This window comes from Bufo bufo, chromosome 4 (assembly GCF_905171765.1).
Source record: "Bufo bufo chromosome 4, aBufBuf1.1, whole genome shotgun sequence".
Classification (NCBI taxonomy): Eukaryota; Metazoa; Chordata; class Amphibia; order Anura; family Bufonidae; genus Bufo; species Bufo bufo.
In genome coordinates this window covers 53,122,189-53,266,367 of record NC_053392.1, presented here as the reverse complement: position 1 = coordinate 53,266,367, position 144,179 = coordinate 53,122,189, and the positions used below count along the sequence as shown (strand labels likewise).

General features: G+C 45.4%; 1 protein-coding gene across 2 annotated transcripts; it reads right to left on the bottom strand.

Annotated features, from left to right (window-relative positions):
* Positions 1-63,720: 63,720 nt before the first annotated feature.
* LOC120997239 (cytochrome P450 2K1-like) lies at positions 63,721-143,807 on the bottom strand. 2 transcript variants are annotated; one of them, XM_040427242.1, is made up of 10 exons: positions 143,669-143,807; positions 130,184-130,383; positions 122,225-122,387; positions 121,568-121,717; positions 116,740-116,900; positions 106,858-107,034; positions 95,838-95,979; positions 95,381-95,565; positions 82,598-82,739; positions 63,850-64,034 (listed from the first exon to the last, which is right to left on the bottom strand). In XM_040427242.1, the coding sequence occupies exons 2-10, from the start codon at positions 130,349-130,351 to the stop codon at positions 63,856-63,858; spliced, it is 1,467 nt and encodes a 488-aa protein (XP_040283176.1). In that variant the 5' UTR covers positions 130,352-130,383; positions 143,669-143,807; the 3' UTR covers positions 63,850-63,855. The 2 variants fall into 2 exon arrangements, with proteins under 2 accessions (XP_040283177.1, XP_040283176.1); XM_040427243.1 differs by lacking the exon at positions 143,669-143,807 and having other exon boundaries at positions 63,721-64,034; positions 130,184-130,351.
* Positions 143,808-144,179: the final 372 nt, after the last annotated feature.

The following is a 144,179-nucleotide window of genomic DNA, read 5'->3' as shown; positions in this document are numbered from 1 at the left end:
CCTGTTCCAGTGGTGGGTGACGTGAAGCCTGATTCTCTGCTATGACATGAAGACTGATTCTGTGCTGACATGAAGCCAGATTCTTTGTTACGGGACCTCTCTCCTCTGCCTGGGTGCCTGGGCCTAAATATGTGACAGTGGCCTGTTCCAGTGGTGGGTGTTGTGAAGCCTGATTCTCTGCTATGACATGAAGACTGATTCTGTGCTGACAGGAAGCCAGATTCTCTGTTACGGGACCTCTCTCCTCTGTCTGGGTGCCCGTGCCTAAATATGTGACAGTGGCCTGTTCCAGTGGTGGGTGACGTGAAGCCTGATTCTCTGCTATGACCTGAAGACTGATTCTGTGCTGACATGAAGCCAGATTCTCTGTTACGGGACCTCTCTCCTCTGTCTGGGTGCCGGGGCCTAAATATGTGACAGTGGTCTGTTCCAGTGGTGGGTGACGTGAAGCCTGATTCTCTGCTATGACATGAAGACTGATTCTGTGCTGACATGAAGCCAGATTCTCTGTTACGGGACCTCTCTCCTCTGCCTGGGTGCCTGGGCCTAAATATGTGACAGTGGCCTGTTCCAGTGGTGGGTGTTGTGAAGCCTGATTCTCTGCTATGACATGAAGACTGATTCTGTGCTGACATGAAGCCAGATTCTCTGTTACGGGACCTCTCTCCTCTGTCTGGGTGCCCGTGCCTAAATATGTGACAGTGGCCTGTTCCAGTGGTGGGTGACGTGAAGCCTGATTCTCTGCTATGACATGAAGACTGATTCTCTGCTGACATGAAGCCAGATTCTCTGTTACGGGACCTCTCTCCTCTGTCTGGGTGCTGAGGCCTAAATATGTGACAGTGGCCTGTTCCAGTGGTGGGTGACGTGAAGCCTGATTCTCTGCTATGACATGAAGACTGATTCTGCGCTGACATAAGGCCAGATTCTCTGTTACGGGACCTCTCTCCTCTGTCTGGGTGCCGGGGCCTAAATATGTGACAGTGGCCTGTTCCAGTGGTGGGTGACGTGAAGCCTTATTCTCTGCTATGACATGAAGACTGATTCTCTGCTGACATGAAGCCAGATTCTCTGCTATGGCATGAAGAGACTGATTCTCTGCTGTCGTGAAGCCAGATTCTCTGCTATGGGACCTCTGTCCAATTGATATTGGTTAATTTTTATTTTTTTTATTTTAATTTTAATTCATTTCCCTATCCACATTTGTTTGCAAGGGATTTACCTACATGTTGCTGCCTTTTGCAGCCTTCTAGCTCTTTCCTGGGCTGTTTTACAGCCTTTTTAGTGCCGAAAAGTTCGGGTCCCCATTGACTTCAATGGGGTTTGGGTTCGGGATGAAGTTCGGGTCGGGTTCGGATCCTGAAGTTCGGCCTAATTTTTTGAACCCGAACATCCAGGTGTTCGCTCAACTCTAGTCAGTATGCAATAGGCTCCCTCTAATGGTGACTGTAGGTGGCATCAGATATAATTTAAAGCCAATATCCCACAAAAGTATTACTATGCAATGAATAGTGCAATTTAAATTAAAAGGGTAGCTCAATTTCCAATGTTATTTGTCAAAATGCCGTGCACAGTCATGCATGCTCCACACAAGCATACATGATTTTGTACTGCAAGCTGCCCTAATGAAGGGCCCTCTACTGCCCCAGTGTGAGTAAACTCACCTGTCATCATCTGAGTCCATGGGCTGCCAGGTGGCAGCAACCACTTCCTCTGGCTGCTCCTGGCTACCTTCTATTCTGTGCAGGAGCTGAACGGCATACAGATGAGTCCAGCAAATTAACAAATACAGGTAATTCTGTATCTTAACACTAGAGATGTCCCAAACTATTCGCCGGCGAACATCGCTTGTTCGCGTTCGCTGCGGCGGGCGAACATATGCGATATTCGGTCCGCCCCCTCACAGTCAGCAGACACATTCCAGCCAATCAGCAGCATACGCTCCCTCTCAGACCCTCCCACCTCCAATCAGAAAGCAAGGACAGCATCTGTAACGGACCGTTTCAGCAGACAAGGGGTTAAAATCTGTTTAGGCGATAGGCCCCTTTTCTGAGAGACAGGCACAGCTACTGCAGAACACCAAACTCCCGAACTGGATACAAAATAGCACTCCAAACTGGAACCTCACGAATAGCTGCTAGCAGACGAACAGGAATCAGCTTACACTCCTGGCAATCAGTCTCTAACAGCATACAGGGGATCCCCCCAATAACGAGACAAGGCTCCGTGTTGAGGGTCAAGCAGTGGTCTCAGGTGCTGGGACACCCAGCCTGGTTTTTATTACAGTTGTTGCAAATACAGGTCCGCCCACAGGGTTTTGAAATCCAACCAATCAATATGTTACAACACATACAATGTAAGTACAGCAAACAAGCCCATCTGGTGTACACGCCCCTAGGGGACCAGAAGGAAGACTGCGACACAGGACAGATATGTAGCAATTCAGGATACAGACATAACACATCCCCACAATGCATCATGGTTTCCTCCTCTCTGTCCTGGAGACAACCGAGGAGCAATCCAATTATCTCTCAGGACAAAGGGAAATCTTCAATACACATGTGAGAACAACAGGACAGACATCACCATTTAAACACACAATGGGACAATAGAAACACACCCAGCATATTCCTCCCCTCTGTCTATCCACTCAACTATCTCCCAAGCTGACAAGCTATACTTATTATAAATTGTTACAACTTTGTGAGTTTACATTGTCCATACATATAACTTACATCAATTTAACCAGTATAACCTGGGGACAAATCTATCCAAAATTCACTTGAATTGGTTCAGGGGCTTAAAAGTTAGTATGGGCCATAATCCTGAGGCAAGAGGCTGGTAAACAGGCCTCTCCAAAACCCAGTGGCGAGGTTGGTTTCGCCACACATCTCCCCCTCCCAGGGAAGACTAACCAGGTACCTGACCTCACGGTCAGTACCCGAGTTAGTCTGGCAGTCCACCCACAACCCAATACTGGACCTGTTGAATTTGGTAGCCTGTCTCTGTCCAGTGAGTCCACCAAGGTTATGTTGGTAGCTGGTACTCCCGGTCTCTGTGTTGCTCCCTGGCTTGGAGTGGAGGTTTCTTTGTGGGCAGGTATCAGCGGTACTCTGCCCTGGTGCCAGCGTTACCATGGAAGAAGCCTGGTTGGAGCCTGGTTGTTGGAGGGGGAGACCGACTGTCTCTACCCCCTGTGCTGTAAGTGCAGAGACCACGGTCCCATCTGCACTGTTGTGGGGCTTACTGTCTCCCCCGGTGCATTAAGCTGCCACCGGGGAGAGGGGGTAACGAGCTCCTCTCCCATACATACTTCCAGCCACTGGGGAGGTCGACCGACCGTCTCCTCTCCCAATACAGTGTCCTGCTGCTGGGGAAAGGAGACTGGGCTCTCTATTCCCTGCTGGACACTCTGCTGCTGGGGGACAGGACCGACTGTCTCTGCCCCCTGTAACTCCGCCTGCCGCTGGGGAATGGAGACTGGACTCCCAATTCCCAATAAATCACACGGCCGCTGGGGAATGGAGACTGGGCTCCCAATTCCCTGTACATCACTCGGCCGCTGGGGTATGGAGACTGGGCTCCCAATTCCCTGTACATCACACGGCCGCTGGGGAATGGAGACTGGGCTCCCAATTCCCGGAACATCACTCGGCCGCTGGGGAATGGAGACTGGGCTCCCAATTCCCAAAAAATCATGCTGCTGCTGGGGGGCAGGAACAACTACCTCTGCCCCCTGTAACTCAGCCTGCCGCTGGGGAGGGAGGACGCTGCTCTCCTCTCCCTGCACTTCACACTGCCTTCCCGGCATATCACTCTGCTGCTGGGGGTCAGGAACAACCTCTGCCCCCTGTAACTCAGCCTGCCGCTGGGGAATGGAGACTGGTCTCCCAATTCCCTGCAATTCACACTGCCGCTGGGGAATGGAGACTGGGCTCCCAATTCCCTGCTGGACACTCTGCCGCTGGGGAGAGGAGACTGAGCTCTCTCTGTCCCGCAACTGTAACTTCCGATGGAGGTCCACCCAACGTGGCAGCAGACCGTCACCTTCTGCCCGGTATAGTAGCGTCTTGAACACTAGACTCCTCACGAACTTCACGGATTTCTCAGCTGGATTGGGTCCGAAGAAGTTCAGCCGCAACCACATCATACGGTCAAATTCCTCAACAGAGTATCTGTACTCCACTGCTGGTTCCATCCTGGTGCTTTTAGGGTCGCTGTACTGAGATATGCGTTGCCCTTAAGTTGTAAAATCCAAAGAAATGGTGTCTCCTGTAGCTGTCCTTCTGGCTGTAGGAACGATCCCGCTGCTTGCCACCAATGTAACGGACCGTTTCAGCAGACAAGGGGTTAAAATCCGTTTAGGCGATAGGCCCCTTTTCTGAGAGACAGGCACAGCTACTGCAGAACACCAAACTCCCGAACTGGATACAAAATAGCACTCCAAACTGGAACCTCACGAATAGCTGCTAGCAGACGAACAGGAATCAGCTTACACTCCTGGCAATCAGTCTCTAACAGCATACAGGGGATCCCCCCAATAACGAGACAAGGCTCCGTGTTGAGGGTCAAGCAGTGGTCTCAGGTGCTGGGACACCCAGCCTGGTTTTTATTACAGTTGTTGCAAATACAGGTCCGCCCACAGGGTTTTGAAATCCAACCAATCAATATGTTACAACACATACAATGTAAGTACAGCAAACAAGCCCATCTGGTTTACACGCCCCTAGAAAACCAGAAGGAAGACTGCGACACAGGACAGATATGTAGCAATTCAGGATACAGACACAACACATCCCCACAATGCATCATGGTTTCCTCCTCTCTGTCCTGGAGACAACCGAGGAGCAATCCAATTATCTCTCAGGACAAAGGGAAATCGCCAATACACATGTGAGAACAACAGGACAGACATCACCATTTAAACACACAATGGGACAATGGCACAATGGGACAATAGAAACACACCCAGCATATTCCTCCCCTCTGTCTATCCACTCAACTATCTCACAAGCTGACAAGCTATACTTATTATAAATTGTTACAACTTTGTGAGTTTACATTGTCCATACATATAACTTACATCAATTTAATCAGTATAACCTGGGGACAAACCTATCCAAAATTCACTTGAATAGGTTCAGGGGTTTAAAAGTTAGTATGGGCCATAATCCTGAGGCAAGAGGCTGGTAAACAGGCCTCTCCAAAACCCAGTGGCGAGGTTGGTTTCGCCACAGCATCCATCTTAGATTCATTCTGAAGCTGCAGTGTTAGTGAGAGCAGGGAGAGTGCTGCTGCTGCTGAATTAATAGGGAAATCGTTAGCTAGGCCAGTGTTCTGTGTCCACTCCAGTCCTGAAAGACTCATCTGATCTGCTGTAAGGACAGCATCCTGACAGCACCCCAAAAAGCCCTTTTTAGGGCTAGTACATCAGCCTGCTTTTTTTTTCTCTCTGTAATATAATTGCAGTTGCCTGCCAGTGTGTGTCAGGCCCACAGAGGGTACTGTGCCCACTGCCAGTGCCCACCATTCATATCTGGTGGCACAGTAGCTTGCAGATAAAACAGTAAAAAAAAAAATCTCTGTAATATAATTGCAGTTGCCTGCCAGTGTGTGTCAGGCCCACAGAGTGTACTGTGCCCACCACTCATATCTGGTGGCACAGTAGCTTGCAGATAAAACAGTAAAACAATTTTTTCTCTGTAATATAATTGCAGTTGCCTGCCAGTGTGTGTCAGGCTCACAGAGTGTACTGTGCCCACTGCACACCACTCATATCTGGTGGCACAGTACCTTGCACGCATAGTACCACTAATCTAAAAAAAAATGACAGGCAGAGGCAGGCCACCCCGCAGGAGCAGTCGTGGTCATGGTGCTGTGATTTCCTTTGGCCCTAGAATAATGCCCAGTGTTCAGAGGCCACGTACCCTTAACTCGAAAAGTTCTGAGGACATAGTTGACTGGCTAACACAGGACACCCAATCTTCTAAAGCTTCCGCTCGGAACCTTGACGCACCATCCTCCTCCAGCTCAGCTTCGGGCACCTCTCAAGTTACCACTCGCCCACCTGCTGCCACCATCAACACTAGCACCACAGCCGCTTCACTTGATCTGTCAGAGGAGTTATTTACACATCAGTTGGAAGAAATGAGTGATGCGCAACCATTATTGCCAGAGGATGTAGATAACAGGGATATGTCTCAGTCAGGCAGCATTACACACATAGACGTACGGTGTGATGATGATGATGTTGTACCCACTGCTGCTTCCTTTGCTGAGTTGTCAGATACAAGTGAAGTGGTTGATGATGACGATGTGTCCGTGGATGTCACGTGGGTGCCCGCTCGAAGAGACGAAGAACAGGGGGAAAGTTCAGATGGGGAGACAGAGAGGAGGAGGAGACGAGTTGGAAGCAGGGGAATGTCATCGCAAGGAGCTAGTGGCACAGTCAGACAGCATGTATCGGCACCCGGGGTCAGCAAGACAGCACGCCAATCAACGCATGCTGTTGCCACCACCAGAATGCCGTCATTGCAAAGCTCAGCAGGTTGGCATTTTTTTTGTGTGTCTGCCTCTGATAACAGCGATGCCATTTGCAACCTGTGCCAAAAGAAACTGAGTCGTGGGAAGTCCAACACCCACCTAGGTACAACTGCTTTGTGAAGGCACATGATCTCACATCACAAACGCCTATGGGATCAACACATGATGAGTACAAGCAGCACACAAACTTATAGCCACCATCCTCCTCCTGGTCCAGCATCTTCAGCCACGTCAACCACTGCTGTCCTCCTTGCCCCGTCTCAACCACCCGCCACTCCGCCTCTCACCTTTAGCAGTTCCTGCTCATCTGCCCACAGTCAGGTGTCTGTCAAGGAAATGTTTGAGCGTAAGAAGCCAATGTAACAGAGTCACCCCCTTGCCCGGCGTCTGACAGCTGGCTTGTCGGAACTCTTAGCCCGCCAGCTTTTACCATACAAGCTGGTGGAGTCTGAGGCCTTCAAAAAATTTGTAGCTATGGGGACACCGCAGTGGAAGGTACCTGGCCGAATTTTTTTTTCACAAAAGGCAATCCCCAACCTGTAATCTATTATGGAAAAGGAAGTCATGGCATGTCTGGCACACAGTGTTGGGGCAAGGGTCCATCTGACCACTGATACCTGGTCTGCAAAGCACGGTCAGGGCAGGTATATCATGTACACTGCGCATTGGGTAAACCTGCTGATGGCTGCCAATCATGGAATGCGTGGCTCTGCAGAGGAGTTGGTGACACCGCCACGACTTGCAGGCAGGCCTGCTGCCACCTCCTCTACTCCTCCTACTCCATCCTCTTTGCTAACCTCCTCGGCTGAGTCCTCTTCTGCTGCTGCGTCTTGCTCCACATCAACTGCACCCCCCCAGCTCCCCAAGGGCTATTCCACATCCCGGATACGACAGTGTCACGCCGTTTTGGGGTTGACTTGCCTGAAAGCAGAGAGTCACACCGGACCAGCACTCCTGTCCGCCCTGAACGCATAGGTGGATCAGTGGCTGACTCCCGCACCATCTGGAGATCGGCAAAGTTGTGTGTGACAACGGAAGCAATTTGTTGGCGGCATTGAATTTGGGCAAGTTGACACATGTGCCGTGCATGGCACATGTGTTGAATCTGATCGTACAATGCTTTGTGCATAAGTACCCAGGCTTACAGGACGTCCTCAAGCAGGCCAGGAAGGTGTGTGGCCATTTCAGGCCTTCCTACACGGCCATGGCGCACTTTTCCGATATTCAGCGGCGAAACAACATGCCAGTGAGGCGCTTGATTTGCGACAGCCCGACACGTTGGAATTCAACACTCCTAATGTTCAACCGCCTGCTCCAACAAGAAAAAGCCGTCAACGAGTATTTGTATGACCGGGGTGCTAGGACAGCCTCTGCGGAGCTGGGTATTTTTTTGCCATGTTACTGGATGCTCATGCGCAATGCCTGTAGGCTCATGCGTCCTTTTGAGGAAGTGACAAACCTAGTCAGTCTCACCGAAGGCACCATCAGCGACATCATCCCATTTGTTTTCTTCCTGGAGCGTGCCCTGCGAAGAGTGCTGGATCAGGCCATAGATGAGCTTGAAGAGGAAGATGAAGAGTTGTAGTCACCATCACCACCAGAAACAGCCTTATCAGCATCGCTTGCTGGACCTGCGGCAATGCTGGAAGAGGAGTCTGAGGAAGAGGAGTCAGAGGAGGAATGTGGCTTTGAGGAGGAGGAAGACCAACCACAGCAGGCATCCCAGGGTGCTCGTTGTCACCTATCTGGTACCCGTGGTGTTGTACGTGGCTGGGGGAAAAGAACAGACCTTCAATGAGATCAGTGAGGACGAGGAACGGGACATGAGTAGCTCGGCATCCAACCTTGTGCAAATGGGGTCTTTCATGCTGTCATGCCTGTTGAGGGACCCTCGTATAAAAAGGCTGAAGGAGAACGACCTGTACTGGGTGGCCACGCTACTAGACCCCCGGTATAAGCAGAAAGTGGCTGAAATGTTACCGAATTACCGGAAGTCGGAAATGATGCAGCAGTTCCAAAACAAGTTAAAAAGTATGCTTTACACAGCGTATAAGGGTGATGTCACAGCACAACGGGAATCTAACAGGGGAAGAGGTGAAAGTAATCTTCCTCCTACCATGACCACGCCGGCAAGGACAGGACTCTTTACAGACGTGTTGTTGATGGAGGACATGCAGAGCTTTTTAAGTCCTACGCATCGCCACAGCCCTTCGGGGTCCACCCTCAGAGAACGGCTCGACCGACAGGTAGCAGAATACCTCGCCTTAACTGCAGATATCGACACTCTGAGGAGCAATGAACCCCTTGACTACTGGGTGTGCAGGCTTGACCTGTGGCCTGAGCTATCCCAATTTGCGATAGAACTTCTGGCCTGCCCCGCTTCAAGTGTCCTGTCAGAAAGAACCTTCAGCGCAGCAGGAGGTATTGTCACTGAGAAGAGAAGTCGCCTAGGTCAAAAAAGTCTAGATTACCTCACCTTTAGTAAGATGAATGAGGCATGGATCCCGAAGGGACTGACAGTGGGGGATGCATTTGACTAAGAAAGGCCTGATGAGATGCCTTGGGCTAAAAATGGTCCACACACTGCTGTATTTTATCTCTGCATGCCGGATGACTTGCGTGACTTCTCCGCCACCAACTAGGGTTTAAGCCGCAATGTTTTAGTGCACTTTCTGCCTGGAAAACATAAATTTTTCCGGTCGCTGCTACAGTAGCAGCGGTTGCAACAATGCCTAGTTTTTCAGGCATGTGTACATGCCTAATTTTTCTGGCCTCTGGTGCTGCACTGTGGCTGCAAAAAAAAAAAAAAGGCACATACATGTGTCAATTCCCTTTCGTGATCGTTACCTTGTTGTGGTGAAGGGGCTTGCGTATCACAATGAAGCGATCACCTCTATGAGTGTGTTGGCAATGGCATTGTTGGCACACCACAGATGATAAGGTCGTTGCTTCATTGTGAACAGACCAAAAGCGATCGGCTGGATAAATTTGTATAGAAAAAACTATAATTTTCTTTGTGATCATCTAAGGTGATCATTAAAGCCTACTAGGCCAACAATGGGCCCACACTGCAGAATCATTGTTTTCTGGGTCACTTAACTGTCATTGAACTACCTCAGCACGACCATAGGCTTTGAAACACCGCCATCGCCTGCAATCTCCCAAACGTGAGCACAAGCACAGTCATCACTACACCAAGATTGACGGGTAAAGGAATAAAATTTATGTCATGAGTGTGTCAACTATTGACAACTCTTTGCGGTTGTCTAAACGCTATTCCATACACGTCCCCTGATAGGGGACGTAACAGGGATTAAACTGATAGGAATAGTACTACTTAACACACCACTCATATAGGGTGGCACAGTACATTGCACGGCGCATGCGCAGTGCCCCAAATTGGAAGTAAGAGGACCAACCAAGCATCTTTTTCCATCTCCCGGTTCCTAAAATCTATTCCATACACCGGCCCCTGATAGGGGACGTAACAGGGATTAAACTGATAGGAATAGTACTACTTAATATACCACTCATATAGGGTGTTACAGTACATTGCACGGTGCACGCGCAGTGCTCCAAATTGGAAGTAAGAGGACCAAGCATCTTTTTCCATCTCCCGGTTCCTAAAATCTATTCCATACACCGGCCCCTGATAGGGGACGTAACAGGGATTAAACTAATAGGAATAGTACTACTTAACACACCACTCATATAGGGTGGCACAGTACATTGCACGGCGCACGCGCAGTGCCCCAAATTGGAAGTAAGAGGACCAACCAAGCATCTTTTTCCATCTCCCGGTTCCTAAAATCTATTCCATACACCGACCCCTGATAGGGGACATAACAGAGATTAAACTGGTAAGAACAGATTTTTTTAATTTAAAAAAGAGGACAGCCTCTGCGGAGCTGGGAATTTTTTGGCCGCGTTACTGATTGTTTATGCACAATGGCTGTAGGCTCATGCGTCCTTTTGCGGAGGTGACAAACCTGGTGTCACGAGGGTGTCAAGAGCCACGTCTGACTCCGTTATACCCGGGGTCAGGAAGTCGCAGCGGGTGGCTGCGCGCTCTATGTATAAAGATAGTGCTGTTTCTTAATGGTAGCTTTTTGGGTTTGCCTTGCAACCCTTTTTGGCTCACTCAGGGATCCGTAGCTTCTCCTCCTTAGCTGTTTCTTGTCCAGCAATCCCAACCTCCTTATATTCCCATCTCCCACTTCTCTGGTTGCCAGATATAGAGCTTCCTGCCTGGTCTTCTATACTGACCCACTGGAGCTGAGTAGCTGTGATCCCTGGTTGTTGTTCCAGAGCGTTACCCTCCGGATCCCTGTTGTGCTTTTGTTGTCTGCTGTTGTCACCCACCTGGGATTATATGTTTTGTCTGTATTGTCTGTCCTCTCCTTGGTGTTTTCCTTTAGTGTCAGTGGTGCGGACTAGTGATCCCACCGCCCTGTTCACTACGTAGGGCTCATCTTAGGGAAAGCCAGGGTTTAGGCACGTGATCGGCGTACGGGTGAGGAACCCGTCTAGGGACGTCAGGACAGTCAGGTGCCAGCCTCAAGGTGAGTCAGGGGTCACCACCTTTCCCTCTCCCTTGGACAGGGCCTTCCCATTTCCATGACTTTGCGTGACGCCGGTCATGACATTATATCTGGCAACCAGAGAAGTGGGAGAGGGGAATATAAGGAGGTTGGGAGTGCTGGACAAGAAACAGCTGAGGAGAAGAAGCTACGGATCCCTGAGTGAGCCAAATAGGGTTGCAAGGCAAACCCAGAAAGCTACCATTAAGAGACAGCACTATCTTTATACATAGAGCGCACAGCCACCCACTGCGACTTCCTGACCCCGGGTATAACGGAGTCAGACGTGGCTCTTGACACCCTCGTGACACCTGGTCAGTCAAACCCAAGGCAACATCATCGACCTCATCCATATGCGTTTTTTCTGGAGCGTGCCCTGCGAAGAGTGCTGGATCAGGCCGTAGATGAGCATGAAGAGGAAGAGTTGTGGTCACCATCACCACCAGAAGCAGCCTTGTCGTCGTCGATTGCTGGACCTGCGGCAACGCAGAGAGAGGAGTCTGAAGAAGAGGAGTCAGAGGAGGAAGGTGGCTTTGAGGAGGTGGAAGACCAACCACAGCAGGCGTCCCAGGGGGCTTGTTGTCACCTTTCGGGGACCCTTGGTGTTGTACGTGGCTGGGTGGAGGAAGAGACCTTCAATTACGTCAGTGAGGACAAGGAATGGGACATGGCTAGCTTGGTATCCAACCTTGTGCAAATGGGGAGTTTGCGGTTGTGCAAATGGACTGTTTGCGGTTGTTTGCGGTGCGTTAAATGGGAAGGTTGGTCTGTCAGAGTTTGGTCTGTCACTGTGAAGCGGGCGTAACCCTTACACTACCTGATCGTATACACACACTGGATGTTTTAAAGTACGTTATTCCAAACAATTTAGGAATGTTAGGTGATTTATGCCCTTTATGGATTAAAACCCGACTCTGCGTCAACTACGTAATTTTCCATGGGAGTTTTGCCATGGATCCCCCTCCGGCATGCCACAGTCCAGGTGTTAGTCCCCTTGAAACAACTTTTCCATCACTATTGTGGCCAGAAAGAGTCCCTGTGGGTTTTAAAATTCGCCTGCCTATTGAAGTCTATGGTGGTTCGCCCGGTTCGCCCGTTTGCGAACATTTACGGAAATTCACGTTCGCCGCTCGCTAACGGAAAATTTTATGTTCGCGACATCTCTACTTAACACGTGCCTGATGTTTCCATTTGCTATTTAGTAGAAAACCCGGGGCAGCCAGGTGAATGGCATTTTGACATATTACTGGAGCGTAATAATATTACAGGCTATAGCTACTAGAGAGGGGTCGTTGATCCAGGGAGTTATTCTGATTGCCTGATTGGAGTCGGGAAGGAATTTTTTATTCCCCTAAAGTCGGGAAAATTGGCTTCTACCTCACAGGTTTTTTTTTTTGCCTTCCTCTGGATCAACTTGCAGGATAACAGGCCGAACTGGATGGACAAATGTCTTTTTTCGGCCTTATGTACTATGTTACTATATTACTATGTTACATTGATAACTAACCTACGCCTTTAAGTGTTATTGCTATATTCCAATATCAGTGCTATAAAATATTGGGGGAGATTTATCTAACTGGTGTAAAGTAGAACTGTCTTAGTTGCCCATATCAACCAATCAAATCCCACCCTTCATTTGTCACAGCTCCTTTGGAAAATGAAAGGTGGAATCTGATTGGTTGCTATGGGCAACTAAGCCAGTTCTACTTTACACCAGTTTGATAAATCTACCTCCATTGTTCCGCTTCTCTTTATGTGCCTTACATTTTCTTCTCTGGCAGCGCCCCCTGCTGTTTACTGTATCTTTCTGGTCCACCTTCTCCTGCATTCAGAGGTGGACAGACTGCTCTGTAGCTTCCTTACTTTCTTTCAGTGATCTCACGGTGAAGCCCCTGAAGTGTCCCAGATACCCTACATCTTCGTTCCGAACTTTAGGTTTTTCGGCACCCGGACCCGAACCCGAACATTTACGTAAAAGTTCGGGTTCGGGTTCGGTGTTCAGCGCTTTCTTGGCGCTTTTTGAAAGGCTGCACAGCAGCCAATCAACAAGCGTCATACTGCTTGCCCCAAAAAGCCCTCACAGCCATGCCTACTATTGGCATGGCTGTGATTGGCCAACTGCAGCATGTGACCCAGCATCTATTTAAGCTGGAGTCACGTAGTGCCGCCCGTCACTCTGCTCGGATTAGTGTAGGGAGAGGCTGCAGCTACTGTCAGGGAGAGATCAGGGAGAAATATTCTGAAGAACTGGCATTTTTCTCAGAGATCTACATCAAATGTCTTTTGTGGGTGCAGTGCACAATTTTTTTTAAGCCTACACTGAGCCAACTACTGCTACTGCCGAAAACAAACTTTTTTATCGGCAGCCATTTTATGCAACGATAGTGCACCAGTGTTTTTTTCTTACTGTGCTTAAAAAAACTTATTTTTCATATACTGCACATCTGTGATTACACGTGCATAGGTGACTGTCACATTTAGGCCACAAATAAGGCTTTTAGAATACTGTGGTGAAAAAAAAAACTTTTGTTCATATACTGCACATCTGTGATTACATGTGCATAGGTGACTGTCACATTTAGGCCACAAATACCGCTGTCATATAGAATAAAAAATAAAAAAATAGAGTGCAATACCCTACATCAGGGTTTATATTGGCGGTTAATTATTTTTAACATACTTAACAAACATCCTCTGTTCTATTGCTGGGTGACATGAACCCCCTTTTGCCGTGAATGAACCCCTGCTGTGCCTGAGTGACAGGGGCCTAAATCTCTCAAAATCGTCTGTTCTATTGCTGGGTGACATGAACCCCCTTTTGCCGTGAATGAACCCCTTCTCTGCATTGCTGACAGGGGCCTAAATCTCTCAAAATCTTCTGTTCTATTGCTGGGTGACATGAACCCCCTTTTGCCGTGAATGAACCCCTGCTGTGCCTGGGTGACAGGGGCCTAAATCTCTCAAAATTCTCTGTTCTATTTCTGGGTGACATGAACCCCCTTTTTCCGTGAATGAACCCCTGCTCTGCATTGCTGACAGGGGCCTAAATCTCAAAATCCTCTGTTCTATTGCTGGGTGACATGAACCCCATTTTGCCGTGAATGAACCCCTGCTCTGCATTGCTGACAGGGAACTAAATTTAGTGAAAACATCTGTTACTGATCGGAAGATGCGCGACTACAAGCGCACGCTGCTGATGGCATTCCCACCTGACAGCAGGGGCACAGTGGAAGCACAAGGCGAAGGCAGAGGAGGAGAAAGAGGTCACCAACGCAGCTGGGGCACCACCAGCACCTGAGAAGGCAGGGTTAGCATGGGCCAAATGTGGAAAAGCTTTGTCAGCCTTGTAGGTGCTGACCTGCCCTGCAGCCAGTGTATAGTGCGAATGTGTGTTTAGCACGGCAGAGAGCATTATCACAGGCCGCAGCCAATGAGGACAAGCTTACGTTTATTAAAATGAACCAGGCATGGATCCCACAGGACTTGTCCGTACCTTGTGCAGAATAGACATTTTTACCAGCCTCAACCATCCATTCTTGTACTCAAGTGCACTTATTCTTAGTTTTATTTTGTTATATATATATCCCAATATTTTGGGGGATACCCCAATTTAAAAATAAAAAATAACACAAATCAGTGTTGGCTACCTATTCCTCCTTCACCGCCGCTTCCACCTACACCGCCACATCAACCTACACCGCCACATCCACCCATCCACCGCCTCCTCAACCTCCTGCTCCTAGATCCAGATTGTTATTTTTAATTTTTCTGTATTTTATTTTATTTTAAGTCATTTCCCTATCCACATTTGTTTGCAGAACAGTTGTCATGCTCTTAAGCACATGTTGATGCCTTTTGCAGCCCTCTAGCCCTTTCCAGGACTATTTTAGAGCCATTTTAGTGGCCAAAAATTTGGGTCCCCATTGTCATCAGCACATTGTGTGAAGAACTGCCACACCAGGGAACTCTTTGGAGCTGTATTTAGTGTACTCTGTCCCTCAGTAGCAGGCGTACTGGCTGGGGGCTGGATGATTTGCTTTTGCACCCTGCTCCCGCTTTTGCGGTTGGTGCTGAGTGACCCCCAACTCTTCCTCCGAACCACACACGTCACTCTGACCTGGATGCCATGTGAGGTCTAGGACCTCATCATCTTCCACATAATTTTTCACCCACTCCTCACCCCTGCCCTATTAGCCAGTATGCACAGTGCAGAAAGCTGCAGCAGTTGACACCTGTGTTTTGTCATCATCAGCCGAGACGCTCTGGGGCGGTCCTCCTATGCCCTCATCTTAGGACATAAGTGGTTGGGCATCAGTGCACTCAATCTCTTCCACTTCTGGGGCCCACGAAAAACCTCGCCAGCAGAGCCACCAAAAAGCATAAGTGATTGCTGCAGGACTTGGGGCTCAACAGGGGTTGAGGTGGAAAACAGGTGCCCGTGGGCCACCGGTGCCAACTCTGTTCTTTCAGCAGGGGACCGGGTGGGAGACAATGTGAAGGAACTGGAGGCACTGTCAGTCACCCAGTCTGCTATCGCCTCTACATTTTCTGGCCTCGCCATTCGTAGAGCGGTATTTGGGCCTACAAAATAATGCAGAACCTCCTGTCGTCTGCGTGCACCAGAAGAAGATATTTCATTTGGTCGCGTAGCTGGCACAGATCTACAACGTCCTCTCCCTACAGCCGGAGCACCACCAACAGTACCACGGCCACGTCCCCAAATTGGCTGACAGGCGAACAATTGTATTTCTGTGTCATGGGTGCAAATAAGGTGTTTTGTACCCCAAAAAATGGCTATAGGTCACCGACACAATTAACAGACGGATTAACTCTCCTATTACAGTAAATTGGATGCAAAGGCGGTGTGATGAACCCCAAAAATTGACTGTCACCGACACAATGAACAGACTGATTTATTATCCTATTACAGTAAGATGGATACAAAGTCGGTGTTATGAACCCCAAAAAATGGCTTTATGTCAACGACACAATTAACAGACTGATTTAAATCTCCTATTACAGTAAGACGGATGCAAAGGCGGTGTTATGAACTTCAAAAATGGCTTTATGTCACCGACACAATTAACAGACTGATTAATTGCCTTATAACAGTTAGATGGATGAAAATGCAGTGTAATTAAACCAAAAAATTGCTTTATGCAACCGACACAATTAACAGACTAATTAACTCTCCTATTGCAGTAAGTCTGATGCAAAGGCGGTGTTATGAACACCAAAAAAAGTCTTTATGTCACAGACACAATTAACAGACTGATTAATTGTCTTATAACAGTTAAACAGATGAAAATGCAAAGTTTTGAACCCCAATAATGACTATAGGTCACCAACAGACTGAACGGCCCGATTAAGTATTGTATTTCTTTGTCACTGGTGCAAAGATGTTGTACTGTACCCACATAAATGTCTACAGGTCACCCACAGACTTAAGAAGAAAAAAAAAAACATTGTCCCTGTCTGCAGCAGCATCCTGTCGCTACACTAGTCAGAGCAGAATGGCGGCGCACCATGTGATCCAGCATTTATGCATGCATGGTCACATGATGCGCCGGCCAAACACAGCCATGCCAATACTAGGCATGACTGTGATGGCTTCCAAGTGCCAACAGCTTAAACACTTGTTGATTGGCTGCGCTGCATTATAATTCCGAACAACGAACACCTTAATGTTCGGTACGAACCAGAACAGTGTGGTCCAGGTTCACTCATCCTAGTTTCAACCTCTAAAAACTGTTGGAGGCACTATATAAGCAAAGGAGGGAGCAGTGTAAGCATACCTGGGTGATCCAAGTGTTCCACAGACAGGAAGCTGTGCATTTCAAATACAGGAAGTGTGTGTTCCACAGACAGGAAATGGTATATGTTCCAAATGCTGGAAGTGTGTGTTCCACAGACAGGAAGTGTGTAGACTGAAACATATAGTTTCCTAGCACTAGCTGTTTACACAAACGTCTTCCATTCTTAGTAGTAGACTGATATGCTGTGACAAATTTGTAGTCCATGTGAATAAAAATGAAATAACAGTCAGACAACCATCTAGTTCAATGAATGACAATTATACAACGTATGACATTGAGGAGACACGTACAGTATGTGTAAAAAGAACATGATAGCATGAAAAACCTGATGAAAATACACAGGCAGTTATGTACTGCCACCTACAGGTGAACACAGAAAAAAACTAGAACACTCTCTCTCTCTCAAACACACTATGGTCAAAAGTACTGAGACACCTACACATTACAGGAGCTTTTATGCTGGAGTCCTAGGTTCAAATCCAACATTTCCATGGAGTCTGTATGTTCTCTCTGTGCTTGCACTGGTTTTCTCTGGGCACTTCAGTTTCCTTCCCCCCTCCATGGACATACTGATTAGGAATTTTGTTTGTGAGCCCCACTGGAGACCATTCCATTCCTATTCATGGAATAGAAAGTTTACCTGCATCAAGACACAGCTGCTGGGAGTTTTTCTTATTTGATTATTGTGGAGCGTGCTCTTCTCCCGGGCAGCGTGCACCTGAGCGAGTGCTGGTTTCTTCATACTTATCCCCACTGGAGACAATGACTGATGATAATGTCTGTAAAGGGCATCTGTCAGTAAATTTGTACCTATGACACTGGGTGATCTGTGTCATGTGCGCTAGGCAGCTGAAGACATCTATGTTGGTCCCATGTTCATATGTGCCTGTATTGCTGAGAAGAATGAGGTTTTCATTTATGCAAATGAACCTCAAGGAGCAATGGGGGTGTTACCGTTACACCTAGAGGCTCTGCTTTCGCTGCAACTGCTGCACCTTCTGCACTTTGACAGCACCAGGCAGTGTGAACACAATCACGACTGGCCCTGACTTCTCCTAAAGTCTTGCGCTGTGCCGTGCAGGAAAGGACTCTCAGTACAGATTAAAACAGCCAACGAGCTTCTTCCCTGTCCTACACCTGTGCTGGATTCTAAAGCACACAGCTCAGTGTGAGACTTTAGAAGTGCTGTAGTTAGACCTCCACCGATCAGATACTGATGACTTATCCAGCACCCAGGTTATCAGTAATGTTGAGCGAATCGAAGTAAATGAAGTTGAATTCAATCCGAATTTCAGGAAAAATTTGATTTGCCACAGATCTGAATTTCTTGGCGCTTCATAGTAACGCATCAAATTTTCCTGAAAAATCCATGAACAAATGCATGAGGCAAACGCAACAACAAATGCAATAGCACTCTGCAACCAGCACTCTGCCCTGCCTCTATGCTGGATGTTAAATGAGGCATTGGTGTACAATTTGGCCAAAGCGTAATAAGCCACAAACCACGTCAAGGTCGCCTCTATGGAGTGGTCCCTAACACTAGTACCTACCTGTTGTGGGCCATGATAGTATGTATTATTTTATTTTAACCCCTGATTAACCCCCTGAATGTGACTCTCAGATGCCGTGATCAGCGTTGAAATTAGCATCGGAGGGGTTAATTGGCAGAGGCGGCGTGTTCGGTGTTCCCCGTCACTGTGCCCACTTTATACAATGGAATGTGATTCGTTACAAAGTAATTTGAAACAAATGGAATTTCTTGTTCAAGTTCAGCAAAGCAGCCGAATCAAATGTTTGAAAATGTCGCTCCTCACTAGTTGTAAGTATGAAACACTTAGAATACCTTTTTAAGCTTTGGTACAGCTCTGAGCGCCTAGACATGTATTACTTTCAGCATTATAATTTGTTGGAACCGATAAAATTGACATCTATGATACAGCTTTGATGCAAAGATGTTCCATGATATCTTGAACTGAATCAGCCCGGGTCTGCTTGATATGCAAATGAGGACCATCAATGGGTTCTTGGGGCAGGACACTGATGAAAGGAAGATCTGCCAGGACTTTCACATCCTGGGGCAAGGCCGACCCCCTGCTGGTATTTACTGCCCACACCTGTGTCAGCAAGGACATACATGCTGGGATGGGGGCAGGGGTATATGATATAACTTTCTTCCTGTGTAATTATCTGCACTAACCTAGCTCACAAGTAGGAGCAATGGTGACCTTGGTGACCTCTGGGACAAGACAAGTCTTTCTGGACTCTACAATCAAGAATGTGATTCGCTGAGACCTGCTGGAGAGGAGTGTTCTGAGTACAGAGTAAAACCCATGGCATGTGTGACTGAGAGAGAAAATAGTGTAGCTATCTCAAGGATCCTGACCCCCTCCAATCCCCTCTCCCATTCCCTTAATTGTATTTAGAATGTAGGTATATCCCTATTTGTAAATAAATCCAACACTGAGTTAAGATACAGTTGTTCCTCAGTAATTTCAGGCACCCGCAAAGCAGAGCACATTCTACATAATTCATGAACTTCTTTATATGTGCCTCAAGCTCAAAAAGCATTCTACACTGCGTGCAGAATTATTAGGCAAATGAGTATTTTGACCACATCATCCTCTTTATGCATGTATAGGCTCGAAAGCCTACTACCAATTAAGCATATTAGGTGATGTGCATCTCTGTAATGAGAAGGGGTGTGGTCTAATGACGTCAACACCCTATATTAGGTGTGCATAATTATTAGGCAACTTCCTTTCCTTTGGCAAAATGGGTCAAAAGAAGGACTTGACAGGCTCAGAAAAGTCAAAAATAGTGAGATATCTTGCAGAGGGATGCAGCACTCTTAAAATTGCAAAGCTTTTGAAGCGTGATCACCGAACAATCAAGCGTTTCATTCAAAATAGTCAACAGGGTCGCAAGAAGCGTGTGGAAAAACCAAGGCGCAAAATAACTGAGAAAAGTCAAGCGTGCAGCTGCCAAGATGCCACTTGCCACCAGTTTTGCCATATTTCAGAGCTGCAACATCACTGGAGTGCCCAAAAGCACAAGGTGTGCAATACTCAGAGACATGGCCAAGGTAAGGCTACTTTCACACCTGCGTTTAGGTCGGATCTATCTGGTATGTGCCCAGACGGATCCGCACCTATAATGCAAACGCTTAGATCCGTTCAGAACGGATCCGTTTGCATTACCATGAACAAAAAAAAAAATGATAATGCAAACGGATCCGTTTTGACTTTACATTGAAAGTCAATGGGAGACGGATCCGTTTGAAAATTGAGCCATACTGTGTCAACTTCAAACGGATCCGTCCCCATTGACTTACATTGTAAGTCTGGACGGATCCGTTTGCCTCCGCACGGCCAGGCGGACACCTGAACGCTGCAAGCTGCGTTCAGGTGTCCGCCTGCTGATCGGAGCGGAGGACAAACGGAGCCAGACTGATGCATTCTGAGCGGATCCGCATCCATTCAGAATGCATTAGGGCTGGACGGATCCGTTCGGGGCCCCTTGTGAGCCCCTTCAAACGGAACTCACAAGCGGAGCCCGAACGCTAGTGTGAAAGTAGCCTAAGAAAGGCTGAAAGACGACCACCACTGAACAAGACACACAAGCTGAAACGTCAAGACTGGGCCAAGAAATATCTCAAGACTTATTTTTCTAAGGTTTTATGGACTGATGAAATGAGAGTGAGTCTTGATGGGCCAGATGGATGGGCCCGTGGCTGGATTGGTAAAGGGCACAGAGCTCCAGTCCGACTCAGACGCCAGCAAGGTGGAGGTGGAGTACTGGTTTGGGCTGGTATCATCAAAGATGAGCTTGTGGGGCCTTTTCGGGTTGAGGATGGAGTCAAGCTCAACTCCCAGTCCTACTGCCAGTTTCTGGAAGACACCTTCTTCAAGCAGTGGTACAGGAAGAAGTCTGCATCCTTCAAGAAAAACATGATTTTCATGCAGGACAATGCTCCATCACACGCGTCCAAGTACTTCACAGCGTGGCTGGCAAGAAAGGGTATAAAAGAAGAAAATCTAATGACATGGCCTCCTTGTTTACCTGATCTGAACCCCATTGAGAACCTGTGGTCCATCATCAAATGTGAGATTTACAAGGAGGGAAAACAGTACACCTCTCTGAACAGTGTCTGGGAGGCTGTGGTTGCTGCTGCACGCAATGTTGATGGTAAACAGATCAAAACACTGACAGAATCCATGGATGGCAGGCTTTTGAGTGTCATTGCAAAGAAAGGTGGCTATATTGGTCACTGATTTGTTTTTGTTTTGTTTTTGAATGTCAGAAATGTATATTTGTGAATGTTGAGATGTTATATTGGTTTCACTGGTAAAAATAAATAATTTAAATGGGTATATATTTGTTTTTTGTTAAGTTGCCTAATAATTATGCACAGTAATAGTCACCTGCACACACAGATATCCCCCTAAAATAGCTAAAACTAAAAACAAACTAAAAACTACTTCCAAAAATATTCAGCTTTGATATTAATGAGTTTTTTGGGTTCATTGAGAACATGGTTGTTGTTCAATAATAAAATTAATCCTCAAAAATACAACTTGCCTAATAATTCTGCACTCCCTGTAATGGAAGTCTTGGGAAGCATCATGTAAGACTACTGACCCCTTCCCTTTCCCTATCTATGTAATAGTATTACAGTTTTACTGATCATAGCATACTGTATAAAGGATAAAAAGGTGATTCGGAGTAGAGATTGAGTGAATTGATTCAAAATTAATCCGATTTGTTACAAACATCCCAAAAATGTGCGATTAGTTTAGTAAGATGATGTCCCGTTCCATTTTACTGTGGAAATTGATGTGGAAAACTACAAAAGAGGAGAAGATGGAGGATCGCATGGCACTATCTTGAGCTTGTGACCTGAAAGAGTTGTATGTGGCAGACACAAGCAAGTAATATAGTGTGATAGGGATACTATAAGCAGATTATAGGGAGATAATTAAAAAAATATAATTGGGTAGATTTTCGGGAATTTAATCAGGGAAAGCTTTGAGGGAGTAAGGGATTGGTCACCCAGTTGTGTGATTAATACAGCTGCTGGCAGTTAGTTCTGCAATAAAATCCCCCTTGTTTTTAGGAACAGGGCTAACCAGTGGGTTCCTCACCTATTGGTAGGAGTGGGCTGGTCCCGCTTTCTGCCTGGAGGCCTAGTTCCATCTCCAGCTGCCCTTAGTTCCCGGTTTTGTTTCTAATAAGGGGTACATTTATCCGAGGTAGGGTGAATATCTTATGGTATTGTCCACATTTCCCCCCTACTACTGCTGTCTGAGCATAGTCTACAATATGATTGCATCTATGTTTTGTTTGTATTTTTTCTTTGTTTGGCTGATATTTTATTCTTTTTACAGTCACCATAATGTATACTTCTTTACCAGGTGTGGACAGATCTTCCTCTGGAGTCCACTGCTTCTCCCTGGCAGGCTGAGTACCCCTATATACTTTTTTGAAATGTGTGGGGATCTCTTTTCTATTATATTTGTCTCAGCCCAACCTTCTTGATTGATAATGGCTGAATTGTGCATTGCCTTTTATATTAGAGTCCTTATTATTACTCACCCTTAACTCACTCTTGAAGCGTAGACAAATTTTCTCCTATTTGAAAAAGGATCTTTGTTCTGTACTCATGCTTCAAGAGAGTTCAACCACTATCTGAATCCCTCTTACTCATATTTTTTTCAGTGGTACCATTTTGGTATGAATTCCTTGACCTGCAAGGATGTGGGTCCTCAGATTTCAGAGGAATATTCTTTTTATTATTGTTTCTATATTCAGGATGTAAAGGGCAGATATTTACTGGTGAGCAGCTGGGTGAGCTTTCGAACTTTAGGGCTGAATTTAAGAACCTCCCTTATACCGCCTCCGCTAAGTACTTTCTTCATTTCCAACTTAGATACTTTAAACCATTGTAATAAGGTGTCTAAATTCATAATGCAACATACAGTATCAAAGGAGAAAGCACAACTTTATACATAGAATATCAAAGCTCTTGGGTGGAGCATTACACTACTACTGCTATTGCAGACCAATTTACGGAAGTTTACGCATCTATCTATAACATAGCTCACTCCTCTCAGACTGTCCCGACTTCTCCCTCTGACTCTATCAATGCATTTCTCCAGCCCCTTTCACTATCTGCATTAGCAGAGACCCAGAAACATCCCTTGCAGATGCCATTTACAGCAGACAAATTGACTTCCGCTATTCATCAGTCTCCTAAAGGGAAATGTCCAGGTCCCCATGGCCTGCCTATTACTTATTACAGCACGTTCTGTCAAACCTCACTACCTCATCTATTAACAGTCAGCAATCATTCACTAAAAGGCACCTCCCATTCTACTGACATGACTAGAGCACATATTATCCTCATCCAGAAGAAGAAAAGGATCCTTCACATTGCGCAAACTACCACTCCATCTCCCTATTAAATAGTGACCTGAAACTATTAGCCAAAATGCTTGCAACCCTATTATCTCAATTCCTACATTTATTGATACATAGAGACCAAGTGGGTTTTGTGTAGGGAAAATAGTTCTAGAGTCATAAACATTATTTTTCACTCCAAACACACTGCACAACCCATAGTCCTTCTTGGCACAGGTACCGAGAAGGCTTTTGATAGAGTCAATTGGGATTTTATCAGACAGGTCATGCACAAATTCAACCTCCTAGACCCTTATATTAGCACCATCTTCTCCATGTATTCTAATGTCTCTGCCTCTGTCATAATCAATCACCAACTCTTATTAGTATATTATCACAACTTACTTCCTCTGCTACGCACGAACAGGGCAATATACTTGATCTAGTCTTCTTCCGTCACTGCTCAGTCTAAAACTTTAGTAACTTATCCTTCCCACTTTCTGGCCACAATCTTCTTTCATTTACCATAAAGACCTCTCACTTTTCTCATTTCAATCCTACTTTTCACACTTACAGAAACCTACACACCTGTAACGGTCGCATACACACACAGGGGGGAGGGAAGTGACCACTGCGCTCCACCCTTACCCCTGGCCCTGCCTACTTGCCTCACGAGTCCTAATGACAGGGGACAACTGGACGGCAATCCCTAACTTGGAATAAGTGCAGGGATGACAGACAGACAAACAACAGGACGTGAACGGACCGAGTCAATACCAGGAAAGCTACAAAGTACAAATGGAGCAAGCAGAGAATTGTCAGGAGAAGCCGGGGTCATAAAATACCAGGAGAGACGTGAAGTACCAAAGGAGTCAGCAGAGGAACGTCAGGAGGAGGCCGGGGTCAGAATACCAGGATAGTAGCAAAGTACACAAGGAGCAGGCAGAGGATCGTCAGGAATTCAGCAGGAGGTAAGTACGCCAGGAAAGACCAAATCACAGGTGGAACCTAAATTAACAGGCAACCTGTGGCCAGCAGGCTGCCTGTATTTATAGTGGGGAGTGAGGGTCATGTGACGTGGCCAGCGTCACATGACCGACAGACCAACCAGTCGAGCACCGAGTGATCAGCTCGGCGCTCAAGGCAGACTAGGAGCAGGTAGCCACCCAGCTAGTAAAGCCGCCCTGGGAATGAGGTCAAACACAGATCCTCATTCCCAAAGCTAAGCAACAGGTCTGCGGGTAATGGGGGACCGAGTGCACCTTCGGAACCCCGTTACAACACCATTAACTGCCAGCAACTTATTAACACCCTACAACTAGCTCTTACCCCAATCACTTCCCTCCCCTGTCCAGACTTGGCTGCCAATCATTACAACCAGACCCTCAAAACCACCCTAGATGAAGTTACTCCAATATCAATCCGACCCTCTCGACACAGTACACGGCAACCCTGGCACACACCTGAAACATGTTTTCTCCAGCACTGCTCCAGATGTACAGAACGCTTATGGAGAGAATCGTGAATATCAGCAGACTTCCTCCCTTATAAATTTATGCTCAAAACATACAATTCGGCTCTTAACATTGTCAAACAAAAGTACTTCACCTCTCTCATCTCCTCACTCTCAAATAACCCAAAATGACTCTATCACTTTTCATTCCCTTCTAAGCCCTAAAGTCACCTCTCTCTCCTCTTTTGACCCTATAACAGAGGAATAAGTCTCCAGGCTTCTCTCTTCTTCTCCACCCACGACCTGTAGCAGTGTTCTGATCCCATCACACCTCCTCCAGTCCCTCTCCCCGGCTGTCATCACTCACCTAACTACAATTTTTTACCTCTATTCTGGTATCTTTCCCTTCTCTTTCAAACACTCTATTATAACCCCACTACTAAAGAAACCATCTCTTGACCCGACCTATGCTGTTAACTACCGACCTGTTTCTAACCTCCCCTTCATCTCTAAACTCCTTTAACGTCTTGTCTACTCTCGCTTAATAAGCTATCTCTCTGCAAACTCTCTTCTTAAACCCCTTACAATCTGCCTTTCGCCGTCTTCACTCTACAGAAACTGCCCTTACTAAAGTGTCTAACGATCTCCTAACAGCAAGAAGAAATGGTGACTATTATCTACTAATACTGCTGGATCTCTCTGCAGTATTTGATACCGTAGACCAAAAATTCCTCCTGACCATGATCCACTCAATTGGCCTTAAGGACACTGCTCTCGCTTGGTTCTCTTCCTATCTCTCTGGCTGCTCCTTTAGTGTATCATTCGCTGGCTCTTCTCCTCTTCCTCTTGATGTTGGCGTTCCTCAGGGCTCAGTACTAAGTCCTCTACCTTCTCCCTCTATACAGCCTCCATCGGACAGACTATTAGTATATTTGGCTTTTGATACCACCTCTATGCTGATGACACCCAACTATACACTTCATCCCCTGACATCACCCCTGCTTTACTCCCAAACACCAGTAATTGTCTGGCAGCTGTCTCTAACATCATGTCCTCTCTGTATCTAGAACTGAACCTCTCAAAAACTGAACTTTTTGTCTGACCCCTATCTACTAACCTACCTAAACTTGATATTTCAATTTCGATCTACAGCACTATCATAACTCCAGTGCAACAGGCCCACTGTCTTGGGGCCACATTTGACTCTGATATTTCCTTTGTTCCCCATATTCAATCACTTACACACTTTTGTCGTCTGCAACTCAAGAATATCGCCAGAATCCCCCCTTTTCTTACTGTGGAAATGGCAAAAACTCTTGTTGTTGCCTTGATTCATTCTCGTCTTGACTACTGCAACGCATTTCTAACCTGTCTCCCTCTCTCTAAACTCTCCCCCCTTCAGTCTGTTCTAAATGCTGCAGCCAGGCTCATCTATCCATCCAACCGCTATACTGATGCTACTAGTCTGTGCCAGTCACTTCACTGGTTGCCCATCCACCACAAAATACAGTTTAAACTTCTCAGCCTCACCCACAAAGCTCTCCACAGTGCTGCACCTCCATATATCTTCTCCCTCATCTCCATCTACCACCCTACTCATGCTCTCCGTTCTGTTAGCGACCTAAGATTAATAACATCCATAATTCGTACCTCTCACTCCCGTCTTCAAGACTTTTCTCGAGCTGCACCTACTCTCTGGAATACTCTGCCCCGGAATATTAGATCAATTCACAACTTCTCCACCTTCAAACGTGCCTTAAAAACACATCTTTTCAGGCAGGCTTATCAAGCTACCTAAAATGACTTTTCCAGGGGGGGCGGAGCTAGCGCAGGAGCTGAATGGCCGCGTCTTGCTGAGCTCCGCACACTGACCTGCTGAGATACTAGCCTACGCAAGCACAAAGACACTAAACATGGTCAAAATCGGTGGACCGAGACCCTCTGAGCCAGGCGCTGTCCCCAAATCGACGAACCCTAACTCGGGGATGGCCAAGTTTCTCAAGAAACAAGCGGCAGGTCCAGGCGCTAAAGAATCCAAAATGGCGCCGCTGAACGACCGCGCTCCTGATGTCGGAGAGGAAGGTCAGTCTGAGGAGGAAAGTGAAGCGGGTGACACAGGATCCCCCCAAGCCTTACCGGTGTCCAGACGGTTCATTAAGCAAGTGTTAGCTGAAGCTTTACTCCTGCTGAAACAAGAAATATCAGTCCTGACTCAGGAAATTCAACATGTGGGTCACAGGGTTGAAACGCTGGAGACTACGCAGGCGGCTACACTTGAACACAGCTCAGCGATGGCTCAATCCCTCTCCATCTGCCAGACGCATATCAACACACTATATGTGAATATGGAGGATCAAGAAAACCGCAGCCGAAGAAACAATCTTCGTTTTTGAGGCATACCTGAATCGGTGGCAAATGATTAAATCATACCTGCTTTCAAACACATCGCATCCTCACTTCTAGGGGGCGAAGACTCCTCAGGCCTCATAATTGAAGGAGCCCACAGAGCTCTCAGACCAAAACCTAAAAGCACTGAGCCGCCCAGGGACTTTATCTCTCGCTTCTTGAATTTTGTGGATAAGGAGAAAATCCTTACTGCTGCGAGATCTGCAAACAGCGTCTCTTTTGGAGATAACCCTGTATCAATATACCAGGACTTAGCCCCGATTACCCTCCAAAAGAGAAAAATGCTTAAACCTCTCACAGATCATCTATGAAACTTGCGGATCCCATATAGATGGACTTTTCCCTTTGGCCTTTCCTTCAATTACGCTGGGAAATTCATCAGGATCTCCTCATACGAAGACCTCCAAGAAGTCTTATCCTCCACAGACATTCCTCCTCTGGATATCGCCTGCTGGGACACTGTCTCAGATATCACCTCTCTACCAGACCTACCTAGGATGACTCCATGGGAGAGAGCCAACACTCCAAAGCACCAACGGGCGAAGAGAAGAAATAGCCTTCTGACCCCCAAGAGGATCGCCTGGTCCACCTCGTAATACCTAAGGATAACGTTTAACTGATATAGCTAATAACTACCGTTGACCAAACATACTCATCTTCTCCCCCCCCTGAACCCCCTTAACTATGCCACCCTTTCCTTCCACCCGTCCCCTACTTCATCCCTCTTAGACCCCCCTCCTTCTCCTCTGCCCCTCCCTCTCCCTTCCCCCTATAATACCTTCCTGGTCTCATTAATACAACTTCTATCAACTCGTAGCAGGTCATTCTAATTGGGTTGATACCCTTTTCCCCCCCTCCTACTAGAGGCCTAAGAGCTTCTCACTAATGTCCTCATTGATGGTTGCCTCAACGCGACCCTGGTTTTGTTATTGGTTTGTTTTCAGTTTTTGTTTTTCGTTGCTATTTTACAGTCAGAGAGTATTAATGTACTATATCTATGGCTATAAGTATGTGGCATATTGGGACCTGACTCTCCTTGAGGCGGCCTATCACTCCTATACTCCCTCTTTTAGATGGGACGCGCAAAACAGCGCTCATACCTCCCTTTACTCCCCATATAATTTCTCATGACAGATTTCAAACTTTCATCCTTCAATGTGAAGGGACTTAGATCACCCTCTAAAAGATCCCAAATCCTCTCTCTTCTATGGAAGGAGAGCTGCTCAGTAGTTTTCCAGGAAACCCACTATAAACAGGGTAAATTCCCAGACCTCTCCCACTCCAGATTCCTGGAGTGGTTTCATTGCGGTTCGGATGGCGCGGCCTCTAGGGGAGTCAGCATTGGCTTTCGAAAAAACGTCCCATTCCAGTATTCCACCCATATATCAGACCCAGAGGGAAGATATATTATCCTGAAGGGGCTTATTGGCCATAATATGTTCACCCTTGTGAATGTCTACTCCCCTAACTCTGATCAGGTCTCGTGGCTTCTTGAGGTCCTATCTTTGGTGGAGTCCGTCAGGGAAGGTATACTAATTTTAGCGGGTGACCTAAATATCGCTCTACACCATCCCATAGACACGTCCTCTAAAAAGTCACCGATATCAGTTAAACTTTTGAAAAAGCTTAAATTTAAATTACATATAATGGGCCTGATAGACATATGGAGATGTATGAACGCTTCTTCTATTGACTATACTTTTTATTCAGCTCCAGGTCACTCATATAGTAGAATTGACTATATCTTCGTACCCAAGGACTTCCTGCATCAGTCCTCAGACCCTCAGATTGGAAGCATTACCATCTCGGACCACTCTCCGATTTTTTGCACCTTTCATCTCCAACAAGAGACCGGTAAGCCCCCCACTTGGAGACTTAATGAGTCCATATTGAGCGACGATGGTCATATAATTCATTTCACCTCCCTCCTAGAACAATATTTTAGGACTAATGACACCCCTAACATTTCACCGCAAGTATTATGGGATGCCCATAAAGCATTTATCCGAGGTCACTTTATCAGAAAATGCTCCTACTTAAAAAACAAGCAGACAAACACTTCTCCTCCTTATTAGACCGTATACACACCCTAGAAGTGTTGCATAAACAATCCCTTGATCCTCAACACTTATCAGATCTCTCAGCTCTTACATCTGAGCTCAAAAACGTACTGAATAAAAAAAACAGCCAAGTATTACCTTTCCTCCGAACATAAATTTTACGCCCATGGCAATAAAGCCTCGAGATTTATGATGAGCCGTATTAAATATAGAAAAAACGCCAGATATGTAACCTCAATTAAATCCATCCAAGGTCATCAACTTTATTCACCTTAGGCCATTGTTGAGCAATTTCGCCTCTTCTACAATGACCTTTACAGTTGACCTCCCCCACTGCCTCCCAAACTAACATGGATGCAAATCCGCTCACCAAATCTTTTTTAGATACCAAAAAAATTGCCATCCTTAACCCCTTCCCAATGTGAAGACCTCTCAAAACCTTTCACTATTGCGGAACTCACCGCAGCCCTCAAAAGCTCTCCAAAAGGTAAATGCCCCGGCCCTGATGGGCTCTCAAATATCTACTACTCTACATTCCAAGCCACGTTAATCCCCTATTTGATACGTGTATGTAACCAAGCCTTACAAAATTGCCCCCTTTTTCCAGACATGACGAAGGCAGTGATTACTATCATACCCAAAGAGGTTAAAGATCCCACCCAATGCGCCAATTACCGCCCCATATCCCTTCTAAATATTGACTTAAAACTTCTAGCGAATATGCTTGCATCTAGAATCCAATCCATTCTCCCAAATCTGATTCATCCTGAGCAGGTGTGGTTTGTTAAAGGACGGGAAGGAAAAGATAATACAACCAAAATCCTAGACACTCTGTATTACACCTCAAACAAAAAGTTGCCTCTGGTTCTCCTGGGCACCGACACAGAAAAAGCTTTTGACCGCATAGACTGGTCCTACATTAAACTCACCCTACTCAAATTCAACTTCCCTGCCCCATATATACATGCTATTTTCGCAATGTACAATAATGCTTCCGCCTCGGTTATAGTGAACAACCGCACATCCTCCAACTTTTTGATTAAGAACGGAACCCGCCAAGGTTGCCCCCTTTCCCCTCTCATCTTTGTCTTAGTCATGGAAACAGTAGATAAATAGAGAGAGACACTGTCTCTCTCTATTTATCTACTGCTTACATTACTTACTACGCTGAGCACCACCAAGCATAAGGTCTCTCACAGACGGCTGCTGCCTCCGGACTTGATACGGACGTGTATCCCAGGTGTATCCACGTAGTGCCGCTGAACCTTTTTCCTTTCCCTGTCTACCCGTGCAGCATTTAGTCATGGAAACCCTCATGCAAGCCCTTAGACAGGAGAACTCCATCCAAGGTTTAAAAATTGGGTCCCAAGAATTAAAAATTAGCCACCTTTGCTGATGACCTCCTAATTCTCACTACCTTACCTCAATGCCCAAGATACTTTCATTGCTTAACAATTTTAGTTCACTTTCTAATTTTAAAATTAACCCACAAAAATCACAAATCCTACATACTGGCCTATCCCCTTCTTCCATCAAAATACTCCAATCAAATTCCCCATATAATTGGACTGATCAACATCTCACATATTTGGGAATTAAAATAAATGCTCATCTTCCCGACCTCTTCCATCTTAATTATACTCCCCTTCTACAATCCATCGCCGCTCAATTGGACTCACTAGAAGGACATTACCTTTCCTGGTTTGGCAGGAAAAATAGGTGATGTCGTTGGTCATCCCTAGGCTTACTTATCTCCTCCAGGTACTGCCCATTATAATTCCCCGCTCATTTTTCAGAAAACTGAACAGACTCATACGTCAGTTCTTGTGGCAAGGGAAAAAGTCTAGAATTTCTCTCTCCAACCTAAACGCTTTGGGGGTATTGGCTTACCTGACCCTGAGTTATACATGAAGGCCATCCACCTTTGAAGAGCGATTGATTGGATCCGCACCCGCCCCCCCACACAAAATGTGGCTCCACATTGAGAATGCTAACTTTAATTCCCCCCTTAAGTCTCTTTTGTTATCAGGCAAACCCCTAACATCCCTACCTCCAATGTCTAACACCTTGATTCGTTCCACCATTAAAGTATGGAATTGGTTCTCTTCCAACCACAGGGATCTATTCCCTCTCTCTCCCCTCCTACAAATTAAAGATCTATATTCCCTAGCCCCTATGGAGATTAGATCTTCAGCCCCTCCAAAACTTAAAACATCATCCATCCTTATAACAGACCTCCTTGACAAAGATGGATGTGTCCTTTCTGAACTAGAACTAGCCTCCAAAAAAGCCTGAGAAGGCGATCATATGAAGTGTGTATGAACTAAAACATAACTTTTAATATATATAACTAATATAAGGTATCCCTGAAAATATACAATATACAATACATTACATAGAGATTGTAGTAGGAGAAAATCTGTGCGCGGCGGCACCTATGGGTAACCAGTTTTCCTACACAACCCGGAAGGTTCCAGAGTTCCACGGTCCAAGGAGAGAAGCTAGAAATGAAATATTGAAAGCTATCCCTAGGTACAATGGCGTGGTATTGAAAGTGACAGCTAGAGGGGAGATATCCCTAGTTGCGCCCTAAGAGGGGGGTACTGCTCTGGCCCTGATAGCTAGATATATTGTAGCAGCCTAACAGCAGAGCACCCGCCCTGATAAGGACGACCCTGTCAGGAACCTTTCCCTGAAATAGATAGACCTAGTACACCCTGCTCCAATCTATCCCTACATGCACGTTTCACCTTCAGAAGAAGGACTCATCAGGGGAAACATGGGGAGCTGAGCACAAAGTATAATTAGGATCCCTGGTATAGGCCGTAATAAACTGGCCCCCAACCACCGGATCCCAAATGATGTTGGAGCTGGATCTGGATATAGAAACGGCTCAAGAAAGCAAGAATCAGGCGGTGTTGTGGCATATGATAGTAGCCACAGTCCACCCTGACTAGGGGCCTAATATGCGCAGGCAATGATAAGCCTGAACTAGCCTCCACCTTAAATATCCCTTCCACCAACTTTCTCACTTAAATTTCGTAGAGCTGAGTTACTCCTACATGCTAGGTCTTAACCTAACACACGCTCCCCTAATTGGTTTGAGAACCTATTGACCATTGCCTGCTACCCCCCCAAATTGATCTCCCTTCTCTACAAAAAGCTAAACCTTCCCCCCGCAAGGGTTAAACCCGCCTTCGTAGGCCATTGGGAAAAAGACTTAGACAGACAATTTTCTGACAAAGAATTGAATGCACTTCTCAATATTCCACACAAACTCTCAAGGTGCGTCCGGGTGCAGGAGAACGGATATAACATTTTCTCTAGGTGGTATAAAACTCCTGATAAGATAGCTCTCCTACCCCAACGTTCCCAATACGTGCTGGAGATGTGGTTCAGAGAGGGGCACTTTTATGCACATTTGGTGGAGTTGCTTTCCAATATCGATATGGTGGAGACAAATCTTCCAAATAAGTAATAGTATTTGCAAATCAGGTTCCCCCTGCACCCCTGAAATTGCCCTTTTATCGTTAGGTATAGTAAAGTCTGACAAGCAAACAACGTTATTATCTTACCTGTTATCAGCACCCCGCCTCTTGATTCCCACTAAGTGGCGATCTTCTGAAACTCCCTCCATTGAACAATGGAGAAACAGGGTAGACCAAATTTACCGTCTTGAGGAGATTTCTAACTGGGAACTAGGAACCAGAAAGAAGTTCCTCTCTACCTGGTCCGAGTGGAAAAAATACAGAAACTTCTCCTAGCTACTGTGTACCCCATGTTCTCCTCCCTTCATCCCGCTTCCTTATCCAGAGGATAGCTTCCCCCCCCCCCCATCTGCTTTATGTCATATTCGATGTTAGATTGATGTATAATTAATTACTCAATGCATTCTCTGCGTACCTTATTCATATGCATATTCTGATACCTGTTGAGAACAACTTGTACCCTGCTGTGTCAGGAAATACTAGATACTCATTGTACTGTAATTTTATCCTTTAATCATTGCTTTATTGTTTAAAAATCAATAAAATTGTTTATAAAAAAAAGACTTTTCCCAGACTAAACCTCCCCCACCAACTTCTCTAGCCTGAACTCGATCCTCTAGTAGTCCCAAACCCGAATCAGATCGTACAGCACCACTCCTGTCAGTTCAATAATGGCTCAAATCCTACTTATCACAATCAACTACCTTATATGTCACCCCCGATTCCTCATAGATTGTAAGCTCTTGGGAGCAGGGCCCTGACTCCTAGTGTTTCAGTTGCATATTAGCCAGTTACGTTTGTTTTGTACATGAACCCTATGAATTTGTAAAGCGCTGCAGAATATGGTGGCGCTATATAAATACATTTTATTATTATTATTATTATTATTATCCGCTTTCCTTATCCGCAATGGTACTTGACAGGGATGCCCTCTTTCCTCTTTTCTTTCCGTATTAGTTATGAAATCTCTCTTGCAAATGATAAGACAGAACACAAACATCAAAGGCATCACTCTTGGTGACCAGGAACACAAGGTGGTTGACCTCCTTCTGGTCATGACCACCAACCCAGTGATCCTTCTTTCTAGAATCTATTTTCATTTAGAGTGCTTTGGCCCACTCTCAAACTTCAGAATTAACATGAAGAAATCCCACAGAATAAGCATGGGTGTCACGGTACGGTTCACCATGGCATGCATGCTGGTTGCTAGGGGTAACGTCCGGTATCACAGCTCTTCAAGCTGTGGTTTCTTGTTACTCCTGACCTGTTCTAGTACCACCCTGTTTGGTTCTGATGGGGATAATCTCCCTTTTTCAGTTCCTGGGTGTGTCCTTTCAGGTGCGTTCGTTAGGCTGCTATTTCTGCCTTTGAGCATGGAGCGTGTGGAGTCAGTCTGTGTGCACTCTGTGGTCAGTACTGTTAATTCAGGCTGTCCTGTGCTGTTCCTTATGTAGCTAGTTGCTGATCAGTACTGTTAATTCAGGCTGTCCTGTATCTTGCCTTGCCTTCTGTCAGTCTCTCTTTGTCATGTCTTGTGGGTGTTTCACCCTTCTGCTCTGTCTGGTCTGTCTATGTTTTGCTTTGCCAGGTTTTGCTCTTTGCTACTGACCCATGGGGGGAGGGGGCATCTACGTCTCGGTATGTGCCGCCTGGTTCTGCATTATTGTCTTCTGTCTCTGTTCTGTACTATGCCTTGTACCATGCCTCGTACCATGCCATACCTCGCTATTGTACTGTACTATGCTCTACCTTGTCCTTGCCTGGTACCTTGCCTCTTCCATGTCCTGTTCCAGAGCAGTTGAACACTGACCCTAATGTGCCCTGTCATGACTAGTGTTGATCGAAAATATTTTAATCGCAAATTTTTATCGGGAATATCGGCACTTCGAGAATTCATGAAGATGTAGAATATAGTGCTATATATTTGTAATCACAAATATTCAAATTTTTTTTTTTTCATCAGTAACCTCCCTTCTTGCTTGGGGGTCAATGAGAAGGCTGCAATATCTTTGTCAAAGCTTAGCAACGTCCCTAGCAGCCATTAGGAAAGTTGCCTACCCCTTACTATATAAGAAACTCCCCAGCAGCCCTTTTCTGATGTTTTTTTGCAGTTCTGAGAGAGCAGTGACATTGCTGTGCTCTGTGCTTTTATGTGGATCCTATTCCTTATCCAATTTCATTAGATAGTTAGTTAGCTTATATATATATATATATATATATATATATATATATATATATATATATATATATATAAGACAGATAGTTAGTGGGAGATAGTCAGTGTAGGTTAGATAGTGATCTAGTGTAGCTGATAGGTTCTGCTGTCCATACATACATGCTACAGACATAGTGCTGTGATGTCACAACAATACTGCAATAATATAGCACCAATCAGTAATATCTACTCAGACCTGATAAAATGTGAAGTTGCATGTATTGCGCAAAAAATATGCACATCATTAGTGCCGATTTGCGCAATCGCGAAAATAATGCCTGGAGATCACGAATTCTAGAATTCATAAATTTATTATGAATATTATGTGAAAAAATTGCGAAATATCGCGAAAATGAAAATTGCCTATGCCGCTCATCACTAGTCAGGACTAGAGTTGAGCGAACACCTGGATGTTCGGGTTCGAGAAGTTCGGCCGAACTTCCCGGAAATGCTCGGGTTCGGGATGTCATAGCAGAGAATCAGGCTTCACGTCACCCACCACTGGAACAGGCCACTGTCACACATTTAGGCCCAGGCACCCAGGCAGAGGAGAGAGGTCCCGTAACAGAGAATCTGGCCTTATGTCAGCACAGAATCTGTCTTCATGTCATAGCAGAGAATCAGGCTTCACGTCACCCACCACTGGAACAGGCCACTGTCACACATTTAGACCCAGGCACCCAGGCAGAGGAGAGAGGTCCCGTAACAGAGAATCTGGCAATATGTCAGCACAGAATCTGTCTTCATGTCATAGCAGAGAATCAGGCTTCACGTCACCCACCACTGGAACAGGCCACTGTCACACATTTAGGCCCAGGCACCCAGGCAGAGGAGAGAGGTCCCGTAACAGAGAATCTGGCCTTATGTCAGCACAGAATCTGTCTTCATGTCATAGCAGAGAATCAGGCTTCACGTCACCCACCACTGGAACAGGCCACTGTCACACATTTAGGCCCAGGCACCCAGGCAGAGGAGAGAGGTCCCGTAACAGAGAATCTGGCCTTATGTCAGCGCAGAATCAGTCTTTATGTCATAGCAGAGAATCAGGCTTCACGTCACCCACCACAGGAACAGGCCACTGTCACACATTTAGGCCCAGGCACCCAGGCAGAGGAGAGAGGTCCCGTAACAGAGAATCTGGCCTTATGTCAGCACAGAATCTGTCTTCATGTCATAGCAGAGAATCAGGCTTCACGTCACCCACCACTGGAACAGGCCACTGTCACACAATTAGGCCCAGGCACCCAGGCAGAGGAGAGAGGTCCCGTAACAGAGAATCTGGCCTTATGTCAGCACAGAATCTGTCTTCATGTCATAGCAGAGAATCAGGCTTCACGTCACCCACCACTGGAACAGGCCACTGTCACACATTTAGGCCCAGGCACCCAGGCAGAGGAGAGAGGTCCCGTAACAGAGAATCTAGCCTTATGTCAGCACAGAATCTGTCTTCATGTCGTAGCAGAGAATCAGGCTTCACGTCACCCACCACTGGAACAGGCCACTGTCACACATTTAGGCCCCGGCACCCAGACAGAGGAGAGGTTCATTCAACTTTAGGTTGCCCCGCAATATAATGGTAAAATGAAATTAAAAATAGTATTGAATGAGGAAGTGCCCTGGAGTAGAATAATATATTGTAAAGGGGAGGTAGTTAATATCTAATCTGCACAAGGGATGGACAGGTCCTGTGGGATCCATGCCTGGTTCATTTTTATGAACGTCAGCTTGTCCACATTGGCTGTAGACAGGCAGCTGCGTTTGTCTGTAATGACGCCCCCTGCCGTGCTGAATACACGTTCAGACAAAACGCTGGCCGCCGGGCAGGCCAGCACCTCCAAGGCATAAAAGGCTAGCTCTGGCCACGTGGACAATTTGGAGACCCAGAAGTTGAATGGGGCCGAACCATCAGTCAGTACGTGGAGGGGTGTGCACAGGTACTGTTCCACCATGTTAGTGAAATGTTGCCTCCTGCTAACACGTTCCGTATCAGGTGGTGGTGCACTTAGCTGTGGCGTGGTGACAAAACTTTTCCACATCTCTGCCATGTTAACCCTGCCCTCAGAGGAGCTGGCCGTGACACAGCTGCGTTGGCGACCTCTTGCTCCTCCTCTGCCTTCGCCTTGGGCTTCCACTGGTTCCCCTGTGACATTTGGGAATGCTCTCAGTAGCGCGTCTACCAACGTGCGCTTGTACTCGCGCATCTTCCTATCACGCTCCAGTGTAGGAAGTAAGGTGGGCACATTGTCTTTGTACCGGGGATCCAGCAGGGTGGTAACCCAGTAGTCCTCACACGTTAAAATGTGGGCAACTCTGCTGTCGTTGCGCAGGCACTGCAGCATGTAGTCGCTCATGTGTGCCAGGCTGCCCAGAGGTAAGGACAAGCTGTCCTCTGTGGGAGGCGTATCGTCATCGTCCTGTGTTTCCCCCCAGCCACGCACCAGTGATGGGCCTGAGCTGCTTTGGGTGCCACCCCGCTGTGAACATGCTTCATCCTCATCCTCCTCCACCTCCTCCTCATCCTCGTCCTCCTCGTCCTCCATTAGTGGGCCCTGTCTGGCCACATTTGTACCTGGCCTCTGGTGTTGCAAAAAACCTCCCTCTGAGTCACTTCGAAGAGACTGGCCTGAAAGTGCTAAAAATGACCCCTCTTCCTCCTCTTCCTCCTGGGCCACCTCCTCTTCCATCATCGCCCTAAGTGTTTTCACAAGGAGACATAGAAGTGGTATTGTAATGCTGATAACGGCGTCATCGCCACTGGCCATGTTGGTGGAGTACTCGAAACAACGCAACAGGGCACACAGGTCTCGCATGGAGGCCCAGTCATTGGTGGTGAAGTGGGTCGGATCCGCAGTGCGACTGACCCGTGCGTGCTGCAGCTGAAACTACACTATGGCCTGCTGCTGCTCGCACAGTCTGTCCAGCATATGCAAGGTGGAGTTCCACCTGGTGGGTACGGGAATTCCACCTGGCGGTTAGCGGGAAGGCCGAAGTTACGCTGTAGCGCAGACAGGCGAGCAGCGGCAGGGTGTGAACGCCGGAAGCGCGAACAGACGGCCCGCACTTTATGCAGCAGCTCTGACATGTCGGGGTAGTTGCGAATGAACTTCTGCACCACCAAATTCAGCACATGCGCCAGGCAAGGGATGTGCGTCAAACCGGCTAGTCCCAGAGCTGCAACGAGATTTCGCCCATTATCGCACACCACCAGGCCGGGCTTGAGGCTCACCGGCAGCAACCACTCGTCGGTCTGTTGTTCTATACCCCCCCACAACTCCTGTGCGGTGTGGGGCCTGTCCCCCAAACATATGAGTTTCAGAACGGCCTGCTGACGTTTACCCCGGGCTGTACTGAAGTTGGTGGTGAAAGTGTGTGGCTGACTGGATGAGCAGGTGGAAGAAGAGGAGGAGGAAGCTGAGTAGGAGGAGGAGGAGACAGGAGGCAAAGAATGTTGCCCTGCGATCCTTGGCGGCGGAAGGACGTGCGCCAAACACCTCTCCGCCTGGGGCCCAGCCGCCACTACATTTACCCAGTGTGCAGTTAGGGAGATATAGCGTCCCTGGCCGTGCTTACTGGTCCACGTATCTGTGGTTAGGTGGACCTTGCCACAGATGGTGTTGCGCAGTGCACACTTGATTTTATCGGACACTTGTTTGTGCAGGGAAGGCACGGCTCTCTTGGAGAAGTAGTGGCGGCTGGGAACAACATACTGTGGGACAGCAAGTGACATGAGCTGTTTGAAGCTGTGTGTGTCCACCAGCCTAAATGACAGCATTTCATAGGCCAGTAGTTTAGAAATGCTGTGAGATGGAGAGCTGAACGCTGCCGTGTGACATGGTTGAGATGCTTGGTGACGCAGGTGGTGGTGTTGGTGGTACATCCCATGTTTGCTGGGCGGCAGGTGCCAACGTTCCTCCAGAGGTGGATGAAGAGGCCTTGGCGGCGGCAGCAGCAGAAAAGGGCGAGGCGGCGCTCGCAGCAGAAGAGGTAGCAGGGGGAGCCTGAGTGAGTTCCTTGTTTTTAAGGTGTTTACTCCACTGCAGTTCATGCTTTGCATGCAGGTGCCTGGTCATGCAGGTTGTGCTAAGGTTCAGAACGTTAATGCCTCGCTTCAGGCTCTGATGGCACAGCGTGCAAACCACTCGGGTCTTGTCGTCAGCACATTGTTTGAAGAAGTGCCATGCCAGGGAACTCCTTGAAGCTGCCTTTGGGGTGCTCGGTCCCAGATGGCGGCGGTCAGTAGCAGGCGGAGTCTCTTGGCGGCGGGTGTTCTGATTTTGCCCACTGCTCCCTCTTTTGCTACGCTGTTGGCTCGGTCTCACCACTGCCTCTTCCTCCGAACTCTGAAAGTCAGTGGCACGACCTTCATTCCATGTGGGGTCTAGGACCTCATCGTCCCCTGCATCGTCTTCCACCCAGTCTTGATCCCTGACCTCCTGTTCAGTCTGTACACTGCAGAAAGACGCAGCAGTTGGCACCTGTGTTTCGTCATCATCAGAGACATGCTGAGGTGGTATTCCCATGTCCTCATCATCAGGAAACATAAGTGGTTGTGCGTTAGTGCATTCTATCTCTTCCACCCCTGGGGAAGAGCTAGGTGGATGCCCTTGGGAAACCCTGGCAGCAGAGTCTTCAAACAGCATAAGAGACTGCTGCATAACTTGAGGTTCAGACAGTTTCCCTGATATGCATGGGGATGATGTGACAGACTGATGGGCTTGGTTTTCATGCGCCATCTGTGCGCTTTCTGCAGAAGACTAGGTGGGAGATAATGTGAACGTGCTGGATGCACTGTCGGCCACCCAATTGACTAATGCCTGTACCTGCTCAGGCCTTACCATCCTTAGAACGGCATTGGGCCCCACCAAATATGGCTGTAAATTCTGGCGGCTACTGGGACCTGAGGTAGTTGGTACACTAGGACGTGTGGCTGTGGCAGAACGGCCACGTCCTCTCCCAGCACCAGAGGGTCCACTAACACCACCACGACCATGTCCACGTCCGCGTCCCTTATTAGATGTTTTCCTCATTGTTCCCGTTCACCACAATTTTGAGAATGGCAAATTTGGGAATAGAACAAAAAGTGTGCTTTTACAGTCACTACAAATAACTTGACCAGCTAAAACAGTACAGATTTGGTTGAATAGAAATGTGAGGCCTGTTTTTTTTTTGCGCTGTGTGACAGGTATAGGTTTAATCCCAGAATTAGACTTCTATCTGCACGGTAGCGTGTGTCTTAGGTTTTTCTGAATGACACTATCAGTGCCTTCAATGTAAGATATCCTTTTTGGGATAGATTTCAAGTAGGCCTCATATAGCAGAAACTAGTTATTTTGAGAATGGCAAATTTGGGAATAGTTTTTCAACCCAGAACAAAAAGTGTGCTTTTACGGTCACTACAAATAACTTGACCAGCTAAAACAGTACAGATTTGGTTGAATAGAAATGTGAGGCCTGTTTTTTTTTGCGCTGTGTGACAGTTATAGGTTTAATCAGGGCCGATCCTAGGGTCACAGGCGCCTGGGTGCAGAAATATTTCTGGCGCCCCCACATGGGCGTGGTTATCTTACTAACTCCTCCCCTTTACAATGTTTCTATGGCAACAACTTCAGCCCCCAACTTCAGCCCCACCAATTTGCTTTGACAATAACTTAGTCAACGGCTTTGACAAGTCAAAATAAATGTCATGTGCCAGTAGCCAGAGCCCCCCCATACCATGTGCCAGTAGCCAGAGCCCCCCATATCATGTGCCAGTAGCCAGAGCCCCCCATATCATGTGCCAGTAGCCCCCCTATGTGCCAGTAGCCCCCTTATCATGTGCCAGTAGACCCCCTTATCATGTGCCAGTAGCCCCCTTATCATGTGCCAGTAGCCCCCCTTATCATGTGCCAGTAGCCCCCCATATCATGTGCCAGTAGCCAGAGCCCGCCCCCTTATCATGTGCCAGTAGCCAGAGCCCCCCCCCATATCATGTGCCAGTAGCCAGAGCCCCCCATATCATGTGCCAGTAGCCCCCCTTATGTGCCAGTAGCCCCCCTATGTGCCAGTAGCCCCCCTTATCATGTGCCAGTAGACCCCCTTATCATGTGCCAGTAGCCCCCTTATCATGTGCCAGTAGCCCCCCTTATCATGTGCCAGTAGCCCCCCATATCATGTGCCAGTAGCCAGAGCCCCCCCCCTTATCATGTGCCAGTAGCCAGAGCCCCCCCCCATATCATGTGCCAGTAGCCAGAGCCCCCCATATCATGTGCCAGTAGCCCCCCTATGTGCCAGTAGCCCCCCTTATCATGTGCCAGTAGACCCCCTTATCATGTGCCAGTAGCCCCCTTATCATGTGCCAGTAGCCCCCCTTATCATGTGCCAGTAGCCCCCCATATCATGTGCCAGTAGCCAGAGCCCCCCCCCCTTATCATGTGCCAGTAGCCAGAGCCCCCCCCCATTATCATGTGCCAGTAGCCAGATCCCCCCCATTATCATGTGCCAGTAGCCAGAGTGCCCCCATATCATGTGCCAGTAGCCAGAGTGCCCCCATATCATGTGCCAGTAGCCCCCCTTATCATGTGCCAGCCCAGTAGTCCCCCCTTATCATGTGCCAGCCCAGTAGTCCCCCCTTATCATGTGCCAGCCCAGTAGTCCCCCCTTATCATGTGCCAGCCCAGTAGCCCCCCTTATCATGTGCCAGCCCAGCCCAGTAGTCCCCCCTTATGTGCCAGCCCAGTAGCCCCCCTTATGTGCCAGCCCAGTAGCCCCCCTTATTATGTGCCAGCCCAGTATTGTACCTATATAAAAAAATTAAAAAAAATAATACACTTATACTTACCTCCAGCAATGCGATGCGATGCAGGCCGCCTCTTCCGTCTGTGTCCCTCGCTTTACGGCTCAGGCGACGCGATGACGTCATCGTGCCGCCTGCACCGGCCTCTGATAGGCTGCCAGCACTAAGCCGGCAGCCTATCAGAGGAACAGGAGGGGACACACCTCTCCCTCCTCTGCCGCAGCACAGGCATCTGTATTGCCGTCCTGAGGACGGCAATACAGATGACTATGGAGATGAGCGCTTCCGCAATGGAGGCGCTCATCTCCTGCTCTGCCCTGCCGCCGGCCGCGGCCGCCCCCACTTGTCACCAGGGCCGCGGCCTTGCCGCACTCAGGCTTGCCGGCCCACCGGGAAATTTCCCGCTATCCCGGCAGGCCAGTCCGGCCCTGCGCTCGGCGCCTTTCGGGTGACAGCGCTGGGGTGCGGGGCACCCACTGCACCCCGTGTAGGATCGGCCCTGGGTTTAATCACAGAATTAGACTTCTATCTGCACGGTAGCGTGTGTCTTAGGTTTTTCTGAATGACACTATCAGCACCTTCAATGTAAGATATCCTTTTTGGGATAGATTTCAAGTAGGCCTCATATAGCAGAAACTAGTTATTTTGAGAATGGCAAATTTGGGAATAGTTTTTCAACCCAGAACAAAAACTGTGCTTTTACGGTCACTACAAATAACTTGACCAGCTAAATCAGTACAAATTTGGTTGAATAGAAATGTCAGGTCTATTTTTTAGGCGCTGGGTGACAGGCTCAACTTGCCCCTGATGTAGTATATGGCCAAAAAATAACCAGACTGCTGATGGTTAAATGCACTTCGGTGACACAGGCTCAGCCTGCAGCTGATGTAGTATATGTCCAAAAAATAACCAGACTGTTGATGGTTAAATGCACTTCGGTGACACAGGCTCAGCCTGCAGCTGATGTAGGATATAGCACAAAATAACCAGACTGTTGATGGTTAAATACACTTGGTGATAGCTTGTGCTGGCGCACCACAAGTCACAAAATGGCCGCCGATCACCCCAGAAAAAAGTGATCTAAAAACGCTTTGGGCAGCCTAAAAAAAGTGAGCAAGTCGATATTAGCACTTCAATGATCCACAGCTGCAGATCGATCACAGAATGAAGTCTTTTGGAGGAGTTAATCTGCCTAATCTCGCCCTAACGTCGCAGCTGCAACCTCTCCCTACGCTTGTATCAGCAGAGTGACGTGCAGCGCTACGTGACCCAAGCTTATATAGAGGCTGGGTCACATGCTGCACTGGCCAATCACAGCCATGCCAATAGTAGGCAAGGCTGTGATGGCCTCTTGGGGCAAGTAGTATGACGCTTGTTGATTGGCTGCTTTGCAGCCTTTCAAAAAGCGCCAAGAAAGCGCCGAACACCGAACCCGGACTTTTACGAAAATGTTCGGGTCCGTGTCACGGACACCCCAAAATTCGGTACGAACCCGAACTATACAGTTTGGGTTCGCTCATCCCTAGTCAGGACTAGTATACCTTAATGACCTCCTAAAACGGAGGGCAGCCCCGTCCATATCCTTTCCCTATTAAGGAGGCCCCTACCTAGGGAAAATTGTGTTAAAAACCCCCCAGGGAGGGAAGATTTTTCCTATGCGTTTTGTCCAATATTTAATGCCCCAGAATTATCAATGGACAAGGGGCATTCCAATGGTAAAGCAGTCCCAGACACATAAGTTAGGGACCGCAGGTTAGTTTACTGGTTCTCCCATATAGAGATAATGGAGGGATGTGTAACCCACCAGATATTTAACATGGGGGTAGTAATGCAACCCACCCTGGCTGGTAGTAAGAGTGTATGGCCATTTAAACTACCATATACAGTGCTGGAGTGCTGCCAAGACCGCAGCCTCCCAGCTATTCAAGACCAAGTCCTAATGGTTTAAATAGTTGTTTTCTCTGATTATGTGTATTCTTTATAATTCAATCCCTCCCACAGTTCTTTTTGACCCAGCCATGATTGTCCTTTACCTGCCCACATTTGTGTTAATCATGTTAACACCGGAGATTTTTGCATACTTATTTACTTTGACGAGTAGTGATGTTAATAGCTGGGGCTGCAGTTGCTTAGCAGTGCCCAAGCTACATCGCTCTCTCTAACCATGTCCTCCTCCCTGTACTCAATCTGGCCACCTGTACAATGCTAGTGAGGTGATGTCATCGCGACTGCCGGAGAGGAGGAGGAGATTGCGCCTTTTACAGGTATTTATATCAGTGGAACAGCGTGTCATGCTGGCTTCCACAAGGCATTTACAGGGCTGCCATATGCACTCTTGAATAGCTGGGAGCACCCCACGGTTGTATATGGTAGTTTAAACAACCATACACTCTCACGACCAACCGGATGATTTCTAGCTCTGCCCCTCCTTCTAAGTCTTATCTCTCAATTTTATAAGAGTCTAAGCTCCCCAGTACCTTTTGTGAAGCATTTGTTGTCCTTTGGCAAAGTGACTTGAATATGTATTTTGCTCCAGCAGAGCTACCTTCACTTTTTCTCTCTCCATACTTTTTCTCCAGATGCATGAGAATACAGAAGAATGGTTACAAGTTCCTTACTTGTTGGTACAAAACGCCAGATGCTACGTGTTTATACTGTGCATCTGCTTCTGATATATGCTGGAGGTTTGTAAATAAAAAATAAAAACGAGGGTTAATCAAATCTTAAGGAAATAATTTCCAAAAGATAAGAGAAACTAGAGGCACCAGTGGAGGAGGAATCCTCGTGGTAGAAAGGGTGTAGTGAATAGAGAGAGGCTGCTGTCGGGATGACAACGTGGACAAATGGTCTACGTGTAAGCAGACAGTTGAGTGGAAAAGCAGTGAGAGTGAACCCGTTAGGGACTAACGGTGTCCAAAAATCTTCACCGATTCCCAGTCGATCCCCGAGTGTAGAGCCAATCTCAATATGTATCGCTGCTAAGGATAATATACAGTATAACAAGTGGATTATAACAATAAAAGGAATAGATTATTCAGCAAAGAAGAATAGATTATTAGCAAAGGGAATTTGATCGTCAAATAGAACCTATCATCTGAAAGAAAATAGAGATATGTAGATCCTCTATAGCAGGCATCTCAAACTCGCGGCCCTCCAGCTGTTGTAAAACTACAACTCCCACAATGCCCTGCTGTAGGCTGATACCTGTAGGCTGTCCAGGCATGCTGGGAGTTGTAGTTTTGCAACATCTGGAGGGCCGCGAGTTTGAGATGCCTGCTCTATAGTCAAGTGAACAAGGATTGGATGAAAAAGGAAAATTCTACTGTGACAACTAGGGATGAGTGAATCGACTTTGGATGAAACATCTGAAGTCAATTCGCATAAAACTTTGTTCTAATACTGTATGGAGCAGGAGCGCCGTACAGTATTAGAATGTAATGGCTCCGATGAGCCGAAGTTATTACTTCGCAAAGTGTCGCGGGACTTTGCATAATAACTTCAGAACTTGATTTATACTGTAAAAAAGCATTTCCCGAACTCGGGTTCGGTTCCAAGGTTACCACAGGAAATGAAGTTTTATGCGAATCGACTTCGGATGTTTCATTCAAAGTCGATTTGCTCATCCCTAGTGACAACGTGTCTATTTGGGTGACAAGGTCAACACTATTTGTTATCTGTGGCAAAGTGATGGTATCAATTTATATCATCTGGATGGTATCCCCCAGAAGGTGATGGAGATTAGCCACAAAGAAAAACAGCCAAATATTTTGGATTCAATGATAAGTAAATAAATAAGAAGTAGCTGAATATATAAGCAATATAATATGCAGATTTTGGTTATATAAAACCTAATAAAACCAAATAAAACCAAAATATATAACCAAAGTATAAAGTATTGACTCACTTCACTGGGGGGTGGTCTGTAGGATAACCTCAAAACACCTACATATCCTAAAACCCCCCTGGCCAGAATCGCCTGTAAAATGGTAGATACTTGATGGCAGCCTAATAAGGAGATGGCTTCAGATCAATATCCTTTATTGAAGATTCTGCTCAATGCGTTTCGGGATGTCAGCAGGGTCCCCAGATAGCTTTAGATCCAGAGCCAGTGAAGCAACTGAATAATCAGTCCCTAACGGGTTCACTCTCACCACTTTTCCTCTCACTCACCTATATGCTAGAGGTGACAGAAGGAGGCTCCTTCTACCATGTGTGGTGGACTTGCTCTCTAGTTCAGGCTTGGTGGTCAGACATTTTTAGCCAGAGTAACAAAATTTGCAACTCCGTTATATGTTTACTTCTGGCCTGATTCTTCAAAGCACATGTCCACTGCATCAGGGAGCAACAACCTGAAGGAGCAAACCATGGCACAACATCTCATCAGGGCCACTACCATTTCCATCCATCTAAAGGACTTGCTGCAAAAGCAAAAACATTTTACAGCAAAAAGGTCTTTATTATATCCGTGTTATTAAACATGTTGTATATTACTGCAAGGTAACGTTCAGTTAGAGCATTTTACGGCAATAACACCATTTATACCCATGTTATTAAACACAAAGTTCAAAAACAGTTTACCGCAAACATTGCATTATTATATCTGGAGTAGAGAACGCTTTACTGCATTAGTCCATGAAGTTCAACAAAGACATTTCACGGCAAAATTTGCATTGTTATAATGTATCAGTAATCTAAACACATTTTACCACAAACACTGCATTGACGTTATACCCTTGTTACTAAATGCATCAAAGACATTTTACTACAAAAATTGCATTGTTATACCGATGATAGTGAATGCATAGATTGAAAACATTTTACCACAAAAGTTTAATTAATCCTAGAGTTGAGCAGACACCTGGATGTTCGGGTTCGACGTGTTCTGCCGAACTTCGGAAAAAATTTTGAGTTCGGGACGCGAGCTTGAACCGAACTTGACCTCGAACCCGAACCCCATTGAATTCAATAGGGACCCGAACTTTGAGCACTAAAATGGCTGTAAAAATTTAATGGAAAGGGCTAGAGGGCTGCAAATGTCGTCAAAATGTGGTTAAGAGCATGGCAAGTGCTCTGCAAACAAATGTGGATAGGGAAATGACTTAAAATGACATAAAATACGTAAAATTAAAAAATAATATCCTTGATCTAGGAGGACCAGGTCCATGTGGAGAAGGAGGTTGAGGAGGCGGTGGATGTGGCGGTGAAGGTGGAAGTGGCGGTGGAGGAGGAGGTAGCCTACACTGCTTTTTGGTTTTATTTTTATTTTTTTAAATTAGGGTACACCCCAAAACATTGGGAAATATAACCTGTGATAACCCCCTCCAGTCGTGCTAAACACACGTTCAGACAATACACTGGCTGCAGGGCAGGCCAGAACCTCCAAGGCGTAAAGGGCAAGCTCAGGCCATGTGCCCAATTTGGAGACCCAGAAGTTGCAGGGGCTGACCCATGTCAGTTAGTTTGTGTAGGCGTGTGCATACTTACTGCCCCACCCACCATGTCGCACGTCCCCGTGATGTTCACGATCCAATTTGATATCTACTCTATCAACTTTCGATGTGCTTTTATACGCCTACAATGGTGATTACGGGTGGCGGGGAATCAAGGTTCCAGGCCGGAGAGGGAGCGTGAGAAAAAGAGACCAAATTTAAGGGAGATAAATTTATTAAAAATTGGAATCAAGAAGAAATGTGGGAAAAGTTATTGAGGCGCAAATGTTGGACAAATTACAGAAGCCCAAATGTGGGCCAAAAGAGACAAGCGGAATTGTGGGAAAAGCTATTGAGGTGCAAATGTTGGCCAAAAGGTGTATAGCGGAAATGTGGGACAAAGTATTGAAGCTTAAATGTGGTACAACTTGCTTAAGTTTAAGCATTGAATCAAAGGAGGTGATTCAATTAAAGAAGCATTTCAGAAATGTTATTCCCTGTCACCAATGCAGAGCAGGGGTTGATTCATGTCTAAAGTTGTATAATATCAACCCAAGAATGTAACAGAAAAATTACAGAAATTAATTAACCTGTCTACTTGGTAGAGCAGGGGTCTATGACCGAAAACAATTGTTTATTGTCACCCGAAAATGTAAAATAAAAATTATTGAAACTTATTAAGCTGTCAACTAGGTAGAGGAGGGGTATATTACACCCAAAAATTGTGAATTTGACCCTAAAATGAACTGACAAATGTTATTTTTTTACCGGCCTACTAGGTATAGCAGTGGTACTTCACACCCAAAAATTGTTGAATTTCAACTGAAAATGTAACTGACAAATATATTTTTTTTGTTAACCGGCCTACTAGGTATAGCAGTATTACTATACACCCAAAAATTGGTGAATTTCACCCAAAAATGTTAATGACAATTTTTTATTTTTTTTTAACCGTCATACTAGGTATAGCAGTGGTACTATACACCTAAAAATTGATGAATTTCACCCGAAAATGTTAATGATAATTTTTTTTTTTTTTAACCGGCCTACTAGTTAAAGCAGTGGTACATCACACCCAAAAAATTTGTGAATTTCACCATAAAATGTAAGAGACCAATTTTTTTATTGTTTAACCTGTCTACTAGGTATAGCAGTGGTACTTCACACCCAAAAATTGGTGAATTTCACCAGAAAATGTTAACGACTAGAGTTGAGCGAACACCTGGATGTTCGGGTTCGAGAAGTTCGGCCGAACTTCCCGGAAATGTTCGGGTTCGGGATCCGAACTCGACCCGAACTTCGTCCCGAACCCCATTGAAGTCAATGGGGAAACAAACTTTTCGGCACTAAAAAGGCTGTAAAACAGCCCAGGAAAGGGCTAAAGGGCTGCAAAAGGCAGCAAAATGTAGTTAAATCCCCTGCAAACAAATGTGGATAGGGAAATGAATAAAAAAAAAAAAAAAAAAAAAAAAATTAACCAATATCAATTGGAGAGAGGTCCCATAGCAGAGAATCAGGCTTCATGTCAGCAGAGAATCAGTCTTCATGTCATAGCAGAGAATCAGGCTTCACGTCACCCACCACTGGAACAGTCAATTTTTCATATATTTAGTCACCGGCACCCAGACAGAGGAGAGAGGTCCCATAGCAGAGAATCTGGCTTCATGTCAGCAGAGAATCAGTCTTCATGTCATAGCAGAGAATCATGCTTCACGTCACCCACCACTGGAACAGTCCATTGTCACATATTTAGGCCCAGGCACCCAGGCAGAGGAGAGAGGTCCCATAGCAGAGAATCTGGCTTCATGTCAGCAGAGAATCAGTCTTCATGTCATAGCAGGGAATCAGGCTTCATGTCACCCACCACTGGAACAGGCCACTGTCAGATATTTTTAGGCCCCGGCACCCAGACAGAGGAGAGGTTCCTTCAACTTTGGATTGCCCCGCAATATAATGGTGAAATGAAAATAAAAATAGGATTGAATGAGGAAGTGCCCTGGAGTACAATAATATATGGTTAAGGGGAGGTAGTTAATGTCTAATCTGCACAAGGGATGGACAGGTCCTGTGGGATCCATGCCTGGTTCATTTTTATGAACGTCAGCTTGTCCACATTGGCTGTAGACAGGCGGCTGCGTTTGTCTGTAATGACGCCCCCTGCCGTGCTGAATACACGTTCAGACAAAACGCTGGCCGCCGGGCAGGCCAGCACCTCCAAGGCATAAAAGGCTAGCTCTGGCCACGTGGACAATTTGGAGACCCAGAAGTTGAATGGGGCCAGACCATCAGTCAGTACGTGGAGGGGTGTGCACAGGTACTGTTCCACCATGTTAGTGAAATGTTGCCTCCTGCTAACACGTTCCGTATCAGGTGGTGGTGCAGTTAGCTGTGGCGTGGTGACAAAACTTTTCCACATCTCTGCCATGCTAATCCTGCCCTCAGAGGAGCTGGCCGTGACACAGCTGCGTTGGCGACCTCTTGCTCCTCCTCTGCCTTCGCCTTGGGCTTCCACTTGTTCCCCTGTGACATTTGGGAATGCTCTCAGTAGCGTGTCTACAAACGTGCGCTTGTACTCGCGCATCTTCCTATCACGCTCCAGTGCAGGAAGTAAGGTGGGCACATTGTCTTTGTACCGGGGATCCAGCAGGGTGGCAACCCAGTAGTCCGCACACGTTAAAATGTGGGCAACTCTGCTGTCGTTGCGCAGGCACTGCAGCATGTAGTCGCTCATGTGTGCCAGGCTGCCCAGAGGTAAGGACAAGCTGTCCTCTGTGGGAGGCGTATCGTCATCGTCCTGCGTTTCCCCGCAGCCACGCACCAGTGATGGATCCGAGCTGCGTTGGGTGCCACCCCGCTGTGAACATGCTTCATCCTCATCCTCCTCCACCTCCTCCTCATCCTCGTCCTCCTCGTCCTCCAGTAGTGGGCCCTGTCTGGCCACATTTGTACCTGGCCTCTGCTGTTGCAAAAAACCTCCCTCTGAGTCACTTCGAAGAGACTGGCCTGAAAGTGTTAAAAATTACCCCTCTTCCTCCTCCTCCTCCTGGGCCACCTCCTCTTCCATCATCGCCCTAAGTGTTTTCTCAAGGAGACATAGAAGTGGTATTGTAACGCTGATAACGGTGTCATCGCCACTGGCCATGTTGGTGGCGTACTCGAAACAGCGCAACAGGGCACACAGGTCTCGCATGGAGGCCCAGTCATTGGTGGTGAAGTGGTGCTGTTCCGCAGTGCGACTGACCCGTGCGTGCTGCAGCTGAAACTCCACTATGGCCTGCTGCTGCTCGCACAGTCTGTCCAGCATGTGCAAGGTGGAGTTCCACCTGGTGGGCACGTCGCATATGAGGCGGTGAGCGGGAAGGCCGAAGTTACGCTGTAGCGCAGACAGGCGAGCAGCGGCAGGATGTGAACGCCAGAAGCGCGAACAGACTGCCCGCACTTTATGCAGCAGCTCTGACATGTCGGGGTAGTTGTGAATGAACTTCTGCACCACCAAATTCAGCACATGCGCCAGGCAAGGGATGTGCGTCAAACCGGCTAGTCCCAGAGCTGCAACGAGATTTCGCCCATTATCGCACACCACCAGGCCGGGCTTGAGGCTCACCGGCAGCAACCACTCGCCGGTCTGTTGTTCTATACACCCCACAACTCCTGTGCGGTGTGGGGCCTGTCCCCCAAACATATGAGTTTCAGAATGGCCTGCTGACGTTTACCCCGGGCTGTGCTGAAGTTGGTGGTGAAGGTGTGTGGCTAACTGGATGAGCAGGTGGAAGAAGAGGAGGAGGAAGCTGAGTAGGAGGAGGAGGAGACAGGAGGCAAAGAATGTTGCCCTGCGATCCTTGGCGGTGGAAGGACGTGCGCCAAACACCTCTCCGCCTGGGGCCCAGCCGCCACTACATTTACCCAGTGTGCAGTTAGGGAGATATAGCGTCCCTGGCCGTGCTTACTGGTCCACGTATCTGTGGTTAGGTGGACCTTGCCACAGATGGCGTTGCGCAGTGCACACTTGATTTTATCGGACACTTGTTTGTGCAGGGAAGGCAAGGCTCTCTTGGAGAAGTAGTGGCGGCTGGGAACAACATACTGTGGGACAGCAAGCGACATGAGCTGTTTGAAGCTGTCTGTGTCCACCAGCCTAAATGACAGCATTTCATAGGCCAGTAGTTTAGAAATGCTGGCATTCAGGGCCAGGGATCGAGGGTGGCTAGGTGGGAATTTACGCTTTCTCTCAAATGTTTGTGAGATGGAGAGCTGAACGCTGCCGTGTGACATGGTTGAGAGGCTTGGTGACGCAGGTGGTGGTGTTGGTGGTACATCCCATGTTTGCTGGGTGGCAGGTGCCAACGTTCCTCCAGAGGCGGAGGAAGAGGCCGAGGCGGCGGCAGCAGCAGAAGAGGCCGAGGCGGTAGCAGCAGAAGAGGTAGCAGGGGGAGCCTGAGTGACTTCCTTGTTTTTAAGGTGTTTACTCCACTGCAGTTCATGCTTTGCATGCAGGTGCCTGGTCATGCAGGTTGTGCTAAGGTTCAGAACGTTAATGCCTCGCTTCAGGCTCTGATGGCACAGCGTGCAAACCACTCGGGTCTTGTCGTCAGCACATTGTTTGAAGAAGTGCCATGCCAGGGAACTCCTTGAAGCTGCCTTTGGGGTGCTCGGTCCCAGATGGCGGCGGTCAGTAGCAGGCAGAGTCTCTTGGGGGTGGGTGTCCTGATTTTGCCCACTGCTCCCTCTTTTGCTACGCTCATTGTCCCCTGCATTGTCTTCCACCCAGTCTTGATCCCTGACCTCCTGTTCAGTCTGCACACTGCAGAAAGACGCAGCAGTTGGCACCTGTGTTTCGTCATCATCAGAGACGTGCTGAGGTGGTATTCCCATGTCCTCATCATCAGGAAACATAAGTGGTTGTGCGTTAGTGCATTCTATGTCTTCCACCGCTGGGGAAGGTCTAGGTGGATGCCCTTGGGAAACCCTGCCAGCAGAGTCTTCAAACAGCATAAGAGACTGCTGCATAACTTGAGGCTCAGACAGTTTCCTTGATATGCATGGGGGTGATGTGACAGACTGATGGGCTTGGTTTTCATGCGCCATCTGTGCGCTTTCTGCAGAAGACTGGGTGGGAGATAATGTGAACGTGCTGGATCCACTGTCGTCCACCCAATTGACTAATGCCTGTACCTGCTCTTACCATCCTTAGAACGGCATTGGGCCCCACCAAATATGGCTGTAAATTCTGGCGGCTACTGGGACCTGAGGTAGTTGGTACACTAGGACGTGTGGCTGTGGCAGAACGGCCACGTCCTCTCCCAGCACCAGAGGGTCCACTAACACCACCACGACCATGTCCGCGTCCGCCTCCCTTACTAGATGTTTTCCTCATTGTTACCGTTCAACACAATAAGAAAAATATTATTCGGCCAATGTATTGAATTCAAATTCAGGCCTTTTTTTACAGACACCTAACACTATCTGGCTATCTATTTAGGTACCGTATTACACTAATACAGGCACACCAGTAATGACAGATTTAGCTGAATATAAATTTGAGGCCTATTATTTAGGCGCTGGGTGACAGGTATACGTTTACGGACAGAATTAGACTTGGATCTGCACAGTAGCGTGTGTGTGAAGTTATTGAGAATTACCCTATCAGCACCTTGAATCTTATATACCCTTTTAGGGATAGATTTAAAGTAGGCCTGATACAGCAGAAACCACTAATTTAGAGAATTGCAAAATTGGGAATTGTATTTCATCCCAGAACAAAAACTGTGCTTTGACGGACACTAAATAACTTGACCAGCTAAAGCAATAATGACAGATTTGGATGAATATAAATGTGAGGCCTATTTTTTAGGCGCTGGGTGACAGGTATACGTTTACACACAGAATTAGACTTGGAATTGAACAGTAGCGTGTGTGTGAAGTTATTGAGAATAACCCTATCTGCACCTTGAATCTTATATACCCTTTTAGGGATAGATTTAAAGTAGGCCTGATACAGCAGAAACCACTAATTTCGAGAATTGCAAAATTGGGAATTGTATTTCAACCCAGAACAAAAACTGTGCTTTGATGGACACTAAATAACTTGACCAGCTAAAGCAATAATGACAGATTTGGATAAATATAAATTTGAGGCCTATTTTTTAGGCGCTGGGTGACAGGTATACGTTTACACACAGAAATAGACTTGGAATTGAACAGTAGCGTGTGTGTGAAGTTTTTGAGAATAACTTTGTGATATGCTCAGCTTGACCCTGATGTAGGATATAGCCAAAAAATAACCACACTATTGATGGTTAAATGCACTTGGTGACAGGCTCAGCTTGCCCCTGATATAGTATATGGCCAAAAAATAACCACACTATTAATGGTTAAATGCACTTGGTGACGGGCTCAGCTTGCCCCTGATGTAGTATATGGCCAAAAAATAACTACACTATTGATGGTTAAATGCACTTGATGACAGCTTGACCCTGATGTAGGATATAGCCAAAAAATAACCACACTATTGATGGTTAAATGCACTTGGTGACAGGCTCAGCTTGCCCCTGATATAGTATATGGCCAAAAAATAACCACACTATTAATGGTTAAATGCACTTGGTGACGGGCTCAGCTTGCCCCTGATGTAGTATATGGCCAAAAAATAACTACACTATTGATGGTTAAATGCACTTGATGACAGCTTGACCCTGATGTAGGATATAGCCAAAAAATAACCACACTATTGATGGTTAAATGCACTTGGGTGACAGGCTCAGCTTGCCCCTGATGTAGTATATGGCCAAAAAATAACCACACTATTGATGGTTAAATGCACTTAGTGACAGGCTCAGCTTGCCCCTGATGTAGTATATGGCCAAAAAATAACCACACTATTGATTGTTAAATGCACTTGATGACAGCTTGACCCTGATGTAGGATATAGCCAAAAAATAACCACACTATTGATGGTTAAATGCACTTTGTGACAGGCTCAGCTTGCCCCTGATGTAGTATATGGCCAAAAAATAACCACACTATTGATGGTTAAATGCACTTAGTGACAGGCTCAGCTTGCTCCTGATGTAGTATATGGCCACAAAATAACCACACTATTGATGGTTAAATGCACTTGATGACAGCTTGACCCTGATGTAGGAAATAGCCAAAAAATAACCACACTATTGATGGTTAAATGTACTTGGTGGCAGCTTGTGCTGGCACACCACAAGACACAAAATGGCCGCCGATCAACCCAGAAAAAAGTGAATGAAAAACGCTCTGGGCAGCCTAAAAACAGTGAGCAATTGAATAGCAGCAGTTCAATGATCCACTGCTGTAGATCGATCACTGAATGAAGTCTTTTGGAGGAGTTAATCACTGCCTAATCTCGCCCTAACGTCGCAGCTGCAACCTCTCCCTACACTTGTATCACCAGAGTGACGTGCAGCGCTACGTGATCCAAGCTTATATAGAGGCTGGGTCACATGCTGCACTGGCCAATCACAGCCATGCCAATAGTAGGCATGGCTGTGACGGCCTCTTGGGGCAAGTAGTATGACGCTTGTTGATTGGCTGCTTTTCAGCCTTTCAAAAAGCGCCAAGAAAGCGCCAAACACCGAACCCGAACACTGACTTTTACAAAAATGTTCGGGTCCGTGTCACGGACACCCCAAAATTCGGTACGAACCTGAACCATACAGTTCGGGTTCGCTCATCCCTATTAACGACAATTTTATTTTATTTTTAACCCTCATACTAGGTATAGCAGTGGTACTATACACCCAAAAATTGGTGAATTTCTCCCGAAAATGTAAATGACAAAGTAGTGAAATTATATAAAATAAAAAAAATGGATTTATGAGGTCGAGTCCCATATGGAGTAGGAGTTTGAGGAGGCGGTGGGCGTAGCGGAGTAGGTGGAAGCGGCGGTGGAGGAGGACAAGATAGCCAACACAGGTTTTTGGTTTTAATTTATTTTGTAAAATTAAGGTACACTACAAAAGAGTGTGAAATATCCAAAATACAAACATGAGGAATTTCGCTGCAGTATAACAATGGCTGCTTAGTGCCGGTATATATGTCTATTCTGCACAAGGTACGGACAAGTCCTGAGGGATCCATGCCTGGTTCATTTTAGTGAACGTGAGCTTGTCCACATTGGCTGTGGACAGGCGGCTGCGCTTGTCTGTGATGACGCCACTGCTGTGCTAAACACACGTTCAGATAATACACTGGCTGCAGGGCAGGCCAGCACCTCCAAGGCGTAAAGCGCAAGCTCAGGCCATGTGCCCAATATGGAGACCCAGAAGTTGAAGGGGCAGACCCGTCATTCAGTACGTGTAGGCGTGTGCACACATACTGCTCCACCATGTTGGTGAAATGCTGCCTCATGCTAAGACGTTCCATATCAGCTGGTGGTGCTGGTTGTTGTGTTGTGCTGACAAAGCTTTTCCACATGTCTGCCATGCTAACCCTGCCTTCTGAGGTGCTGGCCGTGCCCCAGCTGCGTTGGCGACCTCTTCCTCGTCCTCTGCCTTCGCCTTGTGCTTTCACTGTGCCCCCGCTGTCAGGTGGGAATGCCACCAGCAGCGCGTCTACCAGCGTGCGCTTGTACTCGCGCATCTTACGATCACGCTCCAGTGAGGGAATTAAGGACGGTACGTTGTCCTTGTAACGGGGATCCAGCAGCGTGGCCACCCAGTAATCAGCACAAGTTAGAATGTGGGCAACTCGGCGGTCGTTGCGGAGACACTGCAGCATGTAATCGCTCATGTGTGTCAGGCAGCCCAGAGGCAACGAAAAGCTGTCCTCTGTGTGAGGTGTATCGTCTGTGTCCTCTGTATCCCCCATCCACGCCCCAGTGTTGGCTATGAGCTGGTCTGGGTGCCACCCTGCTGTGAACATAGTTCCTCCTCCATCTCCTCCTCCTCATCCTCCACCTCCTCATCCTCCAGAACTGTGCCCTGGCTCAGGGATGGACTGGGACAATAAAGTGGCCCTGGACTTCAGCCAGACCGGCCCACTTTATTTTTCCCAAACACACTCAAAAAAAAACATGTGAATGGCGCTGTTATGGAGGGGATCTGTGAATGGCACTGTTATGGAGGGGATCTGTGAATGGCACTTTTATGGAGGGGATCTGTGGATGGCACTGTTATGGAGGGGATCTGTGGATGGCACTGTTATGGAGGGGATCTGTGGATGGCACTGTTATGGAGGGGATCTGTGGATGGCACTGTTATGGAGAGGATCTGTGGATGGCACTGTTATGGAGGGGATCTGTGGATGGCACTGTTATGGGGGGATCTGTGGATGGCACTGTTATAGAGGGGTATCTGTGGATGACACATACCGTATATAGCATCTTATGCTATGTGTCATCCACAGATACCCCTCCATAACAGTGCCATTCACAGATACCCTCCATAACAGTGCCATCCACAGATCCCCCCCATAACAGTCATCCACAGATCCCCCCATAATAGTGTCATCCACAGATCCCCCCATAACAGTGTCATCCACAGATCCCCTCCATAACAGTGTCATCCACAGATCCCCCATAACAGTGTCATCCACAGATCCCCCCATAACAGTGTCATCCACAGATCCCCCCCATAACAGTGTCATCCACAGATCCCCCCCCATAATAGTGTCATCCACAGATCCCCCCCATAATAGTGTCATCCACAGAACACTGTTATGGAAGGGGATCTGTGGATGACATTGTCATGGGGTGGATCTGTGGATGACACATATAGCATAAGATGTTATATACGGTATGTATCATCCACAGATTCCCCATAACGGTGCCATCCACAGATCCCCCTCCATAACGGTGCCATCCACAGATCCCCTTCCATAACGGTGCCATCCACAGATCCCCCTCCATAACAGTGTCATCCACAGATCCCCCTCCATAAGTGTCATCCACAGATCCCCCTCCATAACAGTGTCATCCACAGATCCCCCTCCATAATGGTGCCATCCACAGATCCCCCCCATAAGTGTCATCCACAGACCCCCCCCCCATAAGTGTCATCCACATGACAGACCCCCCCCCCATAACAGTGCCATCCACGGATCCCCCTCCCTATAACAGTGCCGTCATCCATAGATCCCCCTCCCCGCCACTCACAGTAGTATACATTAATAAATCGGTATCCTGCAGGCTGCAGACAGTAACTTTAATTTTAACACAGCGCTCATCTCTTTACTACCTTACATTCAGCTCCCTCCAGCCTCCAGTAACAAGTGCGGGCGGCAGCGCTCACTCACTGACGTCACGCGCCTGCGCCGCCTAGTGGGAGGAGCAGGCGTGTGACGTCAGTGAGTGAGCGCCGCCCCCACACTGCCTGCTGTTACTGGAGCTGAGTCAGTGTAAGATAGTAAAGAGATGAGCGCTGATTTTAAAGTTAACACACTGACAGCAAAAAAATTAAAATGGCTCGGGACCGGCCGGGCCTTCCCGGGGTCCGGGCCCCTTACTGGGGTATCGGCTTTACCCCCCTGATGGCGGCCCTGGCCGGCCCATAATTCGATCGGCCCACCGGGATTCTCCCGGTACTCCCGATGGCCAGTCCATCGCTGCCCTGGCTGGACAATTGTGTACCTTGGGTTTGTGGGTGCAGGAACCCACCCTCGGAGCCACTTGGGAACGACTGGCCGGAAACCCTACGAAATGATCCCTCTTCCTCCTCCTCCTCCTGTGCCACATCCTCTTCCATCATCGCCCTAAGTGTTTTTTCAAGGAGACATAGAAGTGGGATAGTAACGCTGAGAACGGCGTTATCGGCACTGGCCATGTTGGTGGAGTACTCGAAACAGCGCAACAAGGAACACAGGTCTCGCATGGAGGCCCAGTCATTGGTGGTGAAGTGGTGCTGTTCTGCCTAGCGACTCACCCGTGCGTGCTGCAGCTGAAACTCCACTGTTGCCTGCTGCTGCTCACTTAGTCTGGCCAGCATGTGCGAGGTGGAGTTCCACCTTGTGGGCACGTCGCATATGAGGCGGTGCGCGGGAAGGCCGAAGTTACGCTGCAGCGCTGACAGGCGAACAGCAGCAGGGTGAAAACGCCTAAAGCGCGCACAGACGGCCCACACTTTATGCAGCAGCTCTGACATGTCGGGGTAATTTTTAAGGAATCTCTGCACCACCAAATTCAGCACATGCGCCAGGCAAGGGATGTGCGTCAAACCGGCTAGTCCCAGAGCTGCTACGAGATTTCGCCCATTATAGCACACCACCAGGCCAGGCTTGAGGCTGACTGGCACAAACCACTCATCGGTCTGTTGTTCATGGCCCGTCCACAGCTCCTGCGCGGTTTGTCCCCCAAACAGAAAAGTTTTAAAACTGCCTGCTGTCTTTTACCCCTGGCTGTGCTGAAGTTGGTGGTGAAGGTGTTATGCTGACCGGATGAGGAGCTGGTAGAGGATGAGGAAGCAGAGTAGGAGGAGGAAGCAACAGGAGGAAAACTGAAGCGCCCTGCAATCCTCGGTGGTGGAAGGACATGCGCCAAACTGCTATCCGCCTCAGGCCCAGCCGCCACTGCTTTTACCCAGTGTGCTGTTATGGAGATATAATGGCCCTGACCGTGCTTACTGGTCCACGTATCCGTAGTCAGGTGCACCTTGCCACAGATGGCGTTGCGCAGTGCACACCTGATTTTGTCCCCTACTTGGTTGTGCAGGGAAGGGATGGCTCGCCTTGAAAAGTAGTGGCGGCTGGGCACGAGTACTGTGGGACAGCCACCGCCATAAGGCCTTTAAAACTATCCGTCTCCACCAGACGGAATGACAGCATTTCAAATGCCAGTAATTTAAGAATGCTGGCATTCAGGGCTAGGGATCACGGGTGGGTAGGGGGGTACTTCCTCTTCCTCTCCAGCGTTTGGGATATGGAGAGCTGAACGCTTGCGTGGGACATTGTGGAGATGCTTGGTGACCCAGGTGTTGGTGTTGCTGGCAGATCCTCTGATTGCTGGGTGCCAGGTGGCACTGTCACTCCAGAGGTGGATGAAGAGGCCACGACTGCAGCAGAAGAGGAAGCAGGAGGATCCAGAGACCTTTTTTGGTTTTTGAGGTGTCTACTTCACTGCAGCTCGTGCTTTGCACTTAAATGCCTGGTCATGCAGGTTGTGAACATTTATGCCTCGCTTCAGGCTCTGATTGCACAGCTTGCAAACCACTTGTGTCTTGTCGTCAGCACATTGTCTGAAGAACTGCCACGCCAGGGAACTCCTTGGAGCTTGGTGTGCTCGGTCCCTTGCTGCGGTGGGCAGTAGGAGGCGTACTGTCTAGAGGACGGCCGCTCCGCTTTTGCACCCTGCTGCCTCTTCTGCTGTGCTGGTGGCTCTGTGCGACCACAGCCTCTTCCTCCGAACTACATAGGTCACTCGCATGACCTTGATTCCATGTGGGGTCGAGGACCTCATTGTCCTCCACATCATCTTCCACTCAGTCTTCACCCCTGCCTTCCTTGTCGGTCTGCACATTTTCGAAAGCCCCAGCAGTTGGCACCTGTGTTTCGTCATCATCCGAGACGTGCTGCGATGGTCCTCCCATGTACTCATCTTGAAAGATAACTGGTTGAGCATCGGTGCACTCAATCTCTTCCACTTCTGGGGCAGGGCTAGGTGGATGTCCCTGGGAAACCCTGCTAACAGAGTCATCAAAAGGCAGAAGAGACTGCTGCATGACTTAGGGCTTAGACTGCTTGGCTGATTTGCAAGGGGGTGAGGTGAAAGACTGATGGACATCGGCTGCAGGTGCCAACTGTGGTCTTTCAGCAGGAGACTGGGTGGGAGACAATGTGAAGGAACTGGATCCACTGTCAGCAACCCAATCTACTATCGCCTGTACTTGTTCAGGCCTCACCACTTATAGAGCAGCATTAGGCCCGACCAAATACCGCTGTAGGTTTTGTCGCCTACTCGCACCTGAGGAAGGGGTTTCATATGTTCGTGTAGCTGGCACAGATTGACCACGTCCTCTCCCTGCAACAGGAGCTCCACCAGCAGCACCACGACCTGGGCCACGTCCCGTATTTGACGCTCTCCTAATATTTTTTAAATTTAGGATCTTGCCCTAAATGGGTGTTTAATTAATAGTAGAATAGAACGACTGTATGTAAACTGTGTATCTCACACGGCCTGAACCAGACTAGGCCTCAATAAAATATGTTTTTGCCCAAAATGGCTGTATTTCAAATGCCTAATTCAAACCCCTGTATGTAGAGGTAGTATCTCAGATGGCCTGAACCTCTGTAGGCCTGCAGTAAATATATCTTTGCACAAAATGGCTATATTTCAAATGGCTGTATTTCAAATGCCTAATTCAAACCCCTGTATGTAGAGGGGGTATCTCACAGTGCCTGAACCAGTGTAGGCCTGAATTCAATATTGGTGCACCAAATGGCGGTATTTAAAATCTCTGAATGTAACCCAAATGTATTAAGGGTGTATCTCACAATAACATCTGCATCAAAGACTGCCAACTAATCCAAACGAGTGTATGTTTAACAACTGAATTTGACAGCAGTATATAAGCCTGTAATTTCACACGTGCTGATTCTGCAAGGCCTGAAAATAGTGTTTTTTTGTCAAAAGAGTGTGTTTTTCAAACCCCAGAAAATGATGGGTGTATTTCTACCTTAAATTGCACACTGACTAATACAGATGTTGTAGATTGCCAAAAAAGTCTTTTTTTTTGCTAACAGAATATGAAAACTGTATATATTAAACTTGAATTTAACATTTGCAGATCTGGAAAATACAGTTTTTAAAAAAAAAATTGTGTGTTTTTAAAACCCCAGAAAATGATGGGTGTATTTCTACCTTAAATTGCACACTGACTAATCCAGATGTTGTAGTTTGCCCAAAAAAAATGGTGATTTGCAATGTCACAAAAGCTCAGATGCAGTGCTGGTGCACTGAGCATTCATAAAATGGCCGCCGCCGCCACCCACCCAACTTTTACGGAAATGTTCGGGTCCGGGGTCCAAAAATCCTAAAGTTCAGTACGATCCCAAACTTTACAGTTCGGGTTCGCTCAACCCTAATTATTACCAAAGTAAATTGCTAATACCATTGTGCAATGTGTTTGTAAAAGGTAGCGGACAGTTAATTGTACCTCTGTATTTAAATTATGAAAAAATATAAAACACTTGCAATTTTGCTAGCACTGTTTATTAACCTGCATATCAAAACCATGATTTTTCCTATCTAGGCCTCATAATAAATGGTATACAAAAAATTAAAAGTGGAAAACGAAAGACCCATTCCTTGTCCTCCCAAATTAAGAATGAGGGTAGTAGCAGCAGAAGCAGCACCAACCATTAGGCCAGTAGTAGTAGTAGTGGCACCTGCAGCTATGACGGAGGCGGTAGGGGCAGTGGTAGCAAAAATGGCACTTGTAGCAAATGCAAGGGAATCAGGAGGGGGACAAAGAGCACACAATGACATAACAGTCATAGAAGTGGTGGAGAGGGTGAGGACTATGATTATGATTGTGTGTTGGCCAGTACGATGGGCGCATTGGCAATAGACCTTACAGGGAAATTTCCCTGTGGGCCGATGCCCAAAGGGCTGCCTGAGTCATCCTCACAGCCAGCCAGTGAAAGTTGTGGGGATGTATTTTGTGCTAATGGGGTTAGTATTTTGTGATGGACTGTGGTGTTTGGCTCTGTTGAGGTGGTATAATGTGCCACAATATGGTATTGCTTGCCAAGCCTTTGATCAATTTGGACCCGCCTACAAAATGGGGCCACTTTTAGTATTTTTTCCAGGGCCACTTTTAAGTTCCCAGTCCGCCCCTGGCCAGGACCTGGGAGCCGGATTAGGGTGCTTCTGAAGAGGTAACATCAGAGGAGGGGGTAGCAGTGGCGGCAGTAAAAAGCAGAGGCAACTTATAGCCAAAACTTCCCAAAAAACTGGTAGGGCCAGATCTGCTTCTATGGTGGTTAGCTTTGAAACTGGCGAGTCCGCTGATTCTGGGGGCGCAGGCTCAAAATGTGCCATGCTAGCGAAGCTCGGCTGCCTCTAGCTCTGTGTGAGCAATTCCCATCATTTGGACTTTTGACCATATGTCCATAGTGGTGCAATTCCTTGCCTGCATCAAATATTTTATTTCTCCCCATGGAGAGGCCAGGCAGTGCTCCTTTGGGAAAAAAAAAAGTACATTTTCTCTTTTTCCAAAAAAGAAAAGAAAGCTGTGCCTCTCTGGTGCCATTACATTTATTAGGCGTGAATCTTTATCTAAATACAGATGTGTCCTTCCTTCTATTATGTTCTTGGCTCAACATATCCCAAGATGTACGGTGTCAGAGAACCAGCCTTGAAAAAAAAAAAAGAAGATTTTGTCACACTCTGGAGATGTCTGTTATCTGGGTAGCCACTGTAGTGACCTGTACTTGTAGGTGGGTCTGCAATGACAGATTTCACTGAATTCAACAGTTTTAAAGCCCAAATAATGCTTTATTTTCTATAAGACAAGATAGAGTCATTCAGGTTTAGTGAATCCATGGCAAAAAAAAAAACTGCCTACCTGGACCTTAGTTATACATCAGGTTTCCTCACTCATGTTCTTAGTAACTTGGTAGATGAGGCTTAGGCCCCTTTCAAATGAGCGAGTTCCACACTCTGGACTCACAGTGTGAGTATGAAGCAGCTCCCGTCCTGACCTCCCAGCAGTGCCGGGATTGCACAGAGTTATATTGATTTATGATGCTATGTAACACAGTTCTGGATTGTAGTGCCACCGTAAACTATGCTTTGCTGAAACAACACAGCAGCTTTCTGGATTCTTTCTACCTTACCCACCTGAGCATTCTGGATGAGATATACACCTCCTCCAGTACTTTACCACACAGTATTACACTATGCAGGGGTTGGGCTGTGAGTTTTAACCTGTTGAGAATTTTGGAAATATATTGTGATACTGTATTGAATTTGTGTTGTGCTATATTGGAGTCATTAACAAAACGTAAGAAAATTTAAGGGTGGACACACTGTAGGTCTAAAAATCTACATTAATATATCCTTATAATGGTAAGAAGTATTATCATTCTGTAACTATTGAAATATAGTAAAGTTATAAAGTGCTATCTGTCTGAAGCCACCACTAGGGGGAGCTTAGGAGGTTCTTGTATACAATTTATACATTGAACTCAGCAATACCCCAGAATGCAGTAAGCTCACAATAGACAAAATATTATCATTTGACTCTTTATCTAGGCAGGAGATTAACCCTCAGTTCACACCTGAGCGTTTTACAGCGCGTTCCTACGCGTTGTAAAACGCACAACAAGGAGAAACCAATGCTTCCCTATGGGAATGGTTCACACCTGGGCGTTTTACAGCGCGTACGATCGCGCTGTAAAACGCCCGACGCTCAAACAAGTACTTGAGCTTCTTTGGGGCGTTTTGTCGCGCGTTTGTGGTTATAGGACACGGCTGTCAATCAAACAAACGTGCGTCAAACGCGCGTTTACCAATGCAAAAAAATGCGCATAAAAAACGCTTAGAAACGCTCAGGTGTGAACCCAGGGTTAGAGCTTTATGACAGAAATCTCTTAGTAATCCAATTACATAGTAGTTAGCCTTTCTCCAGCCAGAAATGACAGAGCAATAGATTCCACTTAAATTCATGCCACATGTAGACAATATAGATAAAGCAAAGAATTATGATGACATACAACATATCTCATGGCAATGTTGTCTATGTGCGAGATATGGCACAGATCTCATAGGTTTGGGGGCCACTTGTAAACCCCAGTGCAGGTTCAAGGTCCAATTTGGCTCCAGGCGGTGCATGGAAAGTGAAATTTTGTAATAGTGTTGTGAAGAACAGGAAGAGCTCCATTTTAGCCAAGGTTTCCCCAGCACAGCTACGTTTACCTAGAAGGAACGAAAAAAAAGCATGAAAGATTAAAAATTTGAGAATAAAATTTGGCGAAAATAAGATATGGTGCTCTGTTACAGATTTAGCATTGGGACCCAGGAGCTTAAATTTACACACTCTCATTGCAATGACTCAACATTGTACCGGATCATAAATGGATGGTGACAGCAGGCTGTAAACACTTTTGGGTCATTCAATAGGCAAGGAACAACTAAATGAGATTTTGGCAGCAACTAGAGATGAGCAAAGTTTTCAAAAATTGAATTCGGTGACTTTGACGAATTTTTCACAAAAATTTGATTCGTTAGAATCGTTACGAATTCATTCATCACAAAGCACGTTAAATCAGGTCTATCCTAGCCTGCAGTTAAACTTTAGGGAGAATGAATCATGGTGAACATCACTGTGCAGTGCAGCAACATGCATAGCTTGTCCTTTGAGGTAGCGAAACAGTCACTGTGCATCAGAATGACAGGCAGGTCACAGATATGGACGTGCACATTATCATAAAGGCCACCAACATTCCTAGATAACCCCTAGCTAAAAAAAAAACATACAGCATTCTTCAGTGAAGCAAAACAAAACAAAAAACTGTGCACCCCTGAAGGTGTCCCAATGACTCTTTAGTGGAACAATATAAGGACATGGAGGCAACGCCAATAAAGTAGTGGAGAAAGGGTTCTTTTAATCCATGTTGTAGCAGTGCAAACACATGCTTTTGAATCCCTTCTGTTAGCTGCAGAATGACTGTGTGTCACTATTAGGCAAAGTTCACACTTCAATTATTTGGTCAGTTAATCTCATGAGTTATTGTCAGCCCAAAGCAGGTGCGGGTCAAACCCAATGAGCAGGTGCAGATCTATTTATCATACCTAATCAGTGAATAGGCTTTGCTCCTAAATTTGCTCCAAATATGTAATGGGAATAATTGACCAAATAACGGAAGTGTGAACTCAGCCTTACATATCAATGTTAGCATCAGCTCTAATTTATCGGCATGGACTTAACTGTGCAGTGGCCCAAGATTCAACTAGTGGCCCCATGACAGTGGGGAGGGTGTTAGCAGTAAGGCTGTGTTTATATCACTATTTATTTTTCCATTCTTCTGATCCGTCAGAAAAAAAGGTCCCCCAAAGCAGATCCTATAGTTTGAGCATCCGCCTTCAAACCGTCAGTATTTGGTCAGCATTTAATCAGTATTGGTAAGGCAGAAACAGGAGTGTGTCCAAAACAGAGATATAAGTGATGGTAATATTTCCAAGTCTTCTGTTTTGGATCCACTCCTGCTTTTGGCTTCCTAATCATGATCAAATCCTGGTGCAAAATACTGACCGTGTGATAGAGGCCTCATGCTCAATTTGCCGAAGTTTTGGCCATTTGCCTCTGAAATCAGCTAAATTCAGATGGAAAAGAAGTCCTGTATGCAGGACTTTAATGGCCTCTATCACACGGTCTGTATTTGGTCAGTTTTTTGCATCAGTATTTGCTCAGTATTGGTAAGGCAAAAACATGGAATGGATCCAAAACAGAGATAACATGTGATGAAAATATTTGCATGTCTTCTGTGTTTTGGACCCACTCCTGCTAGTGGCCCTGCAACAGACTGGTGAAAGTGTAAAAAAAGGCCCCCATTTTGGACCGGTAGAAAGGGTATAACATTGTGGAGAGGCAGTTGTCATCCCTCTGCCAAATGGTGATAATGAGGCTGTCACTACTCAAGCAACTCAGCATGCATCTGGCCATTTGCGCAAGGACTTGGAGGGACTCCGTGTCTCTATCTCCACTGCATACTACCATGGTCTGTCGGGGTCATCTGCATCTTCTTCGTAATTGCCCTCTAGCTCCTCATGCTCCTCTCCTGTCGCTTGGTCAGATAAACTACCTAGTTCTGTATAGAATTCCTGGATGTTTAGGTCTTCCTCCTCATCCTTCTCTTGTGCCAGATCAGCCTCCATAGTGCTCAGGTGGCCGTGAGATGTAGGCACCACGTCTTATGTTCCCTTGCCAGTCAGATTTATCAGCATCGCCTCTAGGATGTGAAGGAGTGGAATGATGTCATTCATCCTGTAGTCCTGGAAACTGACAAATAAAGTAGCATCCTCAAAGGGCCTGAGCAAACGGCAGGTGTCACGCATGAGCTGCCACTGTCTAACATCAAGGTTACACGAGATAGTAGTCATGTCTCTCTGCATCATCAAGAGACTGGTCACTAGGGATGGCCTTGCGGTTCGCCAAGCGGTCGTTTCGCGGGGAACTTTGCTCGTTCGCTGTTCGCCGAATAGGCAAACATACGGCGATGTCCGCCGGCGCTATATTCTTTGCATTGTGCCAAACTTTGACCCATGACACATCCATCAGGTGGGGCAGGAAAGCCAATTGAGATGTTTCAGCACATGGACACACCCCCTACCCTATAAATAAACCCGATCTGGCCGCCATTTTACATTCTGTTTTTTGCCAGTGTAGGGAGAGGTTGCTGGGTTGAGCAGAGACAGACTGTGAGAGAGTATAGAGACACTAAACGCTAGCTAATAGGGCCACAAAAGTCCTTTTAAAGACTGGTATAGGTGTGCTATTGATAGGTGTGACATACTGATGGGTGTAATATACTTATAATAATTTCTAACATAGAAAGTATATTATAGTGCAATTGTATTGTGCAGCAGTTGTGTCCGTTTCTGCTGCGATACTGCAGCTATACAGAGGGACAAACGCTATTGAAACAACTAATTGAAACTAGTGTGATATACCAGTTGCCCCCCAAAAAATCTGATTGAGGCAGGGGTGTGATATACCTATAATATAATTTCTATATAGTGCATTTGTATTGTGCAGCATTTGTGTGCGGTTCTGCTGAGATACCGCAGCTATACAGACAGACAAACACCATTGGAACAACTAATTGCAACTGGTGTGATATACCAGTTGCCCCCCCAAAAATCTGATTGAGGCAGGGGTGCGATGTACCTAGAAGTTGCAGGGGCAGAACCATCAGTCAGTTCGTGTAGGCGTGTGCAAACATACTGCCCCACCATGTCGCACGTCCCCGTGATGTCCACGATCCAACTTTCGATGTTCTTTTCTGCGCCTACCATGGTGATCACGGGTGGCGGGGAATCAGGGTTCCAGGCCGGAGAGGGAGCCTGAGAAAGGGATACCACATCTAAGGGAGGTCAATGGATGAAATTAAATGTAATCGAGCGGAAATGTGGAACAAAGTATTGAAGCATAAGCTTCCAAATTAAGGAGAGGGCGCGCGGCAATTACCCACTCCCGACTTAGGGAGGTAGTGACGATAAATACCAATACAGGACTCTTAAGATGCCCTGTTATTGGAATGATTAATAAAAAATTATAGGTAATGTCACTGGGGTATTTAGGATTTGGAAACGTTAGACAGGAAAGGCCCTGGTGCCGCTTTGTTGTTTCTAGATAACTTCTGCCTGGTTGCACGTTCCTGTGACGTCCACCTTCCATTTGAATATCTTCTCTATCAACTTTCGATGTTCTTTTCTGAACCTACCATGTTGATCAGGGTTCAACACCGAAGAGGGAGCTTGAGAAAGGGAGACCTCATCCAAGGGAGGTCAATGGCTGCAATGTGATGAAGCGGAAATGTGGGACAAATTATTAAAGCAGAAGGATCGAATAAAAGGGCCAATTAAAGACGAATTTTAGAAATTTAAGTCCCTGTCACCTATGCAGAACGGGGGTTTTTCATTGCCAGAAATGGGTTATTGTCACCCACCAATGGAACAGATTATTTTAGAAAATTTCGGTCCATGTCACCTATGCAGAGCAGAGGTTTATTCACGGCAAAAATTGTAAAATGTCAACTCAAGAATGTAACAGAAAAAATAGTGAAATTTATTAACCTGTTTACTAGGTAGAGCAGGGGTCTATCACAGCCAAAAATTGGTTAATTTCACCCAAAAATGTAACAGACAAATTAGTGATTTTTTTTACCTGTCTACTAGGTATAGCAGTGGTATATCACACCCAAAAATTTGTGAATTTGACCCGAAAATGTAACAGACAAATTAGTAATTTTTTTTTACCTGTCTACTAAGAATAGGAGTGGTATATCACAGCCAAAAATTGCTAAATTTCACCCTAAAATGTAACAGACAAATTAGTGTTGTTTTTTTTTTTTACCTATCTACTAGGTATAACAGTGGTATATCACACCCAAAAATTGGTGAATTTCATCTGAAAATTTAACAGACAAATTAGTGCATTTTTTAACCTGTCTACTAACATAGAAACATAGAATGTGTCGGCAGATAAGAACCATTTGGCCCATCTAGTCTGCCCAATATATCTGAATCCTATGAATAGCCCCTGGCCCTATCTTATATGAAGGATGGCCTTATGCCTATCCCATGCATGCTTAAACCCCTTCACTGTATTTGCAGCTACCACTTCTGCAGGAAGGCTATTCCATGCATCCACTACTCTCTCAGTAAAGTAATACTTCCTTATATTACTTTTAAACCTTTGCCCCTCTAATTTAAAACTGTGTCCTCTTGTGGTAGTTTTTCTTCTTTTAAATATGCTCTCTTCCTTTACCGAGTTGATTCCCTTTATGTATTTAAAAGTTTCTATCATATCCCCTCTGTCTCTTCTTTCTTCCAAGCTATACATATTAAGGTCCTTTAACCTTTCCTGGTAAGTTTTATCCTGCAATCCATGTACTAGTTTAGTAGCTCTTCTCTGAACTCTCTCTAGAGTATCTATATCCTTCTGGAGATATGGCCTCCAGTACTGCGCACAATACTCCAAGTGAGGTCTCACCAGTGTTCTGTACAGCGGCATAAGCACTTCACTCTTTCTACTGCTTATACCTCTCCCTATACATCCAAGCATTCTGCTGGCATTTCGTGCTGCTCTATTACATTGTCTTCCCACCTTTAAGTCTTCTGAAATAATTACTCCTAAATCCCTTTCCTCAGATACTGAGGTCAGGACTGTGTCAAATATTCTATATTCTGCCCTTGGGTTTTTACGCCCCAGGTGCATTATCTTGCACCTATCCACATTAAATTTCAGTTTCCAGAGTTCTGACCATTCTTCTAGTTTTCCTAAATCCTTTTCCATTTGGCGTTTCCCTCCAGGAACATCAACCCTGTTACATATCTTTGTGTCATCAGCAAAAATACAAACCTTACCAGCGAGGCCTTTTGCAATATCACTTATGAAGATATTAAACAAAATCGGTCCCAGTACAGATCCCTGTGGAACCCCACTGGTAACATTACCTTGTTTTGAATGTTCTCCATTGACTACAACCCTCTGTTGTCTGTCACTCAGCCACTGCCTAATCCACTCAACAATATGGGAGTCCATGCTCAATGACTGCAGTTTATTGATAAGTCTTCTATGTGGGACAGTGTCAAAAGCCTTACTAAAATCTAGATATGCGATGTCTACTGCACCTCCACCGTCTATTATTTTATTCACCCAGTCAAAAAAGTCTATAAGATTTGTTTGACATGATCTCCCTGAAGTAAACCCATGTTGTTTTTCATCTTGCAATCCAAGATGGTATAGCAGTGGTATATCACACCCAAAAATTGCTGAATTTCACCCTAAAATGTAACAGACCAATTAGTGAAGTGACATAAAATAAAATAAAATACATACAAATAAAAAATAAAAACTTGATTTATGAAGTGGAGGTCCATATGGAGTAGGAGTTTGAGGAAGCGGTGGACGTAGGGGTGAAGGTGAAAGCGGCGGTGGAGGAGGACGAGGTAGCCAACACTGGTTTTTGGTTTTAATATTTTTTTTATTTATTAGGGTACACCACAAAAGAGTGGGAAATATCAAAAATACAACAATGAACAATTGCGCTGTAGTATAACAATGGCTGGGTAATGCCGGTATACATGTCTATTGTGCTCAAGGTACAGACAAGTCCCGTGGGATCCATGCCTGGTTCATTTTATTGAACGTGATCTTGCCCACATTGGCTGTGGACAGGCGGCTGCGCTTGTCTGTGATAATGCCCCCTGCCATGCTAAACACACGTTCAGATAATACACTGGCTGAAGGGCAGGCCAGCACCTTCAAGGCGTAAAGGGCAAGCTCAGGCCATGTGCCCAATTTGGAGACCCAGAAGTTGAAGGGGGCAGACCATTGTTGCTGTCAGATCCTCTGTTTGTGGTGTGGCAGGTCGCACTGTCACTCCAGAGGTGGATGAATAGGCCAAGACTGCAGCAGAAGAGGAAGCAGGAGAAGCCAGAGACCTTTCTTGGTTTTTGAGGTGTCTACTCCACTGCAGCAGGTGCTTTGTACTTAAATGCCTGGTCATGCAGGTTGTGCTCAGGTTGAGAATGTTTATGCCTCGCTTCGGGCTCTGATTGCACAGCGCGCAAACCACTCGTGTCTTGTTGTGATCACATTGTCTGAAGAACTGCCACGCCAGGGAACTCCTTGGAGCTGGCTTTGGTGTGCTCTGTTTCTTGCTGCGGTGGGCAGTAGCAGGCGTAATGTCTAGGGGGACAGCAGCTCCGCTTTTGCACCCTGCTCCCTCTTCTGCTCTGCTGGTGTCTCTGTGCAACCACCGCCTCTTCCTAAGAACTACACAGGTCACTCGCATGACCTTGATTCCATGTGGGGTCGAGGACCTCATCGTCCTCCACATCATCTTCCACCCAGTCTTCACCCCTGCCCTCCTTGTCGGTCTGCACACTTTCGAAAGCCACAGCAGTTGGCACCTGTGTTTCGTCATCATCCGAGACGTGCTGCGATGGTCCTTTCATGTAGTCATCTTGAAACATATGTGGTTGGGCATCGGTGAACTCAATCTCTTCCACTTCTCGGGCAGGACTAGGTGGATGGCCCTGGGAAACCCTGCTAACAGAGTCATCAAAAAGCAGAAGAGACTGCTGCATGACTTGGGGCTCAGACTGCTTGGCTGATTTGCAAGGGGGTGAGGTGAAAGACTGATGGACATCGGCTGCAGGTGCCAACTGTGGTCTTTTAGCAGGAGACTAGGTGGGAGATAATGTGAAGGAACTGGATCCACTGTTAGCAACCCAATCTACTATCGCCTGTACTTGTTCAGGCCTCACCATTCGTAGAGACGCATTCGGCCCGACCAAATACCGCTGCAGGTTCTGTCGCCTACTCGTACCTTTGAAAGGGGTTTCACTTGTGCGTGTAGCTGGCACAGATCGACCACGTCCTCTCCCTACAACAGCAATAGCAGAATAGAACCATCGTATCTAAAGGGTGTATCTCACAATGACATATGCAGCAAAGGCTGAAAAATTTATTTTTTTGCCCAAATGGGTGTTTTTTTTTATAGCAGAATAGAACAACAGTATGTAAAGGGTGCATCTTAAAATGACAGATGCAGCAAAGGCTGCAATTTTAAGTATTTTGCTCAAGAAGGGCGTTTTTTTTTACTAACAGAATATGACAGCAGTATATAATGCTTGAATTTCACACATTCAGATGCAGCAAGGGCTGTAAAATTGTGTTCTTTGCCCAAAAAGGGTGTTTTTTAAAACCCAGAAAATTATAGCTGTATTTCTAGCTTAAATTGCACACTGACTAATGCTGCAAAGGCACCAGATGTAGGATATTGCCAAAAAAGGGTGTTTTAAAAAACAACAACTGATTATTATTGCAGTATTTCAAGCTTAGATTTGAATGTCACAAAAGCACAGATGCAGTGCTGGTGCACTGAGCTTGCATAAAATGGCCGCCACCGCCCACCTAACTAACAGATGGATAAAAGTTATTTTTCTGTGTCACTGGGCTCAGGGCAGGGTATAAAGATTGTGCACTGCATCCACAAAACTAAGTCTATGTAGATCGAGTTCAATTGGAGTTCTGATTAAAGATTTTCTCCTATTCTCTTCCTCACAGCTGCAGCATCCTCTCCCTACACTAGTAAGATCAGAGTGACGTGCAGCGCTACATGACTCCAGCTTATATAGAGGCTGGGTCACATGCTGCACTGACCAATCGCAAAGCCATTAGTAGGCATGGCTATGATGGCTTCTAGGGGCATAACGTTAAAAGCTTGTTGATTGGCTGCTCTGCAGCCTTTCAAAAAGCGCTAAGAAATCGCCGAACACTGAATCCGAACCTGAACTTTTACAGAAATGTTCGGGTTTGGGTTCGGGGTCAAAAAATCCTAAAGATCGGTACGAACCTGAATTTTACAGTTCGGGTTCGCTCAACCCTAGTAGATTCATGTCTGGATGTAGAAAGATGAACACAGGAGTTATAGATGGAGTAGCTGCTGCAGGCAAAGCAGAGTGGGGGGCGTGGCCAGCCTGTGACTCATCACTGTGCAGTGCAGCCTGGCTTGTGTATCAATAAAGTTATGTATTCAACAAAACAAGAAGGGAAGAAAGTAAAGAGGTCTGCCAGGATAATGTGATGTCTTCCAGGAGTGTAGGAAAGCTCATGAAAAACAGATATTGGGGGCATATGTATATATGGTGAGGGGTGTTAGGAGCACATAATTTTTTTTTGATTTTGGGACCGGACAACCTCTTTAAGTATTCCTTTTTGTACCCATCCAAATTGCGTATAATTTTCAATGGAGTAACAAATTGCGGATCCGCAAAAAAAGAAACGGATGACATCCATTGTAAAAATGCCTAAAACGGACAAGAATAGGAGACGTTCTATTTTTTTTTTGTGGGGCTACAGAACTGACATACTGATGCGGAGAGCACACGGTGTGCTGTCTGCATTTTTTGCGGACCCATTGAAATGAATGGGTCCACATCCTATCCGCAAAAAAAAATGCAACGGACACGGAAACAAACAACGTTTGTGTGGATGTAGTCTAAGGCCTTATGCACGTATTGCGGCTCCCAAAGCCGGGTCGGCAATCCACGGAATTGAATGGGTCCGCAATTCCGGAGATGCGGAACGGAGTCACGAAACGGAACACCGGAAGCACTACAGAGTGCTTCCATGGTGTTTCTTTCCGGGGTTCCGCACCACCAAAAAATATGACATGTCATATTTTTTCGCAGTGCGGACATACCACGGACCCATTGAAGTTGAATGGGTCCGGCCCGCTGCACAGATGTTGCCCGTGCATTGGGGACCGCAATTGTCATCCCCAATGCACGGAACGGCTGCACAACGGCCGTGTGCATGAGGCCTAAGGAAAATAGATGGGCTATGCAAAAAGCAACTCAGATTTTTTATTGAATAAGGCCCAGCAGACTTTTTTTTTTAGGGGACAAAAATACTTTTCCAAAGCAGGATGACCAGGTAAATAGTTAGTAACGATAATATCAGCTTCCAAAAAAATAAATACTGAAGATCCAGACACCACAGGGATTAATTATTCAGAACCCGGAATAAATTAAGCTATATTTTCTGAAGTATTTTTCAGAGATTTATCAATCCGATAATAACATTGTCAAAGAGAAGATGAACAGAAGATGGCCCTTGACAGTGATATCTCCCTTCGGGAGTTAGAGGATGCCCTTAGGGTGTGTTCAAGGAACTCCTCTCCCGGTTCAGAAGGTTTTCCATATGAGATTTATAGGAAGTATGGGGAAGTTATTGGAACCTATATCCTAATAGAGGTGATCAATCAGAGCAGTGTTGAAGTAATTATACAGTTTACAAATACAAGCGTGCCCTCTATAAATGACGGCAACACTGCCAAGGCTCAAAACAGACAGGTCTAACAGCCAAGAGGTGCACTAATAGGTAGGGCAACATACCAGTATTGGAAGGGGCTGACACCAGGGCGGCGGTGCTCCTCGACGCGCGTTTCGCGTATAGTTCGCTTCCTCAGGAGGAGTTATAGGGGGCACGCTTGTATTTGTAAACTGTATAATTACTTCAACACTGCTCTGATTGATCACCTCTATTAGGATATAGGTTCTATCTTGTATTGATCATTAGGGGTATATTCATTATCTTCACTGTGATAGGGCTGATAGCAGGGTGGTATATGACTGTGTTCAGTCCCTGCTTTTTCATTGACATATGTTGTAAATCATGTCTATCTTTTATTGATACATTAATAAAACTTGATTTTTTACTACTCTATAGTGGTGTGTTATGCACTAGTTTTTTGGTTGTGTTAACTTGTGTATGGAGTGGTTATCCTCTCCACTGAACATACATTTGAAGGTAGTCTGAAGATTTGTCAGTTGTGTCTCTCTAATGATCCCAGTAGTAAAAGAAGATTCAGATTCTTCTACCTTCTCTACTATATCACTCAAGTTCCCTTTTATACTTTCTTGCTTCAGCTTTTTACGAATTTCTTTAACGTATAATTTCCACTTATCATACATTCTGGCGAACTTTTTTCCTTTCAGTGCTGCTTCTTGCTCCAAATTTTCCAGCATCTTTGGGGTCGGTTTTCTGACATGTGATGAACGTCTTAGTTCATCTGCTTGGGCTATATTTATTTGAGGCAAGACTAATGCTGCATCAGACTCTTCTACCTCAGACAGTTTCCCTTGCTCTTCAACTTCTACTCTATCTATCTTTGTATCCTCGAACAGCGGCATGGTAATACTAGGCTCAGACATTTTACTTTAAATGCTATAACAATCAATAACTATAATTTTGAATATTAAAGGACCTTACATTTTAAATGCAATATTGAGAAATGCAGAAATAAATTACTTTCACTTTAAATGCAATAGCAATAGAAGACATACAGTAGTAGGGCTGGAGAGGCTTCAGAGAAGGGCAACTAAAGTAATAACTGGAATGGGTAGACTACAATACCCAGAAAGATTATAAAAAAAATAGGGTTATTCACTTAAAAAAAGACGACTGTGGGGAGATTTAATAACTATGTATAAATATGTCAGTACAGAGATCTCTCCCATCATCTATTTATACCCAGGACTGTGACGAGGGGACATCCTCTGCGTTTAGAGGAAAGAAGGTTTGTACACAAACATAGAAGAGTATTCTTTACAGAAAGAGCAGTGATACTATGGAACTCTCTGCCTGAGGAGGTGGTGATGGTGAATTCACTAAAAGAGTTAAAGAGGGGTCTAGATCTATTTCTGGAGTGTAATAATATTATAGGTTATAGTTACTAGAGATGGGTTGTTGATCCAGGGAGTTATTCTGATATATTAGACCACCTGTTGAGACTAAGTCTGACCTAACAGATTAAGAATGAATGGCGCAACAGATGAACAAGATGCACAGAGAGATTACACAAAGCCTACACTGTCCCTGCAGTCTCCCTATGCTCTTACCACAGCGTGTAAAAACTCTACCTATGATCTCCCTACACTGTCCCTGCACTGTCCACTATCCATTATTCTACAATTAAAAGCTTTATAAACCACTGTCCCTAGCATTTGGCATGTCTGTCACTATGCTCAGGTCACAATAAAATGGCAGAGACTTTTATAGAGCTGTGACATCACAGGGGATGGCTATCTGCTGATTGTCTGGCTGCATTGCATTATAAGTCATATCGCATTCCTGGGCTTCTTACTTTCACTTTGTAACACATTTTAGGAAAATAACTATTTGTTACCACGAAGCGCGAGGAAATTCTGATTCATGGCAAATAGCTCAACAGTAGCAGTAACCATAAAAACTCCCAACATTTATCTAAATAAAAAACATTTGTGGTCGGATCGGCTATCAGAACGGGTTAGATAGGATGGGTACACCCATCTACAACAAGCAGTAGAATTGTGCCATAACTGCTGCGGTAGGGCAGCCTAAAGTGGGCCACCCTAGTATGAAGTGACTGTAAGATGGAGTGGGTGGGTGGGTGAAATCAGCTGAATCGGCGTCAGTCTTGACCCACAGGTGCCTATAAATAGCCTAGTAACCAGCCAGCCTGGGCTCACAGGTGCATGTAAGTAGCCTTGTAATGACCCTCCCCTCCCACAAATTCAGCAAACTTCTTTGCTTAACACTTGTGGTCGGATCGGCTATCAGAACGGGTTAGATAGGATGGGTACACCCATCTACAACAAGCAGTAGAATTGTGCCATAACTGCTGCGGTAGGGCAGCCTAAAGTGGCCAAAAAGCGTAGACCTTAGTTTAGAGTAAAACATATACATACCATTACGACACCCGCTTTGCACTCAAAAGACACTACACGATGAAGGTGCGGAAAATACCGTACATATCAGAGACTTCTATATACGTTACCTCTTTGTCACGTGCGACGGCACATTGTTCTTGAAGGTAGCTAAAGTTGATGCTTTTGAAAGAGTGGTCGGTAATCAGGAACGATTTACTCCTATGTTGACAAACATATGAACATATTACGAGGAGGTCTGAATCCCGAGAGCTGCGGACTGAAACAACAATGGTGAATCTGATGGAAGGGCTTAAATGAAGTCCAACCATTCGCTAAGGGTCCTGCTTGGACACCAACTGTTACTGGTGGCAAATACTTCACCTATACTTATTCCCCAGGCGACCGCTTTAATTATTATTATTTTATAAAGGACCCAAAAGTTAGAAGATGGCGTATGCCGTTTAACTCTAGTAATGGATCAAGTGAAATGTGTAGACTCACCAGGCCTGGGGAACCATAAGCACGAATACATGGCTGGTTGAAATTAACGAGCTAATGTTGCCTGCACTGAGGAAAAAACATACCCACTATACTAGCAGTTGTGACAGGAAATAAGCTTAAAGTCATGATAACTATGTATGCTGCGCCTGTGATAGTGATAGGACTTGTGTCCGTAGACGTGACAGACTATATATATTGCGCCTTATTGTTGTACCTCTCACTTGAAGATGGACCGGTACAAGGTGCAACACCAACACCCTCAGCCTGAGTTTGAAGATGAAGTAAGCGTGCCTATAATGAAGACATAATGTACACACAATGCCTACTGCTATGACAGGACGAGCTTAAGGTCATGATAGACTACCTATGCTGCGCCTGTAGTCGTGCTAGGACTTATCGTGTCAGTAAACGTGACAGACTTCGTAAATCGCTTGTAGTCGTGACAGGACTTATTAGTCTGTAGTCGTGACAGACTGCGTAAATCGCCTGTAGTCGTGACAGGACTTATTAGTCTGTAGTCGTGACAGACTGCGTAAATCGCCTGTAGTCGTGACAGGACTTATTAGTCTGTAGTCGTGACAGACTTCGTAATCACCTGTAGTGGTGACCGGACTCCCTGTGGACGAACCTGATGCCATAGTATAGTTGTTTCCCTTTTTTTTTTTTTTTTTTTTAACAACCCCTTGAGAAGCGGAATTGTGAGACCCCAGGGTCATCTCCCTGGGAGAATAGGTCTATAATTCAAGAACCTCGAGAGATTAAATGTGAGAAAATGCGAACCCGGGAGAAGTTGATGTCCGAAAGGAAGGCTTGGGATGACTGCTTGAAAAGAAACAATGAAGACCCAACGACCTACAACAATAATGTGAGTGAGGTTCTAATGGCAAAGCCGCGCCTACGAGCCACCATGAGAAGAATTGTAACGCGAGCCACAGCTGACCGAGGCATGCGAGCGGCCTGAATGCAGAAAAGGCATGAACATACTGTGGCGGGACCACGCAGCCAACCTCGAATGGCGGAGTTGTGTGAGTAAAATGTAAACTGAAGACATGCGTGAGAGACTAATGGCGGAACCAAGCGCTAGAGGGACTAAAGACACTAATGGTGGAACCAAGCGCTAGAGGGACTAAAGACACTAATGGTGGAACCAAGCGCTAGAGGGACTAAAGACACTAATGGTGGAACCAAGCGCTAGAGGGACTAAAGACACTAATGGTGGAACCAAGCGCGAAAGGGGCCATGCGCAAGGGACACTAATGGCGGGGCCATGCGCAAAAGACACTAATGGCGGGGCCATGCGCAAAAGACACTAATGGCGGGGCCATGCGCAAAAGACACTAATGGCGGGGCCATGCGCAAGAGACACTAATGGCGGGGCCATGCGCAAGAGACACTAATGGCGGGGCCATGCGCAAGAGACACTAATGGCGGGGCCATGCGCAAGAGACACTAATGGCGGGGCCATGCGCAAGAGACACTAATGGCGGGGCCATGCGCAAGAGACACTAATGGCGGGGCCATGCGCGTCAAACTTAAACGGAGAAGCAATGCGTCAGAGACTCTAATGGCGTAGCCATGAATGCGAAACAAATGGCGATTTATTATTATTATTTATTTTTAATATATATATATATATATATATATATATATATATATATATATATATATATTTTTTTTTTTTTTTATCCACTTATGCAGCACCAGTATGACTTGGGGACTTGCATAACCATGACCCCCTTCGACAATAAACCTAGGACACTAACAAGCTTATAACCATATCGTACCCCTAACAACATGAAGATCGGTCATAAGCCCCACAGAGCCATGAGGCTGAAGAGATCATCAGGCTCCCGAAGCCAAGACTGCACTCGATGACATTGCAGTGACGATAAGTAATTAAAATGTGAGCTAGACCTGATGGGATATGCATCGACGTTAGTGAACCGAACCAGGTGCCTAAATAATACATTAAACCAACCGTGAATAAACAGATGAGAGAAAAGCGCCAGAGGCATTACAGTTCGCTAAGAGAAGACCCTTATCGTGAAAACAAATGAACTACTTGTGAAACATAGTAGGAATCTTACTCCTATTAGCCCACTAACCGCTGAGGACTGCATGGTGAACTGGGGCAGGAGGCCAATCCGAGTGAATGCGGACCAGAAGTAAAGGAGACCAGTCTGAGTGAATGCGAACCAGAAGTAAAAGGAGACCAGTCTGAGTGAATGCGAACCAGAAGTAAAAGGAGACCAGTCTGAGTGAATGCGAACCAGGACTAAAGAACAGGACACTTTTTTTTTTTTTTTTCTGCTGACGTGAAACAGAAAAAGTAGGCCTATAACATAACCACCAGTGAGGAAAGAAACGTAAACCTGAAAGAAAGCAGCTATGTTTATCGGGAGAACGGTATCAGAGCGGTGCACTGACTGCCCTAGAGAAAATACTCAGTAACCATGATGTAGCAACGAAAAAAATGCAGCTTTAAGTGGAAGCCGAATATGCAGCAACTGATGTAAGAACAGGTGGGTGAACGCAGCTCTGGATGTGAGTAGTGCCTAAAAACATGGTATGGGCCCAGCTCTGAGCATGAAGAGCAAGGTATAACGCAGCTGTATGAATGCAACCTGAAGTGACAGGGTATTGATGTGATGCAACAGCAACTCATAAACGCAGCTCTAGTAGTAAATGGAGTATAACATTGTTAATGCAGACACATGGACGTGGCTTTTGAAGGTAACGAACCTAACCATGATCATTCGACCATTAGCGCCCCACCCCCCTCGCCCCAGAGCGCTACAAGTCCCCCATGGTGTATCCAAGTCCAATCCTACTGTGAATGCGAGTACTCGCCTGGCACCTTCTGCCATTACCCAGGTGCGAATGAAACCTCCACATAATGCTGTAGGTTTTTTTTTTTTTTTTTTTAAATGGACATCACCATCACCCAAGAAAACATAAATGCGTTTTGAACGTAAACCCTGATGCAACGCCAATTAATCAACATATAGTGCACCTATGACCTAGCACAAAACCGCTGACACATGCGTGCCCATAACATACGGTTTATAGATTAAACACACTTCCCTACAAGAGCATCAGAACTCAAATACAGGCACCTAGACCGATCTGCTTGAGTACCCATATACAGACCACTGATATACAAACCCCCACACCTAGCATGTCTGGCGTTAACTGCGGATGTGCCCCCACATGTAAAACAGGTAACAGAAACCCCACACTTTTTTTTTTTTTTTTTTTTAAGCAGATATCAAAACGTAAGCCTGAAAAGAAAGCGGCTATCTTTATCGGAAGAGCAGTATCAGAGCAGTGTGCTGATAGCCCTAGTAAGAATACTGAGTAACCATTATGTAGCAATGAAAAGAAATGCAGCTTTAAGTGGAAGCAGAGTATAACACCTGATGTAAGAACAAGTGGGTGAATGCAGCTCTGGATGTGAGTGGTGCCTAAAAACATGTTATGGGCACAGCTCTGTGTATGAATATGAGGAGCATGGTATAGAGCAGCCATATGAATGCAATCTGAAAGTGAGCAGAGTATTAATGTAATGCAACAGCGGACGTATGAACGCAGCTCTAGTAGTGAACGGTGTATAGGACAAAAATGTAAATGCAGACACACGGACGTAGCTTTGAAGGTAACAATCCTAACCACGATCATTTGACCATTGAAGCCCAACCCCCTTTGCCCCAGAGCGCTACAAGTCACGGACCGTGTAACCAAGTCCAATCCTACCGTGAATGCCAGCACTTGCCTGGCACCTTCTGCCATTGCCCAGGCGCAACTGAACCTCCACATGATGCTGCAGGTGTTTTTTTTTTTTTTTTTAAATCAGCGACCATTGATCCACATTTACCATCACTTAAACCCAGCACGCGTAGCTTGAACCAACTGCAGACACGCGTCCCGCATGTAAACCAGGTATCAGAAAACATACAACCATGCCCCCTCTAAGCACATGCTACCCCAATAACTGTATGCAATGGCCTCACCAGGCCTCTGAACAGCCAGACAAACAACCATGGTTTGACCATTTAGCGCCCATACTCTGCTGTATCCCAGAGCGCTAACATATCGCAGGCCGCAGCGTGGGTCCCGTACAAACACCTCCGATCCTACCATGAATACCAGCGCCCTTCTGAGACATTCCGCCGTCGCCCAGCCGTAAGGAGCCTCCACCCATGCTGCTGTATCCTAGAGCTGAGCCAGAGGTAGTGAAATCAGCTGAATCGGCGTCAGTCTTGACCCACAGGTGCCTATAAATAGCCTAGTAATCAGCCAGCCTGGGCTCACAGGTGCATGTAAGTAGCCTTGTAATGACCCTCCCCTCCCACAAATTCAGCAAACTTCTTTGCTTAACACATATCACTAGGAAGGACGCAAGTCCTAAACATGTAGGCTGGCTATATGGGCTAAGGGACATGAACGTGTTTTCCTTTACTAAGTTTAGAGATTTTATGGTTTCTGAGTACTGTATTTCTTGTCTGTTATATTTTAATACTTAAAAGGGTAGCCAACATGAAAAAATACCTCCAGACATGGCAGACCTGCAGTGCTGATGATACTCATGTTGTCACCCTCGCACTGGATACAGTCTGCGTGGCTCCTCAAACAGCACTTCTGCTCCCCTGTGCGCCAACATCAACATCCATCAACGAGGGGGGGACACGTCACTGCCCCTTCCCTGTTAACTAATGTTGATAACGACACAGAGTGGAGAAAAAGTGCTGTTCCAGGAGCCACATAGATCGAATCCAGTGGTGGTGACCAGGTAACTATCATCCCTACTGGGGGTCTGCAGGTCTGTTTTCATCTTTGGCAACCCGTTTAAATTATTTTATTGTTCATTAAATTTTTTTTAGGTAAAACTAAGAAAGAGGCCATTAAAATTTTTAATACATTTGGGGTTTTTATATATATATATTTTTTTACCCTTTTTTATTTTTAGTCCCCCTAAGGGATTGTTCGATTGTTTATACCACAGACACAGCCTCTGTAGAGCCTCATCTCATCGTTCTCCAGCAGGAAGCCTCCTCCTATAATACCTCTGTATTTGAATGTGTATTCATTTATTCAGGTTTAGGCTATGCAGGAACTTGTGGTACTGCAGTGTTCCAGTGTGCCACTCTTTAATTCTAGTCCATTTACCTTTGACTCATCTTCTGGCTCCCAAAATCTAAACTAAGTACCATCAGTAGACAAAAGATGGTGAGGGACATCACCAGCTGTGCCCAATCCATTCACAAACACTATTAAAGGGAGTGTCGCTACTTCTTCCTGCAAGTCTAAAAGTTATGGCAATAATAGTCTACACGTAGATCAACGAAAGAATTTGGGGCTGCATATTGATATTTATCCCTGACATATTCTGTGATGTCACATCTGACAATCTGTTTAAACAGTCTCAACAAGCACAAAATAATTCCTAAATCACACTTTTGTTTGAAGTCACGCAATCTAAACCGCACCACTTCTACCTAAACTGGTATTTTTTGGATAAAAGATGACAACTAGGAAACATTTTGGAAATAAGGTCCATCCAAGTTCTATTGAAATCTCCAGGCTGATTGTCAGACCATTACACAATTTCTTTAAAATTTTTCATTGAGACTACAGTAATTTTGGCCAATACTAAATTGATAGAATTGTAGAGTAGTATCTAATCTGGTCATAGTTGCTTTAGAGAACCTTGATATTGCTTTAGAGCAGTGTTTCCCAACCAGTGTGCCTCCAGCTGTTGCAAAACACCTTTGGCTGTGCGGGCATGCTGGGAGTTGTAGTTTTGCAACAGCTGGAGGCACACTGGTTGAGAAACACTGCTTTAGAGTACCAAAAAAACTTTGGAGTCTGACACTAATATGGTATATACTGGAAATTGAAAATGCGTGTTGGACTAAACAGCCACTAGTTGTTATACGTTAATGTTGAAACCATACAATGCAAAATTTTAAACCCTTTTAATAATGATACTGTAAGCTGAATGAGATGTGGTCATCTGGACTTTCATGATGTGGTTGCTCCCATATAAACATTACCTATTGAGAAGGGTATGAAGGCCTCATTCTTTGTGAAATTTCCTTTAGGGTCAAGAAAGTGTTCTGGATAAAACTCATTGGGTTTCTCAAAGTAAGTTTTTTCTCTGAGTACAGAATGCAGCAATGGGATAACAGCAGTGCCCTGGATGAGAAAAAAACAGTTATGACATATACACTGCGTGCAGAATTATTAGGCAAATTAGTATTTTGACCACATCATCCTCTTTATGCATGTTGTCTTACTCCAAGCTGTATAGGCTCGAAAGCCTACTACCAATTAAGCATATTAGGTGATGTGCATCTCTGTAATGAGAAGGGGTGTGGTCTAATGACATCAACACCCTATATTAGGTGTGCATAAATATTAGGCAACTTCCTTTCCTTTGGCAAAATGGGTCAAAAGAAGGACTTGACAGGCTCAGAAAAGTCAAAAATAGTGAGATATCTTGCAGAGGGATGCAGCACTCTTAAAATTGCAAAGCTTCTGAAGCGTGATCATCGAACAATCAAGCGTTTCATTCAAAATAGTCAACAGGGTCACAAGAAGCGTGTGGAAAAACCAAGGCGCAAAATAACTGCCCATGAACTGAGAAAGGCAAGCGTGCAGCTGCCAAGATGCCACTTGCCACCAGTTTGGCCATATTTCAGAGCTACAACATCACTGGAGTGCCCAAAAGCACAAGGTGTGCAATACTCAGAGACATGGCCAAGGTAAGAAAGGCTGAAAGACGACCACCACTGAACAAGACACACAAGCTGAAACGTCAAGACTGGGCCAAGAAATATCTCAAGACTGATTTTTCTAAGGTTTTATGGACTGATGAAATGAGAGTGAGTCTTGATGGGCCAGATGGATGGGCCCGTGGCTGGATTGGTAAAGGGCAGAGAGCTCCAGCCCGACTCAGACGCCAGCAAGGTGGAGGTGGAGTACTGGTTTGGGCTGGTATCATCAAAGATGAGCTTGTGGGGCCTTTTCGGGTTGAGGATGGAGTCAAGCTCAACTCCCAGTCCTACTGCCAGTTTCTGGAAGACACCTTCTTCAAGCAGTGGTACAGGAAGAAGTCTGCATCCTTCAAGAAAAACATGATTTTCATGCAGGACAATGCTCCATCACACGTGTCCAAGTACTCCACAGCGTGGCTGGCAAAAAAGGGTATAAAAGAAGAAAATCTAATGACACGGCCTCCTTGTTCACCTGATCTGAACCCCATTGAGAACCTGTGGTCCATCATCAAATGTGAGATTTACAAGGAGGGAAAACAGTACACCTCTCTGAACAGTGTCTGGGAGGCTGTGGTTGCTGCTGCACGCAATGTTGATGGTGAACAGATCAAAACACTGACAGAATCCATGGATGGCAGGCTTTTGAGTGTCCTTGCAAAGAAAGGTGGCTATATTGGTCACTGATTTGTTTTTGTTTTGTTTTTGAATGTCAGAAATGTATATTTGTGAATGTTGAGATGTTATATTGGTTTCACTGGTAAAAATAAATAATTGAAATGGGTATATATTTGTTTTTTGTTAAGTTGCCTAATAATTATGCACAGTAATAGTCACCTGCACACACAGATATCCCCCTAAAATATCTAAAACTAGAAACAAACTAAAAACTACTTCCAAAAATATTCAGCTTTGATATTAATGAGTTTTTTGGGTTCATTGAGAACATGGTTGTTGTTCAATAATAAAATTAATCCTCAAAAATACAACTTGCCTAATAATTCTGCACTCCCTGTAAATGTTATAGAAAAAATATATAATGAAAACAATCAACAAAATCTGCAAGTAAAACAACTTCCATGATACAACGGCACATAAGGTTATGCAGTGACCTGCATGGGAGGAATGAGGTGGAGAGGATGGAAGCAGTAGTCTGGCGCTCATGATGGTGGGGATCCTGCTTCATCGCTCTCTGAAGTAGGGGTGAGCAAACTGCCACTGGGCACACTCTGGCAAAAAGTCCCCTGCCAAGTGGAACGCTGTGATAGGCCAGTTTACTAATACAATTAACTAGTATTTAATTGAAAGTCTCTGCAGTCTCCAAATACATTTGCTTGTAAATGTAGGCTAAGGCTACTTTCACACTAGCGTTCAGAGCGGGTCCGTCTGATGTCTGCTCAGACGGATCCGCTCCTATAATGCAGACGTTTGTATCCGTTCAGAACGGATCCGTCTGCATTATAGTTTGAAAAAAAAACTAAGTCTGAAAGTAGCCTGAACGGATCCGTCCAGACTTACATAGAAACATAGAAACATAGAATGTGTCGGCAGATAAGAACCATTTGGCCCATCTAGTCTGCCCAATATATCTGAATACTATGGATAGCCCCCGCCCTATCTTATATAAAGGATGGCCTTATGCCTATCCCATGCATGCTTAAACCCCTTCACTGTATTTGCAGCTACCACTTCTGCAGGAAGGCTATTCCATGCATCCTCTACTCTCTCAGTAAAGTAATACTTCCTTATATTACTTTTAAACCTTTGCCCCTCTAATTTAAAACTGTGTCCTCTTGTGGTAGTTTTTCTTCTTTTAAATATGCTCTCTTCCTTTACCGAGTTGATTCCCTTTATGTTTACATTCCCTTTACATTGAAAGTCAATGGGGGATGGATCCGTTTGAAGATTGAGCCATATTGTGTCATCTTCAAGCGGATCCGTCCCCATTGACTTACATTGTAAGTCTGGACGGCTCCGCTTGCCTCTGCACGGCCAGGCGGACACCCGAACGCTGCAAGCAGCGTTCAGGTGTCCGCTCGCTGAGCGGAGTGGAGGCTGAACGCTGGCAGACTGATGCATTCTCAGCGGATCCGCGTCCACTGAGAATGCATTAGGGCTGGACGGTTGCGTTCGGGGCCACTTGTGAGCCCCTTCAAACGGAACTCACAAGTGGAACCCCGAACGCAAGTGTGAAAGTAGCCTTAGTTTCTGTAAGGCCTCTTTCCCACAAGCATGTGTGGTATAGTGGATCTGTCAGTACTCCTGTGTAGTGTAGTATAGAGGATCTGTCAGCTCTCCTATGTGGTGTAGTATAGAGGATCTGTCAGCTCTCCTGTGTGGTGTAGTATAGAGGATCTGTCAGCTCTCCTATGTGGTGTAGTATAGAGGATCTGTCAGCTCTCCTGTGTGGTGTAGTATAGAGGATCTGTCAGCTCTCCTGTGTGGTGTAGTATAGAGGATCTGTCAGCTCTCCTGTGTAGTGTAGTATAGAGGATCTGTCAGCTCTCCTATGTGGTGTAGTATAGAGGATCTGTCAGCTCTCCTGTGTGGTGTAGTATAGAGGATCTGTCAGCTCTCCTGTGTGGTGTAGTATAGAGGATCTGTCAGCTCTCCTGTGTGGTGTAGTATAGAGGATATATCAGCTCTCCTGTGTGGTGTAGTATAGAGGATCTGTCGGCTCTCCTGTGTGGTGTGGTATAGAGGATCTGTCAGCTCTCCTATGTGGTGTAGTATAGAGGATCTGTCAGCTCTCCTGTGTGGTGTAGTATAGAGGATCTGTCAGCTCTCCTATGTGGTGTAGTATAGAGGATCTGTCAGCTCTCCTGTGTGGTGTAGTATAGAGGATCTGTCAGCTCTCCTGTGTGGTGTAGTATAGAGAATCTGTCAGCTCTCCTGTGTGGTGTAGTATAGAGGATCTGTCAGCTCTCCTGTGTGGTGTAGTATAGAGGATCTGTCATCTCTCCTGTGTGGTGTAGTATAGAGGATCTGTTGGCTCTCCTGTGTGGTGTAGTATAGAGGATCTGTCAGCTCTCCTGTGTGGTGTAGTATGGAGGATCTGTCAGCTCTCCTGTGTGATGTGGTATAGAGGATCTGTCAGCTCTCCTGTGTGGTGTAGTATAGAGGATCTGTCAGCTCTCCTGTGTGGTGTAGTATAGCGGATCTGTCAGCTCTCCTGTGTGGTGTAGTATAGGGGATCTGTCAGCTCTCCTGTGTGGTGTAGTATAGAGGATCTATCAGCTCTCCTGTGTGGTGTAGTAAAGAGGATCTGTCAGCTCTCCTGTGTGGTGTAGTATAGGGGATCTGTCAGCTCTCCTGTGTGGTGTAGTATAGAGGATCTGTCAGCTCTCCTGTGTGGTGTAGTATAGGGGATCTGTCAGCTCTCCTGTGTGGTGTAGTATGGAGGATCTGTCAGCTCTCCTGTGTGGTGTAGTATAGAGGATCTGTCAGCTCTCCTGTGTGGTGTAGTATAGAGGATCTGTCAGCTCTCCTGTGTGGTGTAGTATAGAGGATCTGTCACCTCTCCTGTGTGGTGTAGTATAGAGGATCTGTCAGCTCTCCTGTGTGGTGTAGTATAGAGGATCTGTCAGCTCTCCTGTGTGGTGTAGTATAGAGGATCTGTCAGCTCTCCTGTGCGGTGTAGTATAGAGGATCTGTCAGCTCTGCTGTGTGGTGTAGTATAGAGGATCTGTCAGCTCTCCTGTGTGGTGTAGTATAGAGGATCTGTCAGCTCTCCTGTGTGGTGTAGTATAGAGGATCTGTCAGCTCTCCTGTGTGGTGTAGTATAGAGGATCTGTCAGCTCTCCTGTGCAGTGTAGTATAGAGGATCTGTCAGCTCTCCTGTGTGGTGTAGTATAGAGGATCTGTCAGCTCTCCTGTGTGGTGTGGTATACAGGATCTGTCAGCTCTCCTGTGTGGTGTAGTATAGAGGATCTGTCATCTCTCCTGTGTGGTGTAGAATAGAGGATTTGTCATCTCTTCTGTGTCGTTTAGTATTAAGGATCTGTTGGCTATCCTGTGTGGTGTAGTATAGAGGATCTGTCAGCTCTCCTGTGTGGTGTAGTATAGAGGATCTGTCAGCTCTCCTGTGTGGTGTAGTATAGAGGATCTGTCACCTCTCCTGTGTGGTGTAGTATAGAGGATCTGTCAGCTCTCCTGTGTGGTGTAGTATAGAGGATCTGTCAGCTCTCTTGTGTGGTGTAGTATAGAGGATCTGTCAGCTCTCCTGTGTGGTGTAGTATAGAGGATCTGTCAGCTCTCCTGTGTGGTGTAGTATAGAGGATCTGTCGGCTCTCCTGTGTGGTGTAGTATAGAGGATCTGTCAGCTCTCCTGTGTGGTGTAGTATAGAGGATCTGTCAGCTCTCCTGTGTGGTGTAGTATAGGGGATCTGTCAGCTCTCCTGTGTGGTGTAGTATAGGGGATCTGTCAGCTCTCCTATGTGGTGTAGTATAGAGGATCTGTCAGCTCTCCTGTGTGGTGTAGTATAGAGGATCTGTTGGCTCTCCTGTGTGGTGTAGTATAGAGGATCTGTCAGCTCTCCTGTGTGGTGTAGTATAGGGGATCTTTCAGCTCTCCTTTGTGGTGTAGTATAGAGGATCTGGCGGCTCTCCTTTAATAATCTAGACTATACTGTATAATCCTTCTTTATTGCTAATTTCTGCCCCTTTAATGCACCTTTAATCAGGGCCTGTTGCTGGTATGGAGTTTGGCTGGTTAGGTGGGGAACAATAAGCATATTATTGCTGTTCTTGCCTGCAATCTCCTGCAAGTTATTTGATAGTAAACCATTTCTGTAAAGCATTACAATGTACGGGTTCAGATGAGTCGAAGTCATTTATTTGCAAAGTCGATCGAGTGATTTTTAAAGTGGAAAACCACTTTAAGACTTTGAACTGAACTCAGCTTTGGTTCCGACTGATACCTCAGGGGTGCAGACTTGATGATATTGGTTTGCATGTTGGAGTTGGAATAATGAAGGCTTCCATCTTATTGTTTTTTAATTATATATCATAGTTTATGGCTGATGTCGTAATAAATAAATGTAGGAAAAAATAAACAAAACTGACGCAGAATAAGGGTCCATTCACACGTCCGTTTGTGTTTTGCGGATCTGCAAAACAAGGACACCTGCAATGTGCTTTCTGAATTTTGCGGACCGCACATCGCCGGCAATGCCTTTTCTTGCCTGCAATTGCTGACTATGAATAGGACATGTTCTATTTTTTTGCGGAACGGAAGTGCGGATCCGCAAATGCGGATCCGCAAATGCTGATGCGGACAGCACATTCCTGCCCCATTGAAAATGAATGGGTCCGCACCTGTTCCACAAAATTGCGGAATGGATGCAGACCCATTTTGCGGACGTGTGAATGGACCCTTAGTGTTCCTGCACTTTCCCTGTGTCACAATCAGGGAGCCTGGCAGACCTCCAGAATGTATCGCAAACAGGACACAAGCAGATTACAGACAAGGAACCAGGGGAGGGCTGGCAGCCTTAGTCCTACGGGCAAATCCAGTCAAGTGGGCAATTTTTTAGCCCCGCCCATTATTAAAAGCCCCTCCTACATATAATAGGCCACTCCCAACAAACACTGTACAGCTGACATTCTATAGTTGAGGCCTGTCTCTACACATCATACAGAGAGGGGAGGTCTGTCCTGGCTGCACTGCCTGCTTATACAACAAGCTACAGCCAGGAAGCTCCTCCGCTCTCCTCCCTCCCCAGATCCTGCTCAAGGCCTGTGGTTCCCCCCACCATCTGCAACCCGCCCGTGGCCTGCTGCCCCCCTTGACCGTCCTCACCCAGCTCTGAATCCTCCTTTTGCAAATTGAAGGGGGTGGAGCCGGAGCATATCCTCTCCTACATAGCGCTAATAGTATAAATATAATGTCTCCAAAAAATAATTGTGCTAATCTGATACTGTGCCGGGGTGCCCCCCAAGGTAACAGTCCTCCCCAAAATCCAACCAATAGAAATAATTCTCTGCCAAAACACACTTAGTAGTAATAATACCCCTATAGTGCCCATACTAGGAATCATGTTCCTCATAGCCCACCATTAGTAGTAAAGCTCAGCATAATACCCCCAAGTAGTAATAATTCTCCCTATAATATGACAGTACATGAAATACCCCCGCTTAGTGCCCGCAGTTGAGCTAATGTCCCCATAATGTATGCCAGTATAAAATACCCCTATATAGTGCCCCAGTAAATGCCCTCACAGTGCTCCTCTCTCCCTTCCCCATAGTGTCCCCCATAATATGCCAGTAAAAAAATGACCCTTCTTAGTGCCCCCAGCAAATGTCTCTAAAGTGCTCCTCTCCCCCATAATGTGACAGTAAAAGATGCCCCTTCTTAGTGCCACCATATGCCCCAATAGTGCTCCACTCCCCCATAATGCCCCCAAATAATGCACCATAGTGCCACTCTCCCCTATTGTGCCTCCTATAATGTGCCAGTAAAAAATGCCCCCTTAGTACCACCAGATGCCATAGTGACCCCATAATGTGTCAATAAAAAAGGCCCCTTTAGAGCCCCCACTTTCCCATAGTGCCCCCAACTAATGCCCCTATGGTGACACCAGATGCCCCATAGTGCCACTCTCCCCTTTAGTGCTCTTCATAATGTGCCAATAAAAAAAAAGCCCCTTTAGAGCCCCCAGATACCGCCATAGTGCTCCTCTCCCCCATGGTGCCCCCCCCATAATGTGCCAGTAAGAAATGCCCCCATAGTGCCCTCCCCAAAATGGGCAAGAAATAGATGCCCCCGGAATGCCACCCGCAAAAAAATAGAGTTGTAATAAATGCCAGCTCCCCATATAGTGCTAGTCCCCCCTCCATAGTGCCAGCCCCCCATAGTGCCAGCTCCCCCCATAGTGCCAGCTCCCCCCCATAGTGCCAGCTTCCCCCCAAAGTGCCAGCTCCCCCATAGTGCCAGCTCCCCCCATAGTGCCAGCTCCCTCCCATGGTGCCATCTCCCCCCCATAGTGCCAGGTCCCCCCATAGTGCCAGCCCCCCCCCCCATAGTGCCAGCTCCCCCCGCAAAGAAAAAAAAAACACACTGCTGTGTGCTGCCCGGCTCAGGCGGCGTGATGATAATGACGTCATCGCGCCACCTGAGCCAGCTTCTGATAGGCTGCAGGCATTAGTGCCTGCGGCCTATCAGAAGAACAGGGGAGGGACACGCCTCTCCCTCCCCTGCCCCACAGCACAGCCATCTGTATCGCGATACAGGATACAGATGAATATGGAAATGAGCGCTTCCACAATGGAAGCGCTTATCTCCTACTGCCCGCCGCCTCCACCACCGCAATTACATCCAGGGCCGCGCCACCTGTGGTGATCGGCGGTGCGGCCCTGAGGAATTAAAAACAAAAAAATGTTTTATTTGTTAAAGACGGCCCAGCGGCCGTTTTTTTGGGGCGGCCTGGGGGGCAATTGCCTCCCTGGCCCCCGTTCCAGCCCGCCCCTGCAAGGAACGAACATAATTCTTTCGGAAACATGTAATAAATGGACATGACAGTAAAGGCAAAGCAGGTTAGGCAATAGTGGTAGCAGTACTAATGAACAAATTGCACCAATAGGCTCCATTTTTCACAGAGCCCCTGGTGGTAGGGATAACCTTGGCTGAGGGATTACTGGTCACACCTCCAGGATGGTCCCGATACACAACAGAAGGACTGAAACCCAAACAAACTCAGGACATGGCTCAGACAAGACAAACAGGAACCAGCACACAAGCAGATGCCTGGACCCCATGTGGAACGGAAGCATGGCGGTCACAGGCAGGGCTGCAGACAGACTAGATGTCCACCCTCCAGAGAACCCAGGAACCCTCTTACGAAGGCAGGATATACACAGGGCAAGAACAGAAGCAGAAAGCACAACCAGGCTATACATGAAATAGACAGGATCAGAAGCAGTGGAGCACTGCCAGGCTGTACATGAAACAGACTGGATCAGAAGCAGTGGAGCACTGCCAGACTATACATGAAACAGACAGGATCAGAAGCAGTGGAGCACTGCCAGACTATACATGAAACAGACAGGATCAGAAGCAGTGGAGCACTGACAGGCTATACATGAAACAGGCTGGATCAGAAACAGTGGAGCACTGCCAGGCTATACATGAAACAGACAGGATCAGAAGCTGTGGAGCACTGCCAGACTATACATGAAACAGACCAGATCAGAAGCAGTGGAGCACTGCCAGACTATACATGAAACAGGCTGGATCAGAAGCAGTGGAGCACTGCCAGACTATACATGAAACAGGCTGGATCAGAAGCAGTGGAGCACTGCCAGACTATACATGAAACAGGCTGGATCAGAAGCAGTGGAGCACTGCCAGACTATACATGAAACAGACCGGATCAGAAGCAGTGGAGCACTGACAGGCTATACATGAAACAGGCTGGATCAGAAGCAGTGGAGCACTGCCAGACTATACATGAAACAGGCTGGATCAGAAGCCAGCCTTTACATGGAACAGAAAGGATTAAGACACAGAGGAGGTACAGAAGATCAGGCAAGGCATGGACAAGGATACAACAACAACACTGCAATACCAGGCAACACCACACAGAAGGGCAGATGGCAAAACCCCCTGGGTCAGAAGCAAGAGGCTACACCCAGCAAGCAGTGTCGGACTGGGGTGCCTAGGGCCCACCAGTAAAATATATTTTGGGGGCACACAGTACAGATACATTCAAATATTACCTGCTCACACAGCAGCAAGATGCTACCAAATAATTGAATATGGGGGTCCCTAAAGCAACCTTGAGAAGGTAGGTCCTGGGAAAAGGAAGATACAGTCACGGACGTACCGAGACATACAGACGTTACCATGACAGGTGGCTGGAGATCTGAGAGACTGTGTGACATGTTTTTGTTTTGGATCAATTGATGTATGCATTGTTTCTGGTGCTTGCCATACCTACTCTCCCCAGGTGTGGCTATTGTGGTCATTTTACCTTCTCTATTTATTGTTGTTTTTCCCACTATGCTTTGCAGTTTATAGTATCTGTTGGACTTGTGGTTAGCTTGTGTTTGGTTCTCGGCTGAGTTCCTGGTGTTACCTAAGCTTCATTGAAGATAAGTGTTTCCTTTCCCTTTTGTATTTTGTTTATTTACCGTATTTTTCACCCCATAAGACGCACTTTTTTCCCACCAAAAATGGGGGGGAAATGCCCCTGTGTCTTATGGGGCGAATGCTGCCAATTTTACTCCTCTTGATACATCGCCAGCTGCAATAGGGAGGAGGGGCTGGAGGCCGGCAACTCGCGGCGGGGCCTGGTGCAGTCTCTGTACTCTAATACACCGGGCCCCACACACACCAGTATTCATATACTGTATAAACTGTAGGCAATCCATATGTAAACTGCAAGGTAGCGCAATCCATGTAGTACTCACTATGAAACGCCTGCAGTTTACATATTGATTGCCTACAGTTTAAATATGAATACTGGTGTGTGCGGGGCCCGGTGTAATAGAGTACAGTGACTGCACCGGGCCCCACCGTGATTTCAACACCAGTTGCCAGCCTCCACCCCCTGTATTGGGGTCACTATTTACCGTACACAGGGACACTGTTATGGGGGATATCTGTGTATGACATATATGGTATGTATCATCCACAGATTACCTCCATAACAGTGCCATCCACAGATGCCCCCATAACAGTGCCATCCAAAGATGCCCCCATAACAGTGCCTTCCACAAATCCCCCCAATAGTGCCTTCCACGGATCCCCCCATAACAGTGCCATCCACAGATCCCCCCATAACAGTGCCATCCACAGATCCCCCCATAATAGTGCCATCCACATATCCCCCATAACAGTGTCACCCACAGATCCCCCATAACAGTGTATCATCCACATATCCCCATAACAGTGCATCATCCACAGATCCCCGCATAATAGTGTCATCCACAGACCACCATTAGTTCAAAACACACTAAAAGCACACCTTTTGTTAAACATTTTTTTTTCTTATTTTCCTCCTCAAAAACCTAGGTGCGTCTTATGGGCAGATGCGTCTTATAGGGTGAAAAATATGGTATATGTGTGTGTTTCCTTTCCCTGTTGTTTGCCATTAGGCCTGAGGGAGACTCCTATTCGTCCATCCCTTTGGAGGAACAGGTAGACTCAGTCCTGACATTAGTTTCAGGGTCCTATAGGGTGAGATAGGATTCTAGGTATTTGGTGTATGAACTTGCCTACCTTTGGAGCCTGTTCACACTGGTAGTCTATCAGAACTGGAGTTAGGGTTATCTCTAGTTGGTGTCCATCTTCCTTCCCTAGTTTCCAGGCCTTATTCCGGTATCACCTTTCCCTCCCATGCTCGGTGTGGTGTTTTCCTCCCACACAGGAGCGTGACAGATACTCGCTTGCTTTCTTCTATAACTAGAAGTCATCTCAAAGTATCAAAAAGACAGCACTCCACATGGGTGAATAAAAGCATTTTCTTTTTTTTTTTTTACTGATTTTGGAGTGCTGCCTTTTTGCTACTTTGTGTATTGGGCAACAGTTTAGTCCCTTGAGGCATACACCCTTTTTTGTTCCAGTTGGATGTAGTGCTGCCAGAGTTTTGCTTTAGAAGTCATCTCAGCTATCTGATCGTGTCTATAATAATAAACTGGGTAGTTTATTTAATAATCTATCAAGTTTTTTATATGCACATAGGCTGGTTGAAGTGCTGCATATTGACTATATACTGTATACATGTAGTGCAGTAAGTCTACTGTGTTATATGCCACTTGTACAGAGGTGGGAGACTAGGGGCCCACCAGGGGATTCACCTGTACCCCTGTGGGCCAGTCCAACTATCACAGTAAACCGCACCGTCACACCCTGCACCCTCCCTCTCCAATGTTCTTCTATTAATCATTTTCAGCCACACTGTTCCTAGCGCATGAGCGCTTGCCACGTCCCTGCCTATGCTCAGCTCACAGGACAATGGAGGAGACCGCGCGGAATGAGGGTTTTATAGGGCTGTGACATCACAGGGGATGATTATCTGTGGATTGGCTGGCTGCACGGCATTATGGGTAATATTGCGCTCCCGGGCTTGTCTCCTCTACTCTTAGTTTCGCTTTTTAACACGTGCAGCCGCCATTTTATAAAAACTGATTTGTTACCAAGAAGTGCGAGGACATTCAGATTTGTTTCAGATAGAAGTTTTTCGAGAAACTTTGGACTGAATTCCGCTTTGGATGCTTCGCTTTGTGCAACACTAGTAACAATGCCTATTCTTGTCCTCGGAACAGACATACGGATGCGGAAAAACACGGTTTGCTATTTGCAGTTTTTGTGGCCCCATTGAAATGTATGGGCCCGCATAAAATCTGTGGCTTGGATGCAAACTCAAAATACGTTATGAATGAGATCTTAGACTGTGTAGGGACATAGCCATTTGGCAAGGAGAATGGTAACACTCATTTGGTTATTTATTTCTACATTTTCTGTAGGAATAACATAAAAGCTTCAGGAGCTTCAAGTTAAAAACCAACTAAGTAAAGTAATTTTAGTGATAGCATTGGAGCTAGGCTTTACTTCACTGGGGCTAAAAATGAGGTTTGCCACCCTAGCCCTGTATCTAAATTATGTAACCAAAGGAGAGGGGCTTAATGGTTCCTCTAGTTGCACTTAACTACAGGGCATATGATCCACTAGCATTCCTCTCTGGCTATGCCAGCTTGGACGTCTCCAATATAAGGCCTCATGCACATGACCGTATGCATTTTGCGGTCCGCAAAAATGCATCTGGAAAAAATACGGATGACGTCCGTGTGCATTCCGTATTTTGCGGAACGGAACAGCTAGCCCCTAAAAGAACAGTATTCTTCCTTGTCCATTATGCGGACAATAATAGAACATGTTCTATTTTCTTGCGGAACAGAAATATGGACATATGGAAACAGAATGCAGACGGAGTAACTTCAGTTTTTTTTTGCGGACCCATTGAAATGAATGGCTCCGTATACGATCTGCAAAAAAACCGTAACGGACAAGGAAAGAAAATGCATTTGCGTGCATGAGGCCTAAAGCTGACCATTGTTTCTTACCTTTGGTATAAAATACCCTCTGAATGTCACATCTTCAGAAGTTGCATGTGGGACATTATTCGGTACAATATCACCAAAGCGTTGGATTTCATGAATGACGGCGTCTGTATACGGCATTTGTTTCCTATGCTCCATTTGAGGTTGTGCCGATCCAATCACTCTTTCAATTTCATTATGGACTTTTTCTGCCAGGAAAGGGATAAAATGCCACTTAATATTCACGTAAGGTCATCAAATAAGCAATCCAGACGAATATTTCAGAATAGGATTACTGCTGTGTGATAGAGGGAACGTCTCCAAGAAGTAAACCAAAAGTATAGAAAATAAAATTAGAATGACAATACAACGTAAAACATGCCATGTACTAGTAACCTGTGCATAATTTTTCAGCCATATATTCTCTTTAATCTTTTGATATTGTAAAACTTTTACTTGGTGTCATAAATATGATTCATACGTTGAATTTCTGGGTATTTCATCATGAGTAGAAGTCCCCATCTCAATGTGGTCGATGTGGTCTCCATTCCAGCTGCGAAAAGGTTTCCAACCAAAATAGTTAAGTTTTCATTGTGGAAATACTCAGTAGATTCAGGCTTTCCCTGAAAAAACACAAAAGAATAAAATCATATTGAATACTGGATGATGTTTTACCAGGAATCTGTCACCAGGAAATTTACTATTCAACCAGGTCCAATGGCTTGTATGGATAGCTCAGCGGAATGTAATTAAACCATTGCGTTATTCTGGAGAAAAAGTACTTTTAAGGCCGAATGCACACGGACGTGAGCGGTTCGTGGTATCCTGGCCTGGCATCCTGCTGACATCAGGAGCGCACGGCGTCATTGTTTGATATGACGCCGTGCACGTCATGCCGCCGCTACACTACAGTAATACACTCGTATAGATCATACGAGTGTATTACTGTAGTGCAGCGTCAGCATGAAGCGCACGGCATCATAGCAACCAATGACGCCATGCGCTCCTGCTGTCAGCAGGATGCCAGGCCAGGATACCAAGGACCGCTCATGTCCGTGTTCCACGGCTGTGTGCATTCGGCCTAATCCATACGTAAATGAGCAATTAAGTGCACCCTTGCTCCTCCTGCTTCTTCTACTAGCTTCTCCCTCAGTTTCCTGATTGACAGGTCCAAGCGAGATGACTATCCAGGAACTCGATCCCATCAGTAAAGAGGTATGGGCTGGCAGAGGAAGGAGGAGCAAGTGTACACAGGGTGGCTTGGACCCTCGATGCACTTAACTGATCTTTTGCATATGGATTACAAGCAATTTTGATCAGTGGCAAGTAATACGGCAATGTCAAGACAACTACTAAACTATGGGGGAAAGCTCAAAGTTCTCGGATCATTCCCTGGCTGAGGGAATTGCCTGTGTACTCTCCTGCTCGGCTCAGCAGGCACAATGATGTAACCTTTTAGAGCCTTCTGATAGAAAGAGCAGGATGTGCTCTGTGAGGTTCAGGACCTGTTCACATCCCGTTTTTGTTGTACATCATGTGGATACGTTTAGATATACAGTAAAAAAAAAATATACAAATGTATGCAGTTTTGTAGTGATTTATCCCTTCTTTTAACGTTTACTTTTGACCTGATGTGCATAGGTTTTAATACATAGTCACATAGTTAATACGGTTGAAAAAACACATAAGTCCATCAAGTTCAACCAAGGGATAGGGATAGGTGGGGATTCAAATCCCAGAAGGAATTGAGACTCAGATTTCTACACATTTTTTATAAGCATTAATGTTGTTTACTTTTAAGAATTCGTCTAAACCCTTTTTAAAACTGTCCACTGTCCCTGCTGTGACCACGTCCTGAGGAAGTCTATTCCACAGATTCACAGTTCTTACAGTAAAGAAGCTTTGACGCTTCCGAAGACTGAACTTTTTCCTCTCCAATCAGAGGCAGTGGCCCCTTGTCCTTTGAGCTCATTTTACATGGAACAGTTTTTCACCGTATTTTTTGTATGGCCCATTTATATACAGTCCTGATCAAAAGTTTAAGACCACTTGAAAAATTGCAAAAAAATCATATTTAGCATGGCTGGATCTTAACAAGGTTCCAAGTAGAGCTTCAACATGCAATAAGAAGAAATGGGAGTGAGACAAAACATTTTTTGAGCATTAAATTTAATGAAAACAACGAATAAACTGAAACAGGCTGTTTTTCAGCTGATCAAAAGTTTAGGACCACCCCTTAAAAAAATCTCTAAACCCTCCCAAAACAGAAATCCAACTTCCAAACATTAACTCAGTAATGAGTAGCTTCACCGTTATTGTTTATCAATTCAAAAATTTGTTTCGGCATGCTTGATGCAAGCGTTTCCATGAGGTGAGTGAGAACAATTCTCCAAGTGGTGAAGACGGCCGCACAAAGGCCATCTACTGTCTGGAACTGTTGTCCATTTTTGTAAACTTCCCTTGCCATCCATCCCCAAATGTTCTCAATTGGATTTAGATCAGGGGAACACACAGGATGGGCCAAAAGAGATGTTATTCTCCTGGAAAAAGTCCCTTGTCCCCCGGGCATTGTGTGCTGTAGCGTTGTCCTGTTGAAAAACCCAGTCGTTACCACACAGACGAGGGCCCTCAGTCATGAGGAATGCTCTCTGCAACATCTGGACATAGCCAGCGGCCATTTGACACCCCTGCACTTCCTGAAGCTCCATTGTTCCACTGAAGGAAAAAGCACCTCAGACCATTATGGCGCCCCCTCCACTTTGGCACGTAGAAAATATCTCAGGTGGGATCTGTTTGTCATGCCAGTAACGTTGGAAACCATCAGGACCATCAAGGTTACATTTTTTCTCATCAGAGAATAAAACTTTCTTCAACCTTTAAATGCGCCTTGTTTGGTTCTCTCTTGCAAAGTACAAACGAGCAGTTCTGTGGCGTTCAGGGAGACGAGGTCTTTGAAGACTTTTTTTTGTTTTTGAAGCCCTTCAGTCTCAGATGCCATCTGATGGTTTTGGGGCTGCAGTCAGCACCAGTAAGGGCTTTAATTTGGGTCGAGGATCGTCCAGTGTCTTGATGGACAGCCAATTGGATCCTCCGGCTCAGTGATGATGACATTTTTTTTGGGTCTTCCACTGGAATTTTTTGTTCCCTAACCCTCAGGATCATTTAATAAATTCCAAATGACTGTCTTACTGTGTCCCACCTCAGCAGCGATGGCGCGCTGTGAGAGACCCTGCTTATGCAGTTCAACAACCCAACCACTTTTTTTTTTTTTTATGATTTAAAGTTTTTATTGTTTTTCAACATGAAACATGGGGTTACAAGGTTTCAAGATATAGGCATGCAAGCCTTTGCAATTAATGACAGTGAAGAGACAGTTATGATGCATTGTATAGATGAAGCAGCAAGGGTCTAAATTATACATTCTGGACATTTTGACACATCCTCTGAGCGACACATAAGAGTGAGGGACCATAATATGAAAACTTACAAGCATTAGAGAGGGAGTGGATTTCGCTAGGTAAGGGGATCTGTAGAATGGGGACCAGGAGAAAACAAGCGGTCATGCTTACATCTCTCTAGGCTGGGTTTCTGAAGTTCGACCAGGGGGACCATTTTTTGAGGAATATCTCGTGAGATCGCATTTCCCAGGAGGAGAGTTCTTCGAACCTGTGGAGTTGGTCCATTTTTTGGATCCAGTCCTCCAAAGTTGGAACTTGTGTTTGAAGCCAGTGGGTGGGAAGTAACAGGCGGGCAGCAATCAACATTTGCATAAAGATGTATGGTGGTTTTATCTTCTGATCTGCAGGTTGTAGGGATAAAAGAGCAAGCTGCGGAGAGGGTGGTATAGAGGATCTGCAGATCTTATTGGCTGATGCGAAAATCTCTATCCACCATCTGTGTATGCTGGGGCAGGTCCACCAGATGTGTAAGAAGGTTCCTTTTTCCCCACAGCGCCTCCAGCACGCGTCCGAGGCAGATTCTGAGTAAAGTGCTGTTTTGTCAGGCGTATTATACCATCTGGTAAGAATCTTATAACAGTTTTCCTGAATTCGAACGCAGCGTGAAGCACTGTGGGGGTAGCCAAGGAGACTAGGTAGGTTATCAAACGAGAGGACTATGTTGAGGTCTCTCTCCCAGCTGCTCACAAATGAAGGTTTGGCAAGTGTGGGTGGTAGACGTAATTTACTATAAATTAGTGAAATTAGTTTCCTAGGTGTTGATTGAAGTGAGAATATTGATTCGAACCAGACCATGGGTCGTGTCAAGTCTCCTATGCTAATGTGTTGTTTCAGGTAAGCTCTTAAGTACGTTATGGTAAAGATATCACATGGATGTGGGTTTAAGATGGAGTTTAATGCTTGAGTGTCTAACCATTCTCCAGAGGGGAGAGCTAGAGTGTTTATGTGTATGGGTGAGGACTTAAGGGCCTGGGAGGTTGCGGATTTTAATGGCGATGGAGCTGTATCAATTATATCTCCTATCGTCAGAAGGGGAGAGGGGTATGGTATAGCACAGTGCGAGGAGGAGAACCATTTCCAGGCTTCTAGTGTAGCTTTAATAATTGGGTAGTGGGAGAATTGTCCTGGGAAGACTGTTTGATTGCCAAGCAATAGTGCTTTAGGTGACTTCTTCAAGATATCTAACTCCATTTCCACTAAGAGGGAGGGCGTTGAGGGTCTTAACCAAGCTACTGCTCGGGTCAGGAGGATAGCTCTGCCATATATTTCGGGGTTAGGTAGCCCGATCCCCCCCGCATATCTAGGCTTGGTGAGTAAAGAGAACGGGAGTCTCGCTCTCTTGCCGTTCCAGATAAATGTCCTGAATTTTTTAAAGATTTGATCATAATATTGTTTGGGGACAGGAACAGGCAGTACTTGTTGTAGGTAAGTTAGGCGAGGGAGGACCAGAGAGGTAAGAAGATTCTTGCGTCCAAACCAGGAAAGGGTTGGATTAGATCTGGCTAGGTTGTCAATAGCCACAAAGATGGAGTCCCTGAGGGGAATATAGTTGAGAGAGAAGAGGTCATGTATGTTTGGGCTCAATTTGACTCCTAAATAGGTAATTGTTGTCGAGGACCAGTTGAATGGCGAATCTATCATAAGGAGTTTTCTTGTGAGGTCAGGAACACCTATACAGAGTACTAGGGATTTGCCAGCGTTTATTTTGAAGTCGGAGGCTAAGCTAAAGCTATTGAGGTAATTTTGGATCCTAGGCAAGGAGGTTTTGGGGTTAGTTGTCATCATTAGGACATCGTCGGCAAATGCTGCAACTTTCTGTTCCCTGCCTCCCAAACACAGACCTGAAATCTCCCCATCCAATCTTATGTTTGCGAGTAGTGGTTCTAGTGCTAAAATGAAGAGGAGGGGTGAGAGGGGGCAGCCTTGTCTAGTCCCATTGTTTATTGGGAATGGGGCAGATAGGTTCCCATTGACTTGTACCCTTGCTGATGCCTGCTCATACATGGCAAAAGTGGCTTGTACGAAGGGATCAGGAAGGCCAAACCTCACCAGAGTGTGTTTTAGGTATTGCCAGTTGACCCTATCGAATGCTTTCTCCGCATTCGTACTAAGGAGAAGCAATGGGGAGGAAGTTCTTTTGGCGTGACATAGGATGTTGATTACCCTGGCTGTGTTATCTTTACCCTCTCTGTTGCGGATGAAGCCAACCTGATCCCCGTGTACGAGGGAGGGGAGAAGGATAGCTAGTCTGTTAGCCAACATTTTAGCCAGGAGTTTGAGGTCTGTGTTTAGGAGGGATATGGGTCTGTAGCTGGGGCATTGCTTGGGGTCCTTCCCTTCTTTTGGTATAAGGGAGATGTGTGCTGTGGTCATATCTCTAGAGAGAGGGTGACCTAACAGTGACTGGTTGCAGACTTCCAGGAGGTAGGGGAGAAGTGGCCCCTGGAAGGTTTTGTAGTACGAAAGAGGAAGGCCGTCTGGGCCTGGGCTCTTTCCTGATGGAGTTTGCGACAGGGCGTTTTTAAGTTCTATAATGGTGAATGGGGCTTCCAGATTTCGTTTTTGATCGGGGGAAAGATGAGGTATTTTGGAGGAGTCTAGGAAATTCACTATGGCGGATGCTCTTTGCACGGGCGTCTCAGAAGGGGGGAGATTGTAGAGGTTGTAGTAAAAGATCCGGAATTGTTCAGTTATCTGGGAAAGGGAGAAAATAGGTTTGCCATCTGGTGAAGATAGTTGGTGAATAAAGTTGGAGGACCTTCTCCCTTTGATCCTGCTCATCAGGAATTTGGTGGCCTTATCGCCATGAGCAAAAAACTTATGTCTAGTACTCATGTAGTATTTGGCCGCTTTGGATGAGAGGAGGGATTTTAGTTTCGCCCTATTTTCTGATAATTCTTTTAAATGGGGGTCAGAGGTGGAAGATTTGTGGCGAGTTTCCAGGTTCTGGATTTTTTTGAGGGTTTCGTCTATGTCTTTTTCTTGGAGTTTCTTTTTATAGGTACCGATACTTATAAAATGACCTCTGACGACCGGCTTGTGGGCGTCCCATAGGGTGTTAGCGGAAATTTCTGGGCTTTTGTTATGAGAGAAGTAATCTGTTAAGTGTTTGGATATCTGATCTATCGATTCTTGGGAACCTAGTAAGGACTCGTTTAGGCGCCAACTAAAACAAGAGGGATTTTTTGTGGGGGCTAGTATCTGGATAAAAATGGGGGAATGGTCAGATAAGTGGATAGAACCTATCTTGGATGTGCTGCACAAGTGAAGGTGTTCCTTAGATATAAATAAGTAGTCTAACCTGTGATAGGTGGCGTGGGTGGCAGAGTAGAATGTGTAATCCAGAGTGTCGGGGTGGTGGGAGCGCCAAGGGTCGACCAGGTTTAAGCTCCAAATATTATTTCTAATGGATTTGAGAGCTTTGTTAGATAAGGATGATTTGTGGGATGAAACATCTAACTGTGGGTAAAGTGCAGCGTTCAGGTCGCCTCCTAATATCACAATACCCTCTTTGAAAGGGGTAATAATTGGGATTATATTGGACAGCCATTGGGGTTGGTTAGAGTTAGGGGCGTACACATTTGCGAAGGTATATATTTGCTGGCCAATTGAGCCTTTTATGAAGATGAACCTTCCGTCTGGGTCTAGCTTTTGATCAATGAGTTTGAATGGGACTTTTTTATGAAACCCTATACTGACCCCACATGATGCAGACGAGTTGCCTCCACAGTGGAACCATTCTGAGTAGTAGGAAAACTGCATATTAGGGTAGTGATTGAAGCGGAAGTGTGTCTCTTGGAGGAACACAACCCCAGCTCCGGCTTTTCTTAGAATGGCAAAGACTTGGCTCCTTTTTGATGGGGAGTGAAAGCCCTTAACATTGTAAGAAGCAATATGTAGGTCAGCCATTTGGTGAGGTGTAATTGAGGTTACCTTTAAGCCGGGGGTGCCCCCTCCAAGAGAGAAAATAGGTGGTATGTGGTCTTATCTCCAGGCATGTAATCTTAGTCAGGATGCTGTAGGAGTCTCTTGCAGTCAACTTGAGTGTGGTATACCTTGAATAAAGAACAGGGTAAGAACATAGAACATAACATGAGGGTATAAACAAACAGTAGATCAGCATAGGTGGGTATGCTGAATACATGTGGGGGGAGTGGGTGGTCTGGAGACCAGTAAGGAGATCGGGTAGCACCTCTAATGAGGCTAGTGAATTTTTAGAGAGAATGGATCTACCTAAATATAGCAACCAATATATTAGTACTGATGTCAATCAAACATTATACCAGGTTAGTCGCATGAGGTTAGTAATCTTGTTCAGGTTAGAGGTTAGACATTGGTGACAATGTGAGGGTAAGAGTTCCTGTAATTTTACTTAATGTTGCTTAATGTTCCTGGGAAAGGCTTCTAGGAGTGAGCTGCATATTCCTTTTCTTGGATCTGGATGACTTCGGGGTACGAAGGACTTCAAATGGAACCATCTTGGGGAGATCCGGAAGATCACGCAGGTCCTGGAAAAGTTCCCAGTTTTCGATCGGTAAAGGGTCCATTTTCAGAAGCTCGTAGGTGGCATGAAGATCTGTGAAGGACTTGATAAAGAACTTATTCCCAGCAGAGGAGAAAGCAAGACCAAAAGGGTAGGACCAGCGGTATGGTATTTTTTTGGAACGGAGCCAGTCGGTCAGGGGTTTGAGTGCTCTACGCTTTTTTAAAGTGGAAGGTGCCAAGTCTTGAAAAATTTCTACCCTGGAGTCTTCGTAAGACAGGTCAGTATTGTTGCGGGCAGCTTCCAAGATGGCGGATTTTATCGGGAAGCTTAGGAATTTGCAGATGACATCCCTGGGTGGATCGGAGGGCTTGGGTTTCGGGCGAAGGGCTCTATGGGCCCGTTCTATGACCACTTCTTGCGGGAAATCTGGGCCTAGTAGCGAGCTACAGATAGCAAGGACAGCCGCTGGTACATCTCCGGGTCAAATCGCCTCTGGAATCCCACGAAACCTTAGGTTATTCCGGCGCCCTCTGTTCTCCTGGTCTTCAATAGCATTGTGCATCTCATTTAGGTAGTTTGAGCAGCGGCGTAGGGCGTTCGATACTTCTGTGTGGTGATTCAGGGACGCTGCTTGATGTAGCTCTAGGGTCTCTACCCTGTCCCCTATATGCCGCACCTCCTGCCTAAAGGCTGAAATTTCGGAGAGGATGGGTTCCATAACCCTGCTCAGGGCACGATCTAGGTATTTCCTCGTAAGAGGTAAATCAGAGCTGACCTGCATGTCCTCTGCTTCACTTTCGTCATCCGAGATGGTAGGGGCCCGCTTCGGCGCTTTAGAATGTGCTGCCGGCGCCATCTTAGTTTCCCTCGCCGCGACCGTTGCTGCAGCTTTTTTAACGAATTTCTCCATGTCGCCTGGAGGAATCTGTCCCTTAGGATTGGTGGGGTGGTCGCCTTGTTTCTGGTTGCCAATTTTCACCATTCTTGTCCAAAAGTGCTGCTGTATGCTGGTGCTAAAGCCGAATCTCCTGAGAGAGCAGTGAACTATGCGACCATCTCAGTACGGCGCTAGCTCCGCCCCCAACCCAACCACTTTTAAAAAGGGAGAGTTTTTTTGCCTTTGCCATCACAACGTGTGGCTACCTGACAGAAAATGACAATGAATTCACATCTTTGCACAGATTTGGCCTTTTAAAGGCATGTGGTCCTAAAATTTGGATCAGCTGAAAAACAGCCTGTTTCAGTTTAATGGTTTAATGGTTTAAGATCCAACAATGTAAGATATGATTTTTTTGCCGTTTTTCAAGTGGTCTTAAACTTTTGATCAGTACTGTACTTGTACAGTTTAATCATGCCCCCCCTTAGACGTCTCTTATCAAGACTAAATAAATTAAATTATTTTAATCTTTCTTCATAACTATGATCCTCCATGCCCCTTATCAGTTTAGTCGCTCTGCTCTGTACTTTTTCCAGCTGCAGTGCGTCCTTTCTATGGACTGGTGCCCAGAACTGAACTGCATATTCCAGATGAGTCCGCACCAAAGCTTTGTAAAGTGGTAGTATTACATCCCTGCCCCGCGGGTCCATGCCTCGTTTAATGCATGACAATATCCTGGTGGCCTTAGAAGCAGCTGATTGACATTGTATCTACCATAATCTACCATTCACAAGGACACCCAAATCCTTCTCTATAAGTGACTCTCCCAGTGTTACATCCCCTAGGACATATGAAGCATGGAGATTATTACTACCAAGATGCATAACTTTACATTTATCCACATTGAACCTCATTTGCCAAGTTGATGCCCAATCACTCAGAGTGTTCAAGTCAGCTTGTAGTTTATGGACATCCTCCATAGACTGTACAGTTCTACATAGCTTAGTGTCATCTAAAATGGTGCTATTAATCCTGTCCTCGATATCATTAATAAATAAATAAATAAATAAATAATAGAGGGCCCAGCACTGAACCTTGGGGTCACCACTTAGAACCTGGGACCATTCTGAATAGGAATCATTGACCACAACTCTCTGGACACGGGCCTTCAGCCAGTTTTCAATCCAATTAGAAACTATACTTTCCAAGCCTATAGGTCTATAATTACCTGTGAATGACCTTGATACTTTTTTGAATATGGGCACCACGTTTGCCTTGCGCCAATCACTTGGCACTGTACCAGTACCTAGAGAATCTTTAAAAATTATAAACAAGGGAGCAAGAGCTCTTTAAGCACTCTTGGGTGTAATCCACCTGGACCTGGAGACTTGTTCACATTTACCTTATTTAACTTATCTTGGACCATATCTACAGTATGCCAATTGAGTATATTACTGGATGTACTAACAGCCCCAGCACCACAGATATCAGCTCCTTTCTCTTCTTTTGTATGTACAGAGCTAGAAAACCCATTTAACTAAAATACATTTGTGTAAGGTATACTGTATGTTTCTATACGTTTTTTTTTTTTTTTTTTGCAGAAACGTGTGGTATGCTTCGCTATTCAATCCTGCAAAAAAAAAAAAAAAATGCAGAAACGGAAACAATGACAAACTGAATCAAAAGAGTGCACTTTTGAACTATGTTTGCCCAATTATAGTCTATGGGTACATCAAGCCATCAGTTTCTATATATTTTCTTCTGTTGTGGGCGCACAAAGGGAGTACAACTACTGTGTGGATGTGCTTTGTGGGCATATCTACCGTGTGAGGACACTAAAAGGGTATAAGTACTGTTTAGGGACACTAATGAATTATAAGTTCTGTGTGGGGGTACTATGGTGGAATAACTACTCTGTGGGAGCACTATGGGTGTATAACTACTGTGCATGGGCACTAAGGGGGCATGACTACTGTGTGGAGACACAAATGGGGCAAACATACTGTGTGAGAGCAGTAGTTAAGGGAAAAGAAGGGAAAATAGCTACTGTGTGGGGACATTAGGCAGGCATTATTACTGTGAAGGGGGGCACTAGGGGGGCATAACTACTGTATGGTGGCACTATTAGAGCATTCTTATTGTGAGGGAGCACTAAAGGGATATTCTACTGTGTCGAGCACTAGGGGGGCATAACTACTGTGTGATGGTACCAAGGGGGCATAACTACTATTGGGCACTAGGGGGACTGTGAGGGACTTAAAGTCTGTAGAGAGGCACTGGGTGAATTTAGTGGTATAGGTTAGTAAAATAAAAATTGCCATGGTTTGCTTGGCATGCCGCTGCTATTGTCTATTCTTGGACTTTTTATAAGTTGGGAGATATATGATAGAAACCCTTGTGCCTCTGTACAGCCTCCATTCATCAGTAAGTGTCCCAATGAATAATTTCACCTCCCCCCTTTGCTTAGGAGTAAAAGGTACGGCTCCTGGGTGACAACTCCAGATGTCTGTGCACTTATGGACATTAAGATTTCTCACTCACATTCAAGTAATGTTCATGTACAGCCATCTCTGTTGCTACTGGCCACAAGGGAGCAAAAATTTGTAGCCAGGACTGTGAGCTGGATTGTGGGATCCTGGGTAATGTACACCACTGAAACAAATTTTTATTTTTCTCATACCTCTTGTTGCTTGGCTAGGAAAGCATCAATAAGGTTCCTCTGGTCATTGACATCTAGTTCTGTCTTCTGTTTCGTAAAGGTCGCTCTTATAAATTTTTGAAACTCCTTGATGTTCCCAAAAATAGTTCTGTGAGCTCCAGGTAGCCAGTCCATCAGTAATGGAAAACTGTTATACAGCTAAAGATCACACAAACACAAATATAAGGAATTTTCATGATTTATTTGTAACTGTTTTTTTCTTGCTATTTTCAACCCCTTATGGACTGGGCTATTTTTGTTTTTGCATTTTGGATTTTTTTTCTCCTCACATTCCAAAAGCCCTAACTTCCAAGTTTTATTTTTTAATTGCACCATTTATTTTACTGTATGTTCTATTGGGAAAATATGAAAAATATATTTGTTGGGTCAAACTTAAGAACACATAATTCTGCCAAGGATTTTTGTTTTGTTTTGGTATTATGGTGTTCACTGTGCACTAAAAATGATGTGATGTCCTTATTCTATGGGTCAGTCTGATTGCGGTGATACACACGTTTGTATCGTGTTTATTTTGCTTTATTACAAAAAAAATGAAAACCTTTGAAAAGATAAAAATGTTCTTTGTTTCGCCATTTGGTCGCTGTGCAACTTTTTTTAAAATTTGCTTCAATCAGAATTAATTTGTCATGAAGCACGTTAAATCAAGTCTACCCCGGCCTGTAGTTAAACTTTAGGGAGAATCTATTCTGGTCCTGGTGTGCAGTACAGCAACATGCATAGCTAATCCTTTCTTGTAACGAAACAGTTACAGTGCATCTGAATGATGGACAGGTCACATGATTGGCCACGCACATCATTGTACAGGCCACCAGCATTCCTAGCTAACCCTTAGGCTACATGTACACGAACGTAATTTGCTTCCGTGTCTGTCCTGTTTTTTTTTGCAGATAGGATACGGACCCATTAATTTAAAAAAATGTTGACAACACACTGTGTACTATCCGCATCCGTATGTTTGTTCTGTAGCCCCGTAGGAAAAAAATAGAGCATTTCCTATTCTTGTCCGTTTTGCTGACAAGGATAGGCCTTATTACAATGGTTCCGCAAAAACAATTAGCAATTTTTGGACTGAAAAACACATACTATCGTGTGCGTGTAGCCTTAGCTAAACAAAAAACAAAACTAAACAAATAATCCATCCTTCAGTAAAGCAAAAAAAATTGCTCAGTTTTTGACATCAGTATTTGATCAGTATTGGTAAGGCAAAAACAGTAGTGGTTCCAAAACAGAAATAACATGTGATGGAAATATATTTACATGTCTTCTGTGTTTTGGACTTCCAAGTCATGATCAAATCCTGATGCAAAATACTGACCGTGTGATAGAGTCCTTCAGGACGCTCAAACGACAGGACACATTTTTTTTTATTTCACTGTTCTTCTGATCAGTCAGAAGAACGGAAAAATAAACTGTAATGGATGTGATGAAGTAGGTCACGCCCTCCTCCTCTCCTCCTGCCAAGCGCCACCGCGTCATTCGTCTCTCGTGTTGCCCGGCATTTGTGGATCCTTCTGAGCCTGAGCCCTAGATTGAGCTGCTGTTTCGCTTTGGTGGATGTCTGAGCTGACCCTCACTATGGAGGTCACTTGTTTGGTTTTTCTACTCCCAGTCTCCCTCCTCGTATGAAGATTCCTCCTGACCTGGCTGACAGAACCCCATCTGAACTTGAAGTCCGTCAAGTTTCCTTCTCCCTTGTTCCTCTGGGTCCCCCTCATGTCTCCCACCCTCTATCAATTCATAACTCCCAGACCTTATATATCATATCACTCCCTGCATTCCGTTTGCGGTTCCGCTATCCCTTCATCTCTCCCATGTGGATTCTTCTGCTGGTTCCTCCTGCCTGCTCTGTGTGCTGCGTCTCCCTAAGCTGCTCTATCTTATTGATCGTCGACAAGGAGATTGGTGAGACCATCCCCATTTTCTTGACTGCCAGCAGTATCTCTTTTAAAGGGCAAGATTCAACAGTGGATAGTTCTCCTTTCTCCACTCTCTCCACCCCATCAACTTAGGGGAGATGTAACGTGATAATCCTGGGGTTACCTGAGGACGCTGTGGAAAAAAAAAAAAAGCTCAATTGATACACGGACACTCCTGGTGAAGATATTAGTCTCGCAAAACAGAGATATGCTATTGAGAAGGGCAAGGGAGTGTTCTCCTATTCTATACAACGGGAATAAATTGGTGTTTTTACCCGATTTCTCCAAGGAGATTCAAGAAAAGAGACGTACTTTTACTGCGGTTAAAAAACATTTACAAGAAAAGGATATTAAGTATTAATTTGTTTATCCAGCTAAACTTTGGATAATGTTGGAACCTATTTTTTTGATACTGCTGATCTTGCCATGAATTGGCTTGACTAGAATAATATTGATTAGTTTTATTTTCCTTTTCTCGATTGGTAACAGTGGTGGGGTTATGTGGTGCTGAGAGGGAGAGGGATGGTCTTAGTTGAGAGATCTGTGGCAGATGTGGTTTAGGGGGTAAATTTGTTTTTGGGGAGGGTTTTAAAGCTTCTCATAGGATGGCGGAGGGGGGATAGGATCATTGAAAATACAGTTAGGGAGTTTCGGTGACCGACTTAATGTGAGTTAGACTTTTGACCTGAAATGTGCGGAGTCTGGGTGATAAATTAATGAGACAGGCGGTTTTTGATCTTGTCCAGAGACATTTACCAGCGATTGTTTGGTTGAAACTAATTTTACCCAGGAGACCTCCCTGCGGTTTTGCAGGGGATGGGCTGCGCAGACGTATCATTCTACCTTTACTAGTTACTCGAGAGGAGTGACAGTCTTTATTCATATGGCAGTTTACTTTTTCTGCGCGGCATCCTCTGTTGATAAGCAGGGGAGATTTTTTTTTGTATTGCAAACTTGCAGGCAAACTATGTATTTTAGCTTTTGTTTATATCCCACCCTCTTTCTCCTTAAATGTGCTTAACTCTTTGTTAACTTTTATGAAACAATGGCCTGAATGTCCCTCGTTAGTCATTGGGGACTTTAATCAATCCTGCAATACACAGGATCTCCATAGGGAAGGGGGATCTACCTTTGCCCTAGGGTCTCCTTTGGCAAGTTTTTGTCAGGAAGCTGGTTTTGGGGACATTTGGGGATGGTTAGGACATGGGAAAAGCGTTTACTCCTGTATAAGTAAATCTAGAAAATCTATGTCTAGGATAGGAATTGCCTTAATAAATAAAAAATATGAGTTATGTAAAGCGGATGAAATATGAGGCAAGGTCTCTTTCGGACCATGTACCTTTGTCTCTTAAGTTTTGTATGGCCCAATATGAAGATATGGTACACCCCCATTTAGACTAAATCCTTATTGGATGTCAGTAATGGAGAATCATGAATTAATACAACAGTAGATTGTGTGTTTTTGGGATACTAATTATAATTCAGCCAAAACTCACGTAGTCTGGGATGTGTTTAAGGGCAAGACATTCATGAGAGGGATTTTTGCTAGTAATATTCCTAATCTAGGGAAAGGATATAGTATTAAGGAGAAGACCTTAAATGAAGCATCAATATTAGCTACACATTCCTTTTTTAGGAATAAGACAGAAGAAAATAGAAAAAATATGCAGAAGGCAAGCCGAGTCTATTCTGACTTTTTGTTGGAGAAGGCTCAACAGAGGCTATTCTTCAAGGGTCAAAAATAGTTTACTGAAACAGGGCATCCGGGAAAATTGTTGTTGAGAATGATTTCTAATCAGGATAATAAAAAACAGATATTTAACATCCATTTAATAGATGGTAAAATAGTCAATGATCAGGATCTTATAAAAGGAACTTTTCTGAACCATTTTTCAGACCTATACAAACCAGATAGCAATATTACGGATGAAATGATGGACTCCTATTTGGATGCCATTTTCTTCCCAACCATTACTGACATCCATTACTGAGGTGGATTTTTCTATACAGGAATTGGAAGCAGAAATTAAGGCATGCTCTGGTAACTCCTCCCCTGGATCAGATGGGTTTCCATATGAATTTTACTGTAAATATAGGGAAGTTATTTTACCCAGGCTTTTGAAGGTATTTGATGAGTCATTGGAGGATGGGAGTCTACCGGAGTCAATCACAGAAGCTGTAATAATAGTAATTTTGAAAAAAAGCAAGGACCCCCTAGATTTGGGGTCATATAGACCTATAATGTTATTGAATATGGATGTGAAGCTACTCTCAAGGATTCTGACTACAAGGTTCTCTAGGGTTATCCATTCAATTATACGCCCAGAGCAGAATGGGTGTCTCTCATTCCATTCTGTCTTTGGATGCCTTTAAGGCCTTCGACAGGGTGGAATTGAGATTCCTCTGGAAGATTTTGGGTAGGATGAGATTTGGAGATAGATTTATAGATATGATTAAATTGTTATATAGATCCCCCTTGGCGAGACTGAACAATAATAGGAGTTTGACATCTAGCTTTACTTTGAATAGGGGTACTCGCCAAGGTTGCCCATTATCCCCATTGTTATTTATATTGAACCCTTAGCCTTGGCTGTTAGGCAGGATACTAAAATTGAAGGGTTTGGAATCTTATGGATAGAGGATCATATTTCTTTATACGTGGATGATGTCTTATTCTTTATAGAGCATACTGATACAACTCTTCCAAGACTCATTCGAATAGTTAATTCCTTGGGCAAAGTAAAAAACTACTCTAATGCCAGTTGATAGCTTTGTACCCTCCAATGAGGGACTTTTGAGTAAGTTGAATGTTGCCGATTCCTTTCAATATTTAGGTATGATTATATCCCCCAAGATTGAAGATTTTTTACAGCTTAACCTGATCCCATTGTTGACTAAATTGAGATTAAAAATCAGGGTTTGGCTGCGACTCTTATCTAGAGCTGACCGAGTATCCCTGGTTAAGATGGTGATCCTACCCCAACTCCTCTATATCCTTAGGAACTCACCCATATGGATAGAGGACACGTTTTTCAAACTTATGGAGAGAATAATTAATTATTTTTTGTGGGGAAGAAAGCGGGTAAGGCTTAAAGGGAACCTGTCATGTGGATATTTGATTATAATCTAACAAATTATATACAATCATTAACTACTAAAAAGTACCTTAGATGTATCCACTTACTGGTGTGACAGATGGTTACCTCATAATATACACACAAAGATGCTGCATGCTAATGAGCTGGTTTGAGTCCAGCGTGATGTCATTGAGTCCAGCGTATATTTAATTCAGAGCTATAGCCACTCCCCTGCCCACCTGCTGCTGATTCATATGGAAAAACATTGTCATTCAGCAGCAGGTAGGCGGGGAGAGTCAGGAGCTCATGAATATTCATGACTCATCATTATCAGCTCGAGCTTTTCAATATAAGATGTTGGCAGATTGACTGGGTCAATTAAAGAAAGTGACCCAGCATTTTGCGAAGAGAATCAGTCACTTATTTATGTTGCCCTTAGTTAGGACACCATAAAACTGGTGACAGGTTCCCTTTAAATTGGAATATCTATATAATCCGATGGAGCAAGGGGGTTTGAATCTTCCCTACTTTAAGGGCTATTTTATAGCTGGGCAGTTATGGTTGTATCATGAATGGGAGAAAAGTGCATTGTGTACGACTCTGGTGAGGAGGTCTTCATACAACAATATATGTACTTTATTAGAATATGGGCAATGTGGAACAGGACTATAGAGAGGCTAGAAAGTTGTTATCCAACTCCTGGTAGACTATTAGATCATGGATCGGGATAAAAAAATCGCTCCAATACACTCCTCTTTGGTATAATTTCCATCTACAGGCTCTAGATGGAATTGCCAAAGATCAGTTTTGGCAAAAAATAATATTCTATATCTTACACAGGTGGTGAAGAATAGAGATATAGTGTAGTTTTCAGAGTTAGCACAAAGAGAGACTTTGGATAATTTGTCCTGGTTCAGATATTTTCAGTTGCGATTGGCACTTTTTAATGTAAAGGATAAATCAATTATTTAAATGATTTGAAAAAACAATCACCAGGAAAAAGGGCAAGGGGAGTTGATTGTCCAGGTATTCAATTAGAGGGATGGGGAAACAGTGGGCTGTAAAGGACATTTATTGTCCTTGACCAAAGTTACAGCTCCACACGTCAGTGCTAGCATGAACTGTACTAGATGCCAACAGGCTCAAGGACTGCCCCACCTTCTGCTCAACATACATGTGCAGGGCTGGCACAGCCTTTTTAGAGAAGACAGCTTGGGACTCTCCACCTTGGGTGGGCACAAGCCAACAGTTCACTGAAATGTTCAGAGTCCAAAATATTGAAAGGGAGGGAATGTACTACCAGAAACTTGCCCAGGAGCACATTCAGCTTCTGTGCCGTTGGATAAGTGCACACATACTGTTGTCTTTTTGCAATCGATTGCCGGCGAAACATGTGTTGAGGAGGAGCATCAGACTGCTGGAGTAGGCGTGCAGGCTGCTGAGAGATGCAGCAGTTGCTGCATCAGGCTGTTCCACTACATTAGTGCCACATTTTGTTCCATATGTTGACACAGGGCCATAGTGCCAACATTAGCCCCCTGGCCACGCTTCACCTTCTGCCCACATATCCTGTATACCTCAACACCAACTTCCTCAAGGGACTTAATAAAAAATTCCCACACTGCCGAGTATGACATTTTACCCAACAGTGCTGGGCCAATACCCCGTGCTGACTGCCTGCCGCTGCCTTTATGAACTCAAGCATCGCTAGTTGTTTCCTGGCAGATAGGCTCCTGAGTAGCAGAGGGTCCATCACCTGGTGCATTTGGCTCCAGATCTCCCACTGCTTCCACCTTGCTGGCTCATCGGCACGCTTGCACCCTGCTACTGTCACAGGCCTTCCGCCACCCTAACCCCCTGATGAAGATGCCTCCTCTTTACCTGGCCCCCATGTGCGATTGGCTACATAATCATCCATTAATATCTGTTTGTCACTTATGTCACCCTCACTAGTCTCATGTCCACGTCCCTGAACACTCATAACACGTGCTCCCACCCAACTGTCATCATCGCTAGTTGCAAGCCTAAGGGAGTATGCAGTAGACCTCTCCTCCTAGTCTGTGCTGGCCTGTAGCTGCTGACTGTCCTCACTAAGCTTGCCCTCAATCAAAAGCGGAGCAGAGCTAGCATTAAGCATTACTTCCCGAGAATAAGAAGCAGCAAAAGAAAGAGGCAGTTGCAGGACAGGTGAGGACTCATAGGTTGTTCCTGGGCCATGCCAACTAAGTGTGGTGTCAGAGGAACCCACCGATTCCTGGCTGTGTGTATCTGTTGTCACCTGAGATTATGTTGAAGAAAGATTCAACCAATCCTGGGCTGTTGGTGAAAACACGACCACTAGATGTCATTGGCAGCTCTGGCCTGTTACTACGGCTGCTGCCACCACCACCTCCGCTAATTTTGCCGGCTACAGCAAAAATTGTTAAGGGTTCAGGCAACTGTCTGTTGGCCATAGTGTACAATAACTGAATCGGTAATGTAACAGATAAAAGTATGAATGACGTAGCACATATACTAGAAAAACCCTACTATATATTACACCGCCTGTTGGCAAATTAAAGAAAAAGTATTTTCAAAAAGAGTACAATGGAATAATAAAAAATTTAAAAAAATTGCCCAAAGGTGTACATAGCCTTTAATAACAAGGGGGCACTGCTGTATCTATATAGCAACAAACATATCCATGCTGTCACAATACATATATACATTCTATTTTTTTACTTCTGTTAGTGGTTCTTGAATTAAAAATGTTGCACTACATTTTAGGCTGCAGTCGTCATTCCTTTATTCATTTCCAGACCCTCTGATAAAAAGAAGAACAGGAGGCAGCGGCACATGTGTAGGATTAGTGTAAATAAAAGGGAATTAAATAGGTTATTGTATGCTTACCGTCCCAGGTTGTGATGAGTCACAACCACTGTTAAGAGCCCTGCTGGTGATTCTTTGCCGACCAGCACAACGGCATATTCCAGACTGCAGCCGCGTTCACTATGTGGGGCCTCAAACGGTGAGGTATGCACAGGGAAAATTGCAGGAAACAGTAAAAAAGGATTTTTGGACCGCTTGTCTGTAGGAAATATTCACCAGGAGGATCACTGGTAGGGTGAAGTAGATAGTTTTATTAGCAGGATAATCAACGCGTTTCGAGGGTGGAAAGCCCTCTTCTTCAGGACAATCAGAAGCGGTCCAAAAATCAGTTTTTACTGTTTCCTGCTCCTAGTTTCAGAATATATTCAAGTGGACAGGTCCCTCTCAGTAATGAATGTTGGTTGCTAGATCTGTTTGTTCAGAATGCACCTGACTTCATTAGCTTTCATGTAGTACCACAGCTTAATTCCTGGACTCATTTCTCCTTCTACTGCTCAGAAGTGATATCTTCTCCCTTCTTCTGACATTCAATAATGCTGAGGAATGTTTGATTTCCCTCTCCTTACTCCTGCATGTTCTGCCATGGGTGCTCTCTTCTCTCTCTTTTTTTTTTCTCTCTCTCTCATGCTACACAGATATTCACCTTCCATGAAGACTTGGATGATTTCATCCTTACCTACATTCTAATCTGCTGTGTGCATTTTACTCCCCTTCCTCTTGGTATTTCTAACATTAGACTACTATAAGAGCCAAGAGCAGTGTACGGTCAACTCTGTGTCTGAAGCAGCCAGCTATGTACAAGAGTGACATAGGCTTTACAGTAATAGATTTTAGGAAATAGATTTTAGGAAATGTTTAATGAGCACTTTTTAGAAAGTGGCTCAAGCTTGCATTTAGAAGGTGAAAAGAAAAATTAGTTGGCCAAATTAGCTTTTAGCCAACAGCCATCTGATGTGTATAGCCAGCCTTAGGCCCCTTTCACACGGGCGAGTATTCCGCGCGGATGCGATGCGGGAGGTGAACGCATTGCACCCGCACTGAATACTGACCCATTCATTTCTATGGGGCTGTTCACATGAGCGGTGATTTTCACGCATCACTTGTGCGTTGTGTGAAAATAGCAGCATGCTCTATATTCTGCGTTTTTCACGTAACGCAGGCCCCATAGAAATGAATGGGGTTGCGTGAAAATCGCAAGCATCCACAAGCAAGTGCGGATGCGGTGCGATTTTCACGCACGGTTGCTAGGAGACGATCGGGATGGAGACCGAATCATTATTATTTTCCCTTATAACATGGTTATAAGGGAAAATAATAGCATTCTGAATACAGAATGCATAGTTAAATAGCGCTGGAGGGGTTAATAAAAAATAAAAAATAATTTAACTCACCTTAGTCCACTTGCTTGCGCAGACCGGCATCTCCTTCTGTCTTCATCTTAGCTGTGTGCAGTAACAAGGACCTTTGGTGACCTCACAGTCATCACATGATCCATCACATGATCTTTTACCATGGTGATGGATCATGTGATTACTGTGACGTCACCAAAGGTCCTTGTTGCTACACAAAGCTAAGATGAAGACAGAAGGAGATGCCGGCTATGCGAGCAAGTGGACTAAGGTGAGTTAAATTTTGATTTATTTTTTTAACCCCTCCAGCGCTATTTAACTATGCATTCTGTATTCAGAATGCTATTATTTTCCCTTATAACCATTTTATAAGGGGAAATAATACAATCTACAGAACACTGATCCCAAGCCTGAACTTCTGTGAAGAAGTTCGGGTTTGGGTCCCAAACATGCGCGATTTTTCTCACGCGAGTGCAAAACGCATGACAATGTTTTGCACTCGAGCGGAAAAATCGCGGGTGTTCCCGCAACGCACCCGCACATGTTTCCGCAACGGCCGTGTGAAAGAGGCCTTACAATTCTACTTTATCAAGGCCTCCAGTGGTCATAAAATCCAAGATATTTATGACTTACCCTGACCCATGGGCTTCCGAAGAGTCGTACATTTTCATTAATTACAGCCATAAGTTTCAGTATGGTCGGATCCTCATAGTCAAATCTGTGACTGAGCAGTATGGCCACAATTATGTTGGCTACTGCAGCATTAATACTGGTCAGATTATCAAATGGCTTTCCTAAAAAATATAAATAAAATATTATTTTAAACAAAAAGCATGTTTTGTATCATAAAATTTTTTTTAAAAAATGTACCGGTATGTAAAAATTTTCTTTTTGCTTTTAATCCCAGAAACTTATTTTAGATACCTGGAACAACTCATTCAATTTGCATTTTCATCAAAGTAAAACCATTTTTAATGTCCTAAATACATGTTTCTGTTTTCTCAGGACTAGTTCACATGGCAGATTTTGTAAAAATAAAATAAAAAAATAAAAATAAAAATGCAGCATATTCAATGGCATAAACCTCTCCAGTTTCTCCCAGTTTTTTAGCAAGGCACCCCCATGATTTTCAATGGCAAGGCAAGGAAATTGTATATGATAAACTCTACTTTTTTAAATCCTACTCTAGTTTTGGATTTAAAAACTACATCAAAATGGCACATAGGAAATCACCCATAGGCTGGAATCACACAAGTATTTTTGATGTTGTTTTTGAGACAAACTTAGCAGTGGATAAAAAAGAGAGAAGTACCAGTAATTCAATTTTTCATTAGTGTTGATCGAGCACCATAGTGCTCGGGTGCTCAGGGGCTTGGGCCGAACACTTCGGGATGCTCGGGTGCTCTACCAAGCACCTGAGCACAATGGAAGTCAATGGGAGAACCCGAGCATTAAACCAGGCAACCCCCGCTCTGAAGTGGGGAGGGTGTCTGACTCATACAAAAAATTCCTAAATTGATGAAAACACCACCAAAATGGTTCGGGAACAGCATGGGGTGGATGTCTGGATTCATCTTGGACTCCCAGGTCGCTGGTGGGAACCATGTTGTCCGAATAGTATGCCACTTTTGCAGACTGACAATAATATTGATTTTAAAAGGAGAAAACATTGTTAGGAAACATTCTTTCCTATATATTTAATTGTATATAAAGTGAAAGTGCTGCCAAAAATTACAAGGAAGAGGCACTCTGATACAACCTATATATCATATAAAGGAGGGCCTCATTCACATTGTGGTACAATTGTTTAGGTAGTGGGACTCCTACACTCATAAAGCCTATGCACTAAGTGAAAGGGCTGTGAAAAATTACAAGGAACCGGCGCTCCAATACACCTTTTATTACACATAAAAGGAGGGCATCATACACACTTGAAAAATTATGATTGATGGCCTGCTGGTGACCCTCAAAAACATTAGGAGCAAGGGCCTGCTAGTGACCCTCTAAAACATTACAGGCGAGTGCCTGCTACTGAGCTGACCACCTAAAACATTAGGGGTGATGGTCTGCTGCAGAACTTACTCTCTCAAACATTCGGGGTGAGTGCCTGCTGGTGAGCTGACCCTCTAAAAAATTATATGCGAGGGCCTGCAGGTGAGCGGACACTGTAAAATATTTTAGGTGCAGGCCTGCTGGTGAGTTGACCCTGTAAAACATTATATGTGAGGGCCTGTAGGTGAGCTGACCCTGTAAAAGATTCTAGGTGCAAGCAGGCCTGCTGGCGAGCTGACCCTGTAAAAGATTTTAGGTGTGGTTCTGCTGGTGAGCTGACCCTGAAAAACATTATATGCGAGGGCCTGCAGGTTAGCTGACCCTCGAAAAAATTATATGCGAGGGCCTTCAGGTGAGCTGACCCTGTAAAAGATTGTAGGTGGGGGCCTGCTGGTGAGCTGACCCTCTAAAAAATTATATGCGAGGGACTGCAGCTGAGCTGACCCTCTAAAAAATTATATGTGAGGGCCTGCAGGTGAGCTGACCCTGTAAAACATTATATGCGAGGGCCTGCAGGTGAGCTGACCCTGTAAAACATTATATGCAAGGGCCTGCAGGTGAGCTGTCTAAAATGCGTAAAACACGAAAGGCAGCCTAACATATATGCGACAGCATTATATGCGGCAAATAAGCATGATGATATGATGGAGGAGGATGAGAAAAGGAAGATTTAAGTATATACCCTTTTTTTGTGGTGGAAGGAGTGCATGGGAATACAGTGTTTTCAGTACATTATAAACAACACATTTAAAGTGCCTTCAGCCGCTTTCCTCTGGTAGAGTCAAGAAGTCATGGTCAATCCAGGCCTTGTTCATTTTTATAAGAGTCAACCTGTCAGCATTTTCAGTTGACAGGTGGATACGCTTATCTGTTATAAATCCACCAGCAGCACTAAATACCCGCTCAGACAAAACGCTGGTGGCAGGGCAGGCAAGCACCTCCAAGGCGTAGAGCGTCAGTTCATGCTACGTGTCCAGCTTGGACACCCAGTAGTTGTAAGGCACTGAATTGAGGACGCTGACACGGTCTGCTATGTACTCCTTTAACATCTTCCAAAATGTTTCCCTCCTTGTCACATTGGGCCACGCATCAGGATGAGGGTGTTGGCAGGGTGTCGCGGGAAAGGCAGCCTAACATGAAGTCAGCCATGTGTGCCAGAGTACCAACAGGCAAGACTTTGCTGTTGCCATCAGGAGGATGACTCTCAATCTCCTCATCCTCCTCATCCTCCTCATCCTCTTCCTCCTCTTCTGCCCACCCACACAGAACAGATGGAATTAAACTTTCATGGGTACTACCCTCTGTAGTGGAGGCAACCGTCTCCTGCTCCTCCTCATCTTCATCGTCCAATTCACGCTTAAAAGACGAACTGAGGGTGGTCTGGCTATGACCGTGTGCAATCTCTTCCCCCATTTCCACCTCTTCCACATGCAAAGCGTTGTCCTTAATTGTGAGCAGCAAGTGTTTGAGTAGACACAGAAGTGGGATGGGAAAGCTCATAATAGCGTTATTGCCGCTCACCATCTGTGTTGATTCCTCAAAGTTTCTTAAAACCTCCCAGAAGTCCGACATCCATGCCCACTCCTCGCTTGTGAATAGCGGAAGCTCACTGGAAAGGCGACGACCATGCTGTAGCTGGTATTCCACTACTGCCCTCTGCTGCTCACAAAGCCTGGCCAACATGTGGTACGCGGAGTTCCAGCGCGTGCTCACGTCACACAACAGCCGGTGTGTCACAGTCGTTACCTCTGGCTGTGACCTTCTGTCTATGCTCTCGCTGCAGCTCCGTTCCGGTGTGTTGTTTGTGGTTCTTTATGGGTTAACTCCCCTGTGTGCCTATTAGGAGTTAATCTTTTCTGTCTGGTCAATGAGTGTGGCCTCTCTGCTACAGTACACTCACGGAATCTGTATATAAGGCTGATTTTCCCTTAGTTCTGGGTCAGCTCTTCTTGGATGTGTTTGTCCTGTCCTTCTCTTGGTTTGTATTTTGTCTCCCATGCTGCTGACCCATGGCCTAACTATTGTACGCTATTTAGCGCAGGATGAGCTAAAAATAGATATTACTGCCACACACAATAGTCCTTAGAAGGACTTTTGGATCTGTAAAGTTTCTGGTGTTCGGCTGAGCATGCTTTGGTTCAAAAAAGGACACAATCTGTGTGATTCCAGCCTTATCCTACAATGCTTTTCACTTCAGCATTGTTTGGTTGGGAACATGGTTGTCATTTTGGGGACACAACTGCAGTTGAGTTTTCCATGTAACATCATCAGCTATAATCTGCCTAACCTGGAAGTAATATTCAATTAGGCAGCTGAAGGGCAAATGCCTCACTGATCAAGGATTCCCTTGGCAAAATCAATGGCAATTAGTCGGACCTATCTAACCCTGAGTACAGCCTTATGACTTGACCTCATACTCTAATTTGCCCCAAAATATAGTATATGACTGCCATATTTTCTGGCACCAGCCTGCACCATCTCACACCAGTCATTTATAGAATATTTATTCATGGAACTGCTGCCTGCGACTTTTAGACAGCTATGACCAAATCTCCAGGAGGGGGTGTTTTAAACTGCAGCTAATCCTACAGAGAGTTAAAGGGGTTATTTCATCTGATAATTGTCTGATAGGTGTGGGTCCCAGCGCTGGGACTGGTACCTATCTCCTAAACAGAGCCCCAAAAGTGGTGGAGGGTGCACTACGCATGTGCAGCTGCCCTCCATTCATTTCTATGGGGCCAACGAAAATACCTGAGAACTGAGTTGGCTAGTTTCATCAGGCCCATAGAAGTGAATAGGAGTGGTGCCTGCTCATGCACGTTGCACTGCCATTCACTTCTATGTGGAAAGTGCTTGGTGGTGGCCTGACTGGAGTCCTCCAGCCACCACTTTGGCCCGCTCATTTCTCAATATAGCCGCTGTGACCTGCACCTATCAGACAATAGGCATATCCTAGCGATATGCCCCAATTGTCTCAGATGGGACAACCCCTTAAGAGGCTTCTGCTTCACTACTGAAAATGGTATCCACCTGTAAGAGGGTTGAAATCAAGTACACCTGAAAAGCATATCCTATACGTTTGGTACCATTGCCATGACTTAATATGTGACCCTGTTGCAGTTGTCCCTCCACCTAGTTGAAGTGTTGAACTATTTAAACACTGCATAATTATATTACGACATGATGGATATGTAATATGGGATGTGTTGCACATAGGTTATAAACAGCCTGCAATAGCATCTCGTATCACTCTGTAGGAGTAATATGCCTTGGGCATGATGTTATGGACATTTCAGTTGAGCTGTGCACGAGACACTGGGAAAATTCCCTGAGGCTGTACTATACTGTGATATTAGTCTAATGCGCAAGAAAAGTGAGTATGCAGTGTACAGTATAAAATATAACTCACCTTCATATGATTTCAACTTCTGTACTAAACACTCAGCCTCTTCAGTGATCTTATTTTCTATGGTCTTCTTGCCCATTCCATAATCTCGTAGTGTGGAGAGTGTGAATCTTCTCATCACTTTCCAGTTCTCTCCATTGGAAAAAATAACACCTAAAAATATGAATACATATTACACCCATCCATAACACATGGGGACTTAGTGAAGTCCAGTGTGAAAAAAAACCTTTGAGAACAGGACCCACCAATGGTGAACTGAATGACAGCAGTTACCGTTGAAGGAAGCTGTTAGTGGGACCTCCTTGTAGAAGCTTTCTGTTCTGGCATGGGACTCCCTATATGTAGTGTCAGTCTGGTATTCCAGGAGCCCACCAGAAGACTTTTGTTGGACCTTTTAGAATCTTTGTTTGTCAGAGCCTAAACCCTCTGAAGGGTCTTCTGATACTGGTCTGACTCTGTCCATATGCACAAACAGGTCATAAAGATAAGAGTGACTTAAACTAACCCCTATGGTACGCAGAAACCTTCTGTAAATTAACATCATCATGACTAGCTGAAAAATAAAATAGTCTTGGACAAATAGTAACACCGTCCGACAGCAGATTGACAAAGAGGGTGGGATAGTGGGGGAACAAGTCAGTATTTATAATAAATGGTTACCATTGTTCTTTGCAAATTTTGCAGTCACCGGAGCATAAGGTCTATCAGAAAAGGCATCGGCGTAATTGATGAGCGCATCCTTAACAACTTCATAGCCACATAGGACAACTGTTTTTGTCATGCCAAACTGGACACTAAAGACCGGGCCGTATGTTGTAGAAAGCTGTGAATACAAAATATGTTATGTTTAACTTCAACTGTATCTGTAACTTACAGCTTCTTAAAGTGGTTGTCCTACCGTTTTAATTTATCATCTTGTCTTATGTCTATGAGTAGAGATGTCGATGTCCGTTGGCGAACGCAAATTTTTGCAAATGTTTGCGAACGGGCAACTCGGGCAAACGGCCATTGACTTCAATAGGCAGGCGAATTTTAAAACCCACAGGGACTCTTTCTAGCCACAGTAGTGATGGAAAAGTTGTTTCAAGGGGACTAACACCTGGACTGTGGCATGCCGGAGGGGGATCCATGGCAAAACTCCCATGGAAAATGACATAGTTGACACAGAGTTGGGTTTTAATCCATAAAGGGCATAAATCACCTAAGAATCCTAAATTTTTTTGAACAACGTGGTTTAAAACATCCAGTGTGTGTATACGATCAGGTATGATGTTGTATCGATCAGGTAGTGTAAGGGTTACGCCCGCTTCACAGACATTGACAGACCAAACTCCCCTTTTAATGCACCGCAAACAACCGCAAACAGTCCATTTGCCCAACCGCAAACTCCCCATTTGCACAAGGTTGGATACCAAGCTAGCCATGTCCCGTTGATGTCATTGAAGGTTTCTTCCTCCACCCAGCCACGTACAACACCAAGGGTCCCTGAAAGGTGAATTGAATAGATTTTTCGAACGGGGAGATGGTTAAAAAAACGCTGGCTCCCTCCCCTTTGTTTTAATCCACAGTCACTGTGTCTGCACCGTGCAATTTACTGTCACACCCGATATGAGTGGTATTTTCTGTAGTACTATTCTCATCAGTTTAATCCCTGTTACGTCCCCAATCTGGGGTCCATTTATTGAATAGATTTTTCAAACGGGGAGATGGTTAAAAAAATGCTGACTCCCTCCCCTTTGTTTTAATCCACGCCACGGTCACTGCGTCTGCGCCGTGCAATTTACTGTCACACCCGATATGAATGGTATTTTCTGTAGTACTATTCTCATCAGTTTAATCCCTCTTACGTCCCATATCAGGGTGGGATTGCCTTTTGTGAAAAAAAATTTAGGCCGGGTACCTTCGACTGCCTTTACAGTGACAGACCAAACTCTGATACACCAAACTGAATTGATTTTAGGAACCGGGAGATGGAAAAAGCAGCTTGGTCGGTCCTCTTACTCCCAAGTTGGGGCACTGCGCGTGCTCGGAGCAATGTGCTGTGACACCCTATATGAGTGGTGTCTTAACTAGTACTATTCCTATCAGTTTAATCCCTGTTACTTCCCCTATCCGGGTACGTGTGTCGAATTACGACATCCTGAAATAATTTAGTTCTGAGCTCTGTACTAGCTTTGTTTTGGAATTGATGGGGATTTTTTTAAACTATTAAGAGACTTTATTATGATTTATTTTATTTTATGTATTAAAAACCCATACAACTTTAAAAAAAAAATGAAAATTAATGTTTTTTCTATGAAAAATTATCCAGCTGATCGCTTTTGGTCTGATCATAATGAAGCAACGGCCTTATCGTCTGCGGTGTGGCAACATTGCCAACACACTCATAGAGGTGATGTTCGCTTCATTGTGATATGCAAGCCCCTTCACCACAACAAGGTAACGATCACAAAGGGGAATTGACACTTGTATGTGCCTTTTTATTTTTATTTTTTGCAGCCACAGTGCAGCACCAGAGGCCAGAAAAATTAAGCATGTACACATGCCTGAAAAATAATGGTATTGTTGCAGCCGCTGTTTTAGCAGCGGCCGGAAAAATTTATGTTTTCCAGGCAGAAAGGTGACTAAAACATTGCGGCTTGAACCCTAGTTGGTCGCGGAGAATTCACGAAAGTCATCCGGTATGCAGACATAAAATACAGCAGCGTGGGGACAATTTTGAGGCCAAGGCATGTCATCAGGCCTTTTGTTAGTCAAACGTAACCCCCATTGTCAGTCCATTCGGGATCCATGCCTCATTCATCTTAGTGAAGGTGAGGTAATCAACACTTTTTTGACCGAGGCGACTTTTTTTGTCAGTCACAATGCCTCCTGCTGCACTGAAGGTCTTTTCTGACAGGACACTTGAAGCGGGGCAGGGCACACCCAGTAGTCAAGGGGTTCATCGCTCCTCAGAGTGTCGATATCTGCAGTTAAGGCGAGGTAGTCTGCTACCTGTCGGTCGAGTCGTTCTCTAAGGCTGGATCCCGAAGGGCTGTGGTGATGTGTAGGACTGAAAAAGCTCTGCATGTCCTCCATCAACAACACATCTGTAAAACGTCCTGTCCTTGCCGCCGTGGTCGTGGTAGGAGGAGGATTACTTTCACCTCTTCCCCCGTTAGATTCCCGTTGTGCTGTGACATCCCCCTTATAAGCTGTGTAAAGCATATTTTTTTGTTTGGTTTTGAACTGCTGCATCCTTTCTGACTTTCGATAATTTGGTAACATTTCCGCCACTTTCTGCTTATACCGGGGGTCTAGTAGCGTGGCCACCCAGTACAGGTCGTTCTTCTTCATCATTTTTATATGAGGGTCCCTCAACAGACATGACAGCATGAAAGACCCCATTTGCACAAGGTTTGATGCCGAGCTACTCATTTCCCGTTCCTCGTCCTCACTGATGTCATTGACGGTCTGTACTTCCCCCCCAGCCACGTACAACACCACGTGTCCCAGATAGGTGACAACAACGAGCACCCTGGGATGCCTGCTGTGGTTGGTCTTCCTCCTCCTCAAAGCCACATTCCTCCTCTGACTCCGATTCCTCATACTCCTCTTCCAGCGATGCCGCAGGTCCGGCAAGCGATGATGACAAGGCTGTTTCTTTTAGTGATGGTGACCACAACTCTTCCTCTTCACGCTCATCTACAGCCTGATCCAGCACTCTTCGCAGGGCACGCTCCAGGAAGAAAACAAATGGGATGAGGTCGCTGATGGTGCCTTCGGTGCGACTGACTAGGTTTGTCACCTCCTCAAAAGGACGCATGAGCCTACAGGCATTGGGCATGAGCGTCCAGTAACGTGGCAAAAAAATTCCCAGCTCCGCAGAGACTGTCCTAGCACCCCGGTCATACAAATACTCGTTGACGGCTTTTTCTTGTTGGAGCAGGCGGTCGAACATTAGGAGTGTTGAATTCCAACATGTCGGGCTGTCGCAAATCAAGCGCCTCACTGGCATGTTGCTTCGGCGCTGAATGTCTGAAAAGTGCGCCATGGCCGTGTAGGAACGCCTGAAATGGCCACACACCTTCCTGGCCTGCTTGAGGCCATCCTGTAAGCCTGGGTACTTAGACACAAAGCGTTGTACGATGAGATTCAACACATGTGCCATGCACGGCACATGTGACAACCTGCCCAAATTCAATGCCGCCAACAAATTGCTTCCATTGTCACACACCACTTTGCCGATCTCCAGTTGGTGCGGGGTCAGCCACTGATCCACCTGTGCGTTCAGGGTGGACAGGAGTGCTGGTGTGGCTCTCTGCTTTCAGGCAAGTCAACCCCAAGACAGCGTGATACTGTCGTATCCGGGATGTGGAATAGCCCCTGGGGAGCTGGGGGGATTCAGTTGATGTGCAGCCAGAGGCCGCAGCAGAAGAGGACTCACCCGAGGAGGTTATCGAAGAGGATGGAGTAGGAGGAGTAGAGGAGGTGGCAGTAGGCCTGCCTGCAAGTCTTGGCGGTGTCACCAACTCCGCTGCAGAGCCACGCATTCCATGCTTGGCAGCCATCAGCAGGTTGACCCAATGCGCAGTGTACGTAATATACCTGCCCTGACCGTGCTTTGCAGACCAGGTATCAGTGGTCAGATGGACCCTTGCCCCAACACTGTATGCCAGAGATGCCATGACTTCCTTTTTGGGATTGCCTTATTTAAAAAAAAAATTGTCCGGGTACCTTCCACTGTGGTGTCCCAATAGCGACAAATTTTTTGAAGGCCTCAGACTCCACCAGCTGGTATGGTAATCATCGATCAACAGAAGAAAATAGAAGTAAAACTATATCAATGTGGTATAGTTGTAATTGCACTGAGCCAGAGAATAAAGGGAACAGGTCAGTTTTACTGCAGAGGGAACGCCCCTAAAAACAAAACCTTTGAAACTGTGGTTGAATTGTGTTTTTTTTCCCAATTCCTCCAAATTTGAAATTTTTCTTTTCTAACTACTAGTGATGAGCGGCAGGGGTCATATTCGAATTCGCGATATTTCGCGAATATTTTGTAGAATATTTAGCAAAAATTCGCGATTTTTTTTTTACTCAAAAAATCGGAAAGGAAATAATTGTGTAATATGCGAATTTTCGGAATTCGAATTTTCGGATTCAAATTTTTTATTGCGAATTTTTCAACTTACAACTATTAGACAAAGAAGATTATATCACTATATTAGCTAAATTGCTCTATTCGATTTTTTTCGAATATTCTCTATATTGCTATAACTTCGTTTTTTCGAATATTCGTAATATTCTAAAACAAGAATATATTGCAATATAGCGAATATTCAAAAAAAATTAATATAGAGCAAAATTCACAAACACTACTACTCCTAAAGTCAAGTATATTGCAGCCTTCCTTTTGGCCCACAAGCTAGAAGCAGTGAGGGATCATGTGTACTGATAAAAAAAAAAAAAAAAAAAAAAATTCGAATATTCGAAATTTCGACTATATATGACTATATTCTATATATAACTATATTCAAAAAATTTGAAATTCGAATATTCGTGATCAACACTACTAACTACCCCCTCCATCGTATCCAACAGCAGATGATGCCCTTAGAAAGTATAACTTGTCCTACAAAAAACAAGTCCTCATATGGCTATGTAAACGGAAAAAAAAATAAAAAGGTATGACTCTATGAAGGCAGGGAGTTAAAAACAAATGCAAAATAGAAAATTGCGAGGTCCTGAAGGGGTTAAGCTTCTATTATTCATCTTTCAGCAGTTCTTCACTTTCTGTGGGCGGGCAGAAGCTTATCACATATGACCATCAAACCCCTGCATCTCCAAAGAGTACATTGCAATCTGCCCTGGCTCCTTCCCTCCCTCTTTAGAAGTAGGGATTAATGACCGAAAGGTGACTTGGACGCTTTACCTGCTTCTCTAAGGGATCATTACAGCTGCACTGAGAGGAGGGAAGCTAGTGAGCACTGAGCCTGTTAGTCCTCCATTCAATGCAGAAGAGGGTGGATCAGAATTTAGGCCAAAGGAGAAACACTAGGGGGTCCTACCAGAGAATAAAATGTAGTGTGTATTTTTATTGTATGTTTATTGCAATAATACTTCACTGGAAATGCTTTGTTCATTGCATAGTAAAACTTTTCATGGAATAACCCCCGTCACATAATTCTGGCTACCTGCAGCTATCATTAAAAGGGCCTTAGAAGCTTATTGTGTTCTGCTTTTACATAATTATTAGAGATGAACGAATTTCTCAAAAATTTGATTCGGCCAATTCACCGAATTTTTGGAAAAAGTTCTGTTCGATGCGAATTTATTCACGGCAAGTTGCATAAAAAACTGCTATTTCATGGCTGCAGAGAGCCTTTATAGTGGTGTAGAACACTGTGCCTTGCAGTAACACACATATGGAGTCTGCTCTGGTAGTGAAATAATACTGTGAGTCAGTATGACATGCACATGACAGGCGTCGCTCTCAGAAGCACATATAACTGCATCGCTGAACGGCAAATAGGCCCTTATTTTTTTCCACTTTTTCACTCGACATAATACTTTAGAATATATAACTGAAACGCTGAACAGCACATAATATATATTTTGGTGTCACTAAGGCTACTTTCACACTAGCGTTCGGGGCTCCGCTTGTGAGTTCCGTTTGAAGGCTCTCACAAGCGGCCCCGAACGGATCCGTCCAGCCCTAATGCATTCTGAGTGGATGCGGATCCGCTCAGAATGCATTAGTCTGGCACCGTTTGTCCTCTGCTCAGCAGGCGGACACCCGAACGCTGCTTGCAGCGTTCGGGTGTCCACCTGGCCGTGCGGAGGCAAACGGATCCGTCTAGACTTACAATGTACCGAAAAGTTCAGTACGAACCCGAACTTTATAGTTCAGGTTCGCTCAACTCTACTCATGAGTCCTCACAATGTATTCCACTGCCGATTTATAGGTACACAGGGTGGGAACCAGTGTAGTGTATAGTAAAAGTGGTGCTTCATACTCACTTGCGTTTTAACGCTGTGCTTCCACAAACCAGCAATAAAATGCATTGAGGCAACTCTTCTTGGAGTCCTCTCCATTATGTGAGTGAGCTCGGGAGTCCTCTCAATGCATTTTACTGCTGGTTTGCTGGAGCACACCATTAAATTGCAAGTCAGTGTGAGGCTAAAAATTACATAATTAGACTCAGCACCACTTACACTAGACACTGAATACTCTAGTTTGGGGGGTGTTCTGTAAGTAACCACAGAAAGTAGGGCCAGGAGACAGCAGGGGCTGTGTATTTCTATTAAGCCTAGATGACTTTGTGACTAAATGATAACTTCATAGCTGCTGCTCACAGTGCTCTACCAAGCTGTAAGAGGATGCAGAAGTCTTAACTGGCTAATATAGTTTTAAAAAAAATATAGCAAACAATAATAAATCAGGAATACTTCTTAAGGGGATTCTGTCATGAGATTCGAGCCCTATAAGCTAAACATATGGCCAGGTCCGTACTAATAACATGAATCCTAAACTGCCCTTATTAAACCTGCTTGTGTATCTATTAGCCCAAAAAACTGGTTTTTATAAGCTGTCACTCACCTACCTAAGGTGCCCAAGGGGTTTTACATTAACCCAGGGTGCCCGCCCGCACCCCTCGCCGTCTGGTGCCCAGCGCCGCCTTCCTCACCTCAGCCCCACCTCCGCAATCCTCCCGTCCCTCTGCTAGATCCGGCGCCTGCGCACTAGGCTCAGCCTGATGCGCAGCGGACTCCTGGCAGTGGCTTCGTTGAGCGAAGTGCGCATGCGCCGGCCTGATGCGCATGCGCACTTCGCTCAATGAAGCCGCTGCCAGGAGTCCACGGCGCATCAGGCTCAGCTGAGCCTAGTGCGCAGGCGCCAGATCTAGCAGAGGGACGGGAGGATTGCGGAGGCGGGGCTGAGGTGAGGAAGACGGCGCTGGGCACCAGGCGGCGAGGGGTGCGGGCGGGCACGCTGGGTTAACGGAAAACCCCTTGGGCACCTTAGGTAGGTGAGTGACAGCTTATAAAAAACAGTTTTTTGGGCTAATAAAGCCACAAGCAGGTTTAATAAGGGCAGTTTAGGATTCATGTTATTAGTACGGACCTGGCCATATGTTTAGCTTATAGGGCTCCAATCTCATGACAGAATCCCTTTAAGTGAATGTCCACCCTTTCTATCTAAATGGACTACAAATTCTGGACTGATTAAAAGGATTTGTCCAGGATTAAGAAAATATGACTAATTCCTAGTTGTGTTGGGCATTGCAGCTGAACTCCATTAAACTGAAAAAAGCTGAGCTACAATGCTATACAAAATAGAAGGAAAGCTGTGACACAATTTCTAGAAGAAAGCAGCCACGTTTTCTTAATCCTGGACCAAACATCTTCCAGTTTCTCATTTAAAAATTCAATATAATTTGCAACATATTATCAAAGCCCAGGACAGGCTGTAATTCACAACAAAACCACAGGGTGACCAAAAATAGACAAATATAAATAGACATCTTGTGACAGAGTATGACAAAATAATTTTCTTTTTCAAGCTGGTCATCCTCTGCCACATATCTTGGGATATTTTGAGCAAAAGGTGAAAGATATATTAGTATGAGATAATTTTACCTCCATGAACGTTTTATGAGGTTTTGACATGTCCAGCATGAGAACATTTCCAATGATCGGTAAAGGCTTTGGTCCAGGTGGAAAATTTTTGTACTTTCCTTGATTCTTAAAAACGATGGCTAAAAAAAGGATGACAACAAATGAGAGCAGAACTGTGATCAGGTCCATGGTGAACTGGAGCTCTGTAAAATTTAGACGGTCTGTAAAAGAAGACAGGACAAGAATGATTCTTGTATGGAATTTAATTTTCCTTTTTGTGAGACTTTTAAATATGAAACAAACTGAAAGGTTTCCTCTTAAATTTCTATATTATTGATAACAATAGTGTGTATACTTTTTCTAGCGTTGATTTCCCCAATGTATATAAAAAGCAATTTTTCAGAGTACTAAATGATCAATATCTGTAATGGATCTCCTAGCACCCCAACCGGGTACCTCCGTCGATAGATGCTCCTAGTGCTTGCCGAGGACTCCAAGCACTCCACTTGACACCGTACGCACTGCAGACCCCACGAACCGCCGCAGCTTGGTTGGGGTCTCACCGTCCTCCACCCACGCTGTACCCAAGACCAGGCTTCAGCTTCAAGTGGGTGAACCTCTCCTACATCCAGAGAGCAGGAACCATGAACAAGCTCTTACAAGAGCTTATACTCAGGGGAGTATTGTGATATAGCAATCCCCAAGAGTGTAGTTATCTCATTCCCCAAACATGAGCCAAAACTTCATGAAGGTATAAAGCAGCCTCTTTATTTTAATACACAAGCATTTTATACACATCTTCCAACAAGGTTACCACCCACAGGGTTTTGTAAAAACAGCCAATAACCCTGTACAATACACTCAGACACTCCCACACAAAATCCTCCCCTCTGCCCGTGATAGAATTACCTCACACTGGGTTGATGCAATCATCACAGGCAGGCAAATACACAATATCCTCTGTCCTGGAGACAACCGAGAAGTAATTGAATTATCTCTCAGTACAAAGGACATCGCCAATACACACAGAGAGACAATGGAACAGACCTCCCTTCTCAACGTATACAATATCCCACCCTTTTCAATACACATAGACATTTAACATCCCAAAATGGCACGAATTAGACCAGGGGTTCAAGTTAGTCCAAGTCCTTTGTGAACAGCGGAGGCCTGGCTGATGAGAGGGCCCATAATCCTGGGGCAAGAGGCTAGTAGCCAGGCCCCTCCAAAACCCAGTGGCGAGGTTAATTTCGCCACAATATCCTAGATTTTTTGTTTGAACCTCCTATGCAGACCTAAGTGTCCGTGGTTACAGACTACAAACAAGCCTTGTGTACTTATGTGTTATCCTGCTCTGTCTTGCCCCTTCTTTTTGATGGATCTAGAAGATTGGGAGCCAACTAGCCACATTACCTTAGTCAGAGTAAAGTTTGACATAAAGATTAGATCTATGTTGATGTCACGGATGGTGTACAGGAAACAAGACAATACCATATAAACAATGTCTCTCTGGATCCACAACTAAGGAACAAAGGGAGACCCCTGCAATAGACCTGCCGCTCTCCCTCACTACTCAACCTATGCGAACACCCCAAAGGTGGATGGGCGCATATCCACGTTCCTCGGCTATCTATTACCTGAAGACCCTACAATAGTGAGGGGACACGACCACCGGCTCCCTACACTGACACGGAGGGAGTCAGGGTCACCTGGATCCAGAAAAGACAAAATCATAAATACATAAACAGCACTTATCTTGCAGACGACTGACGACTGAGGACTGGGAACTGGGAACTGGGAACAGCATGCACACACACTCCAGGAAGTTGTATCAGCCGCACACTACTGCATTATGGGGAGGAACTTAAAGGGTAGCAATCAGTCCAACTGCATGACAGCTGAGATAGACTAATGAGATGAGAAACTAAACCAAAACAAAGAAATTCAAGGAGGAGGATCTGAGAAGCTCCTGTGAGCGCTTCTCAGCTGTCTGACTGTGACAGTAGCCCTCCCTCTAGGAGTGGACTCCGGACACTCAGAGCCCACCTTCTCAGGATGGGACCTATGGAAAGCCCTGATGAGACGAGAGGCCTTAATGTCCGTCACTGGGACCCACATCCTCTCCTCAGGACCATAACCCTCCCAATGAACGAGGTACTGGAGGGAACCGCGGACAAGACGAGAATCCACAATCCTAGAGACCTGAAATTCAAGATTTCCATCAACCATAATCGGAGGAGGAGGCAAAGGCGAGGGTACAATAGGTTGAACATAAGGTTTCAATAAGGACTTATGAAAAACATTATGGATCTTCCAAGTCTGAGGAAGATCAAGACGGTAGGCAACAGGATTGATGACAGACAGGATCTTGTAAGGCCCAATAAACCTAGGACCCAACTTCCAGGAGGGAACCTTCAATTTGATATTCTTGGTAGACAACCACACCAGATCACCAACATTCAGGTCCGGACCAGGCACACGTCTCTTATCCACCACACGCTTATATCTCTCACTCATGCTCTTTAGATTATCCTGAATCTTTTGCCAAATAGATGACAAAGACGAGGAGAATCTGTCCTCATCAGGCAAACCAGAAGAGCCCTCACCCGAGAAAGTCCCAAACTGCGGATGGAACCCATATGCACCAAAAAATGGTGACTTATCAGAGGACTCCTGACGACGGTTATTTAAAGCAAACTCAGCAAGGGACAAAAAAGAACACCAATCCTCCTGATTCTCCGCCACAAAACAGTGCAGATATGTCTCCAGATTCTGATTGACGCGCTCTGTCTGGCCATTCGACTGCGGATGGAAAGCAGAAGAGAATGACAACCGAACCCCCAAGCGAGAACAGAAAGCCTTCCAGAATCTGGAAACAAACTGCGTGCCCCTATCAGAGACTATGTCTGAAGGAATCCCATGCAATTTGACAATGTGGTCAATAAATGCCTGTGCCAGCGTCTTAGCATTGGGCAAACCAGGAAAAGGGATAAAATGCACCATTTTGCTAAAACGGTCCACCACCACCAGAATCACAGACTTCTCCGAGGAACGAGGCAAGTCCGTTATGAAGTCCATGGACAGATGTGTCCAAGGACGGGAAGGAATGGGCAAAGGAAGGAGAGGACCTGATGGCCGTGAATGAGGGACCTTGGCACGAGCGCAAGTCTCGCAAGCTGCCACAAAACCCTCAACCGACTTACGAAGCGCAGGCCACCAGAATCTCCGAGCGATGAGATCCAGTGTGGCTCTTGCCCCCGGGTGCCCAGCAAGGACCGTGTCATGGTGTTCTTTAAAAATCTTGTGTCTCAAAGCGAGAGGCACAAACAACCTCCCAGGAGGACAAAGATCAGGAGCTTCTGACTGGGCTGCCTGCACCTCTGCCTCCAATTCAGGAAAAAGAGCAGAGACCACCACACCTTCAGCCAAAATGGGACCCGGGTCTTCAAAATTCCCACCTCCCGGAAAACAACGTGACAGGGCATCTGCCTTCACATTCTTAACCCCAGGGCGGAACGTAACAACAAAATTAAACCTTGAAAAGAACAAAGACCATCTGGCCTGTCTCGGGTTCAGACGCTTGGCTGACTCCAAGTAGGCCAGATTTTTATGGTCAGTAAACACGGTAATAGGGTGTGTGGCTCCCTCTAGCCAATGGCGCCATTCCTCAAAAGCCAACTTGATGGCCAACAATTCCCTATCTCCCACATCATAATTTCTCTCTGCGGAGGAGAGTTTCTTTGAGAAAAAGGCACACGGTTGCCATTTGGCAGGAGAGGAACCCTGAGACAAGACTGCACCCACCCCTACCTCAGAAGCATCAACCTCAACTATGAAGGGTAACGAAATATCAGGTTGTACTAGGATGGGAGCGGAAGCAAAACTCTCCTTGATATTAGAAAAGGCCTTACGCGCCTCTACCGACCAGGAAGAAAAATCTACCCCCTTTCTGGTCATATCAGTGAGTGGTTTAACAACAGAGGAATAATTAAAATAAATTTCCTGTAATAATTGGCAAAGCCCAAAAAACGCATCAGCGCCTTCTGATTCTCAGGAAGCTCCCACTCAAGCACAGCGCGGACCTTCTCGGGGTCCATGCGAAAACCAGAAGCGGAGACAAGAAACCCCAGAAATTGGATTTCTGGAACAGCAAACACACATTTTTCCAGTTTCGCGTATAATTTATTCTCCCGCAGGATGAGCAAGACCTGACGTAAGTGTTCCTTATGAGTCTTGAAATCAGGAGAAAAAATCAAAATGTCATCCAAATACACTAATACAAATTTTCCCATTAAATGATAAAAAATGCTGTTGACGAAATGCTGAAAAACGGCTGGGGCATTCATCAAACCAAAAGGCATAACCAAATTCTCAAAATGGCCCTCAGGGGTATTGAAAGCCGTCTTCCATTCGTCTCCTTCTCTGACCCTAACCAGGTTGTATGCCCCTCTTAGGTCTAATTTGGAAAAGACTTTAGCCCCAACAACCTGGTTAAACAGGTCCGGGATCAGAGGAAGCGGATAAGGATCACGAATAGTGATACTGTTCAGTTCCCTGAAATCCAGACAAGGTCTTAAAGAACCATCTTTTTTCTTAACAAAGAAAAAACCAGCGGCAACAGGTGACTTCGAGGGTCGTATGTGTCCTTTTCTCAGACTCTCAGAGATATAAGCCCGCATAGCGACCCTCTCAGGTTGGGAGACATTGTATAAACGAGATTTAGGCAGCTTGGCGCCTGGGATGAGATTAATAGGGCAATCATACTCGCTGTGCGGAGGTAAACCCTGAACTCCACTCTCAGAGAAGACATCCAAAAATTCAGAGAGGAAAGGTGGTAGAGTCTTAGTAGAAACCTCAGAAACAGATGTTATGAGGCAATTCTCTCTGCAAAAGTTACTCCAACCATTTATTTGCCTAGCTTTCCAATCAATGGTGGGGTTATGTTTAGTGAGCCAGGGTAGCCCCAACACTAGAGGAGTAGGCAAACCGCTAAGGACGAAACATGACACATCCTCAACATGAGCATCACTCACAATTAAACGGATATTGTGAACTATGCCCTTTAATGATTTCTGAGAAAGTGGAGCTGAATCAATAGCAAAAACAGGAATATCCTTTCCCAAAGTGCATACCTGGAAACCATGAGTTATTGCAAATTGATTATCAATGAGGTTGACAGCTGCTCCACTATCCACAAAAATCTCACAAAAAATGCTCTTGCTCTCTAGCGCCACCCTAGCAGGCAGGACAAAACGGGAACTACAAGCAAACGGAAAACCTTCAATTTCCGCCTCAACCCTGCCAATAGTAACAGATGGAACATTTTTAAAAGATTTTTTCCTTTTTGTCTCTTTATTACTCCCAGAAAACTGCCTGAATCTCCTAGAGGGACAAACATTTGCCAGATGATTTATACCTCCACAACAAAAACAAACCCTCCCCTGCGGGCTGAATCTTCTATTGTCAGAGGCAATCAACCCCAGCTGCATGGACTCCTGCTCAGAAGGGGCTGACAGCGACTGAGACCCCTGTGCACAGACCGCTGCACTGTCCCGGGACTGAGTATGACAGGAAGGAGAGATTTCTCCTCTCTCTCTAAGACGCCTGTCAATACGAACAGCCTGAGACATAGCAGAATCCAAGGAGGTAGGTCTTTCATGAAAGGCAAATGCATCTTTCAATCCCTCTGAAAGACCATAGCAAAATTGACTTCGGAGTGCAGCATCATTCCAACCCGTATCTGCTGCCCATCTCCGAAATTCTGAACAGTATATCTCTGCGGATTGTTTACCCTGGCATAACAGACGTAGTCTAGACTCAGCCAGAGCAATACGATCCGGATCATCATATATCTGACCCAGGGCTAAAAAGAATTCATCCACTGAACGAAGGGGCCGTGCCCCCTCCGGCAGCGAAAAGGCCCAGGACTGAGCGTTACCCCTGAGCAGCGATATAATGATCCCCACCCTCCGTTCTTCATCACCAGAAGAATGGGGAAGAAGGCGAAAATGGAGTTTGCAAGCCTCTCTAAAACGCACAAAATTCTCACTACCCCCGGAGAACGTATCCGGGAGCGAGATCTTAGGCTTAGCACAAACTCCATGAACGCAAGCTGAACCGGTCACTTGAAACTGAGAAAAAGTCTTACGGAGATCAGCTACCTCCAAAGAAAGACCCTGAAAGCGTTCAGCCAAAAGTGAAACCGGATCCATGCTTGAGACGGTTTTGGCGGCTGATAATGTCACGGATGGTGTACAGGAAACAAGACAATACCATATAAACAATGTCTCTCTGGATCCACAACTAAGGAACAAAGGGAGACCCCTGCAATAGACCTGCCGCTCTCCCTCACTACTCAGCCTATGCGAACACCCCAAAGGTGGATGGGCGCATATCCACATTCCTCGGCTATTTATTACCTGAAGACCCTACAATAGTGAGGGGACACGACCACCGGCTCCCTACACTGACACGGAGGGAGTCAGGGTCACCTGGATCCAGAAAAGACAAAATCATAAATACATAAACAGCACTTATCTTGCAGACGATTGACGACTGAGGACTGGGAACTGGGAACTGGGAACAGCATGCACACACACTCCAGGAAGTTGTATCAGCCGCACACTACTGCATTATGGGGAGGAACTTAAAGGGTAGCAATCAGTCCAACTGCATGACAGCTGAGATAGACTAACGAGATGAGAAACTAAACCAAAACAAAGAAATTCAAGGAGGAGGATCTGAGAAGCTCCTGTGAGCGCTTCTCAGCTGTCTGGCTGTGACAGTTGACTAGAGATGGCCTTGCGGTTCGACCCGGCGGTCGTTTTGCGGCGAACTTTAGTAGTTTGCGGTTCGCCGAACAGGCGAACATATTGCGATGTCCGCCAGCGCCATATTCTTTTGCATTGTGCCGAATTTTGACCCATGACACATCCATCAGGTGGTACAGGACAGCCAATTAAGACGTTTCAGCACATGGACACACCCCCTACCCTATAAATAAACCCAATCTGGCCACTATTTTACATTCAGTCTTTTGCCAGTGTAGGGAGAGGTTGCTGTGTGGATCAGGGACAGACTGTTAGAGAGACCAAACACTAGCTAATAGGGCCACAAAAGTCCTTTTAAGGACTGGTATAGGTGTGCTATCGATAGGTGTGACAGAGGGGTGTTATATACTTATAATATGGTTTCTAACATAGAAAGTATATTATAGTGCATTTGTATTGTTCAGCAGTTGTGTGCAGTTCTGCTGTGATACTGCAGCTATACAGAGGGACAAATGCTATTAGAACAACTAATTGCAACTGTAATGATATTCCAGTTGCCCCCCCAAAAAACTGATTGAGGCAGGGGTGTGATATACCTATAATATAATTTATATATAGTGGATGTGCAGCATTTGTGTGCGGTTCTGCTAAGATATTGCAGCTATACAGAGGGACAAACGCTATTGGATCAACTCATTTTAACTGGTGTGATATACCAGTTGCCCACAAAATAAACTGATTGAGGCAGGGGTGTGATATACCTATAATATGATTTATATATAGTGCATTTGGATTGTGCAGCATTTGAGTGTGGTTCTGCTAAGATACCGCAGCTGTACAGAGGGACAAACGCTACTGGAACAACTAATTTCAACTGGTGTGATATACCAGTTGCCCCCCCAAAAAACTGATTGAGGCAGTGGTGTAATATTCCTATAATATAATTTCTATATTGTACATTTGGATTGTGCAGCATTTGTGTGTGGTTCTGCTAAGATACCGCAGCTATACAGAGGGTCAAACGCTATTGGAACAACTAATTGCAACTGGTGTGATATACCTTTTGTTGCCCCAAAAAAAAATGATTAAGGGGTTTGATATACCTGCTTCCAGCATATACTCATTAAGGGGTTCTATATACCTGCTTCCACAAATACTGCTCTTCTATAGGGACTTAGTCACAGAGTTATTTTGAAAAGGACAGGCAGAGGAAGAGGCAGGCTATTCCGCAGGGGTGGTAGGAGTCGGGCAGGTGCACCAGGCCGGAGCCTAAGTTGGAAGTTGGAGAAGGTGCGTGCGATTACGTCAAAGAACGCACCAGAGTTGGTTGAGTGGCTCACTTAGCCTTCTGCACCCTCCTCATCCTCTGTATCAGCACCCTCCTCACTCTCTGCGTGTGCACCCCCAAAGACACCTCCACCACAATAGCCCCTCCACTCGAGTCAAAGGAATTATTTCCCCATCAATTTCCAGACCTTACCATGCACAGCCATTCTTGGCATTGGATGAGGAAGAGGAGGTAGCAACAGCCGCCACCCAGCGATCTGACGACAGTACCCAGATCAGCCTCTGTTGCTGCCTACTCCGAGATCTCTAATGTCAGTGTTGGTGAAGGTGACAATGATGACGAGTCAATGGACGTCACGTGGGTGCCCACAAGAGAGGAAGAGGAGGGGAGTTCAGATGGAGTGACGGAGCAGCAGATAGGGAGGAGAAGGAGGAGCAGCAGGCAAAACTCTTAGTGCACAGGGGGCAAAAATCAGACTACAAATGTATCTGGAGTGAGCCATCCACCATGCACGGTCACATCTGGTGCTCCCAGGATGCCGGCAGATGGCTCCGTAGTGTGGGCGTTTTTTAACGTGTCAGCTGCTGACAATAGTGTTGCCATCTTCACACTGGACTGTCAACGCATAAGTCGCGGTAAGCCCAACACTCACCTAGGGAAGACCGCCTTAAGAAGGCTCCTGGCCTCCCATCACCGAGCCCAGTGGGAGAAACACAGTCAGAACCCACAAAGCCACACTCCCGGCGCTCCACGTCCTACCTCTTCTCCTCTCTCCTCCCATTTGTCCTCCACTCCACCTTCCACCGTGCTGTCATCGTGTTCATCTGGCAAAAGGCAGGCTTACGTGGCCCAAATGTTCGAACATATAAAGTTGATGATGCCGGATAATCCCGCCAACTACTGCCATATAAACTGGTGGACTCGGAGGCCTTTAGAAAATTTGTGGCCATTGGCACACCGTAATAGCAGGTCCCCGTAAGGAAATATTTCTACCAGAATGGCATCCCAGAGCTATATGGCCATGTTCAGCGGCAAGTGAATGTATATCTTGCACACAGTGTCGGTGCCAAGATACATCTGACAAGAGACACATGGTCTAGCAAACATGGGCAGGGAAGGTAGATAACTTTTACTGCCCACTGGGTGAACCTTCTGATGGCCATCAAGCATGTAACCCGTGGCAGCCATGTGGATTTGGTGTTACCTCCACAGATTGCATGCAGGCCTGCCTCTTCTTTTCTTCCTCCTACTCCATCCTCCATCTTCTCCTAGGCTGACTCCTCCTTTTCCACTACTACCACCTCTTTTGCTGCACCTCCCAAGTTTCCCAGAACCTATTTGACATGTCAGGTAAGATGTTACCATACTGTGCTGCGGCTGTTGTGCCTGGAAGTCAAGAGCCACACCTGTCCTGCACTGTTTCAGCTCTGCGGTCACAGGCTGATCAGTGGCTAACCCGGTTCAATTTGACAGTTGATAAAGTGGTGTGTGACAATGGTGCCAATCTGCTGAGCGCGCTAAAACAGGGAAAATTGACACACGTGCCGTGAATGGCACACATCCTGATCTTAGTCGTGCAGCGATTCGTTGCCAAATACCCCGGAGTCAGGACATCTTGCGGCAGGCCAGGAAAATCTCTGGCCATTTCAGACACCACTTGCCCGTCAGACGTCTGATTTTTGACTGCCAAACGCGCTGGAACTCCACCTTGTATATGCTTGATAGACTGCTCCAGCAGAAACGTGCTGTTAACCTCTACCTTTTACGAACTCTGTAGTAGGACAGGTTCTGGGGAGCTTGGTTTTTCTCCACCTCGCCAGTGGCTGCTCATGCGCGATGCATGCAGACTTCTGCGGCCATTTGATGATATCACCAAACTGGTCAGTCGCAGCCAGGGCGCCATCAGTGATATTGTACCTTATGCCTTCTTTCTGGAGCGTGCATTGCGTTGTGTCATTGATCAAGCTGTCGAGGAGCAGGAAGATGAGGAAGTCGCGATGCTAAATGAATTCACGGGGGGGCTACTCCATCTGAGACAAGTCAGCAGGAGTCTGAAGAGGAGTCAGAGGAGGATGGTGCCTGGGAGGGGGGAGGAGGAGGAGCAAGAAGAGCAGGCTTTAAACTTTTCTGGGATCCCTGGAGTTGTCCGTGGATTAGGGCAGGAGACAGAGGACGACATTCTCCTGGGCGATGAGTAGGAGCCAGGCCGCTCCACCACTTCCAATTTAGTGTAAATGGGGGCCTTCATGCTCTAGTGTTTTAAGAGGGACCCCAATATAAAAAACATAAAGGGCAAGGACCAATACTGGGTAACAACATACTTAGACCCCAGGTACAAACACAAAATGGCAGACATGTTACCAGCATCATAGATGGCTGTCAGAATGAATCATTTCCAGGCTTTGCTTCGAGAGATGCAGCATTCTGCTGTTGCGGGCGCTGGCAGAGGAATTTACACCCACAGAGAAACAGTTGTGAGTACCAATCCTACAGCGCATGCAAGAAGAGGGTGTTTTGAAGATGTGTTGATCACTTCGGATATGAGATCATTCTTGCAGCCAACCCATCGACAGCCACCCTCCTGATCCAGCCTCAGGGAATGCCTAGACCGACAGGTGTCCGACTACATCGGGTTAACGGCCGATGTGGACGCTCTGAGAAGCGAGGAACCCCTTGACTACTGGGTGTGCAGGCTTGACCTGTGGCCAGAGCTGGCACAATTTGCCATAAAACTCTTGGCTTGCCCTTTGTCGAGTGTCCTGTCTGAAAGGACGTTCAGCACAGCAGGGTAGATCGTGACCGATAAGTGCACTCGCTTATCTCTTCTAAATATGAATGAGGCATGGATCTCTGAGATATTCAACACCTGTGACGACCATGTTTAATTGAATTTCCTCATGCCAGCCCACAGATATCCGCCACCACCCAGAACAAAGAATGGTCCCTGTCTTATGTAAATACAGTGGCCTAAAAGGCCTATTCGGTTGGCCTTAATGGTTGGGACCTTGGAGGAATTCAACACCTCTAATGACCACGTGTTATCGAATTTCAACTATTATTATTATTATTTTTTTAGGAGGGGGGATTTCGTTAGCTATGATTTTATTCCAATTTTATATTTTTTGTTCTTTTAAACATATGTATTTGACATATATTTGTACTGGCCTGCAGTAAAATTGATATCTATTGACCGTCTAATATACCTCCGGCCACTTAATCACTTGATCTTTTCTGTACGGTGAAAGCATAATTTTTGGGACCTGTAATCTAACTGGCCAACAGTAAAATTATTATATGGTGAACTCCACATTATCAATTGTTCTTTTCTGTACGGTGAATTAATAATTTTTGTGGTCTGTAGTAAAATTGATATACATTGACCGTCTAATATACCTCACGCCACATAATCACTTGATCTTTTCTGTACGGTGAATGCCTAATTGTTGGGGTCTCGTAGGAATTCAACACCTATGACGACCATGTGTTATCGAATGCAACCTATTATCATTTGGGGTTTATTCAAGAGGTGGGATTTTGTTAGCCAATAGCCATGTTTTTAATCAAATTTTTTATTTTTAGTTCTTTTAAACATATGTGTTTGACTTGTATTTGTACTGGCCTGCAGTAAAATGAATATCCAATGACCGTCTAATATACCTCCAGCCAAATAATCACTTGATGTTTTCTGTTCGGTGAATGCCTAGTGTTTGGGGCCTGTACTCCCGTGGCCTAAAATAACATTTTTCTAGGCTCCAGCATGGAACATTTTTGATAGTTTCCCGCATAAAAATGGCACTTGGTTAAAATATATATTGATCCCCCTCTGGTATGTCACTGTCTATGTTGTGGGACGATTTATGCACTTCTTGTAAGTATTTGGTGGCTGCAAATATGACCTGAAGGTTTTTCAGGTTCGCTTGCTATTAAAGTGAATAGGGCCCGCGGCGAACTTGCGGTTCGCGAACATTTGATCGTGCTTGCAAATCGTCCCGGTCGATGTGCGTCCATCACTAATGTTAACTGCATTCGCCAATTTCACCAGGTATAGTTCCTCCAGGCTCTCCCCTGACATCAGCCATTTGATTTCAACATCTCATAATTTTGTACTTAAATGGCATAGGGACCTATTGCCCCCCTTCCCCCCAAGACACCAGGGCTCAGGTGGGAATACTAACTCTACACTCCCTATGGCTGCATTGAACTCTATTGCTGTACAGTATTAGTATCCCAGGCACAGACAATAAACAGTAGGCAATGTGCAAGAACAGGACCTTGTACCCTCAAATGCCTATAAATTAACCGGTAATTGTGAAATAAGTAAATAATTAGTTCACTGCCTTCCATGCATTCTAATAGTAAGTAGAAAGCTTGCAGCTACTTTCATGGTGGTAGTGTGCCTACATCATTGAGTAAATTTAAGTCATTTGATTTACAAAAAATTAAGAGCATTAGGGTAAATTTATCAGGCCCTGCATTCCAGAAATCTGACTTTAAAAACTCTCAAAATAGGGCTTTGACCCTTTTGGGGCTTATTTACTCAACCATTATGAGACATTTAGCATTTTATACTCACTCCAGTTTTAAAAAGTAGCTGGGAAATTGGCAATGGCTAGCCTGTTGAGCTGATTTAATACAGATTTATAATTTGCAACCTTTTAAAAAGTCTGCAAAAATAGTTCAATCTTACTCCAGTAAAAGGTTGGTGTAGAAAATGGAGTAACATCTCAAGACAGAAGTGTTAGGCTACTTTCACATTTGTGTTTTTGCTGTACGCTTACAGCTGCTTTGTGTCCGACATGGGAACACAACAAACCGGAACAGAATAATTTCTGTTGCACTCCCTTCCAGTTTGTTAAGCTTTGTCCCTATTGACAATGAATGAAGATCTGTTTCCATACACCATTAAAATGTACAAGCTCCTCTGTACCTCGGTAGTTTATATTTTTAAAGTGGAAAACCACTTTAAAACTTAGAACTGAACTCAGCTTCAGTTCGGAGGTACCAGTTCGAGCCAAAGCCAAGTTCGGTTCTAAGTTTTAAAGTGTCTTTTGACTTTAAAAATGAACTACTGAAGTTACTCAAAGAGGTCCTGTGTGACTTCTCCAATAACTGACTTCAGATAATCTGAGCCCATACAATTTAATGTTCTATTGAGACGGATCTCCGTACAGTATTAACCCGAAGTTTTGCACATAGCTAGTATGTACTTAACATTCGCTCAACACTATTACCCGGCAAATATGCTGAGAAGAATTGGTCGGACAAAAAACACAGCTCACAACATTTTTTTCCAGCTGATTCCTGGCATTCTATGCCAGAACAGACTTCTGGAGAGCACAGCCACACGTGAAATTAACCTAAATTTGGATCAAATTATAGCAATACATACACCTTCAAAACTGACTTGAAAATCTCCCCTCATGATAAAACTTCCCCTTTGTGCCTTACTTTGTGCAGTGTGGAGAGTTCAGAAGACCAATCCTCCGGTGGAGACAGTGTGGAGAGTTCAGAAGAAAAATCCTCCAGTGGAGACAGTGTGGAGAATTCAGAAGAACAATCCTCCGGTGGAGTCAGTGTGGAGAGTTCAGAAGAACAACCCTCTAGTGGATACTCAGTGCAGAGAGTTCAGAAGAGGAATCCTCCGGTTGAGACTCTTATCTCCTGTCCTCACGTGGTTATTAACGCTTTCAGAGAATATTTAAATCATGAGCTTATGACTTGATTAGATTCTAAACATCTGCAGAACCTGCTCCCCCACACTACCAGGGGAGACAGGACAGACAGGTGAGGAAATAAGTCAGTGATTTCTAGTAACATTACTCTCTGTTGTTGCATAAGTTAACCCTTTGCACGCTCAGTAAAGAGCTTGTTTTTTTCCTGGACATATATTGGTGGCTATAACTGCTGCTCCAGAGATACCTGATTAATTTTTTTAACTGTTCAGATATTTTCAGGTTTT

Coding starts and splice junctions, on each gene's coding strand:
- LOC120997239 (XM_040427242.1), bottom strand. CDS start 130,351: ATGGACCTGATCACAGTTCTGCTCTCATTTGTTGTCATCCTTTTTTTA. Junction 95,566..95,837: donor GAAATACCCAGAAATTCAAC/GTATGAATCATA, acceptor CTTTCCTGGCAG/AAAAAGTCCATAATGAAATT. Junction 82,740..95,380: donor GAGGGTATTTTATACCAAAG/GTAAGAAACAAT, acceptor TTTCTCATCCAG/GGCACTGCTGTTATCCCATT.